We start from the raw sequence: 144,179 nt of genomic DNA on the forward strand, positions 1-144,179 counted from the left end.
TTGTACCTTATGATTCTTGACTCTTGACGAATGTATCTTTTCTTTTATGTATACTGAGAGCATTTGCACCAAGACAAAATCTTTTGTCTATTGGCTAATCAGGACATATCTGGAAACAATCAAGTGGTCAAAAATCATCTTGTGGGCTCCACTATTTTAATCTGCTGTTTTGTGAGTTTGAGTTTCATTATCCTTATAGCTGTTTCAATATTTCATTTTACAGAAAACAGACTTGTTTCTTCTCCCACCCTTGGCTACTTTCTAAATTAAGTCTCATTTATCAATGTTTGCAGATCTATCCATCTATTTCTTTCTAAGAAAATGTATCTAGGGTTGTAAATCTCTGTTGTGCCTCTTTGCAATTGTTCATCTATGTATTTTATGAACACAATCCCTATGAGCAACATGCATGATTGTAATTTTTTAGAATATCTTTTTGAATTTTGTTTATACATTCTTTGCTGTTTGTATGCATGTGGGAGGCAGCAGACAAGCATAGACCTGCTTAATCTAATCAGTGTAATTAAAATGAAGCAGATTAATCTAGGGAATTTTAAAACAGAGCAACATAATATCCCCATTAATCAGACCATCTCAGATGTGTGCAAGTATTTTAAATTTTTCACCCTGCCTACAACCCTTTATGTTTCTCTTTCTTCAAGGGATAGCTAAAAGAGTTCCCCTCTCCTCCCAAAAAGGTTCATTTCTGGTGTTATCAAAGAAAATAATTTGTTAAGAATGTTAAAAGGAGCTGATTATTTTGCAAAGATTTGGGAAATAGGGACTGTTTACCTCAAGGCTATCAAATTCCCTTCTGGAATATTTTTCCCCAATTATTATATATATTTAGGAAAATACTGAACACAAGGCTGACAATAGTAATTTATAACAAATATATCTTTCTTCTGAGTAGTTTAGCACTATTAAACCAAGAAGCCACTGTGACTTGATAACAAAGCTCAGGTAATGCATGGCATCAGCTCTAGGCTTTTAAATGCAGGTCTGGTCTATCACAATCAAATATTACATTGTAAATAAAATATAGCCATTTTAATAAATCATGTTTAGGAAACTGAAAATACCTATCCCTGTCTATCATTTGTGTGTTTGAAGCATTTTCTTTTGGCTCTTTTCTACAGGAAGCTCACTAAAATAGTATTGACAATTAGCTGCCCAGATAGAAAATGACATTTTGGTGAAATAAACCAGTGTTATTCACTCTCACCAACTGGAAGATGTGTGATTTTCAATCCCCAGAATTCTAGGAGATGAAGTCCACATATATTCAAATTGTTGAGAAACACTGAAATAAACTCCAGATATAAGGACAGTTTAGCAGTCTTTTCTCACATACTATTTGTGCTCTTTCACCTCAGAATAACAGAATAACTAACAGAATAACAGAATTGGAAGGGACCTTGGAGATCTTCTAGTCCAGGGGTTGCCAACCTTTTGGACCTCAGGGACCACCAAACTCATAATTTTAAATCCCAGGGACCACTAACCAGTTCTGTGGACATGGCTTGGTGGTCATGTGACTGGCTGGGCATGGCTTGCATGTAAATATTATAAATATTTATATAAATATTGATTTTTTTATAAAAAAGAGCAACTTTTACCCCAAATCAGGCAAAGCAGGCATGCAGATTGAGTTGGTCACAGAATCACAGATTCATTCAGAGATCTATCTATCTGCCATCAGCTAGCTCAGTCTGTCACATAAAATTTGCTTGCAAGCAAACTCACAAAATTAACTCAAAACACACCATGTATGTAAATATTGAATTTTTTATTTTAAAAAAGAGCAACTTTTACCCAAAATCCGGCAAAGCAGGCAAGTAGATTGAGTTGCTCACAGAATCATGCAGTGATCTATCTATCTGCCATCGGCTAGCTCAGTCTCTCAAATTTGCTTGCTGTGAGTCTGCACTGAATAATAGAACCTTCAGTCCTAAGGGAGGTTTGGCTGTGCTTAAAGCAGAGCAGAAGATCTAAATACTAGCTAGAAATCAAGAAATCCAACCATTTCCTGCTTCCTAGCTAATCGAAATCTCCCAGCAGAGAGCAGAACAGCTGATGGTTGGAAAAAAGAAAAATAGCAATTTAGCAGGCAAGTTTTTCGGGTAAGGAGTGAGTAGGCGGGGAGGGTTCCCATGGGCCATGTGGGTGGCGCAGCCTTGTGTTTCTACAGAGCCTGGATTAATTGCTTTGGGGGGAGTGCTCGGGGGGTGAGATTTCTCTGCAGCCCACCAAAATTTTCTCATGGCCCACCAGTGGGCCACGGCCCACCAGTTCGCAAACGCTGTTCTAGTCCAACCCCCATCTCAAGCAGGAGACACTATACTATTTCAGACAAGTGGTTGTCCAATCTCTTCTTAAAAGCCCCCAGTGATGGAGCACATACAACTTCTGAAGGCAAACCGTTTCACTGGTTAATTGTTCTGTCAGGAAATGTCTCCTAGGTTATTTCTCTCCTTGATTAGTTTCCATCCATTGATTCTTGCCTTGCCTTCTGATGCTTTGGAAAATAGCTTGACCCCCTCTTTGTGGGAGACCCTCAAACACTGCTAACATGTCATCCCTAGTACTTCCTTTCACTAGATTAGACATAACAACTTCCTGTAACTGTTCTTCCTACGATTCAGTCTCCAGCCCTCTAATTATCTTTGTTGCTCTTTTCTGCACTCTTTCCAGAGACTCTACATCTTTTTTTTATTATATGGTGACCAAATCTGGATGCAATATTCTACGTGTGGTCTTACTAAGGATTTATAAAGTTGTACTACTACTTCACATGATCTTGATTCTCCCCCTCTGTTAATGCTGTTAAACCTCTGGTCATCATTTTGGCAGGATTTTCAAGTTCCCCCTTTCCATTACAAATGATGCTGAAAACCCTTCTTTTATTACATGTGTTTGAAAGAAAAAGATCCCCGATTTCCATCCCATTTCTGTTTAATTTTTTAAAAGCTATTTAGCCTTCTTATCAATTCAAGTAAGGTCAGTTGGATCAAACCATCTAAATATTTCTTGCAGATTTGGAGCAAGTTGTAATGAGTCTTCTTTATTGTTCTTCTATCCCTTTTTGAGAAAGATTTGAGTGCAAAGCCAATTAGCCTATGTATATTTCTTATTCTCATAGCTTTTTACACTGGAGATTTTCTTTAGAAATCCAGACGAAAGAGGAATTTTATCCAGACTGTTGAGGAAATATTTAAATTGGAGTTAAAATATTATTCTTATAAGGTATTTTGTTCTTGTCTCTTAAAAGATAATAGAAAGATTTTTTCTACCATTTGCTAGTAGCCATCACGTCCTCATCTCACAATACCTCAGTCTGGCATTGGAGAGATTTAAAACTGTTATACATATACTTTATTACAAAAAGAAAAAAAGGAATAGCTAACAATTGAGTAGATTCATCTGCTGTGAATATTCTATCTATTGTATTTCTCTAAAGAAACAAATATTTTCTTTCTCTAAAGACATTTTTTCAAAATCTTAGTGAATACATACTAAGATTTTGGAAAGAAATGTGCAAATCTTTCATTTTCTCTTTATTTTGGTTTATCTTTATTTGCAACTGAGTGGAGGAGACAAAATTGCAACTAAGTTCACAATAGAATAAGGTAAGGAAAAAAGACACTTCTAAAGGCATTAATTATCATCCAAACTTCAAGGACTCCAAACTCAATAAGGATGAGTCTTGTCTCATATAACACAGGTTGTTTATACTCCATATTAGAATAAAACCATATTAGAAACATTATATTTTATGAGTATATTATTGGAAGGTAATCAGTTTGAAATTAATAAAAATAAAAATGAATAATTTGTAAAAAATATGTTTTTAAAAAATAAAAAATCTTTCTCATTGGCTTTGATTATGCTTATGGTCAGACTTTAGAATTTGCTAATTCTTTCAGTTTCTATTTTTGCCCCCACCCCCAAAGGATAAAGGTTCACTGGAAGAAAAGATTTCCTCTCAAAAGCAGAATTCACTCTCTATCCTTAGATACCAATCAAGCTTTTCTCACAGCCTTCCATGCTTAGTTACCTTCCATTTGGATTAATGCAATATGGGGCAAAAACTGATTCAAAATAAACTGCCCACACACTTTTGGCTTCCCCACAGTTTACTGCTGCACAAGTTGCACTGGCTTTTAGTTGCTTTCTGAGTGAAATTCAAGATGCTGGTTGTCATCTTCAAAGGCCTACATAGCACTGTACCAGGTTATTTGCTGGATTGGTCTTCCTTTTCCCCCCAAGTTTTTATTTATTTATTCTTCTTATAGTCATCAATAAATAAACAGTGTGGCACATAATCATCATACATTTTGGTGCAAACAGAAATAACAACATTAATCACATCCCTTACATTCATCACATTTGTATATATAATTCTAATATTGATACACATATTGATAATAGTTTATGATCCTTCATTGTTTAATTATTCCGCATTCCAATACCTTCTTCTAATGCCAATCACCATATTGTTTAAACATACATAATAATTTCATTATTCAAATTTTTCATATATATATATCCATATCCATCATATCATATATATATATATATATATATATATATATATATATATATATATATATATATGTTTTTCTTAAGTTTTCGCGGGTACTTACATGTATGGCATTCGACTTTTGTTGGGTATAACATTGATACACCAACTAAGTTTGGGTGAATAAATATATAAAACCAAGGTTTGGGTGTTTGTAACTTGTAGCTTTAAGCACCAAACTGCTTGTAATTAACTAATTAAGGGTGCGGTTACAAACGGCAATAAAAGGTTGCTTGCTACTGTTTGTTTGCTACTGTTTGCTACAACTGTTTCAATACCTGAACAAAAGGACTATTTTCATTGATGTGCTGATATCCTGTGAATACTCAGCGTTGTCTTCAAAAGGAAAGGTATCAGAGGAGAAGATATCTTTACAAGCAGATAAGGATATAGAACTGACTAGTGAATGGACTAAGTTACTGAATGGATATATTTGTGAATGACATATGGACTGATTGACAATGTTTAAACTCTAATTGGATTAAACAACTATTTAAACTACAAAAACAGTGTTTGTCATCAGTGTGTGTAAACTCTAGGGCCCTTCCTCTCTCATTTGGCTGCCTGGCTTGACTGCTGCTGCACATTCTGTTTGGGGGTTTGTCCCCAATCACTAACATTGGTTATGGGCCCAGTGCGCACAGTCTAACTAACCATGATATAGCAGTGAGAGTTGGTGTGAGTTGCACATTACTGTAAAAAACAAACTGTTTTTTTTTCAGTAGTTTTTAAATAGCTACATATCTGAAGAGCAATGGCACAAGTAAATTTGCCTAATCTGTCCATGATATCCAGACTAGATGGAACAAACTATGTTTCATGGTCAATGAAATGTAGTTTACTTCTACGAAGAGAAGGTTTGTGGGACATAATAACAAACCCACCAGATGTGACTAACTTAGATCCTAATGTTGAAGAGGATGACAAAAAGATACAAGACTATAAACGAAAGAATGAGCAGGCTTTATGCATCATAGGACTGTCTCTCTCTGACCAGCAACTTATCCATATCCGTGGAGAGGAAAACGCTGCGAACTGCTGGGAGAACCTCAGGAAGATATATGTTCGGGACAGTGTAGGAGCTCATATATATCTTACATGCAAACTATTTCGAACACATCTTCAGAAGAATGGAGACATGTTAACTCATTTAAATTGTATGAAGAGCATTTTTCAGGAATTACAAGAAAAAGAGCTTATATTTAATGAGTTGCAACAAGTATACATCATACTGTCTTCATTAGATCAAAGTTATGATGATTATGTGACTGCTTTAGAAGTATTGCCAAAAGATAGTTTATCATTAACTGAGATTACCGGCAGGCTATTAGAAGAAGCCAGAAGAAGGTGTGAACGGGACCAGCTGAGAGAAGATAAACCTTATAAAGAAGAGAAATTATCTTCAAAGCTTGAAAGAAACCAACTAAGTAAATTAAAGCACCGGAAGAAGAGAATTTATCTTGACGGCATACACAATTAAAAAGTGTTTTAATTGTGGAGGCAGAGGACATTTGGCAAGATTCTGCAGAAAAGAAAAAAACCAGAATGTAAAAAAGCCAAAGAAATCTTTTGAACTAGCCACGTTTAGCAACTGTGATGTGAAGAATGATTTATGGGTGGTGGACAGTGGTGCATCCCACTGCATCACGAGAGATAAGACAACATTTATAAAAATGTCTACAAGCTCTCAACATATATCACTTGCTAATGGCTGGAACCTCAAGGCCAAGGGAGAAGGTATTGCATACTGTCCATGCTTAAACCAGGATATAAAAATGTTGTATGTACCACAGTTAAAGGTGAACTTGCTTTCTGTAAGGGTATTAGACAAACTAGGTTATGTAATTACATTTAAGGATAATAATTGCATAATTGAAAAAGATAACAAAAAGGTAACTGCAGCTTTAAATGGAACATTGTATGTATTACATGATAGTAAGAAAGGGGAGGCACAGACTGTATTTAACAATATAAAGCCTCATAATGAATGTATCCATTTATTGCATAGGCATTTGGGGCATGTACATTTTAAAATGCTAAAACATACAGTAGAGTTATCTGATGGAATAAGGTTAAAACCATGTGATAAATATTTGCGTTGTAATGTCTGCTGTGAAGATAAGAGTAAAATATTGCCTGCAAATAGGCTAAATGGTTTCAAAACTAAAGAACCTTTAGAAGTAGTATTTGCAGACATTATAGGTCCAAAGAAACCCAGTATGGGGGGTGCTCGATATATACTGAGCATTATGGATCATTATTCTAGATATGGGTTTTGCTACCTAATGAAAAGCAAAACTGAAACATATCAACATTTCTTCAACTGGTTAAAATTTGCAGAAAGAAAGACTAAACGGCAATTGATAACCCTAGTGACAGATAATGGTACGGAATTTGTTAACAGCAAATTCCAGAATAGATTAAAGGTAGCTGGAATAGAGCACAAGAAATCTGCACCATACAGACCACAACACAACGCATTTATTGAGAGAAGAAGCCAAACACTACAGGCAATGGTTAGAACAATGTTAACTGATTCTGGATTACCTGATTCTTTGTGGGGGGAGGCCACAATGTGTGCTAATAACATATTGAACAACATTGTTAACACAACTACTGGTGAAATACCATTCACCATGTGGCATGGCAGGAAGCCTGATCTGAGTTACCTGCACACATTTGGTGCACCAGCATGGGTGCATATCCCTACACAACTCAGGCGTAAAGGGCAACACAGAGCTAAACAATTATTCTTCGTTGGTTACCAAGCAAACCATAGGGCATATAGATTTTGGGAGAAAGGCACATCTAAGGTGTTATGTAGTGCCAATGCCCAATTTCTAGAGCACGTAGGATGGGATAAGTTAGAACAGGATAACAATAAAGAAGTAATTATTGAATCCTATAGAAATCCCATTAATTATCCCTGTAACTTTAAGAATAAAGTAAAGAGAGAAATACAGGCAGAGATAGAGCCCATAAAGGAAGAAATAGTACCAATAGCTGAGCAAGCTGAGGAACATGAACAGGTAGTAATTCAAAAAGTCCTCATACAAGCCCTGTAATTCCCAGGAGAACTACACGAATATCTAGACCGCCTGATAGATACCAGGCTAACACAGTGTGCCAGATTAATAAAGTTCCATATACTGTAGATGAAATAAACATGTATCCTACTAAAGATAAGGAAAGTTGGTATGCAGCAATGAATAAGGAATTGAAATCCTTAAACGATATGAAAGTATATGAAAATGCGAGATTACCTGTTGATATAAAACCCATTGGCTGCAAATGGATTTTTAAGATAAAAACTGAAAAAGATGGTAATATAATCCATAAGGCACGATTAGTAGCCCAAGGTTTTAGACAAAATGCCAATGACTATGATGAGGTATTTGCACCTAGCCTTAAAGCAGCAACATTAAGGGCAGCTTTAGTGTGGGCAGCAAGTAAGAAATATATAGTCAACCATCTAGATGTAGAAACTGCTTACTTGCACGCTCCACTAAGACATACTGTATACATGAAAAAACCTATTGGATTTAAAGGTGAAAATAATAACGATTATTGGTTGTTAAAAAAGAGCCTCTATGGTCTTAAACAATCGGGCTATGAATGGAACCAGTATATTGTAAAGGAACTAAACAATATAGGGTTTAAAGCTGGTTTAGCCGATCCATGTCTATTTAAAAGGGAGACAAATGGGAAAATATCATTATTACTATTATTTACAGATGATTTTGCTTTGATTACAGAAACTAATGATGAAGCCAATAAAATAATAGCATCATTAGCTAAGAAAATAAAAATCAAGCAATTAGGGGAGATAAAGAAATATCTAGGTGTGAATATACTGAAAACACAGAAAGGTTTTAAGATATCTCAGGAGGATAAGATATCTAAATTGCTAATAGATTATAAGATGGAACTTTGTAAGACTGCAAAGACTCCAATGAGTCAGGATATTTGCAAAATGGATACTCAAAGTCCCAAGTTTGATAAGGTAATATATCAATCTTTGATTGGTAGCTTATCATACATTAGCAATTGGTCAAGGCCAGATATTGCTTATGGTGTTAATCAACTGGCACGACATAATAATGATCCACTTCAATGTCATTGGAAGGCATTAAAGAGAATTTTAAGGTATCTTAAAGGAACATTACACCATGCACTGTATCTAGAACCAAAAGATGATCTAATACTGAGTGCTTATGCAGATGCTAGTTTTGCATCAGAAAGAGACACAAGAAAGTCGACTTCAGGAACAGCCATAATGCTGGGTAAGACATTAATAGGTTGGAAGTCAATAAGACAACAGCATATAAGTTTGTCTACTATGGAAGCAGAATTCTCCTGTTTGTCGTTATTATGTACTGAATTAATCATGTATAAGCAGATGATGAATGACATGGGATTAACTGTAAATTATCCTATAATTGTACATGAAGATAATCAGGCAGCAATTCAAATGGCCACAAATATTGCAGTAAAAACTAGGAGCAAGCATACAGATTTAAGGTACTTAAACGTTAGACAATCTGTAAAGAGTAAAATGATACAGCTGGAGTACTGCATGTCGGAGGACAATATAGCTGATAACTTTACTAAAGCCCAAGGTGCCATTAAGCACCAAGAGAGTTGTGTAAAGTATGGTTTTAGATTGTAAGGGTATTGTATATTTATATCACCCAAAAGGGGAGAATGTTGGGTATAACATTGATACACCAACTAAGTTTGGGTGAATAAATATATAAAACCAAGGTTTGGGTGTTTGTAACTTGTAGCTTTAAGCACCAAACTGCTTGTAATTAACTAATTAAGGGTGCGGTTACAAACGGCAATAAAAGGCAGTAAGAGAAACGTAACCTCTCTCTGCTTGTTTTTCCTGCTTGCTACTGTTTGTTTGCTACTGTTTGCTACAACTGTTTCAATACCTGAACAAAAGGACTATTTTCATTGATGTGCTGATATCCTGTGAATACTCAGCGTTGTCTTCAAAAGGAAAGGTATCAGAGGAGAAGATATCTTTGCAAGCAGATAAGGATATAGAACTGACTAGTGAATGGACTAAGTTACTGAATGGATATATTTGTGAATGACATATGGACTGATTGACAATGTTTAAACTCTAATTGGATTAAACAACTATTTAAACTACAAAAACAGTGTTTGTCATCAGTGTGTGTAAACTCTAGGGCCCTTCCTCTCTCATTTGGCTGCCTGGCTTGACTGCTGCTGCACATTCTGTTTGGGGGTTTGTCCCCAATCACTAACAACTTTGTTTGGGTATTTTCCCACGTCATAGTAGTTGTGCTTTTAAAGTTGTAGCGATGTTTCAGCAGAATCTCATCTGCCATCATCAGGCTTCTGTATAGTATTCATCTGTGAGTCAGGCTTTTATAGTGGTTTCAGATTTAAATTTGGGGCAGCCTATTGCTGTGCCAGAATGTTTTTTTCTTCACCCTGATTGGTTGGGAGTCTTGGTCTGTGTTTATTGGTCTTGGAGTTCGCTGTGCTCTGCTTGATTGGTGTTTCTAATATCTCCTGTCTGTTTTTTGGCTCTTTTTGTCTCTTGATTGGCTGGCAACATTGTGTTACTTTATTGGAGGCCTTTAGTGCAGCTTGGCTCTGGGTAAATGGACGGCTATCATTAGTTAGGAAGCTAGGTTTCATCTGGGTGCCTGGTTGGGATGTGTTTGAGCTGGAGGTATCAGGGGGGATCTGTCTGTGCCCAGGTGTTTGCCTGGCTTGTGGTGTGGATATTTTTTTGTTTGTGAGTGCAGGCTTCCAAATGATTGATAGTCTGGTGGAATCATGTCTTCTATTCATGCTTTCAGGTCTTTTTTCAATCTCTATGGCTTCTCTGATAATTCTGTGGCTGGGGTTTTCTATAATGGCTAGGGTTTTGGTGCCATCTGAACACTATACAGAAGCCTGATGATGGCAGATGAGATTCTGCCGAAACGTTGCTACAACTTTAAAAGCACAACTACAATGAAGTGGGAAAATACCTGAACAAAGCTAAATGCCATGCATGTAAGTACCTGTGAAAACTTAAGAAAACACACACACACACACACACACACACACACACACATATATGAACTATATATATATATATATATATATATATATATATATATATATATATATATATATATATAAATTTATATATATATATATATATGATATATATATATATATATGAAATATATATATGATATAGATAGATAGATATACACATATACATATACCTATACACCTATACACCTATACACCTATACACACATATACCTATATACATATATACGTATATGGATCTTTGGTTGTTCGGGTTTTCTCCCGCGTAAGATTCGAAGTATCTAGGCAACGTTTCGATGAAGTCTCATTCATCATCTTCAGGCTTCTGTCTCCGGCTCTGTGCTTCTCAGAGTGATGTGAGATTGCAGCTGCTTCTTCCTTTTAACTGCTAGTGGGGGTGGGACTTGATTGGGTGGGGGCTTGGCTGTGTTCTGATTGGGTGGGGTGTGTTCTCATTGGTAGGGGGTTTGGCTGTGTTCTGATTGGTTGGGGGGTTAGCCGTGTTCTGATTGGTTGGAGGCGTGTTCTGTTCAGGTGGGGGCTTGGTTGTGCTCAGGTTAGTCTTAGTTGCTGGGGGATTTGAGTTGGTGAGCTGTGATCTTGCTGTTTGGCTTGAGTTCGTGGTCGTGCTGCATCACGACCACGAACTCGAAGCCAAACAGCAAGATCACAGTACAAAACAATAAAAACAACCCCCTTCCAACAATCAAATCAATGAAAACTATAAAAAAAACTTAGGATGTCTAGCCTGTAGTACAGTAATTCATCTAGCAGTATTGAGTCTTTGATGCCTCTGCTGTAATACAGATCCTGGATATGGGATTGAGTTTCTGGAATAGATTTATGACTGACCCTGTCCTAAACCCTGACATCCATGCTGCTCCATGATTTTCATATGCACAATAAAATAAATATGTGTTGTTCTGCTAGGACTGTGAACAGTTTTAAAAATTTGGGACACAATTGGTCCCTTTTCCCCCTAGGGAGAAGTAGAATTTCAATTTCTTTTTCTGTATGCAATAATATTCTTATTATTCAATTAACCTTAGCATTAATATTGTTCCTTTTCATTCCCTGGTCATTGACTATTCATTTTTGTTTGTCATTAAGATACTCCTTTTACTCTGCTTATGGCAAGGAGGGAAGGATATAGATGTAACGAGAGCCTAAACGATGGAAGTTGAAGAGGCTATATTTGGCAAGTACTTACAAAGACTAAGACTATGGAACACGTACATTTAGCAAGAAAGCTGCCAAGAAGCATCCCAAACCCTTGATGTGATGGGGAATGCCATTGGTAAAGTTGGATTACAATTCTCATTGAACAGAAGATATGAATGCATGCAGAAAAAAACACGTATCTTAACCACTTAAATGGGAGTTCAGTAAGCCAAAGAGGAAGACTTAATTTATGGTAGCTTTCATACTTGAAATTATAATCCAATTTTACCAATGGGGAAAAAAATCTTAAACTCTGAAAGGCCTCTTCAGACTGTGAGGTCCTAAACTATAGCTGGCTTAGCTAATGCCTGAATCTGTTTGGCTGCTGACAAGATATTGTTCCAATTCATCTGATATTCATGTCTGATTGTTATATACCAAACTTATCACCTTCTGGGCTTTGTGTTTCATAACAGATCAGTCAAGAGTAACATAATGATGTGCAAAGATTTTTTTCCCCCCCATGAAGGTTGGCTCTTCCGAGAGATTCTTGTATCAAAGCTGTTTAACACACTGTTTAAGCTGCCCATTTTTCAGGCTTCTAAATTGTGTAGAAACATATAAGCATACAAAATCTCCTTTAATAGTCATACTATTATAATAATTATAATAGTCATACAATAATAGACTATTATTGTATATATGCATTTTCTAAACAAAAATGCCTACAGTATATGGTATTAGTTAAACTTACTGTATTGGTGAAATCAGAGAGTTTTTAGCAGTTTATAATAAAGCATAAAATCAAAACTAAAATTAAATATATGCATCAGAATTGAAGCCATCTCATTAAAATCTTACTTTTAAGTAAGTGTTTTAAAGTCTTTAGAAAAGTGGTTATTCATTTAAAGCAAATGGACTCCATTAGACATTGTGTCAGACAGTGGTGAGATTCAATTTTTTTACTACTGGTTCTGTAGGCATGCCTAGGTGGGTGTGGCTAGATGGGCATAGCCATGTGAATGAGTGGGCATGGGGTTTGTTTTTTGCAGCACCCCCCATGCACCATTTTGGGGCCTTCCTGGCCACAGAAGAGCCCGGGGGGGGGAGTTTTTGCTCCCAGAAGGCTCCCCTGGGTTCAGGAAGAAAAAAAAATAGAGCATAGGAGGGGCCGTTCTGGCTTCAGAGGAACCTCTAGGGGAGGTGTTTTTGCTCCCAGGAAGCTTCCCGGGGCCCAGAAAGGAAAAAAATGAAGGGGGGGCTCCATCCCCTCCTTCCATTTTTTGCCTTCCTGGGCCTCAGGGAAACTGCCTGGGCAAAGCGCTAAGAAGCAAGGGGAATCCTGGCACAGCTGTTCGTAGGAACAGCTGATTGTCAGGAGGTTAAAGAAAAAGAAATACTTTAAGGATTGACTGGGTGGGCGAGCATTGGGTGGACGGGGTGAGCAAGCATTGGGTATCGGGCAGGCGGGGCAAGCGAGCGAGCAGTGACCTGGCAACCAGGTTGGGGGCGTGGCCAGCCAGAAGTTAGTGCCGGATCAGTGACCCACACCAAATCCTTGCTACCAGTTCAGTTGAACCGGTGAATACCAACTGAATACCACCACTGGTGTCAGACCATCTCTATAGACTCCTAACTCCAAGGAGATAATAGGAACTACCAGTTGCATCTAAATCAAGGCATGATCAGGGCACAGCAATGGGGTGATGGAAATTCCATCAATCTCTAACTTCCCAGAGATACAAGAGATATGAGTTTGAAGATATGACTGCCTAGATGTATTAAATTTTTAAATATCATTTTTTTCCATCTTGTCAGCATTTTAAAAACATTATATACATGATTTGCAGCACTAAGTGCAGGTACCAAACCTGCTTCCCACACAAACAAGGATCTCAATATTTACCATGGTTTCATTGGGGTGAGATATCTTTCAAGTTGAACCCAAAGAGGAAAGGAATTCTGAAATTCTTCATTTTCAGACATTGACCAAAATTAGGATAAATCCTCAGTGACATGATTCAAAGTTTGAAAAATGAAATCTTATCTCCTTCAAGTGGAAACTTTAATTCATTTAGTGAATATCATCCCAAATGTTCTTCTTGCAGGAACGTCTAAGATATCCTATCAATTTATTTAAAAGAATATGATGAGCCAAATCAGGGAAGTTCTCTCAAACCATTCTGTTAAACCATTCTTGGAGTTATGTTAATTTTAATCACATTTATTTTTCCCAAGCAGAAGTTTCCCAAGAAGTTTTTTCCATCCTGGGGAAGGCAGGGGGCTGGATTACTGAATGATTTGGCCTCAAAGTGCTGAGAGTTACTGCCAAGTCTATTTGTAATAAGTCCACCTTCATCCATGGTATGGGTGAAGCAGAAGATTTGACACTTGTTACTGAAACCTGGCTGGGCAAAAGTCATTGGTTTGATATCTTCCTAGCTTGGTTTGAGTTCTTCAGCAACCTTGACATCAAATCTGGGAGGAAGAGACACTTTGATCATGAGAAACACATTACTTCTGATCAGGGACTCTGCTCCTGAGATATTAGGGTATCATTGCGATATGTTAGGTTCAAGCATGCTTTGGATTCTGCTGGTGCACAGTCTACCCAGCCATCTGGCAAGGTCCCTCCATGTTGCTGGGTCTGGTTTTAGGCCTGGTGGCATTGAGGATTGTGTGCCTTTTATGCCCTGGGAGTTCTTTCTAGCAAAGCATGTAAGTTCATGGCTCTCTGGCAACTATGGGCTCATTTCTTGTGGAGAAATCATGGTTAAAAAAAAGAGGTGAAGCATCCTCACTTTTCCTTTACTAACTTCAACAAACTCTTGACTCTTGGGGGACAAAGCTCCAGTACTTTGGAATAGTGTCCCCAGGGAAATGAGATTATCTTTCTCCCTGGTCAGTTTTAGATGGATGTTAAGATCTGAGCTCTTTCAAAGGTCATTCCAGTTGAGTTCCTGTTTGTGCCATCGTCTTTCATTTTTTAAAGTTTTTGCCTTTTCTGTCCTTGTGATTTTTGTGGATGATTTATTGGGTCACAATTTAGTGGTGTCCATTTAAAATCTTTTATGTGGATTGAACTTGGATACTTACTTTTAACTGTGGATACTCACAATACTTTTCATATTATGAAAGCTGCCAAGATTTTTGGGAATGCAGCATGATATCAATGTGATAGATAGATAGATAGATAGATAGATAGATAGATAGATAGATAGATAGATAGATCCTCAAAAAAATTCTAGACTAGGTTTACTTCTTCATCAAAACAAATGAATGTTCAAAAATACCAGTTAAGATATGTAGAAACAAGGGGAAACATTACTTAACTTCCAGTTCTTAAATTTTGCTAGATTGTCACTATGATCATGTGGCATTAAATCCTATTTACTCTTTTTATAGAGTAAGTAGACGCACACATTGCCAAAATAGGATTCAGAATAGAGATCCCTGCTCTATATGTAAAAAAGTAAGTATCAGCTGCATATAATGCAAAACTATGCTCTGCTTTCTGCCTGTAATTATGTTGAAGGCTCAATTGTGCCAACTGTTTCTTTTAAATGGAAAAGTGAAAAAAGGATATCCCGTCCAATATAAAGGGGAAAAGTATTAGAGACCCAAATCTATTTCTTCTCATCTGCAGTAAACCTAAAGCAATAATGAACAAACTGCATACTCAAGCTAAATTGGTGAGCTAAATTTTATAACCTATGCAGGTATCAAGATCAAACAACATATACTTCTGGTGGATGAGACTACTAATTTAGATGAGTTTCTGGCTTCCTCTTTTTGTTTTTGTTTTAAATCTGGGAAATTTATTGTTTTAGGCAGTTTCCATAAAAATGCACACATTTTAGCACTTTATACTGTGCCAGAGGTATATTTCCAACAATGTTCTGAATGTATCTGCCCACAATGAACCCATGAGTCCCAAGTCAATTGTCTTTCTGAGAAGCCCTTGATTGCAACCACTGCTGAAATTATCCACTATTTTCAGAAGCTAGAGTTCTCACTCACTACAATTTAAAGCCCTCCAAATGTTTTTGGCAAGATGCCTTCCAAAGACATCAGTTTTGGTGTGGTAAAGCTTCTTGCCAGAAGCCCTTCCTCTAGGCTGTGAAGACATGGTACAGGAATCCAAAATTTTATAATGACTCCATCCCTTCAATCAATGATTCACTTTCAGAATTCTCTGTTTCTTCCTTGGTCTGTGACCATCAACCAGAAATAGTTTATATGTTTATTAAATTTATATGTTGCCCATCTTGCCTAAAATATGAATGAAAATGCCACCTGTGCCCTGGTTATTTTGTTTTCCTAACTAGCCATTTGTAATTTCTCAATATTCTTTCTAGGCTCTTTCAAGGTTAACTCAGCCTTCCATCCTTCCAAGGTCAGTAAAATGAAGACCCAGATTGTTGGGGGCAATATGCTGATTTTGTAAACCACTTAGAGAGGGCTTAGAGATGGCTGTAAAGAGGTATATAAGTCTAAGTGCTATTGCTATTTTCCAACTTGAACAGGATACAAATTTTGTTTAGTTGGGACATCCTCTGTCCCATCTAAACTATCTCACCCTGGCTGGGAGACAACATATTTACCTTGATATTGTGTCTGCTTTGTAGATTGCCAGCTCTGTTCCTCTCAACAAGTCATCCATCACCAATATACAACTTTTATCTCTTTGATGGAGTCATTGGATTCATTGTTTCCATGGCAGTGTAATCTTCTGTCCCTCTTGTTATTGGGACACTGGGTGACATCAATTCTGCAGAACACTGTGAGTCTTCTTTTAGATGGAGTGCTCAAAATTGATTGCTCAGCTTCACTGACAGGGACCATCTCCAGATTATCTTGTTCTTCTGAGTTACATGCTACCATCCTTCTTCTTCCAAGGATTTTGTTTTCTATATAATAATGTCTTCCTTATTTATTTATTTATTTATTTTGAAACATGTAGCTCCTTGCCTAGAAAAATAGCACCTTGCATCTCTTTGGAGAGAACAGGAGAGAAGGAGAAACATGATGAAGCTTGCGAGAATGATTACAAATTATAATATATGTATCAGTTGAATTCTAATGTTTCTTGTGCTGTCTGTTTCTTACCTTATCTATCTTGTAGATTGACAATGTCAAAATCTCTGATAACTGTTATTGTATCTCTCTTTAGTCATCTTTTCTACACAAAAATAGGATCTGGTTAAAAATACCCAGATCCTTCTTCATAGGGCTTGGGTTACAGACTCTTTAGTATCTTCATAGTCCTTCTCTGAATGTGCCTATTGGCCCCTCTTACTTCTTTCTCTTTCACATACCTGTGGCATATGACAGGCAGTTCCACAGATATTTTTGCTACAGTGCCAAATCATTTGCCAACAAATTTGGCATCTAGCATGAGCAGCCAACATCTAAAAGGTGCAAATCAACTTGGTGTCAGTACTGGATCTGCTCCAATTCTTTTCCCCAGCAGAAATGGAGAAAATTATATCAACTCAACAGTAGTGCATATGTTTTTTTAATCTACTGTTGGCTTGGAACTGCACTAAAGTCATCATTTAAGATCTCATTTAACGTCTGGTACAAAACTTTATTTAGTACATTATGCATAAAACCCAGCAGAAGACATGGGCAAATCGACGTCTGTTGACAGAGTGATGAAATATGGGCATAGATGAAAAATTGCAGTTTTATATATTAAAGGTGAAAATCTTGCATATAAATCTCAAACACTATTTTTAGTGGCCCAGTTTTTTTCAGTCTTCGGGACTTGAATTTGCTATTAAAGGGAATAATAATCATAATATATGCATGTTTGTAAATTCTTCATCTAATTCATTATTACTTATCATCAACTGTAGACCTCCAAATAAGAAACCATTAACTTATTACCATTTGGAACTTGAGAGTGTTTCTATTTAAATGAATAACCTAGGAAAATATAACTTTACTTCCCGGAATGAAGAATGATCATTATTAAGCAGTGAATACTCATTGTCTCAATTTTTGATTGTACACCTACAGTATGTTTTGGAAGATGTCCAATTCTTAGGATGGGCTCCCGCGTCTACGCGAATCAGTTCTGAAAGAATGCCATGTTTAGAGAAATAGTCAGATGTTCTGATTGATAATATATCTCTACTGCTTTTATTTCATATTTACCAAGAGAATGCAACAGATATATTTTTCTCTGCACATGGGGGGTTAGAGTGAAATAAATTATCAGAGGAAAAGAAACTCAAAAACATTGACAGTTCATCATACCTAAAACAAAACAGCCATTAGCCTAAGCATAGCATGATTTGTAAATGTACTGGCTGCCTGCATGTTTTACTTTCTTGATCTGACCTTGCTCACTTATAAGATACACTTGCTATGGAATGTCAGTCACTAATGAGGCCTAAAGTAATTGAGTCTGATTGAACTGGCAGGATGCTGCCTAATTATCATGATAAATGGAATTGGCTGGTCATCTATGAAGGGCAAATAGCATGGAGGACATCAAGCAAGGTCATCTAGTCAAGGAGAGTGACTTGCTTTATGTTGTTGTTGTTGCTCCTGCTTTTGGTGTGGTTGTTTCCCAGAATGACCTAGTGTTCCAGATGTGCTATCCCTTTGTAACCCACACAGAAGACACCACTGGATAGGTATGTGATATCCAAGCCCCAGAAAGACATCCACTCTTGAGTTTCAAGACACAGATGTGGCAATGGGTCACAACTCACTATGCATTTTTTCTATATCTTTGGCTAACTTTTAAAAATTTACTATATTAAAATATTAGAAATCTTATTCTTTGGTTCTTTGAAGTAGTTGACACTTTATAAAAGCAGTTGATTAACAAGTAAAAATATAATTGCAGTGACTCCTTGTTTTGAGCTTTGTGACTATAGGACCAAAATTCCTTTAAAAAAAATATTAATGGATATAAAATTAAAGATGCTGAGTTTGTCAGCTGGAAAGCCCAGGCTCAAGACCCAAACTCCACACAAGCGGGGGAGTTCCCATTACTTCTGCCCACCTAGCAGTTTAAAAGCATGCAAGTGAGAGTAGATTTATAGGTACTATTTAGGTGGGAAGGAAACAGCATTCTGTGCACCTTTGGCATATAGCCATGCCTCTCACATAACTATGGAAATTATCTTAGGACACTGGGTCCTTTGGGCAAGAAATGGAGATGATCACTCTGTCCTAGAGTCGGACATGACTGACATGGAAACTTTCACCTTTTTATATTTCTGTATCCCACTTAAAGCTGATATGTAACTCTCTTCTCATTCTTTCAAATGTTTATAGCTAAGTGATGGGAAACAATGTCACTTCATTGCAGTGTGGGGTTTTCACAAGTCCTGTCCAATAGGTACTCAGTAAAACATATGCTTTGTTCCGAAATTAAAATTAGAAGGCAAATACCGCCCCCCACCCCAAAAAAATCACCTAATCCAGAATAAGAGTAGGAATAGGTAAAAGAACAGCAATGGATAACTTGTATTCTTGTGAGTTTTCTCTCCAGGTTTATTGAAAGAAACTTAGGGCATGAGGGGAAGAAAAACAATTTTTCAAGGACAGCTTGAGAATTACCCATTTGATAACTACAATGGCAAATTCTTTCTATCAGGAGATTTTGCTTGTTAACTATATCTGATAAATTATTGGAAAGCTTTTATTACTCCTGTGGCTGTAGAAAGCTGCTAGATTCTTTTAAACAAAGCTAGAGGTTTTTAAAAGAATGAGGTTTAATGAATATTATTGGGCACACTTATCTGCTAATTGCAGATTGTATTAAGAGAACAGAATAATTTTCAGTATGATCCTGTTATATTTACTGAGTAGCTAGTAAAATTAGCCTATCATATGGTAGCCTAAAATTAATTGGAAAATGTATTTAGGTTTACACGAAACCAGAATATATTTTTATCTTTCACCTTTAAAAATAAGTTGCTTTTTCTTTGAAAACAAAAAGCCAACATATATTTAAACTTTTTTAAAAAATGCAATTGCTATATTCTCCAATATACTCTCCTTGTATTAAACATGATTTATATTAAACTAAAGAAACAAGAATACCAAAATTCTTCTTGGGAAAATTAAGGCACTTCTTAATTGTGTTTTCTTATTAATATACTTTAAGCAGTTTATTTAGCTGTTAAAAAGTATTTTATTTCATAGGAGTGCCAGTACTCTTATAATAAACAGTAACAGAAAGATCTGCAAGAAAAAAAAGCTAAAATTAAATTACTACTTTCTAATTAGCTGAAAAATCTCTGTCATGAATATTGTTGCTAGAAAAGGAAATGTTAATTTTCTGAAGACAAACAGGCTCCAGACTCAAAATAATGGATTATAACTATATAGACTAAACTATATAGACTAAATATTAGATTATAACTATATAGACTAAATTTAAATATGAACAGAAATCTTTGTTGCAGCCTAGAGCTTAGTTTATACATTAAAACTGTACCGGATCTTACTTGCTGACACTAATTCTATTACCGTTCTTTCAGCAGATAGGGATGTACCTTTTTAGAGGAGCTTATATAAATCTTTCCATTTATTCAAAGAACATATGAGAAGGAGCACTGGGTTGGCACTGGTGTGTGGGTGTGAGAAGGAGAGAGAGAGAGAGAGAGTGACAGAGACAGAGACAGAGAGAAGGAAGGAAGGAAGGAAGGAAGGAAGGAAGGAAGGAAGGAAGGAAGAAAGGAAGGAAGGAAGGAAGGAAGACATATGCACATCTATAAAGTATTCTGTTCTATACTTCCAGTGAGCTTTTGATTATTTTGACAGTTGCCTTTTCCTCCCAAAAAGTGACCAAGGCTGTGGCAATAGTTTCATTGATAAACGTGCTTATGCTGAATTTAAACAAAAAGAAAAGGAGAAGGAGATTTTCTTCCTAATTCTGAATGAGTCAGGATTTATTCAGGTTTATAGAACTCTGGTTATAAATACAATATTTGGCATGCTTACCAAATATTGTGGGATTTGTAGTGGGATGTATAGATATTGAGCTTTTCCTCCCTCCATGTGGATGGCATGCATTTTAGAGTCCTAGACATTGTTTTTAATGATCAGTATCTATGCTTGAAAGCTAAACAATTTCAGTGGTCTATTATGGTACAAGGGACACAGTGGTTCAGTGGCTAGGACGCTGAGCTTGTCAGTGAGAAAGGTTGACAGTTCTGCAGGTGAGCTCCCATTACTTGTCCCAGTTTCTGCCAACCTAGCAGTTTGAAACCATGTAAAAATGCAAGTAGAAAAATAGGGACCATTTTGGTGGGAAGGTAACAGCATTTGGTGTGCCTTTGGCATTTAGTCATGCTGGCCACATGAACACAGAGATGTCTTCGGACAGCGCTGGCTCTTTGGCTTTCTAATGGAGATGAGTAACACCCACCCACCCCGAGCCAGAAACTATGAGCACATGTGTGTTAGGGAAACCTTTACCTTTTATGATGGTACCAATAAAGGAGAATATTTGTAGGTCAGGGTTGAAATGAGGGGTCCTTTGTGATCTCTAAGCTTGGTGATATTATCTAGTTTGGGTAATGAAACATATATAAGAAAACAACCAAACTGAAAGGTCTATGATGAGGTTATTGAGAAATCAAAGAGGCAAAAAACAATCAAAGCAATTTTAAAAATGGTGAATATACTTACTGGATGCTTAGATTTGGGTTTCAGGATCAACATTATAGCAATAGCACTTAGACTTATATACTGCTTTATAGTGCTTTACAGCCCTCTAGGGCTGTAAGAGGTTTACAGAGTCAGCATATTGCTTCCAACAATCTGGGTCCTCATTTTACCCACCTCGGAAGGTTAACCTTGAGCCTGGTGGGATTTGAACTGCCAAATTGTAGGCAGCTGGCTGCAGAAGTAGCTTGCAGTACTGCACTCTAACCACTGCGCCATTCTTTGTTGAATGTAGATTATAAAATATTTATTGCTACTCGATTAAAGAAAATTCTGAACTATTACATACATCCAGACCAAAATGGATTTCTCCCAAATAGACAAATTAGGAACAATTTAAGAATAGTAATGGATAGTTTGGAATATTATGAAGCCCATCCGGGGAAACAGGTAGCTCTTGTTTATTTCGATGCTCAAAAGGCTTTCAACAATCTTAATTGGCAATGTATGATTCAGCAAATTTATAATATGAATTTCGGCACCAAATTTGAGAATATTATAACAGCAATTTATTCAGTACAAAAAGCAAATATCATAATAAAAGGAGAGAATTCCCAAACTATAAATATAGAAAAAGGAGTCCGACAAGGCTGTCCATTGTCCCCTCTGCTCTTCATATTATCATTAGAAGTACAATTAGAAAGAGTGAGGCAAAATCCTGAAATAAAAGGATTGAAAATTAAAAATGAGGAATATAAACTGCAAGCTTTTGCAGACGATATGGCTTTTATCATGGAAGATCCAATAGAAAAAGGACAAATATTGATTAAGGAACTAGAAAGATATGGAGTGGTGGCAGGATTGAAAATTAATAGACAGTAAATGAAACTTTTTGTAAAAAACTTAACAGATCTGCAAATAACAAAATTAGAAAGGGTGCTCAGAATCCAAACAACAAGAAAAATTAAATATTTGGGAATATGGCTGACAGCACACTGTAAGGCAATAAAGGAGAATAATTATAATAAGCTATTGCAACAAACAAACAAAAAAGATTTGGAATTATGGATGAAAATGCAACTGTCATTATTAGGAAGAATAGCAGCCATAAAAATGTCAATATTATCAAAGCTGCTTATTTCTAATTCCACTGAATGGTTCAAAGTTTCCCTGTCCTGCTGCTACATCTCCTTTCTCAATAAACATAAATGGTTATAATCAAATCTCTTCACCAATTGTGCTGCAACTGTTTAATAATGTATTTTATATGTACGAAGGCTGTATGCCATGATGACATTTTACATAAAACTCCATAACTTGGTGTCAAAATAAAAGAATTATAATGGAAATGATTAGATCAGCTATAATAGCTAATTTAATTATGCCCCTGGAAATGTCAATATTGACACTTGCAATGATCTTGCATTTAGCTCATAGGCACGCTTAGTTTTATGTGTGTGTGTGTGTGTGTGTGTGTGTGTGTGTTTGTGTTTTCTTAATTTTTCGCGGGTACTTACATATATGGTATTCAGCTTTGTTCGGGTATTTTCCCATGTCATTATAGTTGTGCTTTTAAACTTGTAGCAACGTTTCGGCAGAATCTCATCTGCCATCATCAGGCTTCTGTATAATCTTCGTCTGTGAGTCAGACTTTCACAGTTGTTTCTGTTTTAAATTTGGTGCTAGCCTACTGCTGTGCCAGAATGGTTTTTTTCTTAATCCTGATTGGTTGGGAGTCTTGGTCTGTGTTTATTGGTCTTGGAGTTTGCTGTGTTCTGCTTGATTGGTGTTTGTAATATCTTCTGTCTGTTTTGTAGCTTTTTTTGTCTTGATTGGCTGGCAACATTGTGTTTGCTGTATTGGAGGCTTTTAGTGCAGCTTGGCTTCGGGTAAACAGACAGCTATCATTTATGAGGAAGCTAGGTTTCATCTGGGTGCCTGGTTGGGGTGTGTTTGAGGTGGAGGTATCAGGGGGAGTCTGTTTGTGCCCAGGTGTTTGCCTGGCTTGTGGTGTGGAGATTTTTTTGTTTGAGAGTGCAGGCTTCCAGATAATTGACAGTTTGGTGGAGTCATCCTTCTATTCATGCTTTCAGGTCTTTTTTCAATCTCTATGGCTTCTCTGATAATTCTGTGGCTGGGGTTTTCTATAGTGGCTAGGGTTTTGGTGCCATTGAAGTCGATGCTATGACCTGTGGCTTTCATGTGTTGGACTAGTAAGGAAGTGTGTACCAGCTTTTTTACTGCATTTTTGTGTTCATCCAGGTGGGTACTTATTTTTCTATTGGTCTGTCCAATGTGTGTGGCCAGGCATGATGCACAGAGGACTTCATATATGCCTTGGTTTTCCAGGTCAATTTTATCTTTGTGGTTTCTAAGGATGGCTGCTATTTTTCTGGCTGTTTTGAAGGCAGTCTTGATGTGATGTCTGTGTTCTATCTTACTGATTTTGTCTGTAGTACCTCTTATGTAGGGCAGGACAGCTGTTCCATAGGTCTGTTCATCTCCTAGGTCTCCATTATGTCTCAGTGTATTTTTGTGGATCAAGCCAGTGATTTTGCTTTTGTGGAAGCTGTTGGCTGTCAGTACTTTAGTCAGGGTGCATAGTTCAGTCTTTATGTGTGTCTTGTCTGCCAGGCATTTGGTTCTGGCAATTGGTGTTTTGGCCACAGAGTTTATCTGTGCTGGGTGGTGGTGGGCGTTGAGGTAGCAGTTGGTGTGTGTTTTCTTCTGGTATATGGTGTGTCCTAGTGGTTTTTGTAGATTAGTACATCTAGGAATGATAGTTGTTTGTTTCCGTTTCCATGGTGAATTTGATTTTGGGGTGTGTGCTGTATAGGTGTGTTAGGAAATTGTTTAGGTTTTCTTTTCCATGGGGCCAAATCACAAATGTGTCATCGATGTATCTTTGGGTTTGTGGGTGGCATTGACTAGGGCTCTGGATTCGAATTCTTCCATGAATAGGTTTGCAATGATGGGTGACAGTGGTGATCCCATAGGGGCTCATTCAATTTGTTTGTATCTTTGTCCTTTGTATATGAAATATGTGTTGGTTAAGCAGTGTTCTGTTAGTTCCATGAGGTGTTTGGGTGGTTGGTATTTATTTTTGATGATTTCGAGAGTTTCCTTTATTGGGACTTGAGTGAATAGTGAAACCACGTCGAAACTTACAAGCAGATCTTCTTGTTCTACGTATAGATCTTTGATCATTTCCAAGAGGTGGTATGAGTTTTGTACATGTGAAGCTGCTGCTTCAGCATGGGGTTGTAGCTGCTTTGCTAGGTATTTGGCTAGGTTTTGTAGTGGTGCTCCTCTGGAGCTGACTATGGGACTGAGAGGTATGCCTTCTTTGTGTATTTTTGGGAGGCCATATAGTTTGGGGCATCTGGAAGATTTTTCTCTTGGGATGATCATCTGTTGTATCTCTTTGCTCATGTGTAATTTTCTTCTTAATTATTTTTTCAAGGTATGTGGTTGGGTCCATGTTTATGGGTTTGTATGTGGAGTCTTGGAGTAGGTCTGTCAATTTTGTTTCATAGTCTTTTCTATCCATTACTACTGTGGCATTACCTTTATCTGCTGGAAGTATGATTATGCTGCTGTTGTTCCTTAAGGCTTGCAGGGCTTTTAGTTCCTCTTTGTGCAAGTTGCTTTTGGGTGGTTTGCTTGTGCATAGGATGTTAGTGACTTGGTGTCTTATTCTATCAGCTTCATCTGTATTTAATTTAGTTAGGCTGGATTCCACTCCACATATGATGGATTCTGTGGGGATTTTTTAGGGTGTTATAGCATAATTGAATCCTTTGGTTAGCACATCTGTTTCTGTTTTGGTGAGTTCTCTGTTGGAAACATTGTATACTAATTGTTTCAGGTGTTGTTGTGAGTTGTTAGGGGCTTTCTTGTCATGTTCTAATTTCTTTAGTTTCTTCAGGAGTTTTTCATTTTTATAAGTGGTTTCAGTTTCAGCTCTCCAAGTTGTAAGTTGTTTTATCTTGTCCCAAAGTAGAGGGTGGATTTTGTTGCTCAATTCCAGGTGTAGAATTAGGAGATCTTTGTTTAATTGATCAAATTGGAATCTCTTTCTGTGGAGCTCGTTCCTGAGTAGAGCCATTTCAGTTCTTTTCAGGATACGTTTAGTAGCTGCTGTGCTGTGATGAAATGTTAATTTGAAGCAGGTCATTGTTGCATTGTTGTCTCTGCAGCTGTGTAGAAATTTGAGGTCACATAGTATTCCTGCTCTTTTAACTTCCAGCTTCTCATCAGTTTTGGTCTGGCTGTTTATTTCCTCCCTGTAGAGGTCTGATATTTGTTTTCTTAAGTTTTCATGGGTATTTATATGTATGGTATTCACACACACACACACACACACACACACTCCCATCCATCCACCCACCCACCCACCCACACAGACACACAAACCCCTATTCTATTTTCAAAAAAATCTTGAAAGAATAAAGACAATAATACTTCAATTCTGTAACGATCTGCAGTAGGTAGAAGTTCTTGTTTTCATTGTATTGTTTAATCAAGGCCTAAATCTAAAACAGAACAAGATTTAAGCTTCTATGAAACAATAAAAGAAAACAATAGCAACTACTGCATGTGTATAATTAATATATCATTATAAGAAAGGGCTTTTTTGAAAATAGAATTATTACACTATTACATTGATAAGTATTTTAAGTTCTTCAGTCTCTTAAAGGCACTAGACTACCATATGAATTTTTAGACTAGAGAAATCATCAGTGGCAGTCATGTACACCAAGAAGCGTTTTTATTCACTAATCACAAATTAAAATGCAAACTAGCTGGAAGGCAACAGAATATACCCATGGTATTTAAAGTGTACATGTGTCAAAATGCCTGCTATTGCAAGGGATATCTTAGGCTATATTATTTTCTAGAGACCAACTTTCTCAATTTGTACATTAGCCCAGGTTTTAGGAAACTTGAATAAGAAACAAGATATGGCTACCATTGCTTCTACTGCAACGCTGTCCAGTGACTTTCACATTGAATACTTTCTTTGGAAGTGGGGTATAGGGTGTGGAATCAATAATTTATTTAAAACTGCTGCAGAAGTATCTAACTAAAAGGAAAAACCAAAATGAGATGTACATGGTCTCTCAACAGAATTGATACTGAGCTTCCTTTCTTCCTTAACTACAGTCAGGTGACATTACAGTTACCATAATAGCAACTACGGCTGAAGGCCTCCAGTTATTCGTTGTTTGTTGTTTTCTTGTCCTCATTCTCCATGCAAACCACATTTTATTTATTTATTTATTTAATTTATATTGCCGCCTATTCGCCCATGGCAACTCGAGGCGCCTTACATAATGTAAAACCATATTTAAAACAAAAAAATAACAATAAAAACAATAAAAACTAACAAAAAGAATCAAATAAATTAGTAAAGTACAATAGAACAAAATTTGAGAAAACAAAAAACAAAACAAAAAGCAAAAAGCAACTCCTACCCCCGCCCCAACGACCGTAGATCACACTAGCCGTTTGATGGGCTCCATCCCTCTCTGGGTTCCCCAGGCCTGCTTGCAAAACCAGGTCTTCAGTGCCTTTCAGAAGACAATTAGTGAGGGGACCATTCTAATCTCTGGGGGAATGATGTTCCATAGAGATGGAGCCACCATGGAGAAGGCCCTTCTTCTGGGTCCCACAGGTGTATCTCCCTCAGGGGTGGGACCCATAACATTCCCTGCCTCCTCACTCTACTGGGTCAGGTAGATATCACTGGCAAGAGATGTTTCCTCAAATAACCCAAACCCAAGCCATGAAGGGCTTTAAAGGTGACAACCAGCACCTTGAATTGCACCCGGAAGCAAATTGGCAACCAATGCAACTCCTGCAGGAGGGGTGACACATATGCACCCCAGGGTCTGCACAAAACCATGTGGGCCACTGCATTTTGCACCAACTGGAGCTTCCAGATTCTCTTCAAGGGCAGCCCCATGTAGAGTGCATTGCAATAATCAAGATGGGAAGTAACCAGGGCATGAGTGACTGTGAGTAGGGACCACTGATCCAGGAAAGGGAGTAACTGGTGCACAATCCACAGTTGCACAAAGGCCCTCCTGGTCATGACCACCACCTGCTCTTCAAACAGGAGTCATGAGTCCAGGAAAACCTCTAGATTATACACAGGGTCTGTTTAGGGTAGTGCCACCCCATCCAATTCCTGAACCAACGAACCCCAAACCCAGAGCCACTTGATCTTGCAAGGCTTCATTTCAACCCATTGCTACCCATCCAGCCCCTAACATCCTCCAGGCACTGCGAGAGGGAGGACATAACATCACTTAACTCACCACGGGCTGAGACATACAGCTGAGTATCATCAGCATATTGGTGATACCTCAGTCCATGGTGATGGATGATCTCACCCAGTGGCTTCATATAAATGTTGAACAGGAGCAGAGAGAGTACTGAGCCCTGCAGAACCCTGTAAAGCAGTGGGCAAAGGCTGGGTCTCTCCTTTCCTATCAACACTGACTGAGAGTGGCTGCAGAGGAAGGAAGTGAACCAAGACAGCACAAGGCCTCCCATTCCCATCCCCTGAAGCTGCCCCAGGAGAATCCCATGGTCAATGGTATCAAAAGCCGCTGAGAGGTCAAGTAGAGCAAGGATGGATGCACTACCCCCATCCCAATCCCTCCAGAGATCATCCAAAAGTGTGATCAATGCTGTTTGTGTCCCAAATCCAGTCCTGAATCCTGACTGGTAGCAGTCAAGATAATCCGTTTCATCCAGAAACCTCTGGAGCTGCTGTGCAACCACCTTCTCAACAAACTTCCCCAAAAAGGGAAAATTGGAGACAGGTCAGTAATTATCCAATGAGTGGAGTCCAATTATCCAATGAGTGGCTTCTTAAGAAGAGGGCAGACCAAAACCTCCTTAAAGGGCTGGGGCATTGTCCCCTCCTGTAGAGAAGCATTAATCACCACCAGAGTCCACCTGCCTGTCACCTCCTGGGAAGCTTTCACAAGCCAGGAGGGACATGGGTCTAAAATACAGGTGCTCACATGCATACTCTCTAGGATCCTGTCCACTTCCTCAGGAGCAACAGGGTCAAACCAGTCCCAGATAATAGGACAAGGACCTGCCTCAGGAGCTTCCACTGGATCAGCAACCATGCCGGCATCTAACTGGGAACGAAGTTGAGCGATTTTGTCTTCCAGAAAATCTGCAAATTCATCAGCACACCCCTTCAGGTGGATCTCAATCTCCTCCTTCCCTAGGCGGAGATGGCTCACCTTAAAGAGGGTCGTTGGGTGATTATCTGCAGATGCAATTAGTGTGGAGAAGTATTTACACTTTGCTTCACGAATCGCCACATTTTAGCTCTGGAACTAGTGGCACCACATGATGTGAACATAGTAAAGGTGGGAGCAAGCTCTAGCCCTGAGTTGGACTTGACTGGAAAAGGTCTGAGGTCATCAGAATATATTCAATCTAGTAGGAGTTTGCATCTACAATAACCTTTCTTCCAGCCCTTCTGATGAATTGAGTGATTCTTTATCCCCAGGTGCCAAAGGCTCTGCAGCATTCTCAGATTGTGATTGCTGAAAATTGGCTGTGCAGTTTACTGCCATTTTGTGAAAGGAAATAGACAACAGCTACTGTAAGATAAGCCCTAAAGAATGCTGAATGTATTTTTTAAAAAAGAGATAGGGTGCCAATCAAGGGAGAAAAAAATACCCTGCCTCTGTTCTTATCTATGACTTTGGCATACAAATCTTGTATTTATTTCTACCGACTGTGGATCTTAACATCCATAGAAAAGACCCCAGACTCAAAAGATGGCCATCCCTACCTTTTAGGAAGAGAATAAACAGCTATTCTGGAACACTTAGTGCTAGGTTAGTAGCTGTTAGCAGCTGCTTGTCCTGAATGTCCTACAGTACTTTAATGAAAATGACACTTTCATTCTTTAAAGCCTAATTACCCTTCTGTCTAACAACAATGAGGTCACTTTGTTTGTTTCCTATTACTGCCTTTTCCACCAGGTACCTTACCCATCCCTCCCGGTGGTTATACAGGTGTAATGGAATTGACCTGTGCACAAGCTTTGAGTTTGTAGTTTTCTTTTAGATACCATTCATTGTTTTTATGCTCTTACAGGGCACCAAAAACCTGGAAAAAGAATGCGGGCTTGCCCTAAAAAAAGAGAACAAAACAAACAACAACAAAACTCTAAACTGGTGATAACCATAAATCTAAAAGTCTCTAAGGCACTACAACCTGCTATCTCAGACTGGGCAAGGAACTCTGTTCGATCGCGGGAAAGAGACTTGAGACCAGGGTGACTGTTCAGCTCTTTATTAGATATATAGTTCTGTGCTGGACCTGTGAGCCATGGCAGTCCCTTCATATAGGGATTTGCCAGTGGCTCACAGCCAATGACGGCTCTTTGAATCACCCACGATCGGCGCAGCCAATTGCGGTTGATTCATTATGGGCCAATCACTGCTGTTTTCTCCGCCGATCACAGGGTAGTCCGTTTGTACCAATCAGGTGAGGGTATTCCAAGAATGCTAGTATGGAACACCCTTCCCTCTTGGTTTGGTCCAACCTACGTAACGTAGTCCCGTAGGTAGGCGGGGCTTTTAACCTGTCTACTTGACCTGCGCAGATCAGTTGTGGCATGGTCTTCAGCGGGTTCGATGGGATCCTTGTTGCTCCTGTCCTTCTTGATGGAACCACCTGGAAAGGTGAGTCGGACCTCTCGCCGCAACTCCCACCCGGTATACCCAGGTCGGTCGAGTTGTCGGTTCTGCTGTTCCCACCTGGGTTTTCCGGGTTGGTTGAACTGGCTTGGCTGCACCTTCCAGGTGAGGCTTCTTGTTGGTTGTCCTTAGCTGGTTCCCTTCTGTCACAGTTGTCTGCCGGTAAGTATTGCTGGTTTCTTTTTCCGTTTATGGGTGTGGGTGGTGGTAGTTCAGTTGGTTGCATTCTGGGAGGATTTTCTCCTCCTTCTTGATTAGGGTTTGGGGTCCCCCCCTTCTGATTTCTTTATTAAGGTCTATTTATGGTGTTTGTGCGTTGTTTGTGCTGTCGGTGGTTGTTCTTGACCTTAGTTGGTCAATGTGCCGTTTCCAGCTCTTTCCATCATCTGTGGTTAGCCGGTATGACTGGGGGCCTGTCACCTGGGTTATTTGGGCTGGCACCCAGAGTGGGTTCCCCGAAAAGTTCTTTGCGTAGACCGTGTCTCCTGGTCTAAATGTGCGGTACCTGCTAGATGAATCTGGTGTTTTTTCTGAATTATATGATCGTAGTTTTCTGCCCATTAGAAGTTCTGCTGGGCTTTTGTTGGTTTTTGAGCTGGGTGTTATGTGCTGTATTGTCAGTAGTTTATTAATTTTGTCATGTATGTTTCGGGTGTCAATCTTTTCTAGTGCGTCTTTTGTGTACCTGACCATTCGTTCCGCCCACCCATTCACCGCTGGATGAGCGGACGCTGTCAATGCATGCTGTATGCCCCGTTCGGCGAAGAATTGTTCGAATATCAATGCCGTGAACTGCGGGCCATTGTCAGATACCAGCACGTCCGGTAGTCCATGGGTGGCAAATAGTTTGTTTAGTTTTTTTATGACCGCTTCTGTGGTGGTGGATTGCATAACACTCACCTCTAACCAGTTTGAGTAAGCGTCAAAGGTTATTAGGAATGTGTGTCCCTTAGTGGGTCCCGCAAAATCTATGTGGATCATTGACCAGGGTCCCCTGGGTGTTTCCCACTCTAGGGCTGGTGCGGCGGGGGGGGGGGTTGGCCTGGATCTTTGGCATTTGTTGCATGTTGCCACCCAAGTTTCTATGGTTTTGTCCATCCCTGGCCACCAGACGTAGCTCCTGGCTAGGGATTTCATCTTTACGATACCTGGGTGCATCATGCCCAATACCCTTGATTGCAATGTTTCCGGAACCACCACTCTGTCCCCCCATAATATACATCCCTTTTGCATAAAAAAGTTCAGTCTGCCGGTTCCAGAATGGTTTAAACTGGTCACCACCCTTGGTTTCCAGCCACCCTTTTTTTACCCAGCTCAAAACTCGCACCAGTTTCCTGTCTTTGGTAGTCTCTCTGGCAATGTCTGATGCGGTCATCGGTGGGTTGGGCAATGTCTCTATTTGTAGGGTGGATGTGGTGGGTGCCGGGTCGTCTTCCAGGTCTGGCAAGGGAGCGCGGCTTAATGCATCTGCATGCGAGATGCTTTTCCTGGGGCGGTGTATTAATTGATAATTGTAGGTGGCAAGGAACTTGGACCACCTCGTCATCCATGGTGACAAGATGTTAGGGCTGGCCTTGTTCCCTGCCAGGATCCCCAGGAGTGGTTTGTGATTGGTGATAAGTGAAAAGTTCCTACCATATAGGTACTCGTGGAACCGCTTCACGCCGATGATCGCGATAGCGCCTCCTTGTTGAGCTGACTGTAATTCCGCTCTGCCTTGGACAGTGTCTTTGAGAAATATGCAATTGGTGCTTCCCTCCTGTCCGGCAGAGTGTGGCTCAGGATGGCTCCGATGCCGAATTGTGAAGCGTCGCAGGTCACCGTCAGTGGTAGGGTTTCACTGTACTGGATGAGGACTGATTCTGATGTGAGGAAGTCTTTTATTTTTTGGAATGCAGTTTCTTCCTGCTTTCCCCAGGACCAGGTAGTTGTCTTGTCCAGTAGTCTATGAAGCGGTTCCGCTGTTGTTGCCTTCTGTGGCAGAAAAACATTTTAAAAGTTAATCAGTCCTAGGAAAGCCTGCAGCTCCGCTTTATTTTGTGGTCTGGGGGCTTACTTGATAGCTTTAATTTTTTTTCTCTGTTGGGTGGATTCTGTTTTTGTCGACCAAGTACCCCAGGAACTCTACTTTTTCAGTGCATAGTTGGCACTTCTCTTTTTTTACTTTTAGTCCTGTGAATTTTTGCAGGACTTCCCTTAGGCAGCTTCCCAATTGGTTTTTGTTTTTTGCTGACACCAAGACATCGTCAAAATATGGCACCACCCCTTTTATTCCCTGTAATAGTCATTCCATTAGGCTCTGGAACACCCCTGGTGCCACGCTGACTCCAAATTGGAGTCTCTTGCAGCGAAACGCTCCCCGGTGGGTCACGATGGTTTGTGCCTCTGCGGTTTCGGTGTTGACTGGCAGCTGCTGGTATGTCTGCGCCAGGTCGAGCTTTGTGAAGACTTTTCCTCCCCCCAGTGAGTGTAGGAGGTGCTGTACCACCGGGACGGGGTAAGCACTCTGCTGCAGCGCATGGTTGAGGGTAGCCTTGTAGTCACTTCAGATTCTCATGGACCCATCCGGCTTGATTGGGGTGACTATTGGGGTCTCGCACCTAGCATGGTCAATTGGCTTCAGGACCCCTTGTGTGATGAGCTTGTCCAATTGCTCACCGATTTTAGGCTTGAGGGCGAATGGAACTTGCCTTGGTTTTAGGTGGATTGGGGCAATACTGGGGTTCAAGTTAAATGATATTGGGGACCCCAGGTACTTGCCTAAGCATCCGTCAAAGACCTCCTGGAAGTCCTTCATTAGCTCCTCCTCCCAGTCTGCTTCCTCAATGCAGTGGATGCCGGTCACCTCAATCCCCAATGGCACGAACCATTCCAGTCCCAGCAGGCTCGGGCGGTCCCTGTCCATGATGGTTAGGGGCAGTATTTTTTCCTGCCCCTTAAATGTGATGTGGAAGTGACCAATCCCTACCACGGGGATCTGGTTCCCCTGGTAGTCCTTAAGCGTTAGTCTCTGGTTTTCCAGGTCTTGCCGGTGGATGCTGGGCACCAACCACTTAATTGTGTCCCACAACACCATGGAGAGGTAGGACCCAGAGTCTACCTCCATATCGCACTGCCAGACTTCAATGCCGACCATCACGCGTACTTGCGGGCATCTGAGGTGTTGGAGTGGCCGATGGTGACTGTTTGATGCATCTCCCCTCTGCGTCTGGCTTCGCTGAGTTGCTTGTTTTACCCGTCGTGGCTCCAGCGGCTTTCTGTGGGTTTGTCCCGGCTTCTGGGGGGAGTGAAGTCACGTCGCCTGGGGCTGTAGCTCCATTTGTTGCGGCAGACCTTGGCGATGTGCCCCCACTTCTCACAGTGCCGGCAAAAGGCATCTAGGAATGGGCACTCTGAGTGGTCTCCTCTGCACCCAGTGCACTGATACCCCGATTTATGACCTCTCCGCTCCCGCCGGTCTCATTCAGACTGCAGTCGGTGGATTTCGGCTTCCTCGTCATCCATCTCAGGGGAGGACTCAACGTCCTCATGGTATGTTGTCGTGGTTTTGTGGCTTGCTTCCAGTCTTTTTTCTGATGGCGGTTCGGCTCCCGTGGGTTCTTGCTGGTCCATTGCGTTCACCTGGCGCATCTTGGCTGCTGACTTCTTGGTGGCCTCGGCAGCAGTGGCTTCGGCAATGGCTTCAGTGATGGTGATATCTGCTCGAGCCATTAGCCTGCTTTGGAGTGTGGGGTCCCTTAATCCGAGGACCATGCAGTCCCTCAGAGCCTCATCCATGTTGGAGAAGCCGCATGCCCCCCCAATGCTCCTCAGGGCTGCCACAAAATCCCCGATGCTCTCCCCTTCCTTCTGGTCTTGGTGGTAGAATTCATGCCGTCGGATGAGGTTGGGGACGGCCGGTGCGTAGTGGCTCCAGAGTAGCTGGTCGAGGTCTGCCCAGTCCATCTCCTTCACGTCTCGGGGCTTGGCTAGCGCCAGTTCTGTGCTGGACCTGCGAGCTGCAGCAGACTCTTCATATAGGGATTTGCCAGTGGCTCGCAGCCAGTGATGGCTCTTTGAATCTCCCACGATCGGCGTGGCCAATCGCGGTTGATTCATTACTGCTGTTTTCTCCGCCAATCACAGGGTAGTCCATTTGGGCCAATCAGGTGAGGGTATTCCAAGAATGCTAATATGGAACAAACTCAGTCAAACACAATCAATTATTTGTGTTAATATTTATTTGCTGCCCCACAGCAAAGGGATAGTCCAGTAATTTCCAACATCTATGAAGTGTTGGTTGTTCTCTAAACCCCAGTGTTTGATGTTTCTAGCATCGAGGTGTGCTGGCCATGGAAAAAATATACTAGTCTAAATTATAGAGGTCCTGTTCTTCCAGACTTATGAAAAAGATCACCCAGAAGGGGAGTAGTTGCATTTCACCTCTCAAAAAGGCTCCTTTTCTACCCATTTCCTCTTGTACTTGTCATGAGTGATGGCCTTTTCTTACTGCTGTGAGCGAAATTCAGGTCACTGACTTCTTTTATGAGGGATGAAAGAGAGATATCAACAGAGACCTGGTTGGCACAAATGACTCCCTCTGATGTGTGTTAATGTAGAATTCAGGGGGCCCATGGGATGTGTGAGAGGAAGGAACCGAAGGGAAATCAATGTTCCCACCCACTGAAATTCTGGCAAGATTTCTAGGAGAAATATGACTATGGCTAAAATGCAATAATAGAGGAATTGATTTGCTGTGACTGAACTTATTCCATGTAGACCAATATGCTGGAAATGGCATGAGAATTGCTTTAAAGGATCAGAGTTCCCATAAAACAGGCAGTCACTCTTGACAAAACACAGTTTGTTCCTTTTCAAGTCATTCATCTTCTTTGTCTCCAGGATTTGTGCCTTCTGGCACTAGGGAATTCCTCCAACAGTTTATTGTTTGATAGCCATGCTGCATCTAGAATGCAAACCCACAGATTCTTTGCTGCCATTTAATGGTTGTGGGGAGTCTTCCAGCTCAGGTATACCAAATATTCACATTTTATGGATCAGCAACAACAACAACAATAAACCCCCTGAGAAGTTCAGGTAATATAATGCATCTAAAAATTAAGTTCAGCCTATCCACAGAGGAGTTTATACACAAGTATATGCAATAATACTTTTGTAAAATATATCCCATATATATATACATGGATAAGCCCATCCACAGATAAGCTGAACATCATTTTTTTTAACCACAATACCATGAAAAGTGGTCAAAGTGCAGTATTGCAGGCTAACTCTGCTCACAGCTGGGAGTTTGATCCTGACTGGCTCAAGGTTGACTTGGCCTTGTATCCTTCCAAGGTTGGTAAAATGAGGACCCAGATTGTTGGAAGAAATATGTGACTTTGTAAACTGCTTAGAGAGTAAATAAAGCATTATGAAGTGGTATATAAGTATCATTGCTATTGCTATAATCCATTAATTACCCACAGTTAAACCAATTGCAAAAATTAAATTGATATACCTGAAAAGGTAAATAAATAATGATAGTACTGCTAATAATTTAAATAATTTAAATTTACATCTTGTTTATACTGTGTATGTTTACTGAACAAATGATGCATTCAATATAATGTAGTTTAGGCTGCAATCTATGTATATTTATCTGATAGTAAGTCTCAGTGGGTTTAGTTTTGAATAAATATGCATAGGATTACAGGCTCCAATTATTTAAGTATAGGTGAACTAAGAGGCAAGTCAGTCTAAATATAATTCTGCTGTTTTCATATATCTTACTAATGGGCTTATTCCCTAAATGTTGTGGCCACACTTGGACTTGCTCCAAACTCCATGCCCCATTTGATTTTATTGTCAGATATACTTTTAATTAAAAAAAAATGGGAAAGCTAGCATGTCACAAAGCATAGCCTCAATCTCAAGCATCATCTTTCCTGGTATGCTGTATTATGTTCCAAACATATTTCTGAACTTGGCATATGGTTAGAATTTTTAGAAAACAAATAGTAGAAAGCAGTCCTATGTTTTATTTGGAAATGTATTTACCCAAAGGATGTAAGAGGTAAGACAGTAGAAGTAGTAAATATCAGCCATTTCTGCTGAAGTGATTCACATCTGCTCTCTCTCTCAAAAAAAAGGCTGACTGGTTTAATTGCTAAACTGTGTTATTGGAGACTAATTTATCATTCTGCAATAATTCCAATTAATTCCAATTCTATCTAAAGGAAGATAGAAACCGCAGGAACTGGGCATGGCTAGTCTAGTGAAGAGAAGGACCAGGGGAGACATGATAGCAGTCTTCCAATATTTGAGGAGCTGCCACAGAGAGGAAGGGGTCAAGCTATTTTCTAAAGCGCCTGAAAGCCAGACAAGGAATAAAGGATGGAAACTGAACAAGGAGAGATTCAACCTGGAAATAAGGAGAAACTTTTTGACAGTGAAAACAATCAACCAATGGAACAGCTTGCCATTGGAAGATGTGGGAGCGTTATCACTTGAGACTTTCAAGAAGAGATTGGACTGCCATTTGTCCGAAATGGTGTCGGGTCTCCCACTTGGGCAGGGGGTTGGACTAGATGACCTACAAGGTCCCTTCCAACTCTGATTATCAGTTAGTATCTATTATCTGAACAGCAATCCAAACTTCTCAAAGGTTGGAGTTTGGGAAAGGCTGGTGTGATACATAAATAGGAATTATTGCTTCTCTTGATGTTAACAGAGGTTTCTCAGTTTAATCACTTATAGCAAATAAATGAAAAATCCTAGATTCAGTAGTGCAATCTTTCTGAAACATAAAAAGCACTAAAGTACCGGCATCAAAGGAGGCTTGATGGTCTTCCTCTGACATTAAAGCAAGACTGAAAAAGTTAAAGAAGACGTGCACATTAGATGTCTCAGCTCTGAAATAGATTTGCATCTCTATGTGTTATAATACCCAGTATCTTTCGAACAGTCATCTGAAGAGGCTTATTTCAGAACTCTATATCAGCAGTTACTACCAGTATAAGGAGCCAAGCTATTTCTTTTAGTACAGTGAGATCTGCACAGAATAATAAGCAGGGTGGTATAATAAAGGCACCAGTTTTTTTAAAAAGGTTACCTTTAAATAAATTATATTCTGGTTACTGGTGGTTCTTCTTTTCTCATTTGAATATGCTCACATGCACACTCTACATAAGCTGTGGTATGAAAAGGAAGAAAAGAGGAGGAAAGGTGGGTGGGATGTAAACCCCTGAACACTTTATTAAAGTGTTATATCATGTGACAGAGCACACTGACAACTGGAGAAGACAAGGATCAGCAAAGAGACATTGAGAGCTTTCAAAAATGCCTGCTGTGTTCACGGTACAGAAGAGCCATTGATGTTTGCAACAATCGGGGAGCCGAAGCTCTGAAACTCCTCAGCGCCCTAAATATCAGGGCAAGCTTAGAAAGGAGCGAGTGAAAACTCCCTTGAAAAAATAATAATCTGAGCCGTGGGATTGGGAAAAATTCATATTATTATGAGCTGCTGCCTTCCCACACCTTCCCCACCTCACTTTTCAAAGGAAATGAAGCATGTGTGTAGAGAGGGAGCTATTCAGTGCTTGCTTGGATCGGTCCCCACTGAGTATCAGGAGTGGGCCAGCCCTCATGCATAATTCATGCAATCAAAAGTTTGCAACTGTGCAAAACTGTGGACCCCACATCTTTTGCCTCCAGATCAACTTTCCAGAAAACATAAGAACTTCAGCCCAGCTCACTCAGCAATCCTAAACTGATGTGCTAATGAAGCCGCCTGAACTGTACCACGGAGAGCTGTTTAATCAGGATCTGTTTTTAATTTGGGTTGTCTGACAGGTGGCCAAAATTGTGGTGACAAGGGAAAGGAGAAAAAAAAAAGAAATAGTCACATCCATTGCCGAGCTTTAGTAAGAAGAGCAGACAAAGGAATTTTTAGTCAAGCCCTTTATGAGGGTGGAAATGGAAAATATGTGTGGTTTTTTTTTTATTAAGAACAATCTGTATGTGGTTACAAAAAAAGGAGGAAAATTCTCATCAGTTGAAAGGATTGCCTCAGGTGGCAGATACTAATATATGTGCAATTGCTAATGCCTTAATAATTTCATATTTTCCTTTTTGTTATATTGTTCTTATCAGAGGTGGTATTCAGCAGGTTCTGACCAGTTCTGGAGAACTGCTAGCGGAAATTTTGAGTAGTTCAGAGAACTGGCAAATACCACCTCTGACTGGAGATTTTACAGTATTCTTCCCCTTCCATGCCCACAGAACCGGTAGTAAAAAAATTTGAATCCCACCACTGGTTCTTATGTATAATTTTCAAAAGCTTTCTGTCAAGTAGTCTTGGTTTTAGCATTCCAAGAACACAGGACTGAAGTCTAACTGAACAGAGAACAAATCCTTCCATCTTTACCAAAGATAGAATTTTAGTTCATAAGGATCACAGGAGAAGGCTCAGTGCTGAGCTACACTCCTGGAACACATTCAGCAGCAGCAGATGAAAAATAACACCTTCCTTTCTATCTGATTGGAATTTGTCCTGGAAATCTGTAGAAATCTCTGGACTAATATTGAGGAAGGGCATCCTTCATGGTTGTATCCCTCAGGTGGTGGAAATGAGGAGACAATTATACCTTTCCTTCCATCTCAGCTTTTGATGAACATGAAAGTAGTCCTTGACTTATGACCAGTCACTTAGCAATGTTTCAAAGTTATGACAGACCTACCTGGGGCTTCTTTATGCTCCAAATATGAAGTTCTGATGGTCACCGTTCCTGCAGTCATGTGACCAATTTTTAGATGCTTGGCAACAGACCGCACTTACGGCCATTTGAAACATCACCCAGTCACATTTTATGATGGTTTGGTGAAAATTCAGCATGAAAGCATATCCACAGCAAAATATTTATCTAATGACTGTAGATTTGCTTAATGATCACCATAAAAAGGGGTGTGAACTTGGGTCAATCATTTTATGACCATCATGATTTATGACTGTGATGGGCAGGCTGCATTGAGATCATAAGTTATGGACTACCTGTAGACAAAATCATATCAGTTCTATAGGATCTTTATAAGATACTTGTCACTAAAATAGAATAAAAATGTATTCTAAGGGTACTTTGGCCCATCACACTATTTTCAGTTTTATTTTAAAGCTATCCATTTCAGATAAACTCTGCTTGATGTAGACTTCCTTTTATCTGCCTCCCCAGGGCTGAATGAACTTGCTTCTTTTTTTCCAAATCAAAGTAAATATTTTGTCTTTTCTCCCAAGAGGCATTGTTATTTGCACAACATTGTGGTTTGGCAGCAATTCAGCTGATGGGATGACAGAGGGTGGACTCTGTCCATTTGCTATTGGTTAAGGGAGCAGGTATTGGCATGGCATGGCATGTCCCATCTGCTCCACTGCCCTGTCATAGTGGGTAATGGTTGTACATTAAGGAAGAATATGACTTTTTTACTCTTCCCCTCAGGAAAAACAAATGAACTTGTGATCCGTGGTTTTGATGATTAGACAAAATGCATTGAAGAAAGAATGGAATCACAGTGTAACTTTAGAAAAAGAGATAAATCTAGAGTTGTATTTAAAGAAGATTGGAGCCCACTTCTTTATATTCTTTTTCTTTTCATTTTTTTTCCGTATCTTAAATTTCTCATTTATTTTTCCTTTTTCTTTTTTCCTTCTTACTTTGTTTAGATTTGCTTTAATTTTTACTTTTGCTTATATGTATATAAGCAATATTATAGCAATATCTATCTATCTATCTATCTATCTATCTATCTATCTATCTATCTATCTATCATCTATCTATTTATCATCTATCTATACCTAAATCTATATCACCTATATCTAATCTATTTATCTATCTACACACACACACACACACACACACACACACAATGTCAAGAAGGAACCTGAGTGGTGACATCTTTGTAGGGTGGGGCTTGTCATAACTTGCTTCATTATGCTGTAAATATCCTTGCATGGAAAAGTTCAAACTAGCAGTAGCATTATTAACAGATATACGCTTGCATACTTTTAATTGCCTTATGGACTCATGGAAGACTTACTTAAAACTGGCTGTCTGGATGGACCATAAACTACTTGGTGTTGTGTATGCTATTTGATTCCAGAATCCCCTGAGCCCATTTCATCTTAATAGGACATTATCAATAATTAACTACAGTGTCTCAATTATTTTCCCCATCCTATTATTCACTCAGGTTCCTTCACCAGAAGTTGCTTTCTATGATTCAGGTTGTCTTTTTAAAATAAGGTATGTTTTAAATCTTTTCTGTCATTCCGTGGAGATATTTGGAAACTTGAGCAATCAGATCTTTCACATAAATCTACAGTCCAGAAATAGATGGCCATCTTATTTTTTTTTCCATCAAAAATTTTTAGAGATATGGAGTAACTGTTTAATATCTTCTGGCCTCACATTCTAATTTTTGTAGTTGAAAAAGAAACCTTTTTTTAACATTAGTTATAACAGAAATAATATGAAACTTTTAAAGATTCAAAAGTACAGGGATCTCCACAAGATACGATAAAAAACATCAATATGGTAGTAATGGCAGAGTTTTAATCATGCCCCAATCACTAATCATTTCATTTGTGATGGGCAAGCAATACTACATGTCCCTCTAATGTTTACTTAGGGACAACTGGTAAAAGTTCTTCAGGGACACATCCACATGACACAATCTTCCTTTCATTTATGGCCACCAGAGGTGTTTTCCATCTTCTCCTGATGCAAGACTTTCTATTTACATGATGGCTGCAACCTGGCTAATAATTCAACAGTAGACTGGACCTGATATTTCATATTGACCACTTTCAGTTATAATCAGCAGAGCCTCTTCTCTCTAGCCACATGCAATGAAAGTGAAAATATGACTCTGAAGTTCTATTAACTCTCCCTTCCAAATTCTTTGTATAGCATCTTGGCAACCTGGAAGGAATTTCCTACTGTAAACAATCTGCCATAAGCTGCCAGTATTCCCTATGGGAGGTCTCCCAGAAAAGCAATATTAGCTTCCCACCAGAAGTGGTATTCAGCAGGTTCTGAACAGTTCTGGAGAACAGGTAGCAGAAATTTTGAGTAGTTCGGAAAATCAAGAAATACCACCTCTGACTGGAGATTTTACAGTATCCTTCCTCCGCCACGTCCACCAAGCCACAGAACCAGTAGTAAAAAAAATTGAATCCCACCACTGCTTCCCACCTACGTGGTATTAGCAGCTCCTCCCACTTTACCAGAACAGCCCTTATCACCTCTTTCACCCCATTCTAATTTCAAGGGGTGCAGGTGACCAACAGGCTGGGCTAAGGGCTTCCTTGTAAAGCAGGAACAGAAAGTCTCCACTCTGTAAATCCTGACAGATCACTAAACCTACTGCTCTGGCCATCTGTCAAAACCCACTTCCTTCCAACCTCCATTTTAGAGTAATATAGAAACCAGCTAGGCAGACAGACCAGGTTATGCTGTTGTCTCATGGTCTGGAGGATGGCAAGTGGCACTGGCCGACATGCCTTTTGTATGCAATGGGTGTCTGCAAATGACAATCTGTGCCTGATGGCAATCTGTGCTGTGATGGGGAAGACTTTTTATTTGAAATGTTGCTGTGCACTTTGTTTCAGCACAGCTTGCTGAACTACCCATATTTCCAGGGTAGTTAATAAAATTTTTATGTCTTCAAAGTTCTCTGTATGAACTGGGTATTGCTAGAGGACTTCAGATGAAGGATCATTTTATTGAATTCAGGACAGTTTTGCCTTATCAGGGTTGCATTGAGCAGACCAAAGTCTGTCTTTTCATTATTTGTACAGTGGAATTAATGTTTTGGACTCAACTAGAAGATTTTTTTAAATTGTGTATCCTCTTCCTAGGCTTAGGATCATCTAGAAGTGTCTAATTGAGCCATTTCATATGATTGAATGAGACATGCTATATAGGGCTTTGACATTTGGAAATCACAACAATTAACTGTGCAAATAATAAATCATATGAACAGCCTCTCAGAGAAATAGGAAGTCAGAAAAGGGACACACACACCCCATGCCTAGGAAAAAGAGACATAAATTGTAGAGGAAGGGAAGCATTGCTTTCTATTTCATTTCTTTTATCAGTCCCAGAGAATAGTTAGTTGATTTGGATGTTAGGCTGCCAGTAATGCATGTCACAGGCCCTTTGTGTGCTGGGATAGAAGAATGATTACCAGTTGCCACCCCTTCCCAGGGACATCTCTTCCATGCAGGAAAGGTATGAATGGATGTGATTGCACCCTCCAGAAATTATACCTGTTCTTATAGTTTGAAATTAGACAAGAGAGCAAAAAAGGAAGTGAGACAAGGGCAGGCAAGAGTTTGCACTAGAAGCACAAGATGCTCCCATTAGTGTCTGACAAATAGCACATTTTTCATTTTGTAGGCTGTCTATTGAGAAGGGAGTCAAAGATACCAGTTTACTTTCTTTTTTGTTCAGTCAGGACCCCAGTGACTTGCTGCTATTTGAGCAATGTGAATGACCAGAAGTTCTACTTGGGATTTTTTTTCCACTATCCTGATTTTTTTTAATGACCTGGTTGTAATTTAGAGGTAATTTTATCTGCTGCTTGAAACCTTACACATGAATCCCCTATTTGTGTTCATTCTCCCAGCCACCAGCCTTTCCTTAAAATTGGTCCTGCTCTTTTTCCCCCCTGTACATTTTACTGAAGTTTCATATTGTTAGTCCGCTGCCAGGGGCTGTGAATTTGAACAAATCAAACCCCAAATATCAAGAAAATAACCCACGAGAAAGGTCCTTATTTTATGCTATTACCTTTGGCTTGTGCCCTTTCAGCAATATCAACCGAAAAGATATGAAATTAGGGTGATTACTTCAGCTGCTAGTTCGGGAGTAGGAAGTTAACACTTGGCTATGATGTTTACAATGTACTCAAAGTCACAGGGATGATAACATGTCGCTCAATTGGGCTTTTGTTCATCAGAATGGTCTGGTGAAAGATCAGAATTTGATACTGAAGCGCAATAATTAGTGACACAGAATGCTACAAAACTTGCATTCAAGCTTTTGGTACAAATATTTCCAGCATGTCTAAGAGTGGCTGCAATCTTGAAATATTTATTTAGGCATGGAAATAATTTAATAAACTAATTTCTTTCTCTCATGAAAAAAATAGCTTAGGTATGGAAACATAATAAAAAAATCCCTCTTTTACAGGTGAAAGTATTTTTCTTCTCCATATACACACATAAAATATAAACAGAAATATAATTTTGACTCGGGAACTTTCACGATCACTTGTTTCTTTTCAAAATGGGAAAAATAGGTCTTTCACCTGGGAGTTTGAGTGATTTCCACAGTTCTGAAGAAGCTTCTTGGATTAGAAGCAAAGCATCTTCAAAGAAAAACCAGAAAGTCCAGTTGCCTCTTGAAAAAGCAACTTTGAGACACTAACATCACATTTCTGAAAATATATGCACAAAACCACTGCCCTTTCTATGTGCTGGAAATTTAATAGACCTAAAAAGATTCCATTGCAACCATTCCTGGCTGCTACAATGCTGTACAGGCAAAGATCTGATGGTGATTACAGTAAAGTAACTTCTGCTTGAAAAAAATATATCTTCAATTTTTACCTTGCATTCATTCTTCCTATATACAAGTAACACTGAAGTGGCAGAGTATTTATTGCTAATTCAGTGACATCAGCCAACTCTCAGTACTGCAATGTGAGAAGATTCCTGCTCCCTCTATTGTTTTAGATCTGACACTGCCTGATTTCTATTAGAAATCTTGAGATTCTAAAATACAGCATTCACTTTATTCATAACTATGTTAGATTTTTTTTTTTACATGTTACTATATGCTGGGGAATGCTAAAAGCAGAGCTCTTTTTGTGTTTCTCCAGCAACTAATGACTATATTTTTTAAAAATGACAGGTATCTAATGAATAACAGGGTAAAGGGAATACTAAAATGAAGAAGTTCAGCGGAATGGTTAGCAATTAAAAGCTTATCCAGGCTTATGATTTAATGCTACTCTGCTAGTAACACAGTACAACTTGAGGCATTTGAATTATTTTGGAAACTTGTAATAACAAGGCAGATTTAATTAGCAATCATTAGTAGAATGCATGACAATGTCTTGTTTACACACAGATTATTGTTTAAGTCAATGTCAGAAAAACAATTACACGCTTTAACACTTCAGAGGGGGAAAAATGCATTATTTATGGAAATGATGGATTCTTTTGAGTAAAGCCCTCATTCAGCAAACAATCAGCCACTTGAATCCAACAGTCCATAATGTAATAATAATTGTAAACCAAAATGGGTATATTATATGGCAAGCCAGCTCCATAGTTAATAGAATTCAGACATTGTTTCGGCTATTGTTGCTGTTGCAAGATTCTCAAGAGGGAATTTCACTTGATGTTAACTTATTAGTTCTTCAATTAAAAGTGGTTCTACTAGGATTTAATGAAGAACAATTGAGCAGCTGGGAAATCCATATTACAAATGGGTGTTTCCAAACATTGTTCCTATTGATATCCCTGTTATGTAAAACATAGCACAATTTTACATAATTCCTCCAAGCACACAATGAGAAAAGGCCTTTATAATGTGGAATGCCTCATCACAATGAAAACCTACCACAGTCTCCACAGACTACCAGAGAGATGTTTTCAAGAAGATAGAAGGCAGATGTAGACTTCAGTTTTTTCCTCTAGCACAAAGGATAAGAAATGTTTCTGGATGAAAACATTCCACATTTTTAGTATGTGAAAACTTGCTTAAAATGTATGTTTTGTCATTCCCATTTCCCCACTGACCAAACTGAAATATTACTTGTGATATTGTCATCTTCATCTATCTAATCACTTTCATAACAGTATTTCCTCCTTGCCATCCATATTGGGATTTCTGGGTTTTTCATATTCATTTTAGCTCACTAAGCCTGATTTCCCATGTAATGGATATTTGTCTTATACTTCACCTGGTTATAATTCCACTTGAACTGTCCGTTTTCATGCACGTACTGTTATATTTTGTATTAGAGCTTTATGAAATGGGTTACAAAAAAAACCACTTGCACTTTGGTTATCTGAATTTTTACAATGCAGATCTGCTAGCCATTTTCTATTTCACTTTCCTCTAGGATAGGGGTTTCAAACTCACATTGTCACAGCATCATCATGTGATGTATTGTGACTTCTTTCCCCTTTGCTAAACTAGGCATGGTCATGGCCAGAGCGTGACTCATCCATCCTGTGGGCCGCAAGTTTGACACCCCTGTTTTAGGAAATCAAGGAAGTTCTTCATTTTAACACTATAGCACCCCTGTGAGTTAGATAAGGATGAGACACGAGGTTTGGCTCAAAGTCGATCAAGGACTATTTTTCCTCAAAGCAAAATCAATTACATGCCACCGGACTCAAAATTCTAGACCTAGAAAATCTAGAACTACGCTGCCTTCAGTCCAATCTAAGTATAATATATAAAATCATACCTGACGATGAATACTTCAGCTTCAACCATAACAACACAAGAGCACACAATAGATACAAACTCAAGGTTAATTGCACCAAACTTGATTGCAGGAAATACGACTTCAGCAACAGAGTGGTTGATGTCTGGAATACTCTACCTGACTCTGTGGTTTCTTCCCCAAACCCCCAAAACTTTAACCTTAGACTTTCTACTATTGACCTCTCCCGTTTCCTAAGAGGTCTGTAGGGGGTGTGCATAAGCGCACCAACGTGCCTACCATCCCTGTCCTATTGTTTCTTTTATTTTTATTTTTCTTATATGTATCCATGTATTCATAACTATGTTTTTATTTATACCTATTATCTTGTAAGCAGTTTAAATAAATAAATAAATAAATAAACAAACATAATGTGCAAAGCTTAGTAACTTCTTGATTTTTCTCTCTTTCTCTGTGCATATGTGCCATGATACCTCACAATCTCAACAGACTCCACTAAATCTATGTTATCTTAGCATATTGCATGGACGTTCCATTTGCTTCTGAAAAATTGGCTCTCTGATTAATTACGTATCATGCTTTTTATCAATAAAGAAACTCTGCTAAATAAAAATGGAGGGGAATTAACTGAAAAATTTATTAAAACTGACTTCAAATCCTTAAAGGATTCTTGCTTTTATCCTACTTTTATGTTCTTGTTAAAGATTGGTCTGACTCTTTACTCTTCCTGCCCCCTTTAAGGTTAGTCAACAAGATTCTTACAGCAGTCGAATGAAGAAATGTAAAGAAAGTAGGAAATAAATATACTACTTGCTACCCATAGTTTCCAAAAGGATTGGAAGACCCTCCCCTCTTTCTTTGTTCAGGCAATCTGATTGTATATTGCACTGAATCTGCCAACAATGGTGTAGAGACCATGTGCTCCCCCAACCAACTCTGTTGATATCTAACTTCCATGAGAACAGTATGACTGCCTGCAGCAGAAAGCTCAGTGACATTTCCTATGAGGAGAATTTTTCCCTTTTCCTAGTTCCTAGTATGTTAATCATCTAAGCACGATTTGAGGCCAACCCAGGAACCATCTTTTGCCAGCCCATGGGTCCATAGGAAGCTCTATTTGCATGTTTTATCAGTGACTTTTTGGATGATCTATTAAATTTGAGACTGTATTCTACAAAAAAGCATCAATAATTGGTAACATTTAAGGTCTAATAGTAAATAGTCCTTTAGGTTACAGAAAGGGTACAATCAAGACCCACAAGAGATAGATATCAATAGATTCTCCCAGTTTATACACAGAAGCTATAGAAAAAGAGCAGTGACACTTGTACGGAAGAAATGTGTGATACAGTATAAGCAAGTATGGTTAATTAATAAAAGGAAGGAAGGAAGGAAGGAAGGAAGGAAGGAAGGAAGGAAGGAAGGAAGGAAGGAAGGAAGGAAGGAAGGAAGGAAGGAAGGAAGGAAAGATGGAGGGAAGGAAGGAAGGAAGGAAGGTTTTTTTTAAAAAAAAATGACTTCCATTGACAGGAATCACATCCCCTTCCACACACTAAATTTTACATATATTCTACATTATTTTGTAAGAAGAAAAATAAGATGGTAACTTTGCCCTAAAATGTTGCTAGTATCCATCTTATCTTGCATCTCAAAAAGTAATGTGCTTTCAAGCTACTGGGAAATGGAGATAGGCACAATCTCATCTATTGCAGTTTCTCAGTAAGTAAAATGCTGGGAACTAGCATCTTCATGCCTAAACATTGTTATAATATCAGTGCTCCATAAATCAGCACACAGACTTAAAACTGACACCTGGTATATGAGAACCCCCACCTCGCATTGCAGTACAGGAAACGGCACACTTTAGCTGCTATTAGCTATTTTAATCTGATATTTGAACAACTGCCCATCAACTTTCCCTGTGTGGATTTACACATTTAATCCCTGAGGGAGAATGATTCCAGCAGGAACTTTAAACCTGAAAAGAAATGTCCATATTCTCTCATGTATTGATCTTGAATCTATTATTTGTGGGTACTTTTAGTGTGCTATTAGAAGGTCTTCTAAGAAATATGGAAGGTATACTTACTTACCATAAAGCCTATAAATAGTTTATTATTAGGGGAAAGCATTAAGTACTATATTGGACTGGTGGTCTCCATTGTCCTTCTGTTTAAATCAAGGAAAGGATAAGTTATATACAGTATGTAAGTGGCAAAGATTCCAAAGATTCAATTCCTGGCGACTAAGCAGATGCATCAATTTAGCTTTCTTGGTAACAATGGAGAAGTGGCTTGCCATCGCTATCTTTTGGGATTTGATTTCTAGTGAAGTCTAGAGCTTTGGGCTTTTGTAATAGTGTCCTAACCCTGATTAACTTTTGGGGGGAGTTCAGCATGTTTATTAGATGCAGAGAAATGTCCCAACTTACTCGCAAAGATTATGTTTTTCTGAAAAGTACTGAGACATGCAGCTTCTCATATTCTCACTTCATTCTCTTGACTAACAAACATTGGTCTTCTTAATTTGTATTTTGTCTTGGGCATTAAGATTCAGAATGTAATGGTTATGAATTGCTCCCCAGGTTTTTTTTTTAATTTATGGACAATTTACTGTTGTGCTGTAAACGTGTAATAAAAGATAAAGACAAAACAAAACTGGTCCTTGTACTTGACCCATTCCTAATAAAATGGTTATTTTCAACTAAATGATGTTGACTAAGTTTATCTATTTGGTTAGTTTCCAATAACAACTCAGTTTTGAATATTATTGCAATCCTATTGGATTGCCTAACGCATTAAATATATTGCTAGTTATTATGAATATCTGAGAAAGGATGAGAGGTCTTTATGCAGTTTTAGCTTCAAGTCACTGGCCTCAACAAAATCAAATTCTAAATATAGTCAACTATTTTCCCTCACTTCCCAATAGTTTAGTCTCTTTCACTTATTCTTCTCTCACAATTCTGTTCATACCAGACTTAGAACCAAGAAACATTATCATGTACCATGAGCTACATCCAATGTTGTTCAACTAGATTTCTGTCAACACAATGAAACTTTCTTTTCTCTCCTCCTGTAGGCAGGTTTAGGGGCTGTGGGAATGAGAGACAAAGATGAATGAGGAGTAGGAATCCAAGCTGCCAATGTGGATGGTATTCAGTTTGTGGATGGCTATCATTTTATGAATGTCCAGCAGGAAAATTCTCACCCCAAAGGCTGGACAGAGAATAAGACAGATTCTTTGGGCTAATACAAAGAGTTTTTTTTATTTTTGGAACAAAAACTGATTCCTTATATAGAATGAAAAAGTAGAATTGCTTAATTGGATAGTAGAATAATGCCACACCCTTTAGTCATTCTTGCAATCATTTGCTTCTCTCTGCTTAATTCCACTGGTACCCTAACCTGTCTCCTTCTCCTTTATTTAAGCATTACAAAATAAGCATCATTTTCGAGTGGCATTACTTTAACTTTCCCTCTTTTGAGTGGTTCTCCTGGTGCCTTTGGACAATGGACCATGAATCAAATGGATCATGAGAACAACAAAGCTGATGATCAGAACAATACTTCATTCTACAGCTTTCCATGGACACATTAAAAAAGAAGATAAGAATGATAATATTATAGCACACTTGGAAGGGACATTTGAGGTCTTCTAGTCCAAACCTTGCTCAATCAGGAGCCTCTATATCACTTCAGACAAATAGTTGTCCAATCTTTTTGTAAAAACTGTTGGAGCACACACAATGTCTGGAGGTGATTAATCAGTGGCATTTTTTTTCCTGCCCTTCCAGAAATCCTATACTCTGTCATTTAATGAGACATCTCACTCTCCCTGATCTGATTTAATGTCATTGATTCTTTGACAACTACTTCAGATGCCAACACAACTGCAACCACCATCTATGTGTAGGCTAAAATCCACTCTACTGCAACCTGGGGAATTTACTCCCACATAAGCATGGACAGGACCATACAGTCTTCACTCTTCCACTGAAATCAAGGATGCCTCTGCTATGTGTGTTTGGAGAGTATTCTCATTTGAGGCAGTTAAAATATATTTTGAGACCCATTGAACAAAAAATATCTCACTCCCATTTCTTCCTGAAAAGGTAGAGATGAATAAAAGGCAGAGAAGGGCTAACTTTATAGGCAAAGGTGTAAGATTTGTTGGTTCCCAGAGCATCTTTCCTTGTGCAGCTGCTTGACAATTTCTGCATATGTAAGAAAAGTAAGATAAAAAGCTTTATAGGTTAATATTAGGAAGTCCTATACAGAAGAAGTTCTTCATATAATAGCAGATGAATATATAATATATTTCTGTTTATGTTTATGAGAGCGAATCTGATATAGTGGGTAAGGTGATGGTGAGAAGTCAGGAGACTCAGGTTCTAGTTCTATAATAAGCTTGGATGCCAGCTGGGTAAGTTGGGTCTATCACACCCTTTCCGTTAGACTGGGATGTTGAAAAACATCTGTCTACTAACCTATGTTGGACCACCGTGGGAGATTATGATAATGGCTTTCATCCTGCAATGGACTGATTGATGATAGCAATGATCTCTCCCTCTCCCTCTCTCCCTCCCCCTCTCCCCTCTCTCCCTCTCTCCATCTCCCTCCCTTCCCCTCTCCTTTTCCCTTTCCCTCTCCCACCCTCCCTTTGCCACTCCTACCCGGAATCAAGCCCTGGGCTGCTAAACAGCTTTCTCTTAATTGAATTTTGGGAATCTTGCATTGCCAGCTTCAATCCTGTCATTTTACCTATCCAAAATATTTTGCGAATAATGCTCGGTCTCATCACATGAGTTTGGGGATAAGACTCCAACTAAAAGTTTTGTAAGGATGATAGTCTGCATTTTCTACTACATCACATACATTTCTGCCTGCTTTCCATTCTTTCCAACCAACCAATTCTGCATAGAAATTCTTCTCTCTGTGTGTGTGCGTGTGTACGTGTGTGTGTGTTGGTCTCTATTTTCTTGTAACATCATAAAAAACAAAGAGTCATAGCACTACGTTGCAGACCCATAATTTTGCTGAAATAGGTTTTCTCTCAATTTCCAGTTGTTTTTCTGAGATATATATACAAACTGTGGCAGGTCTGTCTCCAAGTGCCCATCAGTTGGAGAAAAGGACCAGCATTTTAAAATCCAGTACAGTATGTATAAGCAAATATGGATGTCTGGATTTTCAGCTTTCCTTCCAAATGAAGACAACTATTGCTTTCTGCCGTTCAGCTATTATTTTAAAAACAATTGATCCAGATCAAAACTGAAAACACAAACTGAAATTTATTTGAATGTCTTAAGAATAATCCTTCAAACTGCTTGTCATATGATGAAATGAAAATATTCTGTTTCCAGTGATTTAAAAAACATTTTTCAGGTATTTTAAAAAACAAATATAAGCTTTTTTTAGCTGGAAAATAATTTTGATTCTGCTGGAGAAGCTGGTAAAATAAAGGAGGCTGTATTTTATTTCCTTTACAAGTATACTTTCTATTGTGTCTTTAATACAGATGGTAGCTTTGAACAGCTAAAAGAAAAGAATACATTCTTTCCAAGATACTATAATCATCTCTCTCTTTTTAAAATGTAGCTAATTATTCTAGTCATTTACATCTGCCCACAAATTAAATGAGCTCTGATTTAAACTTTTAATTTTGTCTGCAGCATAAAGTGAAAATAGAGGACATGTAGGTTGAAGTGGATTGTAACAGGCACAACATTTGATTGATTTCCACTCACAGAAATTGGTGTGACATAAAGAATAAGGCCAGTCATTCTGTAGTTCAGCTGATGACTTCTATTACCATATAAGCCATGAAAGAAAACTAATAGGAATGCTAGACAAATAATATTGTCCACTTCTATAAACTAGGTTTGTGTCAGGTACAAACCTGAATAACTGACTTAAACAACAACAACAACAACAACAAAAAACTCCTCCAAACCCACCACATTTTTTTTTCAGTCTCAGGTTCATCCAACATCCATAGCAGTGGCATTGAAAATTGTGACATAAAGATGGAATTATATGAATAAACAGTGAGTATTGTTATCACATCAATCTTGACTGACTTTGGAAGGCTAAACAGGTTTGAACTTGGGTAAAACTTGGATGCAAATGATCAGGAAATTATAGGCAACAATTATAAATTTAAAAAAATCTTTAAAAAGACAGTACCAAACCATTTAAATATTTTTGACAAGAAAACTACATAGATACGTCCATGATGTTATGAGAATTGAAGTCTACCTAGAAGATGTTAATATTGCTATAAAAATAGAATTTGTCAATTAAATGTAATTAAAATTCCATGCTAAACCCAGCAAGAATTTATTTATTTATTTATAAGATTTATATGTCTACTGATTTTATACATAATAATTCTAGGTAGCTCACTCCATTCCTAAGCTAGGGCCTGGAGGAAAAGCCAGGACTTCACAGTCTTCTAGAAAGTTTAGGGGTTAAAAACTCTCTGCATCTTAAGAGGCGGTTCATCTAAAAGGACCAGGAGCCATCCAGAGTTTTAAAGGTAATAATCAGCATAGTGAATTTTACCTGTGGAGAAACAGGAAAGCAGTGTTTTAATACGAGCGCCCAAGACTCCATGCCACACTGCATTCTAGATCAATGTTAACTTCTGTGTGATCTTCAAGGGTAGCCCTGTATATAACAGATTGAAGACTAAGGCATGAGGGACCAAGGCCTGCCAGTCCAGGAATGGGTGCAATTAATAGAAGGTGAAATTGTGCAAATGTATCCTTAGTCATAGTTGCCACCTGCTATTCCAACAGGAGTTGAGTCCAAGACACCTATGTGAGGGAATGCTAATCCATCAAAGATGATAGGTCACTTGGGGTTGGGTGGATCAACAATTCAAAGCTATTTAATCTTGCTAGGGTTGAAACACAGCTGGTTTCTCCCATCCAGACTCTCACAGCTTCCATGTTCAGGGCAAGGGAGTGGCATCACTTGCCCCTCCTGGGATAGAGATATATAACTGATGATACTACATGCCACTGAATGAATTTATCCAACATCTTCATATAAATGCTAAAAAGGACTGATGAGATATCTATCTCTATATATATATTTACAACCTGGAAGCTCCTCTTCTGTCTTGCTTCTATACATTCAGCATTCTGCAAAAGCGAAGTAGTAAATGTCTTATTCAAGTAACTCCTATACCAGAGGTGGTATTCAGCAGGTTCTGACCAGTTCTGGAGAACCGGTAGCAGAAATTTTGAGTAGTTCAGAGAACCGGAAAATACAACCTCTGACTGGAGATTTTACAAGATCCTTCCCCTAACATGCCCACCAAGCCACACCCACAGAATTGGTAGTAAAAAAAAATTGAATCCCGCCACTCTCTTATACCTCTTCATATGATAGTCATCTAATAAAAAGCACCTAATAATATGGGAATAACATAACAATAACATATTTTAATGATCCACAGACAGATAAAAAAATCCAGTTACTTATAGATAGGCAACATATCATCTAAACCCATTGCAAACAGATTTTCTCATTTTATTCAAGCAATCAATGAAATAATGGAGTTAAGAATAAAAGGCAGGCTATAAGTGGCAGCCAAGATTTCCTATGATTATAAACAATAACTTAGAAGGTTTAAACAAGTTCCACATATTTATTAGTATCCCAAACAGTAGGAACTATTTCTAATGGTTTTGCCAGATAGCCTGGAATGGCTGTTATTATTTAATACATAATCTGAAGTATCAATTATTAGAATTACTTTCAGATCGTGTTCCTAATGAACTGTGGTCTCATCTGTGCAATGTATGGAAAACAGTATGTTTAAGTATGGGGCAATATGTCACAGGTTAATGGTGAAAGAACCTCCATTTGCAAGATGACATTGACAATCTATGTCAACTTGACTCCAAGGGTAGGCTTCCTAAAGATGCAAAAGGCAAAGTAAATACACAGACAAAATAAAGCAGAAGCCCAAGGATTCGAGAAGATAAACTTGGTTCAGCAGAAAGATAGAAAAATGATCACAGCAAAGAAAATAGTCAAAGACTAATGGAGTTAGTATACTCAGGGCATACAAAAACAAGTTGTAATGATTGAAACAATTTAGAATTTATTAAAACCTTGGGCATTGGCTGGATCTGGCTGGAGACTGAGGTATACTGGTTCTCAGTCTCTATCCAGATCCAGCCAATGTCTATCAAGGCAATTTGTCCCTTAAAAAGCAACTGATACTTACGAGTGGTATTATTGCACATTTCCCCTTGCAAACTTGTTCTCCTGGTTCTTCCACCCCATCAAAGACCATGGTATTTCTTTCCATCATTATCAAAAAATTGCCATTCATCCCAATTTTCTAGGAAGAAAGGAAAAATATTCAAGTGACAGAAATCACACTTATAGAAAAACCAATTCTGCAATTTTCCTCCTTTTTAGTCAACACTGGAGCAGTGAATTGGCTCTAATATGAATATTCTTTGTATGGTATGGTATAATTGAGATGAATTACGCCCACATAAAATGGGTTGCCTTTTAAATAAGTGTGTGAATTGCAGGCCAGTGACTCCACACCAAGACTAAAGATGCACATTAATTTCACTGTCATTCATTTATTCATTCATCCTGCTTTCCACTCAACTGAATACTTCTGGCACCTAACATACATACATATACATACACACACACACACACACACACACAGACACACACACACAGACACACACACACACACACAGAAAGAGAGAGAGAGAGAGAGAGAGAGAAAGACACAGATATAGAGACACACATACATAACACACATACACATACATAAAATTAAAGCAAAAATATTATAAAATCATAAATGCAAAAATATTAGCATTTAAAATATGTGGCTAATATATATCTTAACTACTTTTCTAATTATTGAAAGAATGGAAGCCCAAAGGCACATTCTGTAATCTGGGAGTGACACACATTTTCATTACTTCATTCATATTTCTATATTTCAACAGTCATTAAATCAAGTTTTACATTTGAAGCATTCTATTTTCTTTCCATTTTCCCCAAGGAGTTTGATTAACTGCCATCATTGCACTATAACCATGAAGGGTAACTTTTTAGCAAATACCTCTTGCCCAGAATGTACATATTAAGATGTGGGCTCCACTGACCATAAATCTGGAATCATGTATGAGATTAATTTTTCAACATTTCCTCTAAAACTACAGAATAAAGTAGCCATTGGAAAAATATCCTGCCTTGCTCCCCCTCCACTTCTGGAATTCTCCTCCCTCTGGAAGCTAAGATGTGAAGATGCGACTTGGTGATGGATGACAGTCAATAGTACAAAGGCAAAACTACGTGGAAGGGTGATTAGCTTATTAATGTATAAATTCTGCCACAGACACTGCACTGTGAAGGTTCAAAGCATCTCATATTTGAAGATGATGGCCTTGCCTCTGCACAACTGCTGCCATCTCCTTGATAGCAGAAAGACTAAATGATAAACTATCCTTCCTTTCATCTCTAGGTAACCAATAACTCATTTATGGTTTCAATTCACTGTCAAACTTCTTATTATCCAGCCCTGCCAGAAATCATCACTGGAGAGTGTGAAATTCTTCCTCTCCCAACAACAATGGCATCAATTCCTTAACAAGATTTGCGGCAATATAGCATGTGATGAATACATTTGAAAAAGTCTCAGGAACACAGGCAGCTTTATTGCTTTCCCTTATTGCTTCTTATCTTAGCCATCCTTTTCTATCTGTACAGTGACCTTTTGAAACATTGCTTTAATGTTTTGTGAAAAACATAAACAGCACAGTGGAGATGTAAAGATCCCTTAAGACACAAAACCTATGTAATTTAATAACTGTATGGCCTGATGCATAGCAGGTTAACTGTTTTTCTCTGGAAGATCTGCACAGCTGAGTTCATTTGGCCTCTTGGAGAAAGCTAGTCTCAGTTCTGTATCTGTAGAATGGAAGCAAGATTATTGTAATTTGCCTAGAGTTGACTCTACATGTAATGGGTGGCATATAAATTCAATAAATAAATAATGTAAGGATGGGCCACACACATCCATCACGTAGGGTGGTTTTTGGTTTAGTTACTGCATTAAAATGTTGATTTCAAATGAATCGATGGAAGCATTGTTAATGGCAATTCCATTATTATCAAGCTGATTGCATTTTAAGTTCAGTAATGATGACTCTTTGTGAGTGTTAGAAGAATGTTCAAGGGCCTGTGCTATGGGGGTGAAGGGGAAACCACATCTCTGCAATGGGTCACCATTTGTTTACATCCATCTGCCTCAGAGCATAGCTTATTAAATATCTTTCTCTGACTGAATTTCATTAGTTTGTTTCGTGTTTGTTTTGACTACTGATAAGGTAGGTGATGATATGCAAGTGATGTAGCATAGCTACCTCATGACATAATTGTGTCATCCTCCTGATTGTTTTTTTAAATGTGGCTTCTTATAGAAGCCACTGATCCTATGCTATATAGATTACCCAAATTAAAGCACTTCTAATGAAGCATATTTCTCTCATTTGCAATACCGCATGGACTTTTTTAAAGAAAAAGAAAGTCACACCTGCCTTTAACACATTCTTTGGCTCAGTATTTGTAAACAGCAATGGATCATGCCCAGTATTTCCTAGCCGAATCACAGAAAACTATGATGTTGTCCTATTGTTTCTTTTATATATTTTTTATTTTTCTTATATGTATCCATGTATTCATAACTATGTTTTACTTATACCTATTATCTTGTAAGTGATTGACAAATCAAATAAAATAAATAAAAAAAAATCTGTTATTGGGATAACAATCAGAAAACCTTGTTTTGTCCTGACTGGCTTATGGTATCCTTGTATTTCTCAGATACTATAAAGCTGCATGCATATTTTCTTTCTTGGCTTTGTTCCTACAATTCAGGCTGAGGAAAGAAAATGAGGATTATGATGGTTCATCCTGGATAAAGCACTCAATGCTGAATCACTTTGGGGTGTCTCAGTTGGATAAGGCTGTCTGGGTGATAGAGACCCGGGCATAGAGAGTGGTATGGTCTTTATATGCAGTTTAATAGGCATTTTCACATATTAGTTATGGGAGACTTTGTAAGAATTTTCTATAAAATACATATACTGTATCTTTATGAATTGACACATGGACTTTATGATGGAAAAATAAGAAAGGAAGAATAATTAATCCCAACAGACTTGCTTTTTCCAAGATTTTCTTGGTTTGACCTCCTGTAGTTTTTTCTTTTTATTTTATGACTGAAGTTCAAAACTGTGTCTCTATCTGTTGTTAAGCTCATTCTTTCAAGATTTATGCTGCTTTGGGAAAAAGTAAGGGCAATTAAAAGAAAAATAGAAGAGAGAAATTTCACAATTGGAATCCCATTTCTTTTGCTTCTCTCTTTGTCTCCATTTCTGTCTGTCTCTTTCTGTCTTTCTATGTGTCTCTTTAACTTACACCCACACCAATGACTTCATATGATATTGTTTTGCCTATTGCATATATGATGTTGGCTGAGTATTTCATTATATTCTCAGAGCAACTATAACTGACACCGACAAGAATTTCTGAATTGAATAGCACACTGAGATCCTTGAAATTTGAATAAAACAGGTATTGTTGTTGATATGATGTGTGGGTTCCAGACTGATAAGCTGTATTCGAGTATTGGTCTAGCAAATGTTTTGTATGCTCTAGTTAGTAATGAGATATTACCAGAGAAAAAGCTACATAGGATGAGGTTAACAACTCTTAATGCCCTTTTGGCTATGTAGTTACAGTGATACATAGTCAATATCTTTTTGAAGGGTAGCAGTATTGACTGTGGTATTGAACAACTTTACATCATCAGCGAAGGGAATGCAGTTGCTCTTAATATGATCACAGAGGTCATTTATGTAGAGTATGAAGAGAGTTGGTCCTAGAACACTGCCTTGGGGGACACCACTGTTGACAGGTACAGAATTTGATAGGACACTCCCAATTTTGACCGTTTGTTGTCTGTTTGACAGGAATGTTTCAATCCAGTTATGCAGTTGTCCAGAGATACCATAAGATTTTACTTTTAGGAGTAGTTTGTCGTGTACCACTGAATCAAAAGTTTTACAGAAGTCTATGTAGATTGTGTCTATTGTTTCGAGTTGTGTAGTCCATATGCTTTTGCAGTGTAAGAGTTGCAGATTACAGGATAGTTTTTTTCTGAAACCAAATTGTTTATTGGAGAGTAGGTTGTTTGTCTCTACGTGGAGGAGGATGGATTGGTTAGTTTTCTGTGGTTTGGCTAGGAAATACTGGGCATGATCCATTGCTGTTTACAAATACTATGCACCTTTATCTGGTGGCATAAATTTTTGTACCGACTTTTGAAGTTGGCAACATGACCAGATTTGTTTTTCCGCCAGAGTGATCATTTTTTGGATTGAAGTGGGGGGGGGGAATTGTGGGGGGGGAATTGTTATTGGTACATATAGTTTGATGACTCTTTTGACTTCAAGTAAAAATACGTTGTAATGGTCTTCAACAGTATTGCATCCAGTGAATAGAGATTGCCAATCAAGGGATGAGAGATCATTGTCTATAAAATCATAGTTGCCTTTTTTGAAGTTATAATTGGGGATTACATCATTGTGATGATTTTTGTGTGGGCGTATGTTGTGACAAAAGTCAATCATATAGTGGTCACTGTTGGAAAAGGTTCTTTAGTTTGTATTCCATAAATTAAATTCAAACTATTGCAGAAGATGAGATTGAGGCAGTTGTTAAGTCTAGTGTTGTTGGTTACTAGTTGTTCCAGTCCCAGATTTGTAACAGCATTGTAGAAGGTTGCATATATGGGCTCAGTTGTACATTCAATTAGGGTCCAGTTAATATGAGGTAGATTGAAGTCACCAAGAAAGATAAAAGCATGTGGGCAGGATGTTGCCCATATTAGTAGTGAATTTAGCTTGTTTACATGTTCGATGTCATAACCAGGTGCTCTGTAACACAGTAAGACTTGAAATGTGATATTTAGTATATGTGCTGCTGAAGCAAGAGATGCGTTGAGCCATGTTTCACAGACAAATATGATGTCGAAGTTAGCCATATTTAGTAAGAGGAGAAATTCAGGTATTTTATTCACAAGGCTTCTTGCATTGAGTAGCTTGCATTTAAGGCCAGCTGTAGTTGGAATTGAGGTGGTTAGGGGAGTGCGTGCCAAGTCTTGGGTAATGGTGGATTGATTGAAGTAGGGTTGTGGTTGAACACGCCCACCCAATCACATGGCCACGTCCACCAAATAAGCCACGCCCATAGAACTGGTAGTAAATTTTTTGAATCCCACCACTGATCCACATATTAAATATATGGCCCAGTGGGAGGCCCATATTAAAACAACATACCTCATGTGTGGCCAGAATCTGAAAACGACATTTAATGCAGCACAGTTTCTGATTAAAATGGTCCCACTGAGATCAGCATATGTTGGCCTGATTGGGGTAGATTGCAGGGGTGATACAGAAATATTATTTTATGTCGTTTTATTCTCTTCCACATATTTATGTATTAAATTATTGTATTTTATCCTATAACTATTGTATTTTGCCTACTCTCATTTTAAATTGTTTGTTTGGAATTTTATTGGTAGTATGTGTTTGAAGCTATATCTTGATATGGCCTATAGGCTAATAAATAAATAAATATACTGTACATCTCCTATGAAAGATAAGAATTTTTTGCACCCCAATTTAGACTCCTTACTATCAAAGGTTGGTTTGAACAATGTTCATTGTTAATCAAATGGGATAAAGATAAACAAAGACCTATTCCAAGGGAACATTCCTAAACAATAACTATTTCTTTTCTGTTGGTGTCCCTCTTGAAAAAAAAAGTCCTCAGCACTGATGGACTCTAACCTATAGTGGCCATTTTCTATCTAATTGAAAAATGAAATGTGAATATTTCAGTGCTACAAGAGAGGTGATTTACCATTGTCTTAAAAGTTATACTTTAAATTGCCTTCACCATGATCCATAAGCCCTTGAATACTCTTAGATTTTATTATCACAATAAAAGTAATTCTTAAAGGATTTGTGCCTTTGGATATATATATATAGTAAGTCTCTCTCTCTCTCTAGACAGGCCACATTTGCACCCTATTATCATTTAATAGGGCACACTGAATAATGCTAAACAGGCAGAAGCAAATATATCATTGCAAGTAAGTTTTCCTATCAATAAATGAAATTTCAGCAGTTTTCCTATTAATGAATTACCTAGAGAAATATTTGCTGAAGAACTTCTATGAATAATTCTAGTTTCTTGATTTGCAGTGCTCAGATTATGAGTATTTTGTGTTCAGGGATATTTGTTGTGTCACAAATTTCTCTAGCCTATTTCTTCTTGCCTGAGCAAATATGAATTTATAAGCAATTTACAGCAACAACTTTAAAAATGTATGTGATTTATAAATGTCTAAAGACACAATAATACATTTAGAGAAATGCAAATAGAAAAAAAACCCTGCTTAAATAGTCAGTGAAATTCTAGATGAATGAACTTTATTACACCACGAAAAATGAAGAGCAACATAAAAGCAAGCCTCTCTGTGTCTAATCCAGCACTTCCCTAATCTTATGATACTTTTCTGTATTTTTTTTTTCAGTTCTGCCTTTCCTTTCTGAGTTCCAGAAATGGTGAATCTAGAAACAGAGTTATAGTCAGTCACATACATTTTTTTTTTCAAAATGGAGGAGTAAGACTACAATGTGAGTAGTTATAGTTTGTATGCATAGGATATACGGCTCCAGGCACAATATCCACTTTACTTTGTATATCTGCTTTGTTATTTACTGCCTTATTCAAAGTCAGAAACACAATACAGCACTCTGAAGAGTATATACAACCCAAATATTCCCCCTTTTTCCCTTTTTATTGTTGTCAGTCTTGATACATGGTGGCACAGTGGTTAGAATGCAGCACTGCAGGCTAATTGTACCGATTGCTGGCTGCCAGCAGTTTGGTAGTTTGAGTCTCACTGGTTCAAGGTTGCCTCAGCCTTCATTTTCCAAGTTAAAATTAGGACCCAGATTGTTGGGGGCAATCTGTAAAACACATAGAGAGGGCTGTAAAGCACCGTGAAGGGGTATATAAGTCTAAGTGCTATTGCTATATTCTATTATCTCAATATAATTATATCTATGTAGTATTAAGTATTGATATTCCATTCTTTGGAGAATTCAGGATATTGGAAATAAAGAAAAGAGAAAGAAATAGTCTATCAGTATTAATTAGGATATTGATATTACAGCATAAAACTATTTGACTTTTTAACGCAAAATTAAGTATAACATTAAGAAATGGAAGAAACTGCTGCAGATTACATCGAAGTATTTGTTGTATAATGAAGATTTTGGTCATAAGCTGATTATATAGTACTAAAATTCCCATTGTTTGTTTTTTTTAATGAAAGGGAAAAAAATAGATAAGCAAAACAAATTAAACAAAAACTAAAGCACCAAAAACAGAAATGGAGAAAGGGGAGGGGAGGGGAAATGATCTATTAGATTTCTAACTTTTCCTTTTTTATATCTGCTAATTTTCTATTTTGTGGACATTTGAGCCCGCTTAGAAGCCAGACTGTAAATGATGATATTTGCCTTGCTGTGTGATGTATGTACGGAGACCATTATTGCTTAAATTTGGTTAAACCTCTGCTGTTTATATACTGTATATTGTAAGTTTAACCATCGCTGCATATTCTCCAAGTTTAAATTCCCAATCAGATATTTTCAGTGTTGTATCTCTCTTTTAATATTGAGCAAAATGTATTCTCCCTGCTGTAAGCGTACATCTCATTAAATCTTCATCTTTCTTGTGGGTTATTTTTTCTGAGATGCTATCCAGTAAGAAAAGTTGTGGTTTCATTTTAGATTTGAACTCCTTTTTTTTTTTGGCATTGTATTATGTATCTTTCAAGTACTTTTCTTTTGTGTTTTTAGACAGGCACTTCACTTTAAAATTTAAAATTTGGGAGGGGAAATATTTTGGAATCTTGTGGGATTTTTCTTTCTTTCTTTTTTTTAATTGAGATTTTTTTCCTCAGTCTATTGACAATTTCCCCCCACTCTTATAAGGTTCTATCTGAAATTCTGTTTGGTGCCATTTGTAATAATTTATCTTAGGTAGTGCATTCATTCTGAAGATAGCAATTTATCCTAACCAAGATAACTTTCAGTTATTTTTATTTATTTGATTTGTCAATCACTTACAAGATAATAGGTATAAATATAAACATGAGTAAGAATACAGGAAATAGATATGAATAAATGGGGACAATAGGACAGGGACGGGAGGCACGATGGTGCACTTATGCACGCCACACTTATCCATTGAGATCTCTCTTAATCTCTCACCATCATTTCCCAAATGTTTAGCAAGCTGTGTATATTAGGTGACAACAGCATAGAAAAAAAGCTGATATTAAAATCATACTGTATTTTGAACACATTATGTGAAAATTGAACTCTTTGGGGAAGACTATAATTTTGGGAAAGGTGAAGGAAAGATGAAAAGTAGCAACCAGGTGAATGGAAGGTTTGGGCATATCATCATGGAGAAAATCTATTTTTGTATATACTGCAAATAATCAATCAAAAGCAATCAAAAGCAACAACAAAGTTTTCCAGCAGTGGATAGTTACAATATGTTTACGATTTCTATTAGTTCTGGAACTAAAAGTTGGGAATGCTTTGATTCAATTAGATTATATTTCCTCTGGTAGATGAAGAGGAAAATTCTGGATGGTTGAGATTTGGACTTGCTGTAGAACTGTCTGATATTCTTCAAAGAAAGAACATATTTATATTTCTATGTCTTTTTTTGTTTTGCTTTAAATCTCATTCTAGACTTCAATTCACATCAATTTTTTTTCCTTTGCCACCCAAGAATATGTGATGCCAGATGTTCTTACCGCAAGCCAGTATTTTTCAATTGTGGTGTCAACATGCGTTAATTCAGGTTTATAAACATTTTAATAGTGTTTTAATGTTTGTGGCAGGTTTGGGGACAAGGTTACTCAGGCACTTATTTTCTCACCATAATGAAATGCCATTTGGAATGTGATTGCAGATATCCTACCTGCTGACCACATGCTCATGTCAGCCTGATTTTAAAAAAAATAAATAAATTCTGAGAACAGATTGAAAGATGATTCTGGTCAAGGACATCTGAAAGATGCCCAAATTATGAAGCATCTTAGCACACACTAAGCATATACAGTATACACGGTACATCACAGTAGCATACACAGTGAAAACCCAGATTTTTATCCAGATCTGTTTCTCTGATTCAGATCAAGATAATTGCAAACTCCCTTCACAAGATCCCAGTAGTAACTGCTTCTCCGGCATGCCCTAGGATTAAATGTTGGCAGACATCATGGACTCATGGAAGAAAAGGTTGGTGATCATTTCTTTTTTGTAATCCTAAACTTGACTTTATTTCATTTTCAGCCCTGAAGATGGGCTCCAGCATGAGTCCATGGAAGACTGAACTTCTGATCCCAGTGACCAACCCAGATTGGATCCTGCAACGAAGCATTTGGAGAACTAGTTCTTTCAAGGGCTATTTGCATTTCAGTGTACACGTTGTTTCAAAGGTGCAGAATTAAGAAGATTTGAATTCAATTGTGAATCAAATTTCTCAAATCCCTTAAAGTCACTAAAAGTTATATTTGCCATGAAAAAAACCCCCTATGATTGTCATAAGCTATTAAATTTTCTTATTTTGCTGTTGTGATTTTCTCATAGCTGGAGTGAAACATGGAATATATAACCAACCATTATCAAAATGATCTTTCAGAGAAGACAGCTACCTTCATATAGGAATTTCTTCATTAAGATGTGCAATAGTTTGCCATAGAAGCAAAACTGCCAAGTTGATCTCATGTGGCAACCTTGCAGGGAAAAGCCTGGAGAAAAATTGCCATTTTAAATAGAATATTTGTTCATACAAATATTGTATGAAGTTGCAAGGTTGTATCATGCAAGTTTGTGCATGATGAACATCCTGTGAGCAAAATGCAGAAGTTTGTTATGTTGAATAGTATTTTATAGCATTCACAGAAGAATTTAATTATCATACTTTTTTTGTTTTCATTATTCTGTACATACCCATGGATTCTTTAAGAAGAAAAGAGAAACATATATTAACAAACAAATATCAATATTTGTTTCAATAGGTGATTTATCCTGTCTTACAGTTATTGGGAATTGTCATGGCAGCATCTTTTCACTTTGTAAATAATATTTTATTTAAATCCTCAATTGATGTCTCAATTTATTTATGTAATCCTCAATTGATGTCTCCCTTATAGTATTCTTACTATCAGTTGATCTGTTATCAGTGGTGGGATTCAAATTTTTTTACTACAGGTTCTGTGGGTGTGGCGGGGAAGGATATTGTAAAATTTCCAGTCAGAGGTGGTATTTGCCAGTTCTCCAAACTATTCAAAATTTCCACTACCGGTTTTCCAGAACCGATCAGAACCTGCTGAATACTACCTCTGTCTGTTATGTCCATATTTGTGATTCTTGAATTCATAGGACATATTTTCAGTATCAATAAGATACTCCACTTCTGGATGTACTTCTCAACAATGTGAAGCAGATTAACCCAGAGTGGCTATCTCAAAGGAAGTGCCCAAAAGAGCTTCGAAGGCCTTATGTTATCTTTCAATAAGTGTGGCTATTTTTCAGTTCCAAGGAGCAAATCTAGAAGAATATTTGCTAATAAATTTGTCTATTAATCGGTACTTAGCCTGAATGAGCCAATAATAGCTATGCACACAATGAATGCACAGTCTTTCACTGAACTTCAATCAAGATGTGCTCATTGGGATGACATATAAAAAAATACCCAGCCCTAGCAACAGTAGTAGCATTTGGACCAATCCTGACTCTGAGCATTGTAATTCAGACTTTAAGTTTCATCTACCTAACTTACAAAAATGCTACCTTCCATGTGAAGAGTTTAAAAACAAACGAACAGGAAAAACAGAAGTGCAGAGACAGGAAGTCTACCCAAGTTTACCCGGATTCCACCTGCTTCTGAGAGAGACTGACAATTTCTTGTCTTTAAGATATCAGTTGCATTCTTACAAACTGTAAGGAAAATTGATACAATAAAAAAAGAACTTTGAAAAATTGAAACAAAGAAAGAAACTGGAAGATTCTGCCCTTGGATTAATTGTTGGTTCTGGTATGGACTTGGCATTGGATTAGTTGAGGACTAAAATTTGAGAGGAAGAAAATAAAAGCTGACTGTTGGAAATTAACTTCAAAGACACTATTTGGATTAAATTGCTAACTAGAAAGTTGTAAAATGCTGATATCTCTTCTGGAATTAAAAATGGAACTTAGAAGCATGAAAGAAATATTACAAGAAAGAGGTGAATCGTTGGGTTTTGCTTTAAAATTTACGGAAAATGTGATTGCAGAATATGAACAACAAAAGCAAAAGACATAAGAGGAGGTGGAGCAAATCATAGAAGGGGCCATCTTTAATTATCACCGAGAACAAAGAACTCTGGAAAAAAAGAGGAAAAGAGTTGGAAATAAATATAGGAGATTTAAGATGTTAAATAAAGAGGGGAATATCTGGAAAATTAAAAAAGGGAAAAAGAATCAGCAGAAATTCGAAGGGTGGAAGGAAGCTATAACTAGAGAGGGGGATAAAAACTGGAGTGAAAGAATAAAGGGGAAAATACAGGGGGAAAGAAGGGATAAGAAACAGGATTTGGGAACAAAGAAACATGGGAATTGTAAAAAATGGGGAAAATTGTTTAATTAGACATAGAGATAATGGTTGATTAATATTTAGAGAGGGGATTCTGCAAGGTGCTCGGGGGTAACATAAATAAATTTATAGTTATAAAATAGGGACATATAGATTGATAAGATGGGAAACAGAACTGTTATTTCTTTATAATGGAATCTAATGCTCTTTTCCTTTATGTACAGAGATAATTGTAACAAATAATGGAATATGTTTATTAAATATATTGAAATATTTCTAGGACTGGAATGCAGGCTTTTTTGTCTAAATATGAATGGAATAATTAATGGAATACGTGTATTAAATATATTGAAATAAATGAAATGATATAGGATGAGAGCTGAAATGGAATTAACATCAGGGTTTAGGATTAAATGAGTAGATTAATATGTCCTTTTTAAAAAAATTGTAAATAAATCTTATGAAATTAAAAAGGGAAAAAACCATGCAGAATCTGATTTATATATGTTATGTAGTTTTAAAGGGATTATTAATTTTAATTTTAGGTAATAAAATGTTCAATGTTTAATGGGATTTAAAAGGGGACATAATTAATGAATATGTAACTTAGACGTGGTGCACTTAAACTGATATTTTAGGGGGGAAACCAATTTATAGAAGGAGTGTTTTTAATCAGAATTTAAGATGAAATATACAAATGTAACAGTTAAAAGTACTAAAGTATAATAATTATGAAGATAACATAAGTGAATTAAATAGTGATATAAGCATTTGGAATAATATAATAAAATAGAAAATGTATAAAAGCATTGTTAAGATAAGAAATTGAATACAAAAATTGAATATATAACTATAGTCATATTTGTATGTGAAACCTGTAATCATGGTGTTCACTAAAAAGATGTTAAAATGTGAAAATTGAATAAAACTTGTTTTTAAAAAGATCAGTTGCAGACACTGGAGCAACAACCCATTATAGTTCAAATGTGCATGTCCTCTCTGTGTATTTTTTTTTAAATTCATGGTATACTAATGTCCTGTTGTGATTTATAGGAAATCTCCAACCATACTCACTCTTTTAATGAATATTTATCACTAAGTTTTGGCAATAATAGAAATTCTGTTTTCTTTGACCTTGAACCAAATTAATGCCTATGCCTATGCCTGGGGATTTGCAATCTTCTAAGTGCGGCTCCCCCTAGAGAAAACAAAAGCAGTACCTCATGATCCTGGTAATTTTTACTATCATGCTTTCCTTTAGGCAACATAGCAGGAGATCATGTACCAAATTGGTCTTATCACACTCCAGTTCGGAAGTCACCTTTTCCAAAGGTCTTCTCAGGTATCAAGATTAGTTTCCCATCCACAACAGATAGATGTCTATGAATGGAAAAATATATGCTTCATAAGAATATTGTACAGTCCCACATTTAAAAAATGAGCAGCAGTGCATGTAAGAATTTTCTTCAGAGTACAAAGCTTTTTTCAAGGCCAAAGCAATCGTATTTCCTGACACCAACCAAACTGCTATAATTGAATTTTGTGCAGATTCATTCAAGAAAGTAGTAAGTAATTTTATTGTGCCTGTTTCATACTATTGTGACATTATTATATTGGAACATGCAGGGTTGTGAGACTTTCAGAAAAAGAAATGTGCATGATGGGAAATATGTTGATTTTGAACCTATAAAACCACATTTAAATTGATACAAGCTGCCAAAATAGAGTATCATTTATGTAAAGAATAAGCAAAATGTAGTCCTATAGATACCATAGAGATACAACTCTAATAAACCATTGCCATCAAGGTCATAGACGAAGTATGTTAGAAATAAAAGTCAAGCAACCTCAGACTCTCATGCCCATGTTTAGATTACATCTCATTTGTATTCCTGTGTAATCAGAAGAGAAATACCCATTTCTATTACCCAAGGAGTTCTTTGATACAGATACAGAATAATAGAGCTAGAGGAGACCTTAGAGGTCTTCTAGTCCATCTCCCTGATCAAGCAGGAGACCTTATATCATTTCAGACAAGCGGCTATCCAATCTCTTCTTAAAAGCCTCCAGTGATGAAGCACCCAAATCTTCTGAAGGCAAGCTAGACCACTGGTTAATTGTTTTCACCTTTGTACTGGTGCAAGAGACACATTTGCAAGGAAGGAACCTTGCAAATGGCTCTTTTGAAATCTATATCTTGTTTGTCATTGATCAATGTGGCATCTTGATTCCAGTTTATGTTTATAATTTGTGTGTATGTACATGTATGTGTAGAGGGGGGGGAGATGCTAACATATGAGAGGCAAAAACTTTCCATTAAAATGCTAGTGAGCATGATTGAAAACTGCTTGCTAAGGCAAAGATTTTTGCCTCAGAAATAATTATTTAGTTTATGGGATAAGGATGAGCTCACTTTCCTCCAAGAGTGTTAACTATTCATTTCAGAAGGATTTACTTCTCAATAAGTCAGGTCTGTACTTTCCATCTGGTATGATCTCCCCAAGCAGATATTTATGCAAGCAGCTCGTCAGGGAGCTGAAAGCAAGCAGGAGGCCTGTCATCTCCAGCTTCATTCAAGAGGAACTGAATGCTATCGTGACACAGTAATGCTGTTTGAAGTTGGTATGTAAGATGGGGATAGCTCTCTCTCAAATAAGCAGGAAAGGTAGACTTTGCTTACCTTTCTGTTCAGATAGAAGCTGCTTCACTTAATTTATCTCCTGGGTATCTTTCCAGTTTACTAGTTTTCTAAGTTAACACTGGTGACCTTGAAAGTCTTGACAGATGGATTGAATCCCCAGAGAGCTGCATAGTTTAATGAAATTGCAAAAAGGATCCTCCTTTTTCAAATATTGATTTGATTTGTGTATGTTTATGTTACATGCCTTGTTTAAGATCTCAGTTTGCACAATTCTGAATAGTTGTTTCATAAAGGAATAAAAAAGAATGGCACCCAATGTTACTTGAGAAAATGAAACTCAGTTTAAGGGCAATTACAAACAGCATACTCCAACCTAAACTAACCATTTTCTGTGAGACAGTAGAACTCAGAGATACTATACTGGGAGATTCATGTATTTTCCTCATCATTAAAAGCATCTACATAGATCTTAATTCCTTCAAAACATGGTTCCAGGAAAGGAAGGGAAATCAGGCTTAATTATTAACCTACTTTCTGAGTGAGGAAATGCAGATCAGTTTACAATGATCAAACACACACACACAAAATGTCCTACCCATTGTGTGATTTACCAAGAAAAAAGTTGTCCTTGGCATCTACAATTATTATTGGAAATTGCTAAAAACAACCTATAACACATCTGTATGATTTTGTTGTTGGACAACATGAAACTCCAACATGAAATTCTTGGACATTTTATGTAAAAAATGGATTAATCATTCATGCTCTCTTCCACCTGATCCAAACCAGTCAGGTGGAGAAAAATATTCTAAGTAACCTTGGTATTTCAATCATAAATATTCCACATTAATCTATAGCTTCCCGGTGACAGATGGAAAAATGTGTTTACTGCAAATTTTGAATACAAACCAAAATGCACACTGGATTTAGATGCCAAAATCTACCATTTTTACAATGTCTGTGATGCACTGCAGTCAGACAATAACTCTGAGTCTCAAAGGTGCTTTTTCAAGAGGTAACTGGTATGAAGAAGAAAACGTTTCACTTCTTGTCCATGAAGCTTCATCAGTGAGTAAACTTTTTAGGTGAGAAATGAAACGTTTTCTTCTTCCTTCTCAAGGAAAAAGCAGTCCAGTTGCCTTTTGAAAAAGCACCTTTGAGACAACTAGAACCTGGATGAGTGAGCATCTCCACAGACAATAACACTGAATCAAGACTGAACAAAAAGAAAATCAATTGAGAATGAATTAAAAGACAAGTCATAGAAAAAATTGTGAAAACATGATATAAGATGATGCAACCATTTGAAGCATATTAAGAATCCATCTCAGTATAATACAAAAGATTAATCAAATAAAGCAATTACAGTTATTTGACTAAAATGATTATATCACAGTCAACTGTAAAATAGAAACTATCAAAACATTTTCAATAGAAAAAGCCAGATTACATTAAACCAAGAAAACTATATTAAATTTCAGTTCCTGCCAGTCCTTGAGTACACTTAGGCCTTCTAAATATTTAATGATAAAGAAAAAACATAATATTTACCACACTTACTTAAAATAGTTTTCAGACGAAGATTCCAAAGTACAGAAATAAAATAAGTGACATCTAGTGAACTAGTTTGCCACTAAACTTTGGATGATTCTTTCTTTCAATTTAATTTCACTGGATTCTCACAGCTGTTGATTTCTTCATTGTTAGACTGTCATACTTCTTTGTCACACAATGGCATTATTTTTAGTTGTACCAAAACTTACTACCATACTTGTATCTAAAGTCTCCCATCAATCACCAATTTGGATTTTTTTCTATTTCATATGTTCTGTTATTTGCACTAAACATTTTTTAAAAAATTCTTAGCTGGAAGCATATTTCATTTGCAATCTTAGAAAACTTTTTTTAAAAAAAATAAAAATTAGAAGTTTAAAATATCTATAATTCCAGAATATACACATTAACAAATCGATGAGATAGATAATAGACACTTGTTGTGATTGGAAGGATCGGTCCTGTTAGGAATTTTGAATCTGATGACTGTTAGATCGTGGATTGATGTCAGAACCAGGAAACATTAATCTGAAGGGCAAGCCAGTTAATTAGCACGTTGCCTTAATGGGTATAAAAGGACACAGCTGTGCTGGTGCCTTTTGCCAGAAACAAAATGACTATTTTGAATGAGGACGTTACTGCAAAGAGATCTCTGTTTGTTTGAATTTTGAAGGGGAATCCTAACAGTTTCTGGCAGCCGTTATCTTGTTATTTTCCTTCAGTTTGATTTGATTGTGAAACGGCTGCTTTGAGTTTGTTCGTTTGAATTTCCAAGAGGAGACATAACAGACACTGATATATATATCAAAGTTACTGAATATAGATACAGTTTAGAGTTTATTTCGCTCTGACTCTTATTAAAATAAACATTTTATTTTATTACAAAATAATACAATAACATAACTATATCTGAAAAAGTACTAATGTTTCAAAAGTACATTAGATTAAAAGGATTTAAATAAGCACAATTTAGTTATCATCTTAGAATTTACTAATTAATAAGAAATATTTACTCCTCCATGGTAAGATGAGGATACAATAAACAAAGGTAAATTTCATTCTTTTTTAATTGAGGGAAAAATGCAGCTGTTTCATATTTTCATATTTTCACTTCAATTTTTTGGACTGGTTTCAGTCTTTAAAACATCCCTATGTAGAATTTCTCATATTTCATCCTAAACAAATGGGTACATAAAAGGGTACATAAAAGACTGCCATCCATTAGCTTCATTCTGGTTTTGCTCTTTTAATCTTTCTGGTTTTAGATGATGATGAGAATTAAAAAAAAAAAACAACTCTTACCTGACACAGACAGAATTTGAATGCAAGACAACAAAATTAGGATGGGGATACAAAAGACAAATCAAGAAGAGGAATTAGGCATGGAACAGCTGCGAAGATAAATCCTGGACAGTGCTTCTTTCTGCATTTTACAAAATAGGCTTATGAAAGCTTTGAAGACTTCTCTTGATTGCCAGACATTTGTGAAGGATCAAATTCTACAAGGTCTTTGGAATGATTTAAAGGTCAATATTGTAGAGAACAACAAAAAGGAATAGAAAGTTGGATTATCTGATCAGAGATAGACTATTTGTTTGGTATTTCTGATAAATCATAATGGACTTTGTGAAATTTGTGAATTGCATATAAATACAAATTAGGTTATGGAAATAAGTTTTATTGTTTGTAATTTTAAAAGGGTGATATTAGTGAAGTTGCTTTTTTTATTATTCTCTTTGATTCTGTTCTCTTTCTTTCTTTTTCTCTTCTACTTTTTTCTTTTGTTTATCTTTCTCCTATACCAAGGCTGTCATACTTTCAGCCCATGGGCTGGATGCATTACACGCTGGCCATGCCCACACCCAGTTCAGTGAACGGGGGGTAGCTTGACTCCATTGTCTTTGTGGCAACCCCTGAGATATTGGAACATTGCTATCATGTCACCCCTAGTCCTTATTTTCATCAGACTAGGCATACCCAGTTCCAGCAACTGTTCTTTATATGTTTTAGCCTCCCCTAATCATCTTTGTAGCTCTTCTCTACATTCTTTCTATAGTCTCAACATCTTTATTACATTGTGGTGACCAAAACTGGATGCAATCAGATTAATTTAAATTGATTATAATTAATCTCAAATTATTTTTAAAAAAATCTACTGTGACTTTTTAAAATGTTGTATTTTGTCTTATTTACCTATTTACTTATTTACCTATTTACTTATTTACCTATTTACCTATTTACTTATTTACCTATTCAATTTACCTATTGTAGTTACTCCTATTTTTAAAAATTAGATTTGGATATCCCGAGTTTTGTCTTATTTTTCAAAAGAAAAGACCTAATGGACAACATTTGGAAAAATATGGATTAAGGCAACAGTCATTCTCATGTTTCTTCTCATTTGTAAACATATCAGGAAGGGAGTTAGTATGCAAAAAAATAAGAGACAGGAGTGCTGGATTAGTTCTTTCAAAACATATGTAGATATACATACAAACTTTCATGCACACACTCATATTGATTTTTAGGAGAGCTCTGCTACCTGCTACCATGGGGTCAATCCAAAATACTTCCAAAATTTACTACCAGAACCTGAACCAAATCCTTTTCCTGAAATAGAAATGTACAAAGAAAATACAGATGACTTATAAAGGCTTTCACGTGTCAACTCATTAAAACATTTTGTATACACGTTTTATATTTGACAACAGAAAAAAAAAAGGGGGGGGGGAGTTTCAAAGAGCAGGCAATAGTGTGAAATTGAAAGTACATTCCATTCATATTTTCTTCAAAGACTGATTAGATGGCTGAAGCTTCTGCCATGAAAAAATCTAATTGGAGATCATGTTTGATGATTTTTGGCTATGGACGTTTTTCATTGGATGATACACCCAGAGGGGTGGGGTGGGGGAAGCAGGATCAAGGGTGACAGTGAATTACGTATCTCAGAGTTGGCTACATCCAGGTTAGTGCCGGATGTAGAATGTTACCTTCAAATAAATCTTTTTTAGTTTTGGGAGTGTGGCTCGAGGCTCATGATTTATTTGGAGTAACTGCCAGAATCCTGACAGATAGCCAACTCTCCTAATTAATCAGTAGGGTGCCTGCATCCCAGCCTCTTCCAGGTAGCCATGGCAGAGGATATCAGGAGAAAGCTTGGCTTCCATCCAGAAGCAAACAGAAATTGATAGCATAATTACAGAAGGAGGACAGCCCCTCTTCAACTCCAAAGAGGAGAAACCTGCTCCGTTGGAAGGGAGAAAACCAGATAAGTACCTGATGGAATCCCTGGGGAGATCCATATAGCAGCTGAGGGAGGGATCTGAACAGGCCATCATTCTAGATGATGGCCTGTCCTGCCACCCAAAACAGAGGAGAATTATCTCAGACAGAGGGGTCTAATTCACAGCCAAATTTTGTGGTCTGTTGGGTCACCTCAAGGTCTTAGCTTGGCCTTTCATCCAAGCACCAATGGGGTGCAGAGAGATTAAACACCATGGTAGAGCAGTATGAGGTGCTATGTGAATTATTAGCAGTCCAATTGGGCGGACCTCCTGCCTTTCATAGAGGTCACGTACAGTAATGTTGTTCACAGTAGCACGGGACTAACTCCCTTCAAGGTAGTGAGGGGCATAGACTTCATCCCAATGCCTGAGTATCCAAGGGACTCCCCTTCCCCAGTCAGCCTGACCGATTGGATGTCAATGCTGAAAGCAACTTGGAAGAATGTCAAAAAAGCACTGGCAAAAGTGACACAGGCCTATAAGAAACAGGCAGACAAACACTGAACCCCATGACAACCATTCTAGTTGGGGAAGAAGGTCTATCTCTCCCCCAAATACTTGAGGTTAAGACTCCCTAGCAAGAAATTGGGGCCATTCCTCATAGTAAAGATCATCAATCCAGTCATGGTGCAATTGAAGTTGCCCCAATTGTTAGGGAAAATACACCCGGTATTCCATAGTAGCCTATTAAAACCCGTGGTTGGATCAACGCTGAGCCCCATACCTCATGAGCCCCCAGATCCTGTGGTCATAGGAGGCCAAACCCATTATGAGGTGCAATGAATCCTCAATTCGAGGTGGCACAGGAGACAACTCTAATATTTAATCAAGTGGAAGGGCTACCCCTTATCAGTGGCATCATGGATAAATAGTAGGAACATCCAAGCTGATCGCCTTGTAGCAAGGTTCCATGCAGAAAATCCAACCAAGCCTGGGGGTGTTCGTGAGGTTAAGCTTCCTTATCTGCAATCAAATTGATTTTGTGTGTGTTGTACAGGTCAACTTCAAGAAGTGAGGGGAGCCAAATGTCAACTCATAAAACATTTTGTATACACTTTTTATACTGTAGTTGACAACAGAAAGAAGGGAGGGAGTTTCAAAGAGCAGGCAACAGTGTGAAATTGAAAGTACATTCCATTCATATTTTCTTCAAAGACTGATTAGATGGCTGAAGCTTCTGCTGCGAAAAAATCTAATTGGAGATCATGTTTGATGATTTTTGGCTATGGATGTTTTTCGTTGGATGATACACCCAGAGGGGTGGGGTGGGGGAAGCAGGATCAAGGGTGAAAGTGAATTATGTATCTCAGAGTTGGCTACATCCAGGTTAGTGCCGGATGTAGAATGTTACCTTCAAATAAATCCTCTTTGGTTTGGGGAGTGTGGCTCAAGGCTCATGATTTAATTGAAGTAACTGCCAGAACCCTGACATCATGAATGGAAAATGTATATTATGAAGGAGGTGACAATTAATTGAAAGAGGCAGGATAATTATACATCCATATTGACTGAGGAAACTGAAGGGTGTGGTAGAACTGCATCCTTTAAATCAGGCACTGGGGAGAAAAAGTAATAAATGAGAGAGAGAGACAGAGACAGAGAGAGAGAGAGAGAGAGACAGAGAGAGAGAGAGAGAGAGAGAGACAGAGACAGAGACAGAGACAGAGAGAGACAGAGAGAGACACACACAGAGAGAAAACACTTGCCTTCATTTGCTATGCCCCAAAGCTTTCAGAGCAAATAAAAATATTTAAAAAAACATTTTTTTCAGTCACTAAAACATTTTGGCAATAATGTCAGGTCTGCTTAACCAGTATCTTTTAAATATAATTTTAAGGTACATTCAGAATATGTTGCTCCTAAGTATAACCAAATGAATAAATAGTAAAATATTTAATAGCAAAATGTAATAGTAAAATGAATTAATATATTTATCATAAGCACTTATTTTTATTTTTAAAAACTCATTTTTAAAAAGTGCTGAAACATAGTCCCTTATTTCTTTGTTTACAACAGCACTTCTTCCTTGAAGCCTTCAAACAGTGAAAAACTTCAGACTCTCTGATCACAAAAAGGTTATTTAAATGTTTCTTTCCAAAAACACTAAAGTTTTAATACCTACCCAGTAAAGTGTGAAAGTCAGCCCACATAATCCTAAAAGAAAAGCATTTGGTTTGTGAAAAATAGAGAAAGGAAATACCAACCTAATGCCACCATGTAGAATGTAATATGATTCAGAGGAAACAACAACATAAAGCAATATTGATCACCTCGCCTTCTAAAGAAATTCAAGCTTTCATTTATAGAGATATTTTATAATTTCATGGGTGTTAGATAGATTTATCCCCTCTGCTTTTTTCTTTATAACATATAAAATATCAAAGTCAGCACAAAAAGAACCGAAGAGCAAAAGCTGAGGTGGAATTTTGTTTTGCTTTTCATTTGCAAATACAACCTATGGATAGACAAGTCTACTCCTTTTCAAAACTACTTGAGTAACATTATGATTGGAAGGAATAATTTCTGCCCAGTACAATACAATATGAGAAAATCAAGCCAGTTTACGTTGCCCTTGAATGGTTTAAGTGTTTTGATAAAACAATGCAGAAAGCTTTCATTTCCTTCTACAGACATCTTCAGAGCAGCTGTCAGCCTTTGTAATACTGCTTGTCAAATTATAGTAACACACTTTGACAACTTTCTGGAAGGATAACAGTCTCATCTGCATACTTCTTGATGTTCACCTGAGGAAAGAAAGAAAATAAATTAAGTCTGTTAAAACTGGTGTACTACTATGTTTTAAAACCGTCCTTTTAAACAGGTGAAGAAAGAGAACTAGAGAAATTACAGTCCAATTATTTTGACTTCTATAACCTGCAAGGTCCTTGAGTGGACTATTTTGCATCATGTCTGTGAGAATTTAGAAAGTAGCATGGCCAATACCAGAATATGAATAGGCTTCTCAAGAACAAGACATGCCAGACCATTCATATTGTTTTTTATGGCAGGGTGCCTAGTTTGGTTTTTTAAAAAAAACTAGTAGTCCTCAACTTACAATTATTTGTTTAACAATGGTTTAAAGTTATGACAACCGTGAAAAAGTGACTTACAACTAGTACTTGCATTTACATCCATTGTACCATCTCCCCCCAATCATGTGATCATAATTTGTGCACTTGGTAACTATCTTGCATTTACAACCAATTTCTTGGGGGGGGGACCCCACCCATTGAGGAAGCTGGATTCACTTAAGAATTGCATGATTTGCTTAATAGTTGCATGGATTGATTAATGACAATGTGATTCACTTAATGACTGCCATAAAAATTGTTATAAAATTGGTCCAATGATGACTTATGACAGAAATTCCAGTCTCAGTTGTAGTGGTTATAAGTCGACGACTGCAGTAAGGGAAAGCTATAGATGTAGTTTACTTCAATCTCATCAAAATATTTGACAGGGTCTTCCATGATATCCTAATGGACTAATGGATGAATGAATATGGTCTAGAATGCAGTAAACAATTGAGTCTGATGGAATTTCTCAGGAATTTCCTGACAATAAGAGCTAACAGAGTAACAGAGCAGTCTACTTATAATCACACTGGAGATTTTCAAACAGAAATTGAATGGGGTAGAGGATTCCTTCACTGAACAAAGATTGGACAAGATATGTAAGGCTCCTTCTAGTTCACATAGTCTATGATTTCACAGTGCCATCCACCAGGTTTTCTTCTTATTACCATAAGTGACATGACAGCGGCCCATTGCAGAAGTGAGAGAAATCAGTCATAGAGTTCATTTCCAGCAAATCGGTACTGGAATCTCTAAGCTTTTATCTCTAAATATTCATACAGTCTGAAAGTGTCCAGCTCCATTTTTTTTTTCAGTTCAGACTTTGAATGAAAATAATGTGCATTGTACGTTTGAGAGGGTAGCATACAAATGCAGATACTGAGAAAAGCTGGATCTTAAGGAGTATAAAATCAAAAAAGAGGTGTCCAAGGCAAGAATAGTTTGTGTTAGGGAAAGTTGCATGGGAAGATAGGACATATTTTTAGAATCAGTCAGTATTGGCTGCCAGAAAGAGAATGAGAATGAGAATTACCTATTGTAAAGAATGCAGAGGGACTCTGCAGAATGTATGAAAGACTGTTAAGAGGAGAAGGAAGGAAGGAAAGATTACACAGCCCTGAGATTAAAAAGAATGTATAAAAAGATATTCAAAATAACCCTGGAGAAGCTTGGAGCTTGGAGAAGTTTCCAAAATTTTGCTAATTCATCTTACTGAATAATGAGCATTCCTGAAACCGCTCCCATTTCTGTTTCTTGACCTGGCCAGCCTCAAAGGACTCAAAACTATAAAGTCCTAAATGGCTTTGGTCCTTGCTAACTGGAGTTATCTTCTCCAGGTAGAATTTACCTGGCTTGTACAGTGCAACCCAGAGGGGGTGCTCTGAAAATCTATTTAGTGATAGATGAAGAAACTTGAAAGATTATATATCTTGAATCAAATGGTGTCACTATCTTACCTAACAGTCATTATCTTACCTAAGAAGATCATAATAAACAAAACTTAGTTTCTAAAGTTCACGTGAATATTATCGAGAAATAAAAAACAAGAATTTTGTAATCCATTAGTTAGCAACCAAATGGGAGAAATCCTAATATTATAATCGGTAGACACGCTGTTTGCTATAAAAAGCTTTACAAAGAAACACAGAAGTCTCTTTTTAACCAGTGCAAAGAGAAAAGTGATCCAAATACCAAAACTAACCGTAAACAACTCAGTCAATTCCACGGGATGAAATGGCTAGTTCAAAAACTTACACAATGGGAGACAATGAAGAAGTACCATTGGTTAGATATATTTCCTTTTCCCCATCTTTCTTATATTATATTGTTTATATTTAAGAATCTCTGTCTCTCTTGGTCGTTTATATTATTTTGAATGCAGCAGAAAACTTGAATTCTGTTTTATAACAAAAGAAAAAAGGGGGGAAAAAGCTGGGAACTCAGGTAAAACTTTAAGGCATAATTCTTCAGACTCTTCTTGCTACAACACCAGTATCTTTTGATGAGATCTTTTAGCAGCTCGGGGAATTTCAAAGAAGCTTTAAATTTCTTTTGACATAAAGAGCTTGTCAAAGATTTCTCTGAAAGCCTAAGAAAGCATGAAAACAAACACCCAGGCTGAATTCTTAAATATTCAGCTATTCTGATCATTTTTTAAAAGCCTAATCTTAACTCAAATTCAAAACAATAGAGATTCCTCACTTTCAGCTTGCATTATTTTACAATGTCATTAGGATTGTGATTGGTACTTTGCAAAGAAAATTAAGTTTATGATTTGTGTGGAGGTGGAAAGGCTTTTTTAAAAAAAGTACCTAATTTTAAAAAAATACAGCAAGAATGTAAAAAATAGAGGAAATTAGCACATATATTTCACTTGGTATTAAATCCATCAAATAGTTCAGGATTCACTCCAAAGTTTAAGTGGTATGAAGCTGCTATAGGGAAAAGGAGCTAAGAGAAATGGACTGGGGCAGAGCTGGGTGAACATGCACTGAATATCCACTTTTCTTTGTTCTTACCTGCATATAATGCACAATTAGGACCTGAATTTCTTCCATTGCATGAGATTCACAAATTGCTATACAAGATACAAAGGCCATGCATTCTTCAAAAACCATCATGGAGTGATTCTGGTGATTGTAGGGATTCCAGCCAAGTGGTACAGACAGATTTAGTAGGACATTGGTCATAGCAATAGGAATTTAGGGATGGAATGGGCAGCAGAACATCAATCAGAAAAAATATCTTCAGATAGCACTGCTGAAGCAATGCCAAAAAGGAATGCAGAGATTTAGTTTGTTGTGTGAGATTTGCTAAGCCTTTTTGCTGGTTATTGTAGCATATTTCAAAACACTGGGCACTGTCCTGCTAAATGTAAACAGAGAAAAAATGTGTCCTATTATACTTTCATTGTTTTTGATTTAGTATTAATGTGCCAGAATGACTTGTGACACCTGACAAAACAAAGGCTTATTGTAAGGTTACTCCACATATTTTTTTTCATGAAGAGGCAAAATATATGTAATATATAAAGACCAAGGTCTACTTTGTCACAAAAGCGATTGGCTGCGAAGGCTCCTGGGTTGGGGCTGAAAGGTGAAAGCGGAAGCAGTATGCTCCGTCCCATAATTGGGTAGACCAGGCTGACCTGATACACCGGTCTCACCAGAAAAACACTTAATCTCTCCCCTGGTATAGCTGACAAAGCGAGGACAGCCCATGGAATAGAGGTTAATACATCTACCTAATATATGCAAATAGCCCAGGTTCAAATCCAGAAGGATATGGTTAGCTAATGAAAGCTTGAAATAGATCTATACTAGTCTCCATTTATTTCTTTATTGGCAAAGAAAGGTAAATTCAATACAAAAATAGTTTATCCTGAAAGTGACTCCTAGTGAAGGCTCCTGGATTGAAACTGAAAGGTGAAAGCGGAAGTGTGATGACCTGAGGTGTGGCACAAAGGCAACACAGTCAAATAAACAATAAAAGTTCCTTTATTATCCCCAACTTTGCCCCCAATACCCAGGTTACCTTCAGTTGGAGAAAAACTGTCCCAGCAACAGCCTTTAACTGGAGAAAATTCAGTCCCAAACAAGGTATATAGAAACTGCAACTAAAAATCCAAACAAACCAAGCTGCAGTAATTAACTTGACAGGGCAGGAGAAGGAATTTCAGACTTAAAGGCACAGCAAAACTCACATATTTGGGAAGACACCAGGAACACAGATAAGCCATGATGAGACCAGATACATTTATGATTTGCTCCCAACGGTGCCCTTTTTAACACTGTGTTCCCAGCTGCAGCTAATGAAGGGAATCAGGGCCTTTTCCTCCTCCGTAAGCCACACAACTCATGTTGCTCCCTTCTCCATTCTTCCCTGCATGCCCTAGGATGAAGAGGGGGTGGACCTGGGTCTTCCATTGAATTCCCTCTCTCTTGCTCTACCTCTTCCTGCTCTGCCCAGCTGGACTTTGCCCTTCCCCAGTTTCTTTCACAGCCAACTGATCCACACTCATCATGAGGACATCATGAGTGACAAGCCAGAATATCTTTTTAAAGGGGTTGCCTGTCTAGCTAATATATGGAAAGATGTAGTTTAAGGCAAAGGGGGATCATTTTTCATCCTCTTTTGATTTTTACAGATTTTATTTTTTATACACCTGGTACTATATGATATCTCAGAGATGAAGATGGGGAAGGATAATGACAGAACCAAGCATTTAGCCTCCTTCTCTTCAATTTGTTCAGGTCTGAGTAGTCTTCATATGAAAATAAATTTCTTTAAGCTTTTTGAATCAGAATAGAACTATTTAAAACTTTTGCCAGGCAAAAAAATACTCCATTGCTGGTTATCTGCTGCACAATTTAATTTTTGAAGATTATATTTGTTGAAATAAGCATATAGGGCTCTAAGGTTCAATTTAGGCTGAAGTCACAGAAAAGTGCTTTTTGCTTTAGAAAGCAGCTCAATGAAAAAGCTACTCTAATGGATATTGCTGATGTAATGGGTCTTTACTCACAATTCAAAGCTGAGAAGAGAAGAAGTCAGGAAAATGCCATAATAGGCACTTTGCAGCATCCTGTGTCAAATGTTGAGCTGTGATAAAGTTACTCTATGTTATTATTTGAACAGCAAATACTGGAAAAATGCTTTTAAATGCTATTTGTGTTATTCACTTTCAGTATCATTGTCAATTGCCGTCTAACCATTTGTCCTCAGTTACATCAACTAGTAAGTGACTATAATTCATCTTTTTGGTTACATAGCCCTGCCATAGCATACTTGTTGATTGAGCAATTATTGATCAGATGGAAAAAACCTATGTGACTTGAGTATGAATGTATCCATGTGATCTTAAGATGGATATGCCCAAATTCTAAGGAGAATGTAATTCTCTTTTTTATTTTTGTTCCAGTGTACTGAGTTTTGCAAAATAAATTTTTTTTCATACTGTGTGTTCATTAGGAAAATTGCAAGCAAATAAGTCTATATGGGTTAGATATGCATTGTTCTGTCTCAGGGTTGGATCACAAGATCTTTTGCATTTGGAAGCAATAGCCCAGACTATGAGTACTTAAGGCTTCATTCTAAGGCAGTATAAGAAAGTAACATAACAACATTAATCAATAATTATTTAATATAATAAGACAAAAAAAGGAACTCTGTATGGCCCATAAAGGGAATCCCCAAGTGACTGCCGTGCATAGGCTCCTTTTCAGCCAGTGAACAACCTTATGTTTAGGCCTGCATCAAAGACCATGGGAATTTTTACTAGCTTACATTGGGTCTTTATGGATTATTTAATGAATTGTTACTTTATTAAGAAGTTCCACTTTCTTCTCAGCAAGTATCAGTATTTGACCATTGCAGCGCCTACAGACCAACTTCCATGATCAAGATGAAGACAAAGTAATTTTCTATGAGGACTTGGACCAGATTATTCAAACAAACACTGCCAGGTACAAACTTAACATTCTGAGTGACTTCAGTGTTTGGGTGGGGACAGACAGTGATAACTGAGACAAAGTCCTTGGGAAGCATGGAATGGAAAAACTAAATAGAAACAACCTGCTCCTTCTGAGCAAATGTGCCAAGCACAACCTGTGTATCATTAAGTTGATGTTCAGACTATCTATGCATCCCACGTCCAAACACTGGCACCTATTTGATTGTCATAGTATGCTATCTCAATCTTAAAGACATCACCATTACTCACACTGTGAAAGGTGCTGAATGTTGAACAGATCACAGACTGATCCAATCAGTCCTCAACCTACACATAGCCCCTTTACATCATAAGCAAACAAAGACTATCAGAAAGTCATTCAATGTGCGAGAATCAGATCACATCCAATGCGTCCAAGCTGTACTTAACGAAAAACTCTCTGGCAGTTTACCAGTTGTAGGAATCTGTTGTGATAAGTGGATGCACTTTAAAGATGTCATCATGGAGACTGCAACAATTAGTTTGATGAAAACCATGGAATCATTTTAGCAGCCCCCCACAGGCCAAGAACAAGGGCTATGCTGACTGGCAGAAAGATCCATCATGTGTCTCAAAGAAAGACTAGTTTAAACACTATCAGTCCAAAGTATAGATAGAATTGCAAGAAATAAGCTCTCTTAAAATCTAGAACACTAGTCTGACTCTGTTCAGTTACCATTGCCTGCTGTTGTATGGTGGATTGACAGCACTGAGTTCTTGATTATCAGATGCTAGAAGAGATGGGTAGGTGGGTGATCAGAAAGGATGGCCACCATACTGTATGTTTTGCTAGTTTGTTCTATAATACTGTATATTGGAGTCTGGGAAGAGACTTCAAAGTCAACCAAGCAAGTGCTAAAAAAAAAAAACCTTGAAAAATACCCTATGCCACTGTGACATCCAGCTAATGGAACTAGAAGCTGCAGCTTCTAACAGAACCCACTGGCAAGCCAGTGTTATGAAGCCTCCATTGGCTTTGAAGATAGGTGCTGCCAAAAATGGATAGAAAACCACAAGTAACATCCCCAAATAATACTAGCAGATACTAAGACAATGGAGTTTCAGTGCCCCAATTATTCTAGACTCTAAGCTTTCAGATTGAAACTGCATAGCCACCTGCAGTCCAGAGTCCAGGAATGAATTACACAATATGTCTTTTTCTAAAGAACTACCATATACAGTATACAGGCTCTCAACCCCAATTACTCACACTTCTTTTTATGGTCTCACTTCACTGGAATTTGCCAATAATATGTTTATTTTATCCAGTTTTTGGAATGCCTTGTCTCCTGAAACTATCAAGTTTAAGTAGTATTTGTTTATGTCAGATGAGCCTATTTCAGAATTAAGGAATATCCTTTTCCCAAGGTTTCCAAACTTACAATGAGAAAGATCAGTCTGCTCTACAAAGTTGTCCCACTAAAGATTACAAAAACAAAATATAACTGAAATATAACCAGTTAGTGAATAAAATTAACTTCCTTAATTTGGCATTACACACTCAACTATTACATTGTGATATAAGATTCTATTTATTATGTACCTAAGCGACAGCAGTAAATAACCACTATCCAATTTCTTTCTACTAATCTTCCAATAAAACCACCAGCACTACAATTTCTATATAAAATATGTACTTTATGTAGATACTAGGACTTACCAAATACAAACAGTATACACTATGAAAATGAATTGCATACTCCAAAATATGCACAAAAATTTCTTGTTCATGCAATTTAAAAAATGCAAAAATGTTATTAGACTAATTTGTCCTTGCAAACTCAAATATTAGAGAAAGCAAAACAGATTATTTTATTTCATTTTTATCCGGAAAAGAAAACAAAGCTGTACTAGCCAACAGGAGAATTGAACTGAAACATTTATATTTAATATGTTTCAAATCTGGAGGGTGAATTGCCACAGCAGCCAAATTGATCACAATTATGAGAAAATCAGATCTGGAATAGAATTGTTGAAGCTGCAATAGAATGAGCCTTTCAAACATCTGAACTGCAGAGAATTCCCACTAGCTTTGGAAAGTTTCTATCTGATACTCATTTCTGAACATGTATTTTGCCAATTACTTTTTGATAGGCTTCTGCTATGTATTTCTGATCAATGCAAATTGGAATATGCCTTTGCATATTCAGATCCAATGGAAAAACTAGATTGAACTGTTATCAGCAGACACTGAAAATTACCCCAGACCTATGAACTGAAATGGAATATAATTGAAGACTCTTAAAGTAAAACTTCAGCATTTGAAGCAAATGACTTAATCTTTTTTGTCTTTAAAACTTTCTAATTTCAGTGAAATAGCTGCACGTCTGCCTTTGCTAGTATTCTATTTCAAAACATAATTAAGATAAATATCAGTCAAAATGAGCTCATACCTGGAGCTAAGCCTGGCAAATTCGACTCCTTCATCTGTTCCCTTTGACCGAGCACAAATGACTTATGATTAGCAGTGTACATGTATTGAATTGCTCATGTTGAGGAAATGTCAAATAGATTGGGGTTTAAAGAAAACATTATACCTTCTTGAGGCTAATTCACTGACATACCCAAAGGAAATATTGTATTTATCAGGCCACTTTTGTATATATAAATGTCAACATAACTCCATTTACAACATCCAAAACCAGTAATTATTCAAATGAGCATTCTTCCTGTATCTTGGCTTCTTTATTTTTATTTTTTTTAATTGTGGCTTCTCCACTCTGCTTGTTGTAGAATATCTTATGCCACCAGACTTGAAAATCTAGACCTAGAAAACTAGAACTATGCCGCCTTCTGATCTAAGTATGGTATATAAAATCATACATTGCAGTGTCCTACCTGTCAATGAATACTTCAGCTTCAACCATAACAACATAAAAGCAAACAATAGATACACACTCAAGGTTAACCGCACCAAACTTGATTGCAGGAAATACGACTTCAGCAACCGAGTGGTCAATGTCTGGAATGCTCTACCTGACTCTGTGGTTTCTTCCCCAAACCCCAAAAACTTTAACCTTAGATTTTAACCTTAGACTGTCTACTATTGACCTTACCCCTTTCCAATGTGCCTACCATCCCTGTCCTATTGTTTCTTTTATTTTTCTTATATGTACCCATTTCATGTATTCATAACTATGTATATACTTATACCTATTATCTTGTAAGCGATTGACAAATCAAAAAATAAAATAAAATAAATAAACTCGACATCACTCATGTCAAGGGGTGTTTTGCCCAGTTCCTCCCCTCCCAGCCACTCCTTGTTACCCCCTGCCTCAATGTATCTATAGTTCGGTAAAAAATTCACCTTTTTTCGACTTTATTATCTACATCCACATACTATAGATGTATTTTTATGGACCACTGAAAGGAGGAAATGACTCATAAGCTTTGCCTAAGAGTGTGATAGGCAGGTCACAAAACAGGGTTTTGAGGGGTTGCCACAAAGAAGGGGGGCAATGTATTTTCCAAAGCAGCAGAAGGCAAAACAATAAGCAATGGATCAAAACTGAACAAAGAAGAAGCAACCTAAAACTAAGGAGAAATTTCCTGACAGTGAGAACAATTAACTAGTGGAACTGCTTGTCCCCAGAACTTCCGGATTCTCCAGCACTGGAGGTTTTCAAGAAGAGACTGGACAGCTATTTCAGGCAACCTTGACAACTTTAAGACTTGTGGACTTCAACTTCCAAAATTCTGGGAGGAATTCTGGGAGTTGAAGTCCAGAAATCTTAAAGTTGTTAAAGTTGGAGACCCCTGGTATAGGGTCTCATCCAAAGATTATTCTGACTGACACCTTTGCCTGGCCCTCCATTCAGACTTGGCACCCTCAGTTTTCCTGCCTGAGCAGAGTGTTGGACTAGATGACCTCCAAAATCCCTTTCAACTCTGTTATTACATTATTCCTAAGTTAAATAGCTAAGACCTACATTGGGACCCTCTCTCTTTTGCTTCCTCTGGTCTAATGGGTTAATAAGATTTTTAGAAACCTGCAGTTGAAAATTCTTTAATTTAATCCCAAACTGATTGCCCTTTTAGCATTTCCCTTGACACTTCTCCAAAATGCACCCCCAATAAGCCACATCTCCCCCCACACACACACCAGAGGTTGGATTGGATATCTCTCCCTCCCTCTCTGCTTTAGGCTTAGAAAGTTTGCCAGTGCTGCTCCTCATTTGGCAATGCTTAAGGAGAATTAGGGGCTAGAGACAGTTGACATTCTCATCTCTGCTACAAGTGAGGCTGTCAGAAAGACTTTCTGGCAGGCATGCAATGCCTTCTCCTCAGCCTCTCAGCACTAATGAGAGATGAGGATCTAGTGGCCAGGGTAGGCAAAGCCTCTCATTTTGTACAAACCATCTGCTGCCGGCAGATACACACTTATGGGTGGCATGGGTGGGTCCATTCAGGGCACAGAAGTTCTGCTGCTTAGCCCGACAGTCTGGCTTGAGCCATCGGGGTTGTATATTTTTTTTTTTAAAAAAAAATTATTTTCCCTCCGGGAAGTTACCGAAATGGGAAGTGTGCCTCTGCCTGCATAACTAGAGGGAGACTCTGCACCCCGCAAAAGCCAATGGCTTGAAAACAGCTCCTCTGCTACGCCCCACCCAATTCGCCCGCTGCCTTCCTCACAGGGAGGAGGGGAATTGCAAATGGACCATGCCATTTGGGTGGGAAATGCCTGGAACACAATAAAGCCCACCCACTCACCTCCTGCTGGCAGGCTGGCTAATGGGGAGAAAAGGGGAGGCGGAGAAGGGGAGCCGATCGGAGCCCTCCAAAAGAAGGTGGGGTGAAAGAAAGTGCAGTTTGCTGTGGATGCCCTCCCTCGCCCCTTTGCCTGGATTCCCTCCTGCAGTCTCCTCGGTGCTCCCCCTCCCCAGTTTATCTTGATTGCAGGCAGAGCCACATTGCTTTTTGCAAGCCTGCTGTTGGTGAAGTTGGTGCTGGTGAGGGCTAGCTTTTTGCACAGCTTTGTCCAGCTATTGGGGTGCGTGGGTGCGGGAGAGAATGGCTTCCTCCCCAGGCCATCATCCATTTTCCTCCTGATTGGGGAGGGAGAGAGTGTGAGCAAGCCAAGGCCTTTCCCTCCAGCCTTTGCCCAAAGCCCCTTGCCGCACTAGGAGGTTGAAGTTTGAATTTCTTCACCCCCTCCAACCCACGTGCACCTTGGCAATGGGAGTTTCTCTCCACCCCCTTTTCCAGCTACTAGAACAGGGGACGAACTTATCTTTGCTGCCCATTGCACTGCAAATAGGAATCTAAAAGCTGAGAAAGAAAGGGAGGTTCCTGCACAGTAAGGCCATCACTATAGCCCACCGGCTCTGGGGGGCCTCATGTAAGCGGTTGCAGTGGCATTTTGCACAAACGCCCCCCAGACCTCTTATTTCTTTCTTTCTCTTTTCTCTTTCTTTTCTTTCTTGTCCCTCTCCCTTCCTCTCTCATTTCTTCTTTTTCTCTCTTCCCCGCCCCCCCCCCCTCTCTCTTTCTCAAAGCCACAGCTGGCCAAGTGCTCTTTGCTACTTTCATTTCTTCTTTTTGGAATCAAGACTGGCTGAATGAGGATTGCCAGCAGCACTGGAAGCATCCCTTCAGGTGACCTTTCTCCTCCTCCTTCTCCTTCTTGGGTGTGCACGCCATCCTCCCAGCCCCACCACAGCTGCCGGTTGTGAGAGGAGGGGGAAGGGGAGACGGGTTGCCCGAAGAGACGCTTCCAGCGTGGCTGGCTATCCTTGTTCAGCCAGTCTGGATTCCAAAAAGAAGAAATGAAAGTAGCAGAGAGCACCAAAGAAAGCCCAGCCATGGCTTTGAGGGAGGCACACACACACGGTGGGGGGAGAGGGGAAGATAGGGACCCAGCCACTTCATTATTCCCTGCTGTCACCCTTACCTTCTCAGGTAAGCGAGGGAGGGGAGGGTGAAGGGCAGGAGGACCAGCTGCTTCAGGCAAAGTAAAGAGGCATCGACGGAGCATGGGAGAGTAGAAGCCTGGGATATAGGATGAAGCCACGGGCATCAGTTTCCTTCACTGCTATGGTAACTCATGAAGAACTCTAGAATAGAATAGAATAGAATAGAATAGAATAGAATAGAATAGAATAGAATAGAATAGAATAGAATAGAATAGAATAGCTTTATTGGCCAAGTGTGATTGGACACACAAGGAATTTGTCTTGGTGTAAATACTCTATTGGTTCATATATAATAAATGTGTTTCTGATGGAGAATAGAAGAATTTAAAATACAGAGACTGTCATAAAAGTAGAGCTTGATTAGTTAGCACTGGAAAATTATATACAAGCTTAAAAATAAATCTTACTTTTTATGTGTCAGTCAAATTTCTTCTCTTTTCATTTAATCCTATTATATTTTTAGAATGAAAAAAAATATTTAAAGGCCCTTGAAATATAAATCTTTAATTGAGCTTGATATGTTTACAGCTCAACTGGTGATCCCTACTAGCAGCAGTTTGAAAATAGCTACAAAGTGCACTTTCTATCCATACACAGGAATGACCTAGAGGGATAAATACGCCAAAGCATAAACTAGGCATTGCTTTTGATTTATAGTGTCATTTTTTTTTGGAAGAGATGGGGGAGTTGTGACAGAAAAAAGAGGGAACAATGGAGTAGCTGTGGAAGGTATTAAATACTTTAATACAATGTCAGGACATATTTTTCAATTTCCTGAAAGACTTGTTTCTCTGTGAACGAATATTCAACGTTTCTACGACATTCTGAGGATGCTTCAGAATTTAATTTAGTGGTATTTTACAATATACTTTATTGCTGTAGTCTGAGGAAGCAGGTTTTTTTTTTAAATTGCACACCTTTCCATCACTTTCAGCCTTCCAGTCTACCCATGTGTCCTGACCCAAAATGAAATTTACTGGAGAAGTTTCTCCATGACTTGAATTTAACGAGAGAAGGAAGAGAAGAATAATACAGAATGCTGGATATAAAGTTTTATAATAAGACTGCTGGATTCTCTGAGTGTCTCAAATTTAAAATAAGTATAATAATTACATCTCAGCCCAACTATGAAAGTATCACTGAATCTGTCTTCTTTGAATAATATTTTGAAAGAAACTTTTTTGCCATCAAATTGAAGGAGAGTAGTCAAAGGTAATGGAGAAAATTAGTTCTTCAGCATAGCTGTTTAATACCAGAATGAATCAAAATGGAAAAAAATACCACTAAAACACAATGAATAAGAAAAACGATTTGAAGTGCCACTTAGAGAAAAAGAAGACGGCTGTACCAGAGAATTTGAGCACCTCTGATGCAGCGTATCCATCATTGTTCTTTCTTTTCCATCCTTCTTACACATATAGTAGTGTTGCTTTAGACGAATAATGTTAGTGAGTAAGGAGCTGATTAATTATCTCTTCTTGGTGGTATGACTGGACTACTACATTTTTATTTATTTAATTGTGCCTACTTGAACTTTATTGGATTGGATTTGGAATTGGCTTTTCAACTGGCTTGGAACTGTGTTGCTTTCAGCCATTCTGGCCATACTGCCAGCTGCTTGATCTGTGTCTATTACATTGTCATGCCCTTGAACTGAATGTATCAGAGCTGCTGAGAGTGGGGCATGATGAGTGGGATTTTTTTAAAGTTAAAATGAGCAGTCATGGGATTGGAAGAGCAAGCTGGACCAGGTTGGAGGCCAATGGACTGGGCCAAAACATGTGAATAATTTCAGCATTTGGACAGGATGCTGGTTGCATTAGAAGCTTAGACTGGATGCTGGCTGTGTTGGGAGGCTGAGTTGCCAAGCAAGTCAGTTGGAAGATGGACTAGAGGACTGAAGGACAGACTGGAGGGAGAGGCACTCCCTTCATTTTGGATTTGGCACTGGTTGCTCCCAGCTGTGCTGTGGTCTCAATGCTGGCTGGAGAAGTGGCTTGGCATTCTTGACTGGATTGTGTTTGCTGTATTTCCATCCTCTTGGCATGTATTTGGCATTATTTTTTTCTTCTAGGACCATTGTTTATAAGGAATTCCCAGCCCCAGGGCCCATGATGTGGCATTCAGAGGGAGGTGTGCAAGAGTCCACAGTATTAGAATGCTGATGGGCATGGGGAAATATGGCAGGAGATGAGGAGGCGAGCCATTCTTGGAAAGGAGAGACCATTGTTTTATATGGTATGGATAGTTTTGTTTTAAAATAATTGTTCTTTAAGCTTTAGGGGAACTTACAATGCAGTTATCATACTATTGCAAACCATGCCACTGTAGAAAACGGGCTTAATCAGGCCTGCCAGACCTAAGCTACAAAAAATTCAGATTACAGCCTATAAAGAAAACTTGTATAAGATGTTTTACAGGTGGCATTTTCCCCCGACAAGGATAGCAAGAATGTTTAAGAACAAATCCGAAAAATGCTGGAAATGTCATCAGAAACCTGGTTCATACTATCACATGTGGTGGACTTGTGAGGATGCTAGAAAATATTGGACTAAAATCCACATGTGGCTGGAAAAATGACAAAGAAGCATATAGACTTGAAACCGAGTTTTTTCTATTGGGAATACTACCAGATACTTATAGTAAAGAGTTGAAATATTTGATTGTAAATGTATTGACTGCTGCTAGGATTGTATTTGCAAAAATTGGAAAAATGAGAAAATTCCATTGCAAGAAGAAGTTGTAAAGAAAATTTTGGAATGTGCTGAGATGAGTAGATTGACTTTTGAAATTAGAGAGCAAGAAGATAAACAATTTTATTTAGTTTGGGATCTTTTCTATCAATGGTTGAATGATGAAATATTAAAATATAAAAGTTAGATAATAAGGAATAATAATGACTTTATTTTCCCTTTCCTTTTATTGGTTTTTGATACTATATTTATATAATAGTTTTCTTTGTTTCTTTCTTTTTCATATTTGGGATAGAATTGGTATGATTATAAGATTTGTTTTAGAATAAAATATTTAAAATATAGTTATCTCATAAAGGCATGACCGAATAAAAGTTTAGTCAAATTTTTTTTTCTCTTTAATAGAGATACTAGGATTTATAAATTTGTATTGATAAGAGTACTATATAAAGTAACTGTAATTGTGACTATGAGGTGAATGCACAAAACCGATGGACCAACCGACTTACGGTGTGTACAAAAATATGGGGGAGCTGATACTTTTATGTTTTGTTGTTGTGTTTTTTATGTTAAAAAAATAATAAAAATTTATATAAAAAAAAAAAAAAAAAATTCAGATCACAATTAGAAGGAAGAAAAAAACACCAACCCTGTGTTTTTCAGTATTTCTTTGCTGCCATCTAGCAGTTGCACAGATTTTTGTGAGCAGAACCAGCAGCCCTAGTGATATTTGTCCACCTTTCATGTAGGCAATGAAACAGGCAAACTAACACTAATAATACAAAGATGGTAGACAATCGAAAAATCATGGGAGCTATCAAAGAAGTCCCTTATGTTCAAAAAGTTTACAGAAATGATAGTTCCCCAATTTAGGAAAAAGGCCACTAATCATTTTATGTTGTTGATATTTGATATGAACTTCTGCATGATATTTCTAGGAAGGCAAGACACTGTAGAAATGGGATTACTGTATTATAGTAATACTAGAAGCACAGTTCCTTTTACAACATTGATTTGGGCTCTAGTTACAACATGGCCTGTAAAACAATTAAGTTCTTTTACCATTAGTCTTCTTGCTGCCCTTCAGACTCAGATATAATTCAAAGCCAATATCCCTGCCGTGAGTCCGGGAAAGCTTATTATATTGGTTGATTTAGTGCAAAGGCAGAATTTAATGAAATCTGCTTACAGCTGACCTCACATTTTTTTTGTTTAAAATTAAACCAAAAACGGCAATCTTATTATCCCACTGTTCTGTTTTAGAAAGATATCAGTCGCTTATACATGAGGAAAGCAATCACATTGCTTAAGTTAACTGAATAATCCAAATAGAAATAAACAAGTGGTTTTAATTAAAATGTGAGCACAACTTTGTTCGTCTTCTCATATACAGTGATAAATAGCTAATCAAAAAGTCAATGTTGAGTACACTATTGCAAAGAGCAAAACTACTTGTGTATTAATAAAACATAACCTTTGAGAACTAAATTTTATCATCAATATCAAATACAATAGTCATGTTGCTATCTTCCAGATTAGTAGTCAGTAAATTTTTTACCTTTCCTGCTTTTCCCACCAGGTGGGTTAATGTATGACTTACAGATTAGAAGGAAAGCAACATTCCACTTCTTTTTACCCCTACAGAAGGATAACACTTCTGTCACTAAATAATTCATGTATTGGTCATAAACAAAACACAATCTTTTCTTAGTGGCCAGTAAAAACATTTTTTGGTCAGTTACTGCTTGGTTAGTACTTCAATTCACCTGGACACAAAATATGAAAAAAACTCCACTTCTCTGTGGAGAAGTCCTGATTGCTGATCAGGTGAGTGAGTGGTTTAAAGTGTGGTTGAACTTAATTGTGTGTGTGTTTATTTTTAAGGGGGAAAAATGGTTTTGATGCTGCATTACTCATCGTATGGATTTGACATAAGATTTTGGATTCTTAATTATAAGAATTCTTCCTGTGGAAAAATGCAGTCGTTCTGAACCCTTTAAAAAAAAAATGATGAACTTTGGAGGTTGGACACTAGAGCAAACCAGAGGGAACTAAATATTAAAGAACACTTACATTTGATTGACTAATACAGAATGAAGCAAAATAACTTGACACTGGATATGTTGAAGAGTAAGTTTGAACAATGGAAGCCAGAAGTTAATTGTAAGAGTTCCTCTTGAAGCCTGTGAGCACAGCATACCCAGCCCCTGGGTCACAGCATATTCTTTTCTGGCCACCCTGCATTCACTTGTGCACATGCACCCATAAACCTGTTACCCTCTTTCCTCAGCCTCCTTGAGCTTGTGGAGAACTACAACACCACACTCTCCACAAAATCACGTGTGGCTTTGGTTAGGCCTCCCAGAGCCTTCCCTTCACTCCTGATATAACCTAGGACCTCTTACTTAAGACCTCTTTCCACTTCTTACCTAATGTCCTATGTATCTGGAGTTATGGTAGAAACAGGGACTGCAAGATTGTTGTTGCTAAGCAATACTGTCACATAACATCATGACCTCATCACTTAGTGATGGAAATTCTGATTACAACTGTGATCATAGGTCAAGGACTACCTATATTAAAATTGTTCGTACTTGTGATGAAGGGCAAATCACTTCTTCATATATTTCCATTCCTGTTCTTTGCTATATTTTTATTTCCTCTTTTCTGTATTTTGATTTTCTGCACTTTTTACTTTTTCTATTTATTCTTTTTTTTAAAGTTTATAGTAGCTTTTAATCTTTTTAACTGTAATTTTTAATAAAATCATTATTTTAATAAGGGAGAGACCTTATTAATAGAAAGAACCCTAATGATTTCATTGCCATTTCCAACCTGTTGCTGCAAGCATTAAGCTCGCTTGAATATTCATGACAAACTCCTTGCAATTCTGGGATAGCCCACAGACTGCTATAGTATGAGAACAATTCTTTTTCCTTTGTTGGATTTTAGGCAGAGTGGCTTCTTTAATTAAAGCAATGGAGACAGCTACAGGCAACCACAATATCACATACCATTCTATTTCTTTGGAAAGGAAAGCTTCTTTCTTGATAAGTTTTCAGGAAATATGTATAGATAGAATAGAATAGAATAGAATAGAATAGAATAGAATAGAATAGAATAGAATAGAATTCTTTATTGGCCAAGTGTGATTGGACACACGAGGAATTTGCCTTGGTGCAAATGTTCTCAGTATACATAAAAGAAAAGATAATTCATCAAGAGTCAAGAATCATCAGGTACAACACTTAATAATAGTCATAGGGTACAATAAGCAATCAAATCATACTAGGAAACAGTCAATATAAATCGTGAGGATACAAGTGACAAAGTTACAGTCATATAGTTACAAGTGGAAGGGAATGGATGATAAGAAGTGATGAGAAGATTAATAGTAATAGTAGTGCAGACTTTGTAAATAGTTGGACAGTGTTGAGGGAATTATTTGTTTAGCAGAGTGATGGCATTCAGGAAAAAACTGCCTTGTGTCTAGTTGTTGAGCACAGGTCAATCTGTTCTGTATTTTTTCTGTATTGAACTGATTTTTAAGAGCATTCATTGTGTTGGCTTTTGTTTAAGTAATATGTTTTTCACAGAACATGTCTTGTGATCAAAAGAGTAACTGGTATACTCTATATTACTTATTTGTAACATGGCCAACAGTTAGGTAGTGTGCCTTTCCACTACTGAAGCTTTGTAAAAGATTTTTTATTATTCATTTTATTGAGAAGGCTTTTAAATAAGTTACATATGACAAGTCTATGATTAAGGAGATTCTGCTTTCTTCTGATTGCTTTTTCCAAAGCCATGTTTCTAACAGAATAACAGAGTTGGAAGGAACATTGAAGGTCTTCTAGTCCAAGACCCTGCTTAAGCAGAAAATCCTATATGTTTCGGACAAAAGGTTGTCTCTTCTTACAAACTTCCAAGGTTGGAGCACCCACAATCTCTGGAGGCAAGTTGTTCCACCGATTAGTTGTTCTGTCAGGAAATTTCTCCTTAGTTCTAGGTTGATTCTCTCTTTGCTTAGTTTTCATTCATTGTTTCTTGTCCTATCTTCAGGTTCTAAACTTTAAGCTATCCAGCTTTCAGTTATCACCAAAGGATGAATGGACAATGTATTCAAGTCAAGCTTTCATATAGATAACATAATTTAAAAATTCTGATTGAATGCAAAATCTAAAATTCTGTTCATTTTAAAACTTTTATTTTAAAGCTTTCTATTTATCTAACCTTCAAAACAGCTTATATCAACATAAAATCAACAATTTAAATAAAATTAAACAGAATTAAAATCAATGTAATTAAAATCAATTAATCTTCTAAACCTCGATAAAAGGAACAATATTTTTACTATTTTCCTGAATAGTGTGGTGAATAGAATGGTGCGAGCAGAGACCAAACAATACATCCCTGGAGAGATGACTTCTGTGGAGACTATAGAAGTAATCTCCTATATGTCAGATAACTGAGCTACCAGCTATAAGGATTTCTTTGAAATTCATTCACCCCTTTAGTCAACATGTGTTTCCAGGTTTTCCTGATGAGAAAGAGAGAAAGCAGTATTACTGGGGTGACATGATACATGATGGAGATTCTAGTGAAGACCTGTGGACTTCAACTCCCAGAATTCCCATCCAGCTAAGTTGGCTGGGGAATCCTGGGAGCTGAAGTCAATAAGTCTTAAAATTGTCAAGGTTGGACATCCCTGGTTATAGAGACATAGAGAGAAACAGTAGCTGTGTGGCAAGCAACTGAGCAGAAGACATATGGTCCCAAGGCTGTAGCACTTTCCACAAGAATGTAACAGAATATAGTTCAGAAATTAAGTGAACATTCATAATTTAACTCTAAAATTATTTCACACCAATATATTTAATTCAGAATCAAACCTGAAATCACCTTTGAAATTCTATCTTTAATATAAAGGTCTTGAGCTTCCTCCTAAGTAAGTGCTATCTCAATGGCAGTGAGAATGACAACAAAATGATTGACCTTATAAGACTTATTGGTGCATTTATGACAGACTGGCTCAGTTACTTATATTTAAAAGCTTCAGTTAGATACATGTTGAAGAATGCAATAAATATATGTTTAAACTGCTTTTTTGAATATAGGAAATGACCTGTATTAAGCAGCAGCTTAATCTCTACATGGATTTAGCTCTAGGGCCAGATTAATCCTATATTTATGAGAGTCAAACATTGAGGACCTTGGTACATATTCTTTGTGAGGGAGAAGCATTCCTCCTTTTCCTCAGGGCTCCCATTGAAACTAATCAGCATAATTATTCCTCTCCCACTGAAACCAATGCATGTGATTTAGGCACACAGTTGAAAACCAGGTTAGTTTTTTATATGACAGAATAGTAGCTATCCTGTCAGGCATTATATATTAGTTTCCATCCTGTTTGCCCTTTCTGAATTCTGACATATTCTAAATTCTAAAATGATTTAGTCCCTCTGCAGATCTCAATCTCTCTTTCTCTCTCTCTCTCTCTCTCTCTCTCCCTCCCTCCCCACTCTCTCTCCCCCTCTCCCGAAGACAGAAAGCTAAAGAATTACATGGCCATGGGACATTCTCTTAGAAGCAATAAGATTTGCAACCTTAATATTTTATTAATATTATTCTGTAGCCTTTCTCTGGAAATATTTAGTTCAGAGAAATTGTGGAAGTGACAAAATGACAGGAAACCTGTTGAAGAACAGTCAGTTAATAATAAGTGGAAGGGAACTCAGCCAGAGAAGGTTTAATCATCATTCTGCTGTCATTTACATTTAACCAACCAAATATAAAATACACAAGTGATGAAAAATGGGACTGGTCTAGAATAAAATCTATCTAACCAGTGTCAAAAACCTATGGCAGAAGAATGATTCTTCATTAGTTTCTCTGCAATCATATAAAATTATAAAGTTTGAAAGTAGGAATCTATCTATACCAAGGCTGTCAAACTTGTGGCCCATGGGCCCGATGTATCACCCACTGGCCACATCCACACCCAGTTTAGCGAAGGAGGAAAAAGTCACAATACATCATGTGACAATGCCATGATGGCACGATTTTGACACCACTGATCTATACTGTTATTTTGACTTAAGCAAACTTGAACAATATATTTGCTCACTATCTTCATAGAATAAATTACAACAGTTGACTTGATCAGATCTGTGCAGTTATAGAACATTCAGAGAAACTGATGGAAGAATAGAGGGATTTGTGATTACAACCTCATAAACCACCAGTTGTCCCATGAGATGGTGGTTTTAACCTACCAGATCTTCAGCTTTATCATTTCTACGTTAACAACGATATTCATGTAGAAAGGGAATTGTTTTGGTGATTGCCTCCACTGGTCTCATTTCAAGATCCAATGTTTGAATCCTTTGAAATCTTGAAAAAGGTGAATTGGTTCAGTTTAGTGGTTAAGGCACCAGGCTAGAAAACAGGAGATTGTGAGTTCAAAACCCACCTTAGCTATGAAAACCAGCAGGGTGACCTTTGGCCACTTTCTTTAGCTCAGCTAAACTCATCTCACATGGTTATCGTTATGGAGAAAATAGGAGGAAGGTGTGTTGGATATACTTGCTGCCCTAAAAAACACTAAAAGTGGGATATAAATAAATAAATTCTTGGATTGATTTATAGTAATCAAAGAGAGACTGATTTTTCTAACTTTGAAAGCTACAAAGTAGCTATACTTGGGTATCAATGAGGAAGCTATTAAATTAGAAGTAGCTGATCTGGGAATAAACTTAATTTGTACATAGAAGGAAAAATGTTTTACTAGAAATCCTGGGATCAACAAGAGATTAACACCCTATTGTCTATTGATAAGCAATAGTTATTTTAAGAATTTTGAGAATTTAACATTTTAAATTTAACTTAAAAGGATGACCTGTATGGTCTCTATATAACTGTTAAACTATCTAATAGGAAAGCATATAGAAGGCAGTTGAGGCATGTTCCAGCATCCAGGAAAAGGGATATGGGTTTAAGTAACAGAAAGATGGATTCAGTTGAACGTTGGAATAAAATTTCCTAGCAGTTAGAATAGTTCAGAATGGAACCCTGAAAAGGTTCATTGTCAATGTATTCAAGCGTAGAATAGATTGTACAAAGCAAAAGATGTCCTAAATGCCCTTTTGCCCAATACAGAAGATGTCCTAAAAACAAATATCTAAAGAGCAAATAAATGGTTGCATCTGGGCATAAATGTGGTAAATAAATAAATATCTAGTGAATTAATCTGCTGAAATTTTTAACTGGGCTTAAAGACCTTAAGAAAAGGCTTTTGCAAATTTATAAATAGAAAGGGCAGTTTCATATCTCTTTAAAAGCAATTTTTATAATAATTTTATAACTGATGTCTTACTTTTTTCAATAAGGAAGAACTTATTGAAGGAAATAATTTCTGTAAAGCATTTTTCCACTGTTCACAAATGCAAAATGAATTATTCCTGTAACACTTTCACTCTGGTCTAGCACAGTAAAGAAAACTGTAGATTGAATCAAAGTCATTTTCCAATTATATGCAATATGTAAGCACTCATGGAGGGCAATACAAAATCTTTGAGCACTGCTATAATCACACAAAGAAACAACTTCATACACATATTCAGTTATATATAGCTCTCCATGACCTAACGGATATCATTTCACCAGAACTGTGAGTAACTTTATTCAACATTTCTGATGATCCTGGTTTATGGTCATATTCTGAAGGTCTTGGAAATCCATGGCCTTAACAATAAATACGCTTGTTGCCAGAAATATCTCTGCTCTTCAATCATTTGTCTAGATCTGTCATAAAGTTTCTCCCAAGTATCAAACATCTCTGTTCACGGTTACAGTCACTTTTAATTTTTGATCACTAGAAAATAAAGTCTGTTGTTATTTCAACTTATCTTACTGTTTAGACTACATTGTTTAGACTACATTTACATAAACGTAAATAATGTTTTCTTTTTACTATAGAGCAGCAAACTGACTTTAGTTCTCATTTCTTCCAAACTCAGCATGATATTCTTTAAGCATTCCAGTCATCAAAATATGCATAAAGTACTGATTCTTATAATTTTCTTACACAAATCTCTCTCTCTCTCTCTCTCTCTCTCTCTCTCTCTCTCTCTCTCTCTCTCTCCAATTCAGCTATTAATTTCAGGAGTTTTTTGTACAGCTTGTATATTTTCTTAGCATTCTTCTTTAACATTAAGGCTTCAATTGAAAAAAAAAAACATTTTTTCTTTCCATTTTCAACTTTCTTTAATCATTTTCAGTACATCGGCAAACAACCATGTTAGCTTTTTTTTCCTTTTTCTCTTTCAAAATATTATTTTTACTTCATGTTAAGTGATGCCACAAATTTCAGTTCTTTAAATATTCTATTTACCCATCAAATGTATTTCTAACTGCTGGCACATATTCCTGAGTTCTTATTTTATTGGTTTGGTTATTTTATTGGGTTTCTTTACTTGAAATAGTAATTTTTGGCCAATTTGTAGTCAGACCTGCAATTGGTATCAGGTCTTTGTTTTTCCTGACTGAACTGAACTTCTCTAGTTTGCTTGCAGACTCTATAGTCAATTTGATGTTGGTGTTGATCATCTGGGGAAGCCTCTGTATAGAATCACAGTTTAGATTTCAAGAATTTACTATAAACATTGCACTGGTAAAACTTTATTAAGTTGTTTCAAAATTTCCCTCCCTACCATCCTGTCAGAACTTATGAAGCTTTCTGGATGAGAAGTAAAATGTCTTCTTCAAGAAAAAAAATCTTCCTCAAAAAAACAACACCCATAGTCCATGTTCTTTTTCAAAGGAAAAAAAAGCACCTTTGAGACAACCAAGACCTGGATGGCTAAGAATCTCCATAGACATATTAGGTTGATTTTTGTTTATTTTACGCATTCCTACTACTGCAGTCTATTTCAGTTGTGATTTTACTTTTGGCTTCAGCATTGCAGTCTCCTATAAGAAATGCAATGTGATGTTTTGGGTGTAGGTTGTGCTAACAGGGTGTTGCAAGTTGAACTTCACTTCATTTGCCTTTGTGAATGCACCATAGTCTTCAATCATGTAACACTGATTGACATGCCTTGGATTTTAATTGAGATCATTTGATTAATTTTGTTTTAGTTGTAATCTAGTAACAACTCTGACATCCTTTTGCTAATAAGATTGCCTACTTTATTTCTTCAATGATATTTTTTTTTGGCTCTGTCATAGATTTGATGCTCTCTAATATGAAGTGACCCATCTCATTCCATTTCAGTCCATTAATTCCTAGAATGTCAATGTTCAGTCTCGACATTTTTGTTTTGAGAACATCAAATTTGCTTCGGCTCATGATTCTGGTAGACATAAACATATCTTTGTAGCACTGAATTTTCTTTTTGCCTCTAGTCACTTCAGCAGCAAGTAATCTTTTAAGCTTTCATCTAGCCATATAATAAGGACCAGTGCTACTTGGATAATGCAGTTCTACAGTAGCTTATAGAATACCTTCAAATTTGTGGGATCTTCTAGTGCAGGGGTATCAAACTCAATTTCATTGAGGACTGCATCAGGGTTGTGGTTGACCTTGGGAGTATGTCGGGGGGGTGGCCAACTGGGTGGGCATGGCCAGCTTGACGCCACTTCCCAAACTGATTGGCACGTTTCCTCTTTGCATTGGGTAGACTGGGACAAAGCCATGCTGGCCTAATGTTTCCTCTTCACATTGGGTAGACCAGCTGAAGTGACACAGTCTGGCCCCTTACGCTTTCCAGGATGGCCTCATAGGCCGGATTTGATCACATGGTGAGCTGGATCCAGCCTGTGGGTCTTGTGTTTGACATACCTTCTCTAGTGTTATTTTGTCACTGTGCTGGTTGTGCATGTCCATCTTATACTGAAATACTAGAGTAGACTGCCATTTCCTTCTTCGGTGAACCATATTTTGTTTACCCTCTCTTCTATGACCTGCCTATCAAGCATTGCCCTTCTAGGAATCTACATTCCAGTGATATAGAACATATTGTTTGTGAGAAGTGCAAATTCCCTAAAAGATACCAACCCAATTGATCATTGTGACAATCAAATGGCCACAATATTTTGCTGTCATCTAATGGTTATCCAAATTCTGGCAGCCCAACTATGGTGGCACTGAAGATTCTTAAAATGACATTTGGTGACATTTTAACAAAATTGATTTCTAATCTTGTTATAACACACACACACACATATATATATATATATATATATATATATATATATATATATATATATATATATATATATATATATATATATATATTGTTATAACAAGATTAGAAATCAATTTTGTTAAAATGTCACCAAATGTCATTTTAAGAATCTTCAGTGCCACCATAGTTGGGCTGCCAGAATTTGGATAACCATTATATATATATATATATATATATAGTATTTGTGTGCCTTTGAGCAAGTGTTGAATCCTGGTGATTGCCTGGACATGTCCTTGCAGTTTTCTTGGCAAAATATTTGGAAGTGCTTTGCCATTGCAATCTCCCCAGGACTGAGAAACAGTGACTGATCCCCAAGTCACCGAACTGGCTTCTTGCCTAGGGCAGGAGACTCACAGTCTCTACCCTTGTTCCTTAGATACTGCACCAAACCAGCTCTCTGCTGAAATATTAAATTTATTCAATAACATGTGTGATTGAATGATATTCTTAATTGGATTTTGAAGGAAATGAGCATATAACTTGCAAACAGAATTATTGAATAATGCAATTTTGTTTTATTTTAAGATCTTGAATTATTTTTCTTCCTACCAATATTTTGTTTTAATATTTCTATAATTAGATTAAATGAAACACAGGCAAGTTGGCATCCCTTGTTTAATGCCCTTATTTATTTGAAAGAGCCCTATCTCTGTTTCATTGATGCTAATTACTGTTTGCACTGGTGAATATAATTGATTGATTATAGCAATAAAATTATGTCCTAATCCCATTTCCAGTAACCAACTTTTAAGAAATTTGCATTCCACTCAATCATATGCTCTGAAGACATCAGAATACAGTAAAGTTAGTAGAATCTTAGTGTGCTTAGCATAGTGTATTATGTTAAGTAGTTTTCTAATTGAATTGGCTATATTTCTTTTCAGAACAAACTCAGACTGATTGGGGATTTATAATTATTTATAAACTTGTTTAGCCGACTGGCCAATAATATAGGGGATATTTTTGTCATTTTTATTTAATAATAGGCCTATATGGTGACATCTTTTCAAGGTTCTTGTCTGGTTAATGAGAAGTTTAGATTGTTTTGCAGAGTCAGAAATTTTTGCTTTTATAACTAACTTACTAATTAGATAATGAATTTGATTTTTTAAAAAACAATCAAGTCCAAAATAATCAACTCCATATTGGAGTTCTATTGGTTTTTTTAAAAAAAACTTATATATTATTTTATCTTCTGTTATTATTCTTTAATGATTATTTAGTGGCTTTAGAGTTTACTATGTAATATCTTTGTTTTCAGGGATATCAGTTGTATAAATAGAAGAATTTCTTTCTACAAAAACCATAAAAACACACTCACACACACACACACATATATATAAGTTTTGTAGAAAGAAATTCTTATATATTATAAATATATTATATAAATGACACACACAGACACAGACACAGACACAGACACACAGACACACACACACACATATATATATATATGTATGGCATTCAGCTTTCTTCGCAACAATAGAACTCAGTAGGTCATCACACAGCCCATTACCCAGATCGTTACAACACAGGAGGCTGACAGCCAATACCTCAGCCACACATGTTCTTACGAAAAAGCCAGCCAATCTGCAAACATCAACTCCATCAACCAATCAAGAAATGACAACACAGCCAACCTCCCCACCAGTATTTATAGAGAGACGGCAGCTCAGATCACACTTTGCTTGCACAAGCACGAAGCTGAAAGCACCAGCCTGAAGATGGTGAGTGGGACCTCATCGAAATGTCACCAAGATACTCTCAATCTTACATGGGAAAAGAATATATATATATATATATATATATATATATATATATATATATATACGAGTCCCAGCCATGAAAACCAACACTGATGACCCAGGAGACTACAACACAAGACCCAGGATGTCACAATAGAACCCAGGTCATTGACTTCCGGGTTGTAAGGCTTCGTCGATGGCAGGAATCCGCTTCTCTGCGGGTCCCTGCTGTGCTCGCCGTCAAGGTACCCCCGATCCAACTGGATTTGGGGGTTGTCGCTACCCTGAAGGGGCAGCGGAAGACAGAGGAGATCCGAGCAGGGGTCTGGGGACATCGCACCCCCCCTCCCCAGCCGGCTAGACTCCTTTTTCCCGAGACGGATGAGCGGCTGTCTCGGCAGCCATGAAGGATTCTTCAACCGGACAAGTTTGTGCAGGAGGAAGACTTAGAAGGAGAAGTTTTCTTGGCTAAACCAGGACATGATGTTACTTTTAAAACACCCTGGAAACCTGACTTTGGATTGATACATTTGTTTCCAAAAGAATTTGTAACATCGGCAAAAGTGCTGAAGAAAAGCTCACTACCCCTCCCTACGGAGAAAGCAAAGGAGCACAGAAAAACCTGCTCTCTAAAGGTAAAAATAAGCTCTTTGTTATAAGTGGGAAGGGGAGGACTAAAAAAAAACAAACAAACTTTTTTTTCTAAACTTTGCTGGAGGAGACGCCTTGAAGATTTCAAGACCATTAATTAATGGAAATACGGCTTTTAAAATATAGCTGGGATTTTGCCTCTGGAGAAAAAACTGTAAAGAGAAGAAGAGGAAAAAAGTTTTGCTTGTTTGGATTGTTTGATAACTCTGACATTTGGAAATTACTTCAAGATTGAAAGCATCTGGGTTGTTGTTGTTGTTGTTTTTTAAAAAAGAACTTATAATGGTACCACCGGTTGATGAACTGAAAATGGAATATGAAAAATTAAAAGAAAGACAACAAAGTGGCAAGGATTCTTTGGGAGCTGCCTTCCACTTTTTAGAAATGGCGGTTTCTACGTACCAGCAAACACTGGAGGAAGGAGAAGGAGAAGAAGAAGAAGAAAAGGAAGAAGCCATCTTTAATGGACTAAAAAGTTTGATTAAGAAAGAAAATGGGAAGGAAGGAAGGGAAAAGGAGAATTTAAGATTTAATAAAACAACCAAGAAAAAGAAAAATAGGATGAAAAGAACCCAGGTCATTACAACACAGGAGGCTGATAGGCACACAGCCAATACCTCAGCCACACATGTTCCTATAAAAAAGCCAACCAATCTGCAAACACCAACTCCATCAACCAATCAAGAAATAACAACATAGCCAACCTCCCCACCAGTATTTATAGAGAGATGGTAGCTCAGATCGCGTTTTGCTTGCACAAGCACGAAGCTGAAAGCACCAGCTTGAAGATGGCGAGTGGGACCTCGTCGAAACATACTCTCAATCTTACACAGGAAAAGACCCAAACACGCCAAGAGCTGCATACCTGTACCCGTGACACACAAGCAAACATATATAAAAGTTTTGTAGAAAGAAAGTCTTACATATTATATATATTATATAAGTGACACATGCACATACTTTATACTATGAAATATATATATTAAAGATTAAATATATGTATTATATATTAAATAAGTGACACACACACACATGTTACTTATTTAATATATCTCATTTTTAGTTGCTCAGCTAGCATTAATATTTCTAATTTTGAAGGATTTCTAAATTCAAATAAAATAAAACAAATTCCTATTATCAACTTCACTATGCAATACTAATAGCTCCTATATTTATATGTCTTATATTTAGAGCAACTTCAGTTTTAGCACTTCTGATTACTTGGTGCTTTGTCTGCTTTTGTTTAACATCTTCTATTATTTGTTTGTCATTTAATCTTTGTGTGCTTTAAAATATTATGCGTGGCATTTATCAATTTTCTCTAAATAGCTTCTGGGAAATCTATATCATACAACATTCCAATTCTGTTTGATTACTTAATTGAAAGTAATTTTTACATCTCCTTAGCATTATTTTCATAAAACCAATATTACGAGGGACCTAAACTCTATTTAAAATTGAAAGAAAGATAAACGTGAGATTACCCAAGCTCCAGTACAATTGGAATATGAATACAAATTGCTATTTTCTCTTTTTACATCTCTAACACAAGCTGAAAAAGGAAAACAAAACTCCAAACCCAACAACTCAAGCAAAACCCCAGAAGCAAAAAGGTATCCCAAAAGGGTAATCAACAAATCCAGTCACTGACTATCCATCACAGAACGCAGTATCCTCCAGAAAGGCCTGAACACAGATAATGCTTTAGAATTCTCTGCAACCTTAGAAGAAACATTTACAACCACAGGACTAGCCGCAGAGACCCAAGAAAACATAAGGCAGACAATCACACCACAGAATCAATACAATTCATAGCAGAGGACAGAATGAAGAGCCAAAATGTCACCATCCTCTTAGTAGACAAAGGCTAAACCATGGCTATCATGGACAGAGCACAATATATTCAAAAAGTCAAAGAATTACTGGGGACAATGGAGACCTGGGGGCACAGTGGTTAGAAAGCAGTATTGCAAGCAACCTCTGACCACAGTCTGGAGTTCAGTCCTGATGGGCTCATGTTTGTTTTAGCCTTCCATCCTTCTGAGGTTAGTAAAATGAGGACTCGGATAGTTGGTGCAATATGCTGACATTGTAAACCTCCCAGAGAGTGCCGTAAAGCAGGGGTCCCCAACCACTGGTCCCCAGACCGGTACTGGTCTGTGGAGCATTTTGGACCAGGCCCACCTACTTTGCTTGGGTGCCATCTTGTTTTGACGTGCTGGATCAAGTGCTGGTTTTGATGCCATCCCTTAGCCTCGACCAAAAACGTCAGCTCCATGCCGTGCGTGGCTGGAGAAAAAGGGGACGTTGAACAGGGTTGCCATTTGGCTGTTTTTCCAGCCAAATATGAGAAATCTGGCTGTATTTCTGTCTGTTTAGCTGTGAAAAAAATGATGTCTCCGGCCAAAGGGAAGTCTGCCCTCAGCAGCGCCAGTCGGAGGCCTGAGGGAGAAAGGAACACGGGGTGGGGAGAAAGCTCACCTCAGCGGCTCCGCCACGAAGCGCCTCTTTCTGCCTGGGGAAAGCTGGAGTGGGACAGAATGAAGGGGCTCAGATCCCAATCCAGACCCCTCGCGGGAGCCCCCAAAAGCAGCCCTGCGCTTGTCCGGGGTGCTGGAGGGGCGCCGGGGCCATGGCTCGGTGGTGGCGGTGGAGGTGGAGCTGTCAGCTGGGGGAGGACAAGGGTGTGCGATGAAAGGCGCCGGGCGGAGGCGAAGGCAGTCGCCGCCCGAAACAACCAGGAGAGGAGAAGAGAAGAGAGGGAAAGAGACGAGAATCCTAAAACACACAGGGCAGAATGTTGCTTTAGCCAAGCTACACAGTGAATATCTACTAAAAGTTTAACTGGTTTAATATGGATTTATTCCCAGGTAATTGAAAGTCTTATTTCAGCTGGAAGAATTCTAGACAATGCTCTGCTTGCCAAGGGGTTGCAGTGAAATGGGGTGAGAGAGATCCAGAAAGAAGTGGGTTCTCGAGGTATTTGGAATGAATCCCTGGAATTCCTTATATGCCTGGATTTCTGAACCTCAACAACTTTAAAATGTGTGGACTTGGACTCTCTGAATTCCCCACACACCTTACAATTGTTGAGATTGTGGAAAGCTGAAGACCATATGGGAAATCAAACCCATCCTAAATGTAAAATCTGAATTGTGGATTATTACCTTACAAAACGCTTTTGCAGAAAACATATATTTTTGCCAAACATATATTTTTGTTTGATCATGATCAACTGAATCATGATGACTTTATTGGAGTCTAGTCTTGCATTTATGCACATTTTTAGTAATCCTCCAACATTGGTTAATTTTGGTGAGTTGATAGTGTAATAGTAAATAAAATATAAATAAACAAACAAACAAACAAATAAATAAATAAACAAACCCTAACTGGTCCTTGAAAAAGTGTTCCTGCGTGAAACTGGTCCCTGGTACAAAAAAGGTTGGGGACCACTGCCGTAAAGCACTAGGGGTGGTATATAAGTCTAAATGCTTTTGCATTTAGTGCTGTTGCTATTCTACACTATATCCATGTAAATATCAACCCAATACAGAAACTGGACATCCTGATCAAGAAAGCCAATAACAACTTAACTAAGAAAAGATAAAATCACAAAAGAAGATGAGTGGCACATGAAAAGCAATGGACCCATCTTTTTATTTATTGTTTATTTGATTTTTTTATTTGATTTGATTTGTCAATTGCTTACAAAATAATAGGTATAAGTATATAGATAGTTATGAATGCATGAAATGGGTACATATAAGAAAAATAAAAAAAAATAGGACAGGGACGTTGGTGCGCTTACGCAGACCTCTTAGGAAAGAGATGAGGTCAATGATTTCCCCAAATGCACAAGCCTGTATTCACTTGTACTGTTGCCAGGGGCATCAAAATATAAATTAGCCAAAGAACTTACAAAAAAAAATCTCACAGAGGGAGTGAATAATTCTATTAACTCCCCACAACAGTACCTCCAGAAAAGCATAGAGCTGTAAGTAGAAAACGATTAAATGAGGGTCACACTACTGGCTTTCATGTCTAAGGCAGGACTAGAACAGTTTCCCATTTTCTAGCCAGGTACCATAGCTACTAGACTAAAATAATTAGTGTTATTATTTCTGTAAAAACTTCTTGGTTCTGGCTGACATTAAATGCCTGTTATCTGGTCCTATTATCTGGTCCTCTGCCATGTATAAAATATCCTGTCAAAATAATTAAAAGTTTGGACCTAGTCACTGCTAGTATTGATTTGAGGATTCGGGTGACAGCATTGAAAGTACAGAGAAGCATGGAGCTTTTCATTTCTTTTTTTCCTGCTGTTAGATTAGTGACAGTAAATAAAAGATAAAAAAAACACAGACTGCAGGAAGTATCTCAGGACATGAGCAATCTGCATTAATATTTATTTGTGAAGCAGAGTTGTATTAATTTTCAGCAGTCACGATCTACAAATATATTCATTTCAAGCTGAAAACATGATATGGAAAACAAATGTTTTGTCACAGCAGTATTGGAGTATTTGGAGCAACACAATGAAAAACAAGCAACATTGTTCTTTTTAGGTGCAGAGAAGGTCTTCGACAATTTGAATTGGATTTTCTTATTTAGTTTTGGACATATGAACCTTGGAGATAATTCTATTAAATGGGAAAGATCAATTTATACTTCACAGAAAGTATAAATACTTGTTATAGAGAACAAATAAAATCCCGTGAGATTCAAAAAGGGACAAGACAAGGATGCCCTCTGTTTCCAGTCTTTTACATTTTACTTCTCAAGGTACTGAACAGAGACATATGATGAAATAATTTTGGGATTTAAGATTAAAAAATAAATTTATAAGTTAAGGGATTGCAAATGCTCTGGTGTTAATTTTGGAAAATCCACTAGAAGGAGTAAAAACATTAAGGGGAAAATGAAAACACTGGTATGCTAGCAGGCTTTAAGATTAATAATCAGAAGATGAAGATGCTAACAAAAAATGAATATGGGCCAGAGAACTGATGGAGAAAGGTTAAAAATTTTAAGTCTGAAAAAACTTAAAATACATAGTATTACTAGTATTCCTATGACATATATGAATTCTGTATTATTTCAAAATTAATTATGTTAAGATATGGAATGAAATTAAAAAGAATGTGTTAAGAGGCAAGAAATAATTAAGTCTGCATAAAAAAATTAATATACAACACAGAACAATTTTATCTACATTATTTTCCACTTTGAATAATTTTTATATAATTCCTTCCAAATCAACTGAACAAAACGGTTGAAAAAAAAAGATATCCTAAAAGTTATTCATTAAGGTAGACAAATATATTGCTAATTTGCAATTTTTAGTTGCTAATTTGCATTTCTCATTCAGCATCGACAAACATGCATTTAAAGTTTTAGTCTTAGATCTCATTTCCCAAATAGCATCTTTCTTTCTTTCTTTCTTTCTTTCTTTCTTTCTTTCTTTCTTTCTTTCTTTCTTTCTTTCTTTCTTTCTTTCTTTCTTTCTTTCTTTCTTTCTTTCTTTCTTCCTTCCTTCCTTCCTTCCTTCCTTCCTTCCTTCCTTCCTTATTTTTTCTTTCTTTCTCTCAATTTCTATAGCCACCCAACTCAGCCAAGTGATTCTTGATGGCTTACAATTCTAAAAAAAAATGGTTCATTGCTGACAAAGAAAATCAAAAGTGAATGGTTGGTAAAGTTCGCAGATTTTGCTGAAATTGAAAAATTAACTTTGATTAGAAAAGAGACGTTATCTACATTTATTGCTGATTGGAAGCCTCTTATGGATTTTTGTGCAAAAATGAAAAATATGATCTTGTGACTTAACAATTTTGATGATTAGACATGATAGATTATCGAAAGAAGAGGAATATGATGTTGAGAAAAGTCCAAATATATTTGTACCTATGTATGAAGAATAGCAGAAACCACTTGTTTATACTTTCTTTCATTCTTTTCTAATTTTTAACCTTTTCTTTTCTTGCATGTTTTGTTTCTTCTTTGGTTTCTTTCTTTTTCATTTTTCTTTATTATGCTGTATCAGTTTGTTTTAGCTTTTATCTTCTTTTGAAAAATTTTAATTTTTATATATATAAAGAGAAAACCGAGTGTGACTGCCACCAGGACTGAAATGGAATGATCTGTCAATTTCAGTTTTTCACAGTTTCTTTTTTCAATCTCAAGTAACCTTTATCTACTGTAGTTTCTAAGCTAATTTCAATTTAAAGACAAAGCAAGAATCAATATCTGAAAATTTTTCTTTAGACAGAGTCAGTCAACATATTTTTCTAATTTCCTCTAATATACATTTTGATAGATTACTTCCAAAACCCGGTAATTTTCACATGAAAATGACTTTCATATATACTCGAGCTTTAATTTTTAGATTAAATAACTATTTTGCAAAATGTGGAAAATTTTAAAAGAAAATTGAGTTGGGGTTTAGGTATACTCACATTAATATATGAAGATGGTGCCAACCCTTTGGAATATATTCTTCTCTAGAAATAAATGATATAATCACAGTCATTGTTATATTATTTTATTGCTTAGATCAGTGGTGCGATTCAATTTTTTTAACTACTGGTTCTGTGGGGGTGGCTTGGTGGGCGTGGCAGGGGAAGGATACTGTAAAATCTCCAGGCAGAAGTGGTATTTGCCGGTTCTCCGAACTACTCAAAATTTCCGCTACAAGTTCTCCAGAACTGGTCAGAACCTGCTGAATACCACCTCTGGCTTAGATGTTATTATTTTTTAATGTTTCATCTGATATATATATTTAAATTCACATACTGACTAAAAATGCTTGCTTGATATTTGTTATATACAGTAACTAGGATATTTTTTTCATTAGTAAGAATAAATTGCATTTTGCCTTAGTTCTTCCAGAAGGTATATCTTTTTTTGGATCAGAAATTCAGGTATGACTTCCCAATGCAAAGATGTCTTTCTTTGGCTAAAACATCTGTTTATGAAGTGTTTTGTTATTACTATATATTCTTCTTGAAGCTCTGGATGCAAAAACATGAATACATGGAGGAACAGCTTCCAGATCATTGAACGTTGCAAAAGATGTGGCTATTTTAATGATTCAAAGAGAGATGACTTTGTGCACACCTATATGCTTTGCACAGTTCTAAAAATAAGACTGTATTCTTCTTAGTCTACCTTTGAAAGTAATAATAATAATACTTTATTTGTGGTCACAGACCAAAACACAAGTACAACAAAAGAAGAACATAGGAAAATTAATCATGAATCAAAACTTAACTAAGGGGAATTTCAGCATTCTCCTCTGATGGTTACAGCTCTTTAAAAAAATTTGGAAACCTGAGAAGTGATGTATGAGGAGCCATCCCCTAGACAATATAAGAACAAATTACTAACATTGGGTCTAGAAGGGTCTGTTTCAAGGAGAGAAAGTAACTTAGATCTGCCTGCGTTATACATAGGGCAATATAAAAGGACATGCTCCACAGTTTCAACCTCAGCTCTGTCACAGGGGCATAGCCGCTCGTTAATCGGGAGCCTCTTAAATCGCCCATCTAGTAGTGCTGAGGGCAAGACATTAAAGTGAGCTAGGGAGAAAGCTCTTCTATACTTGGGAATGGCTAGAGTGTAAAAATAGGAAGCCATTCTCAGTCTGTAATTATTAAATTGGCTGAAGATCAGAGGGGAGCAAGTTTTGTTAACTCTGGCTCATAGATATTGCAAATCAATGTCCACAAGCTGTTGGACTACCCTAAATTGGGTGTCCTTAAGGCCATAATCTCCCAGGGAATCCCCCGTAAAACCTAGCAGGTGTAATTTCTTCTTCAGCTCCCTCTCCCAACGAGTAATATGAGAATCAGCAAACGCCAGTGAGAGGTAACTACCAGGAACTGCCAGAAAGAGACCCAAAACCACCATTTAAAAGTGTTAATCCACGCCATACATTCGACTGATTGAGTGCCCAGTTCCAGGTACATCAGAGCAAAACCAACACAAGGAGGAAGACCCAGAAGTTTTCTAAGAAAGGCAGTCTGGGTTCTTTCAATACAATCCTTGAAGCCCTGTATTCATATGGGAATTCTGTAAAGAGTTTGAGCCAAAGTTTTGGCTTTGTAAATACACAGAGCAGAAGGAATAAACTGGCCTCCTTGGGTATAAAAGAATCTTAAAATCTGCTGGTGACTACAGGAGGCTGAATTCAGAACCTGGGTTCGATGTCTAGTCCAAGCACTGGTGTTCTGAATTTGAATACCTAAATACTTAAAATGGAAAACCTGCTTAACAGCATTACCATTGATAGCCCAGTTATACAATTTCCGGGCTCTAGAGAACACCAGTACTTTGGATTTGTCATAATTAATGGACAAGTGATTCTCAGCACAGTAAGACCCAAATGCAGAAAGTAATCTTTTCAGACCTGGCCTTGACAATGTAAGGAGGGCTGCATCATCAGCATAAAGGAGAAGTGGGAACTTAATAGTTGACAGCTTTGGGGCGTGGGACTCAATACGTCCAATGTGAAAGGCCAAGTCAGATAAGAATAAATTAAACAAAAGAGGAGCCAGAACACAACCCTGCCTTACTCCATTCTTAATCGGGATAGGATTTGAAAGTTCTCCCTGCAAACCACACCTGACCTGACTAGAGGTCTGGTTGTACAAGGATCTAATTAGGAACAGAAGACGTCTATCGATAGAACTTTTGAGCAGTTCTGACCACAACAGTCCCCTAGGGAGTTAGTCAGACGCTGACTTTAGGTCGATAAAAGCAGTACAAAGTTTGCCACCTGGTATGGTAGTAAATTTATTGACCAGGTGCACTAAGACAAAGCAGTGGTCCAGTGTGGCACAGCCTGCTTGAACCCAATCTGTTCAGCACCAATAATATTGGACTCCTCAACCCAAGTGAGGCATCTACGTTGGAGATATTTAGCATACAATTTTCCAATGATGAAGAGCAGGCTTATGGGGTGATAGTTGGCTGGATTGTTCCTATTTCCTCATTTAAAAACTGGAACAATACTTGCTAAGCTCCAGGAGGTAGGGATCTTGCCAGAGGTATTGATATGCATGAAGAGTCTTGCTAAGAGAGGAATCCACCACTTAGGATTGGATTTTAGCAGATCAGGGGGTATAGCATCAGGGCCAGGGTATTTGCCTGACTTGAGTTTGGAGATAAGCTCGGTAATCTCAGCATGAATCACGGGTTGCCAGTCAGGAACTGCAGGACGCAACTGTGGTCCAAGCTTGGTCGAACTTGTTGATGCCTAGAAAATTGCCAAGAAATGGTTTTCCCAATCTCTGTTGGAGTTTGAAGTAGCCCTGGATCTTCAAATTTATGAATTAGACATTCTGGAGAGAGCCCCAAGAGAGCTTCCATTGGTAAATCAGTATAGACTCCCTGGAGTCCAAAAGAATCCTTATCAGGTAGTGAAAGACTCCAGAGTTTGGATTTAACTGCATCCAGACGCTTTATGATTTGGGCCCTTTCTGGTTGTGGAAGCGCACAAAAGGAGTCGAAGAGCTGTGTCTCCTCCTGGCTCCAGAGATTGTCTTGACATAAGTCAGTCTCATAAATAGATGGAATCTCAGAGGCACTGACCTGGGGCTTATTTACTAAGGAACCTTGGGTGCCCTGGGCTGGTGTCCCTTCCTTTGGGGACATTTCTTTCCAGCTGATCAAGTCAAGGGAAGCTTCCTGGTAAGATGTTAGTCACCGCGGGGGGTTAATTTGACTGGTTGCAGGAGGAACAGTCAGGCTATCATCTGGGAGGACGCCAACTGGAGGTTTTGCAGGAATAGGCATATAATTAGTATATTATGTAGTATCCGAGATGGCATTCAAGGTTGGCACATTAATATGTGCTGCTGAGGATCTTTTTGGGGCAATAAATCTCCTGCCACTCACAAATTGTTGATTACTCAAGAGTGGCTTAATCAACATATCTTTGAAGACTCTTCGTGGCAGAATGCCAAAGGATCTTAACAGGGATCCTCTTCTGAAAAATAGTTTTGTGGTGTTGGAGTTGTCAAAACTGAGTAGCATTCTAGTGCAGTATTCAGGAGAGGATAAAAGTTCAACCTTCTTCAAATCATCAGCTTTTAGCCCCAATAACTGTAATATATGGTCCCTCACCAGCTGTGTTGAACCCCAGTGAGGTAAGTTGCCATTAATGGGATTAATGATGAGGGCCACCTGTTTTGACTGTTTGCATCAAAAGATGTAAAGTTTGAACTATTGGTAGGATTACATTGGCTGGTGCTTTTGCTGAGGCTTGGCAGGGAGAACCCTGCCACCGCATCAGGCTGCCAAGCAGTCAACCCAGAGCACCCACTGGTAGTCCAGGAAACTAAGTAGTTTAAAGTACTTAATATTTTATCAAGCTGGAGCTGAATTCTCGCTGTAGTTTCTGAACCAAGCATTGCTGAGCCAAAAGTTCTGTAAGGGTGGGCTCATTTAAGGATTGGTTGGGGGATGTAGTTTTAGATAAGCCTTTGTTCTCAACTTGGGGGGCAATGCCCTCAACCGTCGGAAGATCATGACAACTGGCAGCAGCCAGACAAAAGGGAGCAGGAGCTTTCAAACTGAGAGGCCGAGCTAAAACAAAGTCCTCAATCTTGGATTGCTTCAGAGAAGGTTGAGGAACCAGGTCAGTGAGAAATCTGCTCCTTTCCTTGTCTTCATTATATTAAGTAGCGCAATAGAGGAGGAGCTGTGTAATATAGCATAGCGTCTGGTCACTGAAACAAGTCCTAAATCCAGAGGAAAAGGAATCGGGAGTCGAGAAGAAACGAGTCCTAATGCAAACAATGGCAGAGCTCCTTACAAGTATACCAAGGATCCTGCCCTCCCGACAGAGCAGGAAACATGAGTAAATAAAAATGATAAAATAATAAAAATAGAGGATAAAAATGGAATAAGTCAGATAAGAGAAATCACATCAAAGTTAGACATTGCTAGACTTCCAGCTAAAATCTGTAGGACAACAACAACAACAAAGAAGCAGTAGCAAGGCCATCCTATAGCTGAGGCCTAGCTCGGGCTTTTTTAAAAATACAGCTAAACCACAGCTGAAATATAACTAAAAGTGGATTAGTGATCACACTGCAAAAATTTCAAAAGTGTAAAGGGTTTAAAAATAAAAATAAAAATTTGAAGACTAAGATATGATAGAAAAATAGCCTTAAAAGCAGTAAGACTACTTTGAAAGTAGTTGTTGCTGTGGGTAATTTTACTTTAGTTATATTTTTTCCACTGGTAACTTGATGTGTGTTAAGTGTTCTATTATTAAGCAGATGCCCTAATAAAAATGTCTGAGTTAATTATTTAATGCAGAGCTCATGCAGATGTTATTGATATAGGACTTTTGGTTTGTTTAATGCTTATTTAAACTTCCAGTATACAATACAAGAATTGCTCACTATTAAAGGGTCAGTTGAGAATATCACAATGTTTATTCTATATTATTTTATTATTGTATTTAAACTGGCACTTTTCTGTGAAGTGGCTTAAATGTAGGGTATTTGTGGGAAATGTGGTATATAAATCAAGTGACTATGATTATATGCAATGTAGATAAACTATGCCAAATCTATTTTTCTAATTGAATCAGTGCTTGTCTCTTTCTTCAGTTTAATTGTATACATAGCATGATTTTTTCCATCTCAGCCTGCAGTCTGAAACTTGCTATCTTATACAGAATAGAGATTACAGTGGTTAATAAGCCCTGTGTAAAAGGGGAGGTATGAGTTTGGTTGCCATATACTTTCACAAAAAATAAACAATCAAAATACAGTACATAAAAATGGATAAAATAATTTTAAAATCAATTTCATTACTTTTTTTGTTTGGGTAACACTGGTATATTGTACATATTTGTAATTGAAACTTATTGGATCTATAATATTAACAATGCATAAAAATTGCTGATACTCTACTCTACTGACTACATTCCTCATTGTCATTTTAAATTTATCAGCCAGGATTGAGGTTTTTTAAAAAAATTCCCCACCCCCAGAGCAAAAGAATTTTGAATGTGGAAAAGTCAAACTCAGGTTTTCTCACCTATAGATTAGTCACTGCTTTCTTCAGAAATGCAGATGGCTCATACATTTTGCATATATCTATCTCCATTTCCATCTATGGTGTATCTGTCTCAGTGTTGAGAAAGCCCAGAAGCCAGTTTTGTTCATATCAGGAATAGACAACCTGTGATTGATAGGTAGAGCCCCAAAGCAACCCACGTTGCCTTTGAGTCTCCTGTTTCATTAAGCAACAATAACACTTGCTGGAAAAGCTGTGCTAAAAACACACTTTTCCCAAGCTATGGATGCTTCTGTGAGAAAGAAACATTTAAAAAAAAGGGAGGGGAGGAGAGATAGAGCTGAAGTTGACTGAATGAAAATGATACATCACTGCAACTCATGACATTGGTTTTTGCTCTTCTTTCAATACAAGTTTGACTATGGATACAAATTTGGTGGTGTTGCTGTTGATGGTTGGTCATGGGATGGGATCCAGTCAGTTCTCACTAGCCTTTTTAAATGTCTCTCCTCCTCTAACATTTTCCAAGGCCATTCTATTTTGGGCAGTGGAACAGTTCAGTAGTTTTTCCTATATCTGTATTTTCTTTCTGCTCAATCCTGGCAGCATCACCAGCATTTTCTGTTGCTTCAAAGGCTAGAAAACATCTAAGGCTGCTATGAAGAAGAGGCAAATATTTCCCAGGTCACTATGAAGATATGTAAGAGTTACACCTCACTGATGGATTACAACATGAACTACAGAATGGAATTAAATATTTTGGCTTCTCAGGGTATGACTGTATTTTCTATTATATTTCCAGTAGTAATTCTGAAAAGATCTCTTCTTCCTTTCCCTGATATGTTAGATGCAAATGCATCTTAGCTATTTATGTATAATTTTCATGTAGTATGTGCCGTATATCTGACAGGGTTCCATGGATGGGGAGGGAATTTCAACAATGGATTGGACTGCAGATGTGCAAAGCATTTGAAAGGTTCTCTTTGCAAAGTGTACTGACGCAAGCAAACATATTTCTTCAAAGTCTTAAAATAGCCACCTGTGATGACCCGTAGTCTCTCAAAATAACCCGAAACTCAAAACATATATTAAAGTCTGGTAAGGCCTTCAACACCAGCAAAAATAAACCTCGTTCAAGGTGAACACTAAATTGACTCCTGCAAATTCTAACTGTGCAGTTGCAAACTTATATACATAGCTCCCACCTGCAAGCCACGAGGAAGATCATGGGAATCTCTTGAGAAGACCTCGCTTTTCCCTGATACTCTCCTCCCTGCATGACCTAGGATGGATAGGGGATGGGCCTGATTACTCAGCCAGCCTCTGCCCTTCCCAGCTTCCTCCACCACCTCTGGAGCCACACTCCCACTGCCTGTTGGCTGTTCCTCCTCTTCCTGAGAGTCAGTCTTCATCAGGGGCATGACAGCCACCCCTTCAGATTCTTGGCCTGGTCGCTTCCAAGACTCTCTCCCTGCCTGCTTCTATGTTTTGACAACGTTTCCAGCAGCAGTGATACCTATGCAGACACAGACTCCAGAGACAAGCAGGTCAAGTTTTCAAAGCAGCTTTGCAACTTCATGGAGAATGTGAATGCTTTGACACTTTGAGGAGGGTTGATGTGCTTTACAAAATGCCCCCTTTGAATATGTTTCATAGCAGGGGTGGGATTCTACTGGTTCTCACCTATTCACTAGAACCTGTTGTTAACTTTCTAAGCAGTTTGGAGAACCAGTTGTTGGAAGAAATCTCATTTTTCCCCCACTTTACAGGGCTAATCCTGTAAGGAATGCAGGAAGGAAATATTCTGGTTTTGTTTCTAGCATAATCTTTATTGCCCTGCTTACAAAACTGCCTCTCCATTAACCCTTATTACATTCTTGGGAGTACGCCTAGACTTCCTGTCTCCAGAGTTTATTTTCTTTGCTGGTACTTTCTAGTCTAAATGATGTTGAATATTCAATACATTCAGGATCTTCATCTACACATCCCTAGCAATGTACATTAATTCCGACTTTGAGATGGGAGATGTGTATGTTGCTTAGACAAAAGCACTGTAACTGAGGTGGGGCAAGGAGACATAGTTGGTGGGTGCACGATAAGCCCAGGAAACCACAAACCATTTCAGACAAATGGTTGTCCAATCTCTTTTTATAAGCTTCCAGTGTTGAAGTATTCACAACTTCTGAAGGCAAGTTGTTCCATGGATTAATTGTTCTAACTGTCAGGAAATTTCTCTTTAGGTCTAGATTGTTTTTCTCCTTGATTAGTTTCCACCCATTGTTTCTTGTCCTGCCCGCAGGTGCTTTGGAGAATAGGTTGACTCCCTCTTCTTTCTGGCAGCCCTAAGATATCGGCACACTGCTATCACGTCTCCCCTAATCCTTCTTTTCATTAAACTAGACATACCCAGTTCCAAAAACCGTTCTTTATATGTTTAAGCCTCCAGTCCTCTAATCATCTGTGTTGCTCTTCTCTGCACTCTTTCTAGAGTATTGGTTACATTGTACCCAATAACAATGGTTCAAAGACTGCAGTAACATAATGACACTATTACAACTGTTGGAGCTATTCTTCACCCCTGCTTCATACTAAGCAGATGACAAGAAAACAAAAATGAAATATTTTAGTGTGGGATGTCCATGTGATTTAATGTTTGTAGCTCCTTTTTGGGGTTCTCCCCTCCTACTTTTAATGTGCCACCCAGAGTCTGCTGGAGTTGGATGGCAAATATATTTGAATAAACATTCAAGGCACCGGAAAGACTTTCCATTTGCTGGTTCACCAAGCTTTGAACAGATATCCCAAGCTAAAAGAAAGAAAGAAAAGAAAGGACCAATAGTTCCTAACAAATATGGAATCTCTTTCTTGTCCCTCACCAGGCTGAAATAAATGAGAACGTTTCTTTCTTCCAGACAGGCATGCAGGAAGATTTGTACAGCATTACTGGTTTTTGCAGAAAAGCAAGCATGGCCCTTAAGAAAGACTTCTGAAAGGAGGAAGCTTTTCTGGCAATGAAAGGTGCTTTGCTGAGATCTAAGACAATTCAAATTGTGTGGACTTCATCTCCAAGAAGTCTTCAGCCACCTTGCTGGTTGAAGAATTCTAGGAGTGGGAAATCCGTACATTTAAAGTTACTAAGCTTTATTCTACATTGTTCTAACAGCTATAAAAAAAACTTGAGCCACATAGACACACAAGTATTATTTTTTTAGTGCTTTTTCTGAAAATAGAGGGTTAAAAAAATATTTGTCTTAGCTTCTCTAAAATGATTTACTCATTTAAATGAGCAACACTACTGGAGCAGAGGAACAATCCCAACCATTCTCCCTCACCAGCTTTCTGCTTTATGTATGTAAGGGCAATCTCATATGACTTTTTTATAATTCTCATCCCAGTTTTTCTTGCAGAAGGTCAGTGTGTTTCACTCTTAAAATAAAATTAAGGTACAATATTTTTTGTAATGTTATGGGATATAACAGAAACTATTATGAATTGTCTGATTAAAAAGTCAGGAACCTAAATAAATTTTGAAGCACGATGTAGCTCCTTCTCTGTCCAAGCCATGGTATTCCCTGCAACACTGTTGTACTTTGAAGAAACAGAATGGGAAAAGAATAGACTCTTTTAAACATGCTGGTAAGAAAATTGGAGAAAATTCCTGATAAGGTTGTGTGCAGCCAGTTTCTTAAAAGATTCCTTATAAAAGGAGACCATCCTGATATGGAAAAAGGAGACAGACACATGACTAGGCTCAAATTATCCTACTTTTGATACATTCTGTGAACACCTAGCTCTCCAGGTTCTGGGAAAGATGAAGGAAAGAGAAGAGGATGACCAACAGCAAGGTGGAAGAATTAAATTACAGAGAGCATGAGTGCACCATTGGAAAACCTGTAAGATGAGGTTAGAGACAGATTGTCAATGGAGAACATCTATTTGTATGGTCACTAAAAGATAACAATGGCTTGATGACACATAAATCTGTTCCTTGCTCTCTACCTAGAGCAGAGAAGTAGAATCCCCGAAGAACCCCTTCCGCTGTCTCCATTAAAGACAAAGCTATGAGAGAACTCAGGAGTAGGATTTCACCAGTTTGTTATTCTACAGATGCAAGGGAGAAAAAAATCTTTGATTTCCAGAGAGGTTCTGTCTTTCCATTAGCCAAAGCACAAATGGCCATAGAGGCATAGAGCCATAGTGATACTTCAATGGGTCAGTTGCCATAGGTCAGCAGCTCTTTCAGGATGGACAGGTTGGTACAGACACAGGCTGGTATGGAAATGGAGATCCCATTACAAGCACATCTCCTCCTAAGAGGTGCTCTTAACACTGTAACAAAAAGTGTCTAAATGAGCTCCAGACTGACTAGAGCAGGGGTGTCAAACTCACATTGTCATGGCAGTGTCACGTGATGTATCAAGACTTTGTTTCCCCTTCGCTAAACAGGGCGTGGGCATGGCCAGCTTGTGACACATCTGACCCATAGAAATTTGGCATCCCTGGACTAGAGAATAGGTTGCACTGAGCACAGGACTTACTTCTGAGGAAACATGAATCAGATAGCCCTATCAGGCTGCTTTGGTTTGAGGGATCCAAACAGTTCAATGAAATGGTTTCCAAAGACTGCTTTGTTGCCTTTTTTCACCTGCATGCTGCAAACAGAGGTGTTAGAAAATATTATGACATTTACAACAATGCTTTCAAGAGCAGCAAATTCCCCGAAGACCTGTAATAAATGTAGCATGAATATTGGAGGGGAAGGTATTCATGTTCCATGTTAGACAAAGTGCATTTTCTTTGGGCTCCATCTATTACCACAGGACTTGGGTTAAGTGATACAGAGGAACTTATTTCATTTTTTAATGGAGCATTCTAAAATTACTGGCCCTTAAGAGCCTGTATATTGTCTAAGAGGCGGGGGGAAGGAGAGAACCCTGATAAAATCATAAATAGCTTTCCTATCATCACTAGAACTCTAATTTTCCTGCTTATTGCTTGAGTTGATAAAACAAATAAAAGAAAGAACCTTAGAGAGATTTTGTTAATGTGCAAAATGAATTTCAATGTTGTCTCCTGCTGGTATTTTTATGGAAAACCTGACTGGATGGTATACAAGGAACACAGTAATCTGCATTTAGATGGAAATATTATGAAATGCATGATATCATACAGAGTAAGCCCTTTAATGGCAATAGAAAAGTATTATATTATATGGATGAATGGAGAGGCAGCATACCTATTGGCTTTCATGTCCAAGAATAACCACTGCCCTGAATCTCCCAAAGAGTCCTTTTTTTCTGTGAGTCTGAATCTAATATTGATTTTTAAAAAATCAGCTGGGGAAACAGCTTGTCCTTTGCTCAGAAACTGTAAACAAAGGGAGCATTTCCCCCCCTTACACACCTACTTTCATCAAAAGGTCTCACTCAATTCAACCCTGACTTGAGGGAGGGAATTATCTCATTTTCATTGACTTCCATGAAAGTCTAATTTGTGAAGCTTGGGGTTTTATATGTCTAAAATAGAATGTATATTTTAAAACAATTTCATCCATGAAAGTTTAGCTTATGAATCTCTTTTATACTATTAATGTATAAATAACATCATTGTCACTATGAACAGTATCTAGTTTTTCTTATATCTTCTCATTACAATGCAAATCCAACCAGCAAAATAAAGGTGAATATATGTGTCCCTGCAATATGTGTTGCAGGATCCAACATGGGTGGGTCATCAGGACCACAGGTTTAGTCTTCTGAACTTTCAGACTCAGTGCTAGAGCCCATCCTGAAAAAAACTAGTCTCTAGCAGACTGTCAGTCAGAGCTGAAGATGAGCTTCAGCACAAATCCAAAAACTCAGAAGACTAAACCTCTGGCTGCAGTGACCAGCCCAGATTAGATCCTGTAAAATTATATTATGTAAATACAGTATTTTTAACTGATAAAATTTGTTGAATGGCATCTGAAGAACTGATCTATTTTTCAAAGAAAATGTTTTTTAAAAAGAATTATTTTAGCAAATATTTTTGAGATGTAATTCAGCTGCTGTTCATTGCCTTGATCTGGTACATTTGGGTGTCTACAAAAGCTGTAATAATTGTGAAGGTTCCAAGAGCTCTGCCCTACATATCTGTGTCAGCAAAAACATTGGAAAAGTGGCTGGTGCATTGTAAGCAAATGGCCACAAGCTGTGGGTAGAACAATTGGGGTGAGGGTCACTGAATTTCCCAAGGGAAAAGGAAAACATCTAACAGGATTCAGGATTCATCAGTTGCAGAGACACAGAAACGTTTGTTTTGCTTTCTTTTGTTTTGTTTCCCCCACTTAGATATTGTCCTCCAGACCATTATAAGTCATTGACCACAGTGCCCCAGTAAAGTGAAATACCTGTGACAAATATGAATGGTGTATTACTTCAAGATAATTATGACATGGAATGAAGTTAAAAATGTTAAGATGGAGGTAACTACAGGTGTCATTGCGGGGAAAATTTCTATGATAAGAACGAATGTCTTCCCTATAACGATGGTTTGTTTCAGACAATATCTTTTTTGACAACTGATGTACCATTTAAAAAGTGGCAGAAGGACTTCAATTTGTGTGGCAGGAGAAAAAACAGAAGTTAAATATTAGATGTTGCAAGATGCAAAGGAAATAGGAGAATTGGTTTTGCCTGATCTAGAATTGAATTTTCTAGCTTCCTGTTAGGTTTGAATGGGAGAGAGGGTCTCACTGAAGGTTTTTACAGTAAGAAGGACATGGTTAGGTGGCATGGATATGTGTGGCTTGATAAAGTTAAGGTTAACTTTAGAAATGATTATGTTATACTTGCCATACTGAGAATATAGAACAGGGTTGTCAAAGTCGCATTGCCATGGCAGCGTCACATAACATATCAGGACTTTCCCCCCTTTGCTAAACTGGGTGGAGGCAGCATGTGATGCATCTGGCCCGCAGGCCGCAAGTTTGGCAGCCCTGATATAGAATATATACAACCCTAGGTTGTGTCTGAAAACACATTTATGGCTATTAGCCCCAAAAGCATTTTATAAATGAGAAATAATAGACAAACACTAATGGCTAACTTTTTGTAAGGTAGTACAATGTTGTCAAGGGGAATATGAAATAAAATCAAGAGAAGAACTGGTGCCAGAGGGATATAGTTGTCAATGGTTCTCTTTTTTACAATTCAAAGTAGATTTAGGGAAAGATTTCAAGCAGAAAAAAGAATTTATATATTTAAAACAGAAGATGAAGGGAAAGAGTGCATAATAAAATGGGCTATAAAATTTTAGTTTTAACTTACAAATGGAACAATAACAGAATATGTAGCTGAAATGATTTCAACTTACATGATGTTATAATTTTAAATAAAAAATTTATCTGATGATGTACTATTGATATGTGTCACCCAAGAAATTGTCTAGAATATATAAACACACTTCAAATTTATGCTGAAAATGTGAACAAGAAGGAACACTTTATCATGTTTATTGATTGTGTAAAAAGTTTTTTTTTTCCTTTTGGGACTGACAGACAAATAGTTGGAAAAATGTCATATAATTTTGTATTATATATGATAACTGCAGCAAGATTATTTTATGCACAAACATAGAAAGATTCAACACTATTGGCAATAGAGAAATGGTTGATGAAGATGATGGATCTTGCTGAGATGGCTAAATTGAATTATTTGATCAGAGAAAACACAATGTTTATTGCTAACTTGGAAACCCTTAGAGACTTTTTGTGTGAAACAGAAAAAAATGAATGTATGATTTATGGTTTTGATGATTAGAATAGATTATAGAAAGAAGATAGTTATTTTGTAAGCATAGAGTAAAAGGCAAATTTATAATCGTACATATAACTGCTGTAAAGAAGGTTGGAAGCTATTTCTGTGTCTGTTTTTTTCTTTCTTTAAATATTTTTTTTCTTTCTTGCACTTTCATCTTTCACTTTGATTTTTTTTCTCCCCTCCCTATTTCAATTACTGATAATGTGTATCTCTGTGTTTTCTCCTGGTTGTTTTGCTGTCAAACAAAGCCTTTAACTCACAAGATGTCACTGTCCAGTATCCGAATCTCCTTAGATACAACACAATTTGTCGTCCTGATCTCACTTTTTCACAAACCACACCGAGATTTTTCTCCCAGTCTTTCTCTTTATCTCAGGGCCAGATTGTCTGAACTTGTCAGGTTCCCTTCCACTCCAGATTTATTAGGCTGTGTTTTCTCCAGCAGCATGTCCTACTTCAATACACTCCTTCCTTTCTCTCCTTTTCCTTGCCCTTTTTCTATTCTATAGGCCAGATATATACATGCCTCTGGGCTAGGTACTTCCCCTTTCTGCCTATGTGGTGCCAAATCAATTGTCTTCATGAAAAAACTTTGTGACCTTAGCAAAGATCTAGCTACTTCCTTCAGCCTGGCACTTCAACTTGGCACAATATGTTTTTCGTTCTTTGGCTTTTTCAAGATTTGGGAGAATAATTGGATGTATTTTTAAATTTGATAAATATATCATCAACAAGTGCTTATTGAAAAGAGAAATCATCAAAACATATGCAAAATAGAATAAATAAATTGCTTCTATTAAGCAGTATTATTGTTAGACTTAACCTCTGATAATGAGAGCTCACAAACAAAATCCTAGAACATTATATACTTTACTAGAATCCAGTTGGTTCAGAAATCAGCATAATTTTAATATCACATAATATATCTTCTAACTCCAGATATGATTAACTCATGAAGCTGTTTTGAGACTTATTACATTAATATTCATTTAAATTACATCATTATCAGAAGTCTGTAACAGTCCTCCCTACTGGAACAAATCAACAAAGGAAACAAGTTTCTCTGAGCTCTTATTATTTAGATTATGTAAAAAAAAACCATTAGGGTGAATGCATAAAAATTCTAACCAGTACTACCCCATTTTTTACTCATAATATCTATTTATTTAATGTTTTAATGTTGCTGCCACTCTTTTTATGATGTTTGTAAGCCACTCAGAGTCACTTGACAGTGAGATAAGCACCATGCAGGATATACTTAATGCACAAATAAATAAAATAAATAGTATTTCCACTTTCAAATGTGAAACTTCTCTATGTCATTCAAAGAAGTTAATAACTCCTTTTCATCCTCCTGGGCTTTTAATAGTGATGAGATTTCACCTGTAGTTTTAGGCCAGCTTGTACCTAGTAATGTTTGCACCATGGAACACTCAGTGTTTCATCACTAAGGAAGTTAACAATTTCCATGTGCCAGCGCAAGAACCACTTTCACAATTATATATATTCATAAGTAATGGAAAGAACACACTAAAAATCAATCCTTGTAGAAAAAAAGAAGATATATTTTAACTGAATTTTAGTTCACATAAAAGAACAAGGGTCATGAATACCTTTGAATGATACCCATTACAATCTCAATGAGGTCTAATTATTTCATTTCATTCAATTTTTTACTCTAGTAATATACACAATATATTTTGTCGAATGATGGTATAAATTGTATGATTGCATGGCATTCTTGCATGGCCTGCATCTACTGCTGTTGCATCATTTAAACTAATGGGGGCATCTGAGATGACATGGCTCTAGGGATCTTATGGGAAATTGTTTCTCTAGGGGTTAATGGATGGCAATGTTGAGTAATCAGATATTATGCTGTACTTTAGAGATTGTTTTAAAAGCACACATGTGTGTTTGGGAGACTAATGACTATTACTCTAATATGTTTTTAACCTTCATTGCTTTTCAAAGACTCTATTTGGTCCGTCCAATGTTAAAGAGTGGCAACAAATACACTTCTAATCAGAGGTGGGATTCCACCAGTTTGGACCGGATCGGGCAAACCCCTTGTTCCCATGTTCAGCTCACTCTGAACTGGTTCGCTGCGATGAGAAAATGAGCCCACCCACTTACGCCTGCTGTTTCCTGTGTTTTATGCCCTTGTTTAGAGCACAGCTGATCTGCACGGCAAGAGGTTTGCTGCTTCTCAGCTGTTTTCTTCACAGAGGCTGCAGTTGAAGATAAGTATGGCCTTGCCTTTTTAAAATGTGGAGCATGTGATCACTGAACTGGTTGTTATGCTGGTGGAACCCCACCCCTGCTTCTAATTTGGACAGCATATTTCAATAAAAAGGATAAATAGACACAGAATCCACCAGATATAATTATGTTGATTTCTATGGAATATTGATTACAAAATTGTTCTATGACTCTGTAAAGCACCTATTCATAACATTGAACACAGATGTCCATGTCCCCTAGTCTCAGAACAATCACTGTACACCTGCGGCCAAGGCTTTCATTTCAACTTGGTAGAAGTGTCTTTGGTGCATGCAACACAACCTCAAAAGATCAGGAAAGGGTCTTGGAATGGCCATGACAAACCTTTGACAGATATAGATGCATGGTTGCTTGAGCAATAGCTTTGCAATTAGGCAGAGCATAAAATATAATATTTTTTGCATAGTCTTAATTGAATTTTGTTGGACTGATAGCAGGACATCTGGGGGCAGATGAACGGATTGAGACACAGGGAAATTTTATAGTAAAGAGTTTATCAAATATAGAAAAGTATCATACACACCAAGAGAGGCATTACAACGACTTGGAATAGTCTACAGCATGTTTCACTTATTATTCTGCATGACCAACACTTCTTAATGATGTCATATTTTAGAGATTATACTCAAATGATTACCTGCTCATCCACATAGTGGCAGAAATCTAGATCACCAATATTAGGTAACTATGGTTATACCTGACTCTAGAAAATTGCAAAAATAAAAACCCACCCAAAACACAAGTCAAAGGCCACAAGCAGTCCTGACCCTGGCATTATCAGCCTATTTCCCATTAGCATTTCAATAAGAGGTGCAATCAGATGGTTACAATACCACATGCATATGATATGTACAAATAGTTAAACTCATGTAAGACTTGTGTCTGACATTTTTCCCCCTCAATTTCTCCAGGACCAATCAACATTTAAATTTAACTGGATATTGTTTAAACGTAAATGGCAAAGAAGTCACATACATAGGTATGTCAGAATTTTAATAATCATATTAAACTGAACTTAACAACTTGATTCCATTGTTTACCTTTGAAATGCATTGACTGTGTGAAATGTCACTTATGAGCAACAGAACAGATGGACAAAGCTTAATAATGCAGGCACTTTAAACAAAACAGCTTGCTGTTCTCCTAAAGCCATTTAGATTCCAATATTTGGTAAATCAAGCTCCCCAGAGCAGTTCTGTTTTTTTTGTCAGGGCCTTCTTCACTGTGTTTTTTTTTCCTCCATTAATATAACATATTTTAATTTAGGTTTTGTTTTATTTAAAATGATGTCAAATTGCTTTGAGTTTGCCTTACACAGAAAAGGAGGACAGCAAGTAATCCATCTACAGGCTGCTGGGAGCCAGAAATTCAATGAGCTCAGGACTTAATCAGTGCCCTGATCTCTGAGCCACTTGTTGCTATTATTGAGTCTGGATTAGGTTTTACAATAAAAAAAGCAATGTATTTATACAAGTTCTTATAATAGTTTTGGTGCTTTTGCTTTTGTTACTTAAGGTCACACACACACACCCTTTTAGTATGTGTCATTTCCCCAAGACCCACATTTATTTTTTTTTAAAAAGGATGGCTAAAGAGTACCTTGGTTGAATGTTATTTAATCAAAATGCAATGCAAAGGAATAGAATTGAGATTTCCAGGGTCTGTGTATGACCTTTAAGTGTTCTTTCTTATTCCTCAGTTCAGTTTTTTTTTTACTACCAGTTTTTGGCTTGGTGGGTGTGGCATGGCTTGGTGGGCATGGCTTGGTGGGTGTGGCAGGGGAAGGATACTGTAAAATCTCCATTCCCTCCCCACTCCTGGTAGGAGGTTACAGCAAAATCCCCATTCCCTCCCAACTCCTGGGGGAAGGTTACTGCAAAATCCCATTCTCTCCCCACTCCACTAACCTGCTTTCCAGCTCTGTTCTCCTGTGCAGGGCAACAAAAGAAGACCGAGATGATGAGCTGTAGCCTGGGGAGCAGAGAATAGATGGGGGTGAGGCCAGTCAGAGGTAGTATTTGCCGGTTCTCTGAACTACTCAAAATTTCTGCTACCGGTTCTCCAGAACTGGTCAGAACCTGCTGAATACCACCTCTGCCTTTATGCTTTTTTGTTATGTTATGCTTTTTCTGCAGGTTGAACATCTGTTTTGTTCTGATTTTACTTAAACAAAATTCAAATTGGCATGGCTCATTCTCATGCTGTTTAGAGGTGGGGCAAAAAAACTGGGCTACTTGCAAGTTTTAAATTACAAAATCTGTCACTAAATGAAAGGTCCAAGCTTGTATTGCATGAACATCATACGACAAAAGTATCCACCAACCAACCTAGAACTAAGGATAAGTTTCCTAACAGTGAGAACAATTAACAGGGGGATATCTTGCCTTCAGAAGTTGTAGGTGCTCCATCACTGGATGTTTCTAAGAAGAGACTGGACAGCCAATTGTCTGGAATGATATAGGGTCTCCTGCTTGTGCAGGTGGTTGGACTAGAAGACCCCAATGTACCTTCCAACCAGAGCTGTTGTTCAGCAGGTTCTGACCAGTTCTGGAGAACCAGTAGTGGAAATTTTGAGTAGTTCGGAGAACCAGCAAATACCACCTCTGGCTGGATATTTTTACAGTATCCTTCCCCTGCCATGCCCACCAAGCCACGCTCACAGAACTGGTAGTAAAAACATTTGAATCCCACCACTGCTTCCAACTCTTGTTATTCTGTTATTTGGTTATTTACCAGAGAGCCGTATCAGAAATTATTCTCTTCAACCTAAGCTTGCCATCAACATTGTTTACTCCAGCCTCTGCTATGCAGAAGATACTTTCCTACTGAGTGCAGATGGACTTCCAAGTAGTGGAGTGCTTGAGACTCTCTGAGCTTTCTTGCAGACATTTCATAACAAAACTAGGTAACATTATCAATGCTAGAAAGGAATGGGGTTTGCTCTCATTTTATATGCTACTGGCTTGCCCTGTCAGTGTTGGTGGGAATAGTCTTGGTTTCATTCTCTTAGGAATTAATATTTTAATAAGTTGAAAACATGAATGTTCCTAATTGAAACATTATTAAGAATTAGTTATTAACAGTATAATAAATGAACATTATCATAAATAACTGAATGCTACATATACCGAACCATTATATGGTGTGCTTTGGTTTCTGTTTTCTTTCTAAGTTAGCTTAAATTGTTCTTTTTAATTTGCAATTATTCTGGCAGCTATAAAGCATTTGGTATTTGTTGGTAGTCCAGAAAACTGAATTATTCAAATGAAACATTAAAACCATTTCATATTTTAAAATAAAACTTTTGTAATTCGTGTTAACTCAGGTGGCAAATAATAATCAAGAATCGCAAAGTTAAAGTTATTTGATGGATTCATATTTGACAATTTTTCATTCTGATATTGACAGCTGAAACTATGAACATATATTATTATTATTATTCATTCTCACTGTCATATTGAACATAAAAAAACTGTGCTTCCCTTCCTTCTGTTTAATGGGCTGTAAGGTATTGACCCAGACCTACAGGATGCTCATTTCTATGATTGATGGAATCCTGCTAAATAACATATATCCAGGTTTTTGGGTTGGTTTTTTTTGCATGCTAGTCTTACAGTTTTGAATATATTAAAAAATGCTTGACATCTCATAATTTTTTTCTTTTTTTGGTGGGGAAAGGATGGATTTAATCAACAATGTCAGTTCTTTTGAAGACATGTGAGGAATATACTCATTAAAAAAAATCCACTTCTCAAGGAAACAAAAAGGATATTTCAATAAATCTATTCAGTGTCTTTGTAAAAGACAAGGATAAAACTGTATAGAGCACAGGTGTCGAACTCGATCTGTGTCACATGATGTATCGTTAATGTATTGTGATGTTTTTGCCTTTGCAGAGCTGGGGTGGGTATGGCTTGCATGTGACGCATCCAGCCCATGGGCCACTCGTTTGACAGGCCTGTTATAGAGCCAAACACAGAGTGGAACATTTGTTTTGTTTCAGACTTGGAAGAATACAGTAAGGATATATAATCTATTTGCAGAGACTGTGTGATGACCCGGCACAGAGTTAACATAGGCAGCTGGCAGTTCAAAACACCCCTTTATTGCTCCACATTTCCCCAAACTTTCCCACGTTTCTGGCAAGTTCCAGAGCAAAGTGATCACACACACACACACACACACACACACACACCACTCAAGCAGCTTCTGGCTGCAAATAGTCCAGCCCAATGTGGTGACCATTATGGCTATAAAGCAAGAAATCCAGAAAGAATGCAAGGAATCCAGGAAAGTTCAAACATCTGCACTTCAGGAAAGTTCAAACATTAGGGTTCTCTGGGAATTCAGTGTTTGTTCTTGGCAAATGCTCCTCCCCACAGTGTCTCCTTAAATCTCAGTCCCCAGATGTACCTTGTGAAGAGGGGCAGGACACTCTTCTCTTGAGTAGTTGGGTCAGTCTGCACTATTCTCACCTTCTCTCCACTCTCCATGCTTGAGGATTAGGAATGGGTGTTTCTTGCTCATCGCTTGAGCTCTGTCTCTCATGTTCACTACTTAGCCTCTCGTGGTCATGCTGCCGCCCTTCCTCACTGCCTACAAGTCCCAATTCTAAAAGGCCCTGGCCTGACTGGACCTGCTCCTCCCCATTTTCTTCCCAAGCCAATGAAACTATCCTCTCAATCTCTGTCTGCTCCAGTTTCAGCTCATCTTCCTCTGCAGATTCAGGCTCTGACGGGGGCATGGCAGGCTGTTTATAAAGCGTACACTATGTTATTTAAAGGATTTCATCCTCCTTCAGGATTGATGTATCTATTTCACAACATCCCCATGTTATTTAATCATGCATGGGATTGTTGGTTCATTTTGGGGCCTTTGAGTCAATCTTAATTACTGATAACTACATGGACCAGTCTCTGCAGTTTTCCTGTCCAAATATTCAGAAGTGATTTGCCATTGCCGAAAGTTCCAGTCTGCAGCACTTTGGGCAGGCAGGAATCCGTGACTGTGTGCAGTTTCTGCCTGCGCTCGCTGCCGGAGTGCCCTGAGCCACCTGGCTTCAGGGCTAGCCACCTCTGTAGAAGGTGGCGAAGATAGGGGGGATCTTGCAGGGTCGAGAGATATCGCACCTCTCTTCTCTAGCCGGCTAAACCCCCTTTTCCAAAGGCAGCTGAGCGGCAGTCAGAAATGGCCGCCACATAGAAGTGCTCAGCCAGAAAAAGAAAGTGCAGGAGGAGTCGAGAAGAAGTGAAAGTTTTTTTGCTGACCGGGACAAAGCAACAATGAAAGTACCCTGGAACTTAAAATTTGCGAAAGACACATCATTTCCAGAGATTTGCAAGTGGCGAATGGAAGTTAAAAGGGAAAGTTTTTCTTTTTTTTCACTCTCCTTCCTAACGTGACAGAGAATGGAAATACAAGAGAAATAGGAGAAACCCGCATTGGCACTAATAGGTAATTAAATGCTAAAGGGACAAGGATTTCTGAATATTTTAAAAAAATCTTTTTTGCTGCAAGTGGAAAGGGAGAGGAAAAGAATTGGAACAGGATTTGGAAGTAAGGAGGTGATTGCCTAGAATCTCAAAGAATTATTAAATACTGATAAGACTTCTAAAAGATACATTTTAACTGGAACTTTGTAACTAAACAGTAACCCCAGAAAGAGAAAGTGAAGAAAGAAGAAAGAGCTAAAAGAAACAGCTTATTTAGATTGTTTGGTGACTTTGGGATTTTTGGGAATTATTTTTGACTAAGAACACTTGGGTGGTTGTTTTGGAAAAACTTTTTCTTTCTACAATGGCATCACTTGTGGATGAATTGAAAATTGAATACAAAAAATACAAAGAAGAACAAGAAGGGAAAGACTCTCTTGGCACTCTCTTTCAATTTTTAGAAATGGTGATTTGCACCTATGAGAAACTGACTGCACAACAAGATGATTGGGACAAAGAAGAAGCCATCTTTGATGAACAAGTAACTTTATTTGGGGAAGAAAGGGAGAAAGAGGAAAAGAAAAAGGGGACTTTAAGACTTGAAAAAACAACCAAAAAAAGAGAAAAATAAGGTGAAAAAGTGGATATAATGTTGGAAAACAACAGAAAGGGGGAAAGCAGAAGAAGAAAAGGGAGGTGGAGAGACAAGGGGGTAAAAAGGGCAGGGAGAAGAACAAGCAAGGGAGGAAGGAAGGGATGAGAAGCCTTAATGGTGGGGAGCAAGATGTAAAGAAACAAGATTCATTTAGAGATAATGGGTAAATTTAATTGAAAAAGGGATTCTGCAAAGGTACATAAGATTCTATTCTTATATTGGTACTTAGAAATATTGTTAGAAAATTGGAAACAACATGTGACCAAAAATGGGATAAAATATTTGGTGTAACTTAGTGAAACTTTTGTCAATAAAAAGTCAATGAAATAAATGAGAAAATTAAAGTAGGAGGAAATGGGAACATTTTAATGATACAATGATTTAAATACAATGATTTAAAATATGTGATGTGGGGGGGAAATAACTATGGAATGTATAAGTGTTCCCATAAAAGTATGATATTTAATTGAAAAGTGATGTGTAAAATGTTTAAGATATAAATGAATATTAATATTAATGATTAGATTTGTATTGGCATTGATAGTTGTTTTAATTATATTATATACCTATAAATTTTTTCTTTTTATAAAATATAATGTGTAATTTTAGAATGTACTAAACAGAATGCCAATGGAAGTCATGTATTATATTAAGTATTATCAATTTAGGGGAAAGAGTTAAAGGCATCACACTCCAATCAGTGTACAGGAGAAGTTTTGTTTAAAGAGAAAAGAGAAATAGATAGCTGGAAACAGAACAGACAAAGAACAATAAATATTATGATCTGAACTGAGATGAGATAAATAAAATAAAACTAAGAGAGTTAAAAGAGGTGAGAAGTTATATAGAAAAATGGAAAATGGTAATAAGACATGGAATGGTATATAAAATGAACATGAATTTGAATTTGTGTCTCTACGAAGAGATGTAACCCGGGATCAAGCAGCTTTCAGAAAAGATGTTTTATGTTTTTATATTTTATGTTTTGTTTGTTTGTGTATTGTCTTTGAAAATCAATAAATTTGTTTTAAAAAAGAAGTGATTTGCCATTGCCTCTTCTTGAAGACTGAGAGAGAATGATTGGCTCAAAGTTTCCCAGTTGGTTTCATGCCTAAGTCGGGCCTAAAATTCTGGATCTCCTAGTTTCTAGCCTAATGGAATGGACTGCATGAATATGATAAGAAGGACCTGCCCTAATGGATCAAGTAGTTAAAAGTGTAGGTAACATTTGTGCCTGTACATCTGCAAAGTTCTGTTATATTATAAAGCAACAATTAAGTAGAATGAATTCATCTTGTCTTGTTTCCTGCCTGGATTACTTAGGAAGACTGTCATCAGGTGCCTTAACCATTATGCCAAATTGCTTCTCAAACATGCGTGTGCTTCACTTTAACAGCAATTCTAAGTAAAGTCTTTTGAACAAGAGAAAATGCCTTTGAATGACCTTATCTCTCATCTTAGATAATACACAGTGTTGCACTCTTTCAAGAAGCAAGTTTAGAAGGGCAAAACATCTTCTCCAAATACACAATCTCACATTATAGCCTGCTTCCTACAATAAAATAAAGTTTAAAGTGGGTTAAATGTTTTATACTTCCTTGCTTAGTCATAGTTGTGGCACTTTAGACTAACTACCTGAGGTGGAATGTGGAGTCACAGAAGAGAGTGAATCTTTACCAAGGAACAAAGTGGCAAATCAGCCAGAGATCTGGGCCAGAGTAGATTTTCCCTATCCTTTTATAGGGTACAGCTAATAGTGATGCAGATTGATTTTTAGTCTGGCAAAAGTAATGCCAGGCACAAGGAACCATGAGCAACTTGAGGATTTACTCAAAGTAGTTTCTTTATTGTTGTTTACCCATAGAGAGGAATCTGCATCCCCTCAGAAGCCAGGTGGCAGTCATTTACCTGTCTACTGGCCAGTTTGTGAGCTATCTGTGACTGATTTAACAATCTACAATCCTTGCTTAATAACAAAAATGGGAACTGCTGGGTCCTAATGACTACTTCACTTGGAGGACATAACTCAGGTATCAATGTCTGAATTGATGGAGATCGTAAGAATTGATGCCAATGAACTTGTGAAGAGATAAAATTAAAGGCCTGTAGATAAATTAACAATAAACAAATCTGTAGGTCCAGGCATATCTTTCTCAGAGTTTAACTCTGAGATATTAAATTCCTGATCTTCACAGAAAAATATGCAATCTTTTTCTAAAATTCCCTATCTCTTCAAGCAGATTTAGTAGGTCTGCAAATGATGAAAGCAATTCAGTAATAGGCTTATTACTTGATACTGTAAAATATTTAATTTTTGCATACTTCACATTAACCACTGTATAGTTACAGTTATTGCAAATATTCATGCAATGGGCAATTTTTGCAAGAACAAAAGGCAAATTCCATGCTAGCAGTGTTTAGGAAAAAAAAATTAAAAATAGAAGTATAAGACTGCTATTATAAATCTTTAATGTGGTCACACTTACACCTACAATTCCAATCACGAAATCTTAAGAATAAGCAGTAGAGGGAAAAATCATCTTTTATATATCCAGGTGCGATGGGAACTGCAAAAGTGCAATAGAATTTCTAATTCTGGATAAATATCATGTGTTTTTCATATTGATTTTCACTCAAATCTCCTTTGGGATTCCAAAGCAAATCTTTTTAAATTTAGAGAGGTACTGGTAGGGGGCATGAGAGCTAATTTTCACACAACCAGCAATAATCAGCCTGACATCAGAACAATTACCAAAACAAGAGACGTATGGAATTTGGCCCTCCTGCCCCAAAGAAACGGATTTCTATCTATTACATTCAGACCAGTTTGGACTGGTTCGGGTGAACCCCTAGCTCTGATGATTAGTTGGCTCCTAACTGGTTCACTCCGATGATCATGTGGGCCCGCCCACCCCTGCGCTGTACTCACTATATCTGCTTAGCTGATTCATGCAGCAGAACAGATTGCCATGCCTCAGCTGTGTTACTTCCCCAAAGTAACATCAAAGGCAAGTAATTTTGAAAGCTGTGAGCATGCGATTAGCGAATTGGTTGCTACACTGGCAGCATCCCACCATTGATTGCATTGGTTGAGCTGGAGAAACAGGCAAAAGAATTTTGAACCTTGATTTCAATATCAATGCATTTGTTACATAGCAAATGTTGGGTTTTAATATTGCTTTCTGAAATAAAGGCATCATGTTTTTTCTGCAAAAACCTTATCGGAGTTTTTATAACCTTGCAAATCTATTCTTGAAGCTTTTTGCATTGCCAAAAGTAAGGGATAGAGCCTTAGAGATATAGAAGATTTTCATAGCAGTAAGAGTGGTGACCTTACTTACTACTTCTCCAGTCATTCCACAACTCTAAACTGGAAAAAAAAAATCTAAATGTAGTCTTTTGCTGAATTAAATCAACTTACTCTTAATGGCTTAGTGCTTGCATTTGGGTTGCTATGGTTTTCTAGATAAGTAAAAATGAAAGAATTTTAATATACTATTTGGCATATATAGAGAAGAATTAAAATTACATTTGTCATATTTATTCAAATATGAAATATGGTTAGCATTAAATTTATCTCAGTTCTGATCTGGTTTGGCAGAAGAAGAGCATTATTGCTTATTCATGCCTGTTTGGACATTGATTGGAGCTGGTTTTGCATTACTTCAACCCCTTAATCTTTTTAAAAGTTCTGAATAAACTCAGATGAAATTCTCCATGTCAACTCCAGCTGAAGATAAGTAGAGTGCTTTTTACTTAGAATGCAACACAGGAACATTACAGTGGAGCCTGTTTTTCCGTAACAAATATTAATTTGGTTAGGTAGTGTTGAATCTAATTTCTTTTAATTATATAGGCCTCATGTCTTTGGGAGACTGATCACTCTTGTGAGAAAGTAATTTCCAGACTGCTTTAGTATAATCAAGGAGCTGAAAGATGTAGCCACAGAACAATGGCACCATTACATCTTATGTTATCATAAATCTACTGTAAATATTATAGGTATTGGACCATGTGAAGTTATTATATAGATTTTGTGTTTCTTTTTAATCAAAGGAGGGAGAAAAATCAAAAGCAGGCTTACATCTTCTCCAAAATCAGATAGGCTGACGTGGAATAGAAATTTTTATCACATTAATTTGGAATCTATACATTCCCATATTTGGATTTTTTTGGTTTTTGTGCTTTTGAGAACAGATCTGGGGGATTTTTTGCACATTATTTTGGAACAAAAACTGAAAACATGCATGTTCCAATTAAAATTAGACTTAACAGCATGTATGGTCTAGAAACACTCTTGTTGCAAAAGGGCCTCCCTACTATTTTACTTTTCTTTAAATTAATTTTTATTAAATATTTTTTATAAAGTAAGATCAGTACAAATTTAAAGAAACAAAAAGGAAATGAAAAATAAAGTAAGTAAATAGAAAAGAATTGACAAAGAAAAAATAGAAAAAAAGAAGGAAAGAAAGAAAGAAAGAAAGAAAGAAAGAAAGAGGGAGGGAGGGAGGGAGAACAGAACGTAATAGCTTTATAGCCAATTGTGATTGGACATACAAGGAATTTGTTGGTTGTGCATAAGCTCTCAGTGTATAAAACAACAAAGTAATAATTATAATAAGAGAAGGCAGTGGAAAAGATGAGAAGGATAATAATAATACAGCTACATGGGCAAATAGACACAGGACAGTATTGGGGCAATTAGGTATTCAGCAGAATGAAAGGCTGAGATGTCTCTTTGTCTAATTGTTTACATCTAGTTGCCCTGTAGTGGTGTCCCAAGGGGAAGAGTTTAAACAATTTTTGTCCAGCATGTGCGGAGTCTATAGATATTTTCTCAACCTTCTTTCTGACTTGTGCAATATGTAAGTCCTCAGCGGAAGGCAGGATGGTTGCAATTGGTTTTTCTGCAGTCCTAACTATCCACTGAAGTCTGTACCTATCCTGTTAGGTTGCCGTGCTAAACCAGACAGTTATAGAAGTACAAAAGACAGATTCAATAATTCTTCTGTAGAACTATATCAACAGCTCTTGGGGCAACCTAAGTTTTCTGAATTGATGCAGGAAGAACTTTTTGATAATGGTTCTAATGCTAGGTGTCTATTTCAAGTTGTGGGAGATAATAGAACCACAAACTTGAAGAATTCTACTCTTTATACTGTGTTGTCTCATATAGTAAGAGGTGGTAGAATAGGATGACTCCTCCTAAAATCCACTCTCATTTCTCAGTTTTAAGTGTATTCAGCTCCAGATTGTTCTGACTGCACCATAGGGACAATTGTTCAATCTCCCATCTATATGCTGACTCATCACCATCTCAAATGAGACCAATGACAGTTGTATTATCCACAAACTTTAGTACTTTAACAGGGGGATTCTTAAAGATGGAGTCATTGGTATATAGAGAAAAGAGTAATGGAGAGAGGACAAAGCCCTAAGAGGCACCTATGCTAACTGAATAGGTATTCAGTGTGATTTTACTAGCTTCACCTGCTGCTTTCTATCTGTGAGAAGGCTTAGAATCCACCTACAGACACAGCTAGCTGAATCTAGAACACGGGTGTCAAACTCGCTGCATCACGTTGCCATCATGTGACATATCATGATATTTTTTCCCCCTTTCATGGAGCTGAGATGGTCGTAGCCTGTGCATGATGTATCCAGCCACCAGTTTTACACCCCTGATCTAGAATGAGAAAGGAAGGAAGGAAGGAAGGAAGGAAGGAAGGAAGGAAGGAAGGAAGGAAGGAAGGGAGGGAGGGAGGGAGGGAGGGAGGGGGAAAGGGAAAGAAAGCTTCCAATTTTATTTACAATAATTATAAATGAATTTGTTCTCTCTTTGTTACATAATGACTCTCTTCTTTCCATATTCTACACTTTCTAATCATCAAACATATAAATTACATGTAGATTTTTTTCTGTTTTTAGCAAAATGTTCCTTCTATTTTACTGTTTGTATAAAATGCAAATAGTTGGTTGTTGAAATTATTCCTTAGTATTGGTGGTTGGACAGAATTCTTCATTGCATTCAAGGACACCTATCTAGTGTATTGGTAATTTGTTATTTGTTTTAAACTATTTGTACACCCCTTCTTATTGGCAACATCTGACATCCATCATACATGTGTTATAGGAGAAACTATCATTTTAAAAGCTTGTAGTGGTTTTTTTTAGGGGACACGACTGGATTTCACTACCACATTGCTCTCTTTTTCCCCATTAAACATTATTTCTCATTATTTGTTGTCTCATGGGACCACCTCTTTCTGCCTAACACAGGTGGCTTTGAACATAATATCAGAGAAATGCAAAGATGCATTATTTATCCAGTGAAGGGACACTCAGATTTTCATTCTTAAAATCTCAGGTACGTCTCTTATTTGCTGAAAACCAGTTTAATATTTTTTTTAAAAAAGATCTGTATTTAGTGTAAATGAAATTGATTCATGTTCTATTGTTCGATCCATTAAATTACATAAGTGACGTTAGCATCGCTGAATCACAAGTTTGGTGGGGCTACTTTAATTCCATCTGCTCTGAATGCTATGGAAAGTCAAGTTTTAAAAAAATAGAAACGAAAGCTGTTTTATTCATTCAGTCCTTAGAAAAGTCTATGCTTTACATGGTACAAATATCCTGATGTAAAAGTTGTTTTCGGTGTTTAATCCAAAACTGAGATGATGGAGTTCTGTTGCATGAAATCTTTGTACAAAATAATTTCCCAGCTGGCATAGTCAGATGAATCAGGCCAAATGTAACAAAGACTGCTATTTCACTAATTTATTTTGACACACTTTTATATAATACTGTTGAGATTCACTTGTGAGATTATACTGTCCAACACATGCATGCATAAATACTGAAGAGGGTTTCTTCCCCAGATTTGTCTTCCTGTCTTACAGCCTGCAGTAGCAATTAATTTCAGTCAAAGATTTGCTGTTTGTTCAAGCTAACATGTATCCAAAATGCATCTTGTAATCTGATCCCAAAGCACAAAGTTGGTAATATGTTATTTAATCCACTATAAAAATCCAGCATGGGGAAAACAATTGCTCAACAATGACCCTGTACCCTGATTTTCACCAAGTGCTGGACATGCAGCATCATGCAAGATAGTTAGTTGTGCTGGCTGATTTGCACTATCTTAAATGGGAGTGATAAGTGGATAGAAAGGAATAGGACTCTGGAGATATAAATTGCAGTACAGCACTGCAATATTTTTAAAATGCTGGGAGAATGTTGAGGCCAGCCATACCACAGGGCAGAATGAAACATTCATTTAAGAAATAGGCCAGAAAAATGTATTGAGGCTAATGCATATTTCTTTGCTCCATTTAAGTGCCTATACCATGCTCTAAACCTGAGAAACTTGGAGTCTTAGGCCTTGTCTGAGTTCCTTGGCTCCCCCTATTGTCTTACTTGGGGTCCCCCAGAGTGGAGCAAATGCTCCCATAATCTTTCCCCAGAGTCTTTCTTTGAGTAAAGTGGCTGTAATGACTTCTTGTGCTAATAGCAACATAGCCTGTCCCTTGCAGTCACCTCACTGGCTTCTGCTGAAGACCACCTATTGGTAGAATGAAGCTCTGTTCAAAAGCTTCTGCTGACAAATAAGAATAAATTAATCATTTATCCATTACCCTAGCATCTCTTCCTTCACTACAGAGTCCATCTTCTGCCCTAACTGGATTTCTCTAATAAATCATAAGTCTCTTGGGAAGACAATGTTTCCCTTCTTTGGAAAACTGATTCTTGATCTTACCCATTGAAAACTTCTGAGCACTTTGCAGCACAATTCAAAATTCAGTAAGGAAGGGAAAAAAAACTTAAAATCAAACTCTTGACTTTCGATGAGAACAATTCTCTTTTTATGCTTGTGGAGATGAGTAAGCTAGAAAGAGATTTGATGTTTGCATCAGAAAAAAAAAAAGAAGACATACAATGCAATCATCAGATGATTCTATCCTTCCAGAAGATGATTGACAACATTTTCTTTGAAGGGACACATTCTCTTAAGAATAATCTACTGGAGGCTGCATGTGAATTGTAGGAGACAATGAAGCAAATGTAGATAGGGCCAAAGCCTAAAGTGAGTGGTGGAAATTATTGCCTCCCTACCTCTTTCTTTTATTCCATTTCTTTTTTTCCTGAAATGCTTTGTTTCCTATACAACAGGTTTCTAGAGAAAAGCTGCATTCTAGCAGAGATCCAAAATGATCACTTTCAAAGGAGTTTTTGAAATCAGATTCAGATGTGCACCTCATTGCAGAGGTGCACAGGTTGCTTCCAGATCTTTTCCTTCACTCTCTTTTTAGAAGAATAACTGGGTTTTGTTGTAAATAGTATAATACTTCCCAAGTCCAAGATCTCTAGTACATGTACATATGTATACACCCCATCGCTATTGATGACTTTTGCATGCCCTGAAATGACAACAGGCTCTGGCTTGTAATTTAAAATCCAAGCATGTGCAATCAATTCAGAAACTTTAAGCCAACAAGGTGAGAAAGAGACAGATGGGTCTGTACAAAGCTCCTTTAGATACAGCACTGAAGAGCTTGCTGAAGATGTAAGAACCATCTGAGTTTTGCTTTTGGAAGCAGGACAAGGGCCAAATGTTATTGCTGGCAACTGTTCAGTGCGCTCAGTTGGGTCCATGTGCAGATTCAGTGAGCTTGAGGAGAAATGTGCCTGAATCTGCCCTTGACTGACTCCAGGGTTCTGCTCAAAAGGGGAAATATGCTGTTGAGAAATAAATTTCCCTCCTCTTAATTACAGGTCTTGCCATCTTCTGCCTACTTCACGTGTAAATCACCTAATCATAAACAATTCCCCTTCACAGTTCAACACAGATTGGATGTAATTTCCTGACAACACCAATCTGTTCACTGCATAGCATGCAAGCTCAAGAATAATATTAGAGACTTTTTAGGCCTTTTGAGAGGAAGAGAGACTTAAAAGCGATAAAAAAATAACAGCCAGAAAGGGATCTGATTATGTTTCTTAACATGTGTTAGATTAATGTAGCTCCTGGAGTATTTCTGAGATTTGGAGTGCTGAGACACAGTTTTCTGTAATTTCCCACTGAACTAAAACTTTAGTTACTGTTTGATAGAAAGTGTGCTAAGTACCATTCTATAGAGCAATCTGTCTCCAAAGAGTTGGATTTTAGTCATCCAACTGGCGTAAATGGGTTTGGTACCTTACAAATTTGAAAGGTATCAAGTTAGAAAAACTGAATACAAAAAGGCTAGGGTAGTATATCAATTGTCACACACAACACTATCCATGAGGACTTTTTATACTCATTTCTGAACAACTCTCAGAGTAATGCAATCAGTATGAGCATCATATCCAAAAATGCACTAAAATAAGTATTCAAATAGTAATTCGCTCAAATAATGATATAGTATCTATCCAAAATAAGTCTTGATGTACTCTAACTTCAGGAAGTATGGAGATCAAAGGTCACAAATTCCAAAGGTTGGTTGTTGTTGTTGTTGTTTTGGTGCCATGCATATCATCCATTTGGGGCAAGCAATGAAAGAAATAGATGGCATGTTTCTATAACAACAAACCCAACATGATGTTGCACTTTTTTCCCCTCTTTTTGTTTTTAGGAATTGGAAATTGGAGTTTTATTTATTTTATTAAAGCATATTTAACATAGCAATCATTAATTGGCCCTATTTCTTTATTGGCCCAAAACTATCAGGGAGAAGTTCCATATCTGGTGCTAAGCAGAGGTGGTATTCAGCAGGTTCTGACCAGTTCTGGAGAACCAGTAGCAGAAATTTTGAATAGTTCAGAGAACTAGTAGTGGAAATTTTGAATAGTTTGAAATACCACCTTTGATTGGCCCCGCCCCCATCTATTCTCTGCCTCCTGAGTCCCAACTGACTGGCTGGGTCTTCTTTTGTTGCCCTGCACAGGAGAATGGTGCTGGAAAGCAGGTTAGTGGGGTGGGGAGGGAATGGAATTTTGCAGTAATCTACCCCCAGGAGTGGGGAGGGAATGGAGATTTTACAGTATCCTTCCCCTGCCACGCCCACCAAGCCAGGCCACACCCACCAAGCCATGACCACAGAACCGGTAGTAAATTTTTTTGAATCCCACAACTGGTGGGGAGAGAATGGGATTTTGCAGTAACCTTCCCCCAGGAGTGGGAAGGGAATGAAATTTTTGCAGTATCCTTCCACTGCCACACCCATCAAGCCATGCCCACAGAACCAGTAACAAAAAAATTTGAATCCCACCACTGGTGCTAAGCCTCAGAATGTTGATGGATCTGGAAATAGCTATTTGTTCTGCTGTGGCTTTTTTTTTTTTAAAGGGGAATGGGCAGTGGGAGGAAGTTGCTGAACCAAAATAATGAAAAACTGAATTGCTGACAGTCTCCAAAAATGGAAGATTCTTGAGTCCACCTATGTACTGAAGCTGATTGGATCTTGATAGGGTCATGTAGACCTACATGATATTATCTGTAAAGGTCTCCATATTTCATATTAGACAGCATAGAATGAAAACAGACTAAAACATATGCACACAGACTCCTTATTTCCTAGTAAAAGGTTGCATAACAATAGATTGCTATGATTTTCTTCTTCTCTGGGAAATCTAGTACTGATGTCATTTGCAATAGGGAGACTTCATTTGAATGAATGGGAAGCAGTGCTTGGTACATTACACTCATTATAAATACAGCCCTTGCCTTTGTCAAGGTCTCTGCTTTCTGGCAGGATGTTATTATGTTGCTAGAATATTTTAGCACAGATACCCAGTGGAATTTCAAATGTAAGAGGCAGTTAAAAACCAAACAAATAAATGTTCTGGCAAATGAACAAATGAAAATGTATTGCCAATTTAATTTTCCAAATATTAATGAATTTCCACATGTTCAAGTCCCATAGAAAATGCCACTGAACTCCAGGATATCTGGTTGTATACAACCAAGCGAAACTGCATCTAAAATGATTCACACACTATTGGCATTCCATATTTATGAAAAATTGACAACAGTTATATAGGGCATAAGAACAGAAAAATCCAATAGTGATTAAGTACAAAAATAAGAGCAAAAGTAATAGCCTTAGGAAATTATTTAGTACAAGCTTGTTTTTGATCATGTTGCACCAGGCGTTCTTACTCCATTTTGCAATGATATTAACTTCAGCACTTGGGGAAAAGAACAACAAAATTGGCAAGTCAACAGCTGCTTGGTGAGTCCAAAGATGTGAGCTTTAGGTGCCAGCAAAGAAAGCCACAGACTCTTAAGTTCCTGTTAACAATATTCCTGTGTCTACATTTCACAACGTGATTTTACTAGATGCCTGCAGTCATGGAATCTGTTCAATCATTTTCCTTTTGTTCTTCATTCCTACCCCCACCCCCAAGGTTATTTGTCTGCAGTACTGCAGAAATAGTAGAACATATTTATGATTCCCCTTCCAAATATTGCTTGGACAAGGAACAGATCTGTCACCACCCCAAGATTACAGATATGGCAACTGCTATATTCCAGACCAATTCTGCCAAGACGATGGCAATCACCACAGTACTAGGCAAAATGCTGTTTCCCCCCAATTTCTTCTCCCTTGGCAGATTCTCATCTAAAGGTACAGAGAATTGTTTAATATAACTGTCTACACAGATCAACTATGCCAACGGTGTTAATGAGATGACTGTCAGTTCTTTGGCCCACAAAGTTCTCAGTTCTTTGTTCAGTCTTTCATTCCATATCCCAATTAAAATCTTATACATGTTTTGGAGTTATGTGTCTTTCTCTGAGCCTTCCTAAATTGTCTTCTTTTCCTCTGGATTTGAAATCTCATTGCTCAGAACCATTTGGAAGACTTTGTTTAGCAACTTTCCATTGGCTGCCACTTGGGGAGGGCTGCATTCAAAGCTGGTGTAAAGGCTAGATTCATGAGCTCAAATCAAACAACATCAGACAGACTGCTCCATCGCAATAATAATGCACAGGTGTAAATGACTCCTTCTACCCCAAAGTAAGAAATTTCCAATCTGTTAACCCATGCTGTCAAGAGGAAAGAAATGCAAGAACTGGATTCTGTTTATGCTATATATACATTTCATATCTTACATTCAGCACTTGCTGAATTTCTTCATTCATAGCTTTTGTAGTGCATGCAATAGCAATTAGCTGATCAACCAGTGTCTTTCAAGGTCATCTCATAAAGCTTCCAATCCCAGTATTAGCTGTGGAGAAGCCTGATGTCCTGATGGCAATGACCCTAAAGTGAGCAATACCGAAGAGTTGCTGCTTTATAGAAGCCAGTCTATGTGAGGGTGAAGGCTGTAGTTCTATTGGCTTTGTGGGAAGATACTGTAGGTGAAGCTGTCCTGCCGAGTCAAATGGTAATCATAGAAATGTGAACACACAGTAGTTTTCACATAAGGTAGCTCTCTCCTCTTGGCCTTGAACTTTTGCTCCACTGCCTGCTTCATCTACAAACAGACTGACAGCTCTGTTGCCTCATGGCTGAAATGTTCCTTCCTGCTCAATGAACCAGAATTCAAGGCTTCACTGCCACAAGGAGAATATAATAGAGGACATCAATGGATCATTCTTATTTTCATTGCAAATGAAAATAACAAGTGAGGGTTTCTCTTTAAAAAAAGAGCATATTGCTGAGTTGGCCCTTGATTTATCTGAAAGGGATTTCCTTCCCCCACCTTTTAAATAAAGGACTATTACCTTGAGCTTTTGGAAGGGGGGGGGGGTGTATGCAGACAGATTTCTTTAGAGGGGGCTGAGCAAATCATTAATCTGCAGGCCCATAAAATCAAGGTAATGGTAGCCTATCTCACAACAGTGGCTTATTGGATTGAGAAACAATAAAGCACCTGGTGACTGATAACCTAAAATTCCTTTTGAATGAGGGTTATGAAATAATTACTTCAATTCTTGATCCACAATAACCTCTACCCCCATTTTTTTCTCCTTTTTTTTTGCAGTCTCCACGCAACACCTTTCTCTGCAATCCTTCTGCATTTTGTCTGCTAATATAATATGTGTGAAATAACATTTTGAGGAATAAAATGTGTCGGGTTATTGCCTATATCAGGTGTTAATAAATACACATACACAAATGCTTTATGCACCTGGAGTTATAAACCATTTCAAGAGAGGAAACCTGGCTTTCTTTGCTGAAATGAATGGGGTTAAA

Source organism: Pseudonaja textilis, chromosome 1, assembly GCF_049901715.1.
Source record: "Pseudonaja textilis isolate UNSWEBS1 chromosome 1, rPseTex1.2, whole genome shotgun sequence".
NCBI lineage: Eukaryota > Metazoa > Chordata > Lepidosauria > Squamata > Elapidae > Pseudonaja > Pseudonaja textilis.